This window comes from Eupeodes corollae, chromosome 3 (assembly GCF_945859685.1).
Source record: "Eupeodes corollae chromosome 3, idEupCoro1.1, whole genome shotgun sequence".
Taxonomy (NCBI): domain Eukaryota; kingdom Metazoa; phylum Arthropoda; class Insecta; order Diptera; family Syrphidae; genus Eupeodes; species Eupeodes corollae.
Window position 1 is genome coordinate 80,897,648 of NC_079149.1, and position 144,179 is coordinate 81,041,826.

Here is a 144,179-nt window from a genome sequence, read left to right on the forward strand (position 1 = left end):
GAAAATTAAAATAGGTTTTATGTCTCTGAGCATTATAAAACTGCGCTGTCGACGATTTTAAGGCAATGTCGCAAATGCGATATTGCAGATTCGGACATAACATAAGAGACTTCATTTACAGTCAACTGCATTCTTTGAACATAAGTTTTGACCAAGGCAACAAGTTAATTTTTATTATAATTTTCAAACTCGGAACTTTACTTCACTAACCACTACCGTCAGTTAATCGGACATAAACTACCAAAAACATAATTGTCTACAAAATACTCCTCACCTAAGCTAGAATTCCATCTCGACTTGTATTTTACTTAGTTACTTAAGGTGGCGCTACAGTCCTGTGTGAACTAGTGCCTCACCCAACAAACTTCTCCATCTAGCTCGGTCCCTAACTAGATGTCTTCAGTTTCGCGCTCCAAGTTGGGTGAGGCACCGCGGTCTTCCTCTACTGCGCAGTCCTGTGGGTGTGCTTTCGAAGACTCTGGATGTTCAAATGATAGACATGTGCATTCAAGAGGACACAAGCTTCCACAGGTTTTTCTCAAAACCCACCTCTGTCTATCAACTCCTACTCTCACCTCCCCGTGGTAAACATCGGGTGCACGTTAACTGGAGATTGGGTTGCAACCCCAGTGGAAAGTTGTTGCGGGCACCAAACGAGAGAGGGGGGAGAGGTGTTTCCACGAAGGCACCTCTCCTTATCCAGACGGCAGCAGAGGAATTCCCGAGATGGAATCAACGGTGGCTTCTTCGACTTATTCGGAGCCCAGACCTATAAGGAGCGGTTTTAACCAGCTCTCCATCCTTGGAGTTATACTTAGGATCTGGCCCTCCAGGTTGGGTGCTGTTCCGTCGGGGTGACTTCCTTGCCAAGTAAAAACTTTCATAGTTGCGAAGCACCAACAAGCCTCGGATACGGACGGATTTACTGTTGCCAACCAACGCAAATGAATTAAGGACAACAAACTTTGGATATGCACGTGGAATGTTAGGTCCCTTAACAGACCACGTGCAGCCGAAGAATTAGCAGAGGCCCTAGACCGCTACCACGGTCTTCGAGCTCCTAGAAGAAACATATGAGCAGTGTTCTAGCTACGATATTAAAATAGTCCTGGCGATTTTAATGTCAAGCTAGGAAGGGCAGACATCTTTGATGGAATAATCGGGACGAACAGCCTACAACGGAGTCAGGCTCATAGATTTTGCTGCGGGCGAAACGTCATGGTACACCTCAACATCAACAAAGGAACTTGGACTTCTCTAGATCAATCTACCGTCAACCAGATTGACCATATTGCGATCGACGCCAGACACGCTTCCAGCATTATGGATGTACGAACTTTCCGAGGAGCTAACATCGCCTCGGACCACAACCTCGTTGTAGCCAAGGTAGCACTTCAGATTTCCAGACCCAAGGAAAAACAGGGGGGTGGTGGGAGAAGGTACCACGTCGAACGGTTACAATCGCAAGAGATCGCCAAATCCTTTTCCGACCGAGTTACAAGTAACCTCTCTCGAAGTTCTCTGCCACCAACACAATGTATCGAAAACCAGTGGCAACATTGCCTAGATGCAATCAGAGAAGCCGCGCTGCATAAAAGGACGAGAGCTGCTCATGAGCTCTATGAGCAGAAGAGGCGAAAGGAACGCTGACTTCTCAGAAGGAAGAAGAACAAAGAGGTTTAAAAGCAGGAATAAAGCTCGAAAGTTTTATAAACAGGAGAAACGAAATTCACAGGTACATAAACCTAGAACCCAAGGCTGCGAAGACGAAAGTGAAAACAGCATAGAGGAACCGCAGTCAATACTGATAATATGGAAGGACCACTTCTGCAGAATGTATAACGGCGACGACAAACTGAATTCCGCTGTCAGGTAAGATGATCCATTTAACATAGACGACGAAAACCAAATATCCCGTCCTCCCGACTTAGACGAAGTAAAGATTGCCATATTTATGTTGAAGTCTAATAAAGCCGCTGGAGCGGATGGCTTGAATTCCGAGCTCTTTAAATCAGCTGGAGATAAGTTGGTTAGGAGCATGCACCAACTTATCTGTAAGATATGGTCGGAAAAAAGCATGCCCGATGAATGGAACCTCAGTAATGTTTGCCCGATCCTGAAAAAAAGGAGACCCTCTAAACTGCTAAACTAAACTATAGAGGAATCAGTCTACTTCCCATCGTCAACAACCGGATAGGTCCTTATCAGTGTGGTTTTAGACTAGGAAAGTCCACAGTTGATCAAATATTCACATTACGGCAGATCCTGGAAAAACAAAAGAACACCAAATCGACACCCACCATCTTTTCATTGATTTCAATTCCGCATATGACAGCATCTACAGGGACGTGCTGTAAAGAGCCATGTCTAGTTTTGGCATCCCTGCCAAATTCGTCCGTTTGGGCAGGATGAATATGGAGAATTCACGCTGCTCCATAAAGGTTGGAAACAACTTAACAGAACCTTTCCATGTCTTAAATGGTTTTAGACAAGGTCATGTCATGTGATTTTTTTAACATCGTGCTTGAAAGAATAGTGCACAGCTCACACGTCAACACTAGAGGCTCAATCTTTCAAAAGCCTGTCCAATTACTAGCATATGCTGATGACATTGACATAATCGGAAGAACTCAGCTTGATGTCAATGGGGTTTTTGTAAGTATTGATGCAGAGGGGGGTTTAACAGTTAATGAGGGCAAAACAAAGTACATGCTGTCTTCAAGAAAGGACATACAACACCGACGTCTTGGTCAAAACGTCACTATCGACAGACGTAACTTTGAGGTAGTCAAGGACTTCGTCTACCTAGGCTCCGCTGTAAACGCAGAAAACAACACCAGCGCTGAGATCAACGTGGCGCCCCACGTTGGGCGCAAATTTGTTACACTTTTTTACTCTTATTATTATTATTAAATAAACGAAACCGACGACGGCTGCGTAGCGACGACGACGACCCACACAACGATTCCAGCAACTCGCACTCAACCGAGTACGAATGCGACACAAAGAAGAGAGCAAAAGAAAGTGCAACAATACAGCTCGTTGACGAAGCTGTACCCGCGACTGCTCAGCTGGGCTGGGTTCTTTTGGAAGAATTTATTTGTATTAATTATAACAATGTTGATTGATTTCTAAATTCAATCAAATTGCTATAACTTGGAAATATGTTATTGCAAGTACCTACAGTGGGGTACGTTGCAATAAAAGTGGGCGCCAGGAATTTTTTTTAAAACCGAAAAAGAAAATTCCAAAACTCTTTGTGGTTAGCGAAGCGAATAAAAAAACAAACGTTTGACTTTAAAAATTTATTTCTTTGGGAAACCGTGGGATTGAAGATCCCTGGACTAAAACCCAAAATGTTTTCCAAATAAAACTTTAAGAAATTACAATAAAATTGAAATTTAAATTAAACAAAACAAATTCAAACGGCAAAGAAAAATGGGATTTTAACACCGGACGTGTACCGTATAAAATAACAAAGAACAAAACAAAAAAAGCTACTTATCTTTTTCTTTTCCTATTTCCTTCCTCTTGAAATCCTCACACCTCGATCCTCTATCCTAGAATCTCCAATTTTCTTTTTAATTTCTTCGTTTTCCTGATCTTTTCCTTCTCCTCGATTTTTCCTTTTCCTTTACAAATTCCTCGAACTTTTCCTTATCTTCTTACTGCTCGCTTGTAAGGCTCTTTCTCGAGTGCCTTCCAAGCTAATTTCAAACTACTTTTTCCTCCCTCGACCATTCCAGTCACACACACATTCATACAACACTAGCATCCGTTTTCGTGATTGTCGGTCACGGTATCGCGGCTTCCTGGAAGCTTTACGCTCATCAGGAAAGCCACCGTTGTTGACTCTCAACGAAACTTTACTTCCACACACACAATCACGGTTTCAACAAGTTGTTGGATGAGTTTCCAAAACTTGCCGAAACATAATGGCGAGTTCAGACCCCTTCCCAACTATTCTTATTTCTCGAGAAAGTGTAAAGAAAAACAAAAATCGAGAAGAAGTCTAAACTAGGCATTTCCCAATTACAATTAATATTACACGCGAGATTCGAGGTGTGAGTTTTGTACCAAAAATGAAATTAAGCGACTTTAAAAACGCGGCGTTAAAAACCCATTTTTTACATAAACGGTTCTATATTAATTTCAGTTAATCTACGTTAAAATAAGAATGGTTAAACAAATAAAAATATGTTGTTATTGTTGTGGTTGTCGTTTAAGTAGGGTCCGCCTGACCGCATACTTCTTCGGCTCATCCGCCGGCATTTTCGACCTTGTCGAAAGAACTCGTTCTCGAACTCGATCATCTGTTTTAGTTGCTTTTGCAAAATAAAGGCTAGGTACACCTGTGGTTGATGAGACCATGGTTGCCCTCAACTTTGCCGATATTTTGCAGCCACAACGGGAAAAAGAAAACAGCCAAACCTGGTTTTTGTTGCGGTAAAATTTACCGTAACAGCAGAATAACTCTTGCTAACCGTTGTTTCTTTGGACTAAGAAAGTAATTGAGTGGTAAAGTCCACTCTCGAGGGACCAAAGTGTTGCTACAAAGACCCTTATCGTTCCCGTCCTGCTATACTGTGCAGGCATGGACTATGAGAAAAGCGGATGAAAGCACCTTGGATCGCTTCGAGAGAAAAGTTCCTAATAATTGATCACCATAATACCGAATCATTAGTTTTGTTGATAATTATCAACTATTATATAATATCGTAATGGTATTTCATAACCATAATAGCCCTATTATCTGATTGGCTGTTACTTTAAAATAAGTGGTATTGACTTCAAGAGAGATCCTGACTAACTTTTCAGTGAACTTTACAATTGGAATTTTAACGAGTCAAAAACCAAGGCCAATTAACCAAGGCTCGTCTATGTCGTGTGTGGGGACTAAACGAGCCAAGTAGTTTTGTGGTCCTGTCCGCTAACATAATTTTAACGGTTCCCTCCCTCTTTTAATTTTTTTTGGACAATTTTCAGTTGAGTGATTTGTCATTTAAATTTATTTGTTTTATTTGTTCTACTACTTAAAATGTCAGTAACTACGATAAGCGCTCGTAAATGTAAGCTATAACATAAACTTTATATTGCCGTTAACAATTTGGTGAAGCAAGAAGGATCCTTGAAATTGCAGTCACTGGCTTAATGTCGTAGGTAGCGTTCTTGTGTAATGTTCGTGTCCTCTATTTTATATAGGACTTTCCATTTTTGACCATATTTTTGTGCCTACAGATTTCTTAATTTTTAGTATTCATTAAAAACAAATAGTTTGCATTTTTTTTATAAAATCCTTTAAATTCAGACACACAAATAAAACATGATGTATCGTTAGCTAATATTTTGTTTTAAATCTTTTATGGATATCAGTTGCCTGCAACTCAATATAACTGTCCAGCAACGACACCTGTTGGAAACAGCGTGAACTAAAGGCCAAGTTTGGAACAACGCTGCCATTGTGAATTTTGAAAGAGCAGAACCAAACTATATTGGAAAGAAACGGAAAACGCTATCGTCAAATAACTAACAGATTTGATTTGATGTAAACAAAAACAAAAATTGTCAATGATATGAACGTCGAACTTGAAGGGTTATTTATTTGAAAAGTTATTAATTAAAATTACATGAAACAGCATTGATATAAATAATATGTGCATATAAATAATAATGATCGCAATTTTAGAGCATTTATTTATATTTTAAATTAATTTTTACACAACACACACAAAAATGGTACATTTTGACAGATTTTTGTTCAGTGTTGCCATATTGAAGTATTTTTTAGGTTTTCATTGAATTTTGTCTCGGTTTTATTTTCAAATTATTCATTAATTCAAATAAAATTTCAGTGAATTAAACAATCGTAGGGTAAGGTCCTGTAATGTATTTTTTTTTATTGAGACCCCTACATAACGGTTGTTACGTCCTGTGCTATCCATTCTAAAGCAAATTTGACATTTATTTAAGCTCGAGCCATTTAAATGGCTCTTGCGTAATTGCGCGAAATTTAACGAAAACGTCTATTATGTTTAGTGACATACATATAAGGCTGCGTATTGGTTCGTTCCCTAAAGCTGGCTTAAGCTCGGTTAAGTCTATTATAGTTGGGCCTTAAGCGTTCGAAAACGGTTATTTTGTTTCTACACTAAGAGAGGTAACGGATTGGAAATCGAATGTATTTTTTAAAGGTTACAAAAGGAAAATTGCCTTAAGTTGTGTGAAATAGATGAAATGTAAGTAAGGAAATAATAATTTTATTCAAAATTTAAGCAAATAGATTTCATAACAGGGAATCATTAGCGAAAAATGTGCATACCAAACAAAAGCAATTTTGAAACATTTCAAAAATATTTGATTTATCAAGTATTGTTCTACGTTCAACTTGTTCTTCTCTATTTTCTTCATACATCCACAGCGCAACCGAATCCATTTTATTAACTTTTCATTGAATTTTATATTTTCTCTTTAAACATTAATTTCAATTTCCTCAACTTGTTCGTGCTTTGTTTTGATTTTGTATTTATTTTTGCTTTGACACAACATCTCATCAGGAATACTTCGAGACTCGGGAAATCTATTCTATAAATAGAAAAAGTAGAAGCTGATTGTTTTGTTTGATTCGAACCTTTTACACAGTACGAATTCATAAACGAAAGAAATATCAGATTCGAATTGGGTTGGCTTTCGAAACGCACTACAGAGTAGGACCCTAGGTGTGAATTACCTTTCAATTAACGCATCTTTAATGGAAAGTTGATTGGAAAGTTAGTCAAGAAAAATCTGCCTAACTATCAAGTCAAGCCTACTTCTTTTAAAATGACATTTGATTATGTTTTTTTATTCAACTGAAAGCTGAACTTTATTACTCTACGGTTTAATTATTTTCTGCACAACTCCATTTAATGTTTTCTGTAAACGAGTAAGTTGTCAATTTGGAAAAGAAATAAGTAATATTTCTTTACAATGCAAAATACAAATCGTGATGGACTTGTAGCTTGAGTGAGAAGTGTTTTGTAGACAATAATATTTTTGGTAGTTCTTTTACAATGAACAGAAGTAAAGTTCTAAATTTGAAATGCATGACACTTAGAAACTAACTAGTTGCCTTGGTCAAAATGTATGTTCAAAGAATAAAGTTGACTGCAAATTAAGTCTCTTATGTTGCCTGATCCTAATTCTCTATCCCTTCCTGATTCTCTATCCCTTCCACTTCGTTATCAATTACGTATTTTACTATTTGCATTAGGAATGTTTGAAAGTACCCTCAGGATGTAGTCGAAATGTACATTCTGGGTTCAAATAAAGCGAGTTTGTCCAAAAGCGGGACATAATTGGACTAAACAAAAGAGAGGATCGACGGATTTGTTCCACTTCTTTGATTGATTTATATTCCCATGGTTGTTGACAGGTAAAGCATATAAGGGATTGCATCACTGCATCTTATACTTCATAATATATATAGCACTTATTACAAATACAAAATGTGTGAAAAATAATGGAAACAACATTCACAGCTTTTATTATGTATTTAAAGAACACAAACATTCTTATCAACTCTGCATACTAAGGACAAAATACCACTTACAATTGTAAAACTTTAACAAAAAATTCAAATTATAACAAATTTCAGAAATATTTCCCACGGTTTAAATATTTGTCCATAATATTTAAAGGTACCACGATACGTTATCTTGCTTGAAGTCCCATTTAATTGACATGTTCGTTAAAAGCATAATTTCGATGTGCTTTAACTAAAATTCTTGACTGATTTGTTCCATCATTTATGTTCATATAAATGGATTTATCTCTGTTGTTATAAACAGACGCTCAAGGATCTCTAAATTCGATTCCAAATGCACAGGCTGGAAAGTCCTGGACTTAAAAGGAAAAGTTTTTTGCATTCCAGCGTCTTTTATTTCAATGCCACATTTGCAAGCCAATGTATCATTGTTTTAGCGAATATTTTTGTTGATTTCTGCGAATAGCCTGACTTAGATTTGGATTGCCGAACTATAGCCCAACACTGCCAGAATCGTCAAAACGTTCTTGTTTTTGGTTAAAAGTCAACATCCATTTTGAATAGATCCTTCTCATAGTCAAAAGAGCTCATGAAATATTAAGTCCACAAGTTCTTTTGATGTCCTTAAGATTACAGGTAACACACGCCACTTCATTTTTCGAAAATTCTAATCGATTCTGTGAATAGTTTTTATGCTTTACTGTACCATCTCATATGAATGTCCACTAGGTTCTGCATCATCAATGTTTCTACGACCACGCTTGAAGTCAGTACACCCACATTTCTTATTGGTTTCAGATGAAGCAGTCTTCATAACCCTTTTCAGGCAATCGCTTCAAAATATCTAACAAACTAATGAATGTCATATAATCACCCCTATTACCGATGTCGCAAACGACAGCAAAAAATCCGACAGGAAACAATCTGCATTCCATAAGTCGTTTTCAAATTTTGTCACTCGTTTTGTTGTCGTGTGTAAACGTCGTGTGTTGAATGCTTTCATTCAGCATTCTGTAAGACGAAAGGAAACGACGACAATGAAAAAAACGAAGGTATTTCTTATTTGAAAATATGCTCACAACGAAGAGAACGAAGAGTTCGCAAAACTGTAAGCAAAAACACTCTATATACTAGAGTGTTTTTGACTGTAAGTTTCCTCGTTAAATATTTTATTAGTACTTTATTTTCGATAAATAAAAACAAAATATTTGTTCACATTTGCAGTTGAGCAACGAGCAGTTTGCTGGGGGATTTTTGAAGGGAATCAACAAAACTGACAAAAAGGGAATGGAATTCCATAGCTGAGCAGCTGAACAGCAAGGGTTCTCAAGCAAGAGATGGTTGGCAAAAGGTTTGAATCGCTTATTTCATTAACGTACAAAATATTTAAATGTTTGGGAAGATTTTAAGTTCAATGTAAAGAAGAAATAATAAACTATTCAAAAGAAATAGAAGCAACTGGAGGAGGTATTTCCGGCTCAACTTTCCATTACCGCAGCACGAATTTCGACTCGCGTTTTTTTTTATTCGATAGATATGTGCAAATAAATAATAACTATAGCAATTTTAGAGCGAGGAAACATTTATTTGTATTTTTAATTAATTTTTAAAGTTCACTTTTTTACATACAAAACACACACAAATGGTTGATTTTGACAAAGTACTTTGCATATACCCAAACTCGCACCCACCCCAAATCCTATAGTGACCCCAAGCAGGGGGGTTGCATACCTTACATACCTAGCTGTTAGTACGCCGTGCTATCAATTAAAAAAAACTTGTTTTAGGCTCAAAAAATGCAATACAAAAAAAGTAGGGTTAAGTCCGAAAAAGAAAATATTTTTTTTATAACTTAAAGTTGTTTCCTCCCCCTAATATTTAAAACATGTTCTATTGAGACCCCTACCTAACTGTACAAAAAAAATGAGAAGGAAATTCGTGCTGCGGTAATGGAAAGTCGCCCCGTATTTCCTATTTCACTTGAATTCCATACAAGTGCATCATGACTCGCTCCTGGATGTCTTGCATCAATGTATCGAATGCACATTTTATGATCGCAAACCTTGATATTGAAATGAAAAAATAATTACCAACAAATATAAGCAAAATACTTACTAATATCGCATTGAGGCTATAGAAACCTTTTCCGTTTTTTGGACGTGAAAATTCGTATGTGTGTGCAATCTACACATCCAATAACGCCAGAAAATCCTGACTTATTAAAGAAGCAAAGCTTAACTTCTGATTTTTCTGCATCTGTCATTTAAAATCGAATCCATTTGGGGAAAATATGAACTTCCATGACGTTTATGATTTCTTTAAAAAATTTGCTAACTGGTGGTTGAGCTATTGCCAATTTGAAATCGTTGCCAGTAACTTCCCTCCTCTATAATTCGTAAGGTGATTGCGAGCCTCAATATTATTGGAATCGATGATGAACGTTGCGCAATCGGTACCCTGTTATTTATTTCATTCAACAAATATCTAAATGCTTCTTTGGACAATCTAAAGTACTGCTTAAATCTGTTAAAGGGTATAAAAGCTTCACTACAATGGGCAGGTTCAGACAACATAAGGGGCTTCATTTGCAGTCAACTTCATTCTTTGAACATACATTTTGATCAAGGCAACTAGTTAGATTTTCAACTGTCATAATCTTCAAACTTGGAACTTTACTTCAATAACCTCTACAAAAATAACTTGTACAAAAAATATCAAAAACATTGTCTACAAAAAAACGCCTCAGGCAAGCTACAAATCCATCACGATTTGTATTTTGTATTGTAGAGAAATATTACTTATATTTTTTCCAATTTGACAAGGAACCCTTTTACACAAATGATTAAATGAAATTGTGCAGAAAATAAATAATTCATGGAGTAATAAAGTTCAGCTTTCAGTAGAATTTAAAAACATCATCAATTATCATTGTAACATAAGTCCACTTGACTTGATAGTTAGGCAGATTTTTTTTGACTAACTTTCCAGTCAACTTTCCATTAAAGTTGAAAGGCAATTTTTTGGCAGCTGGCCAATCAGATTCTAGAAACTTGCCTTGCTTTATTGCCTTGCTTTCTTGCCTTGTTGTCTGAACCTGCCCAATTTAATTTCAAAAAGTGAACTCACTTTGAATCAGGCAAATCAAATGGATTTGAGGTTTGTCTTATCTGCTTTCTTTTTATAATTAATTGTGCCTTTTCAAACTTCGCACTCCATTTTCTTCATCATCATTACTATCGCTACTCGTGTTGTAATACATTTCTACACTTATCATTTTAATTACTTATTTATTTACCAATAATTAAATAAGACCGCATTTGTTAAACATTGAACAATGATTTTTATTTAGACTTTAATTTCATTTTGCAGATGTTTGTTGCTTTTGCATCGTTTAAAAATCTGCTACAAACTCGTCGCGTCGAAGAACTTATGGAATGCCACTTAAAAAACGACACGTCAGAGAAAACGAGAGTCGTCGAAAAAACAAGACGGTAATAGGCTTGAGTGTTAACAGGTATTTTTTAAGGTTTGAAGTAACTGAAAAGGATTTAAATGCAATAGAACAAGTCATGTTAATATTGATCCCTGGACTTTCCAGTCAACATTGTAGCTGCACATTATTCTTCTTGGAGATGGGGTTTATAAACGAAAAGCATTATTCCCGAAGAACAGATATCTTTAAGGCATATTCTGCTTAACGTTTTCGCACTTAAGAGGATATGAACACCGTTATAAAGATTAAACACAGAACGAACAATTAGGAAGGGAGGATGGGATTAGAAAGGATATACCGATGCACATTGGTTTGAATGTCTGCACATTGTAATGAGTGAGAAACATTGAGTCTGGTAAACCATTGCACATTCGTGTAGTGCGACTAAAAACAAAATCTCTGTAATTTACAGTACATGCGAAAGTGGGCTCAAGGGTAAACTGATGAACATTCCTTGAAGAACGGGTATTACGGTTGAATTGTTTAAGGGGAGGAATGCATTTGGTTATTTCACTAGATCTTTGCTTATGAAAATAGCGATAAAATAATGACAGATGTGGAACCTTACGACGACGTACGGTGCTCAAGAGATACAAAAGTTTCACTCCTCAGGCAAGCCCAACGTTTATGGAGCTCTCTTTTGAATTTTGTCCAAGAGACTCAAGTGGTTTATTGGAACACCTGCCTAGATATTGGAATTATACTCGAGTTTTGGACGAATATAGACTTTATTAATTGTAGACAAATCAGATGGGGTAAAAGACTTCTTGCATCGACGCAGAAGACCTTAACACTTAGCAGCATTTTTGGCGATATCGAATACACTACTCAAGTGGCTTGTAATGCACATACCTAGAACTGAAAACTGTTCAGTCTCCTCGATGCAAGTACCACTGATAAATACTTGCATTGGGGGAGCGACAGGATAGAATAAAATTCTACACGGGTTTTGATTCCCATTTTCTGTCAAGATCAGAATTTAATGAGCTTATCATTCGCTGCAGTTCGTAGTCCACATTCGAAGAGCAAGTATAAGAACCTAAAAACGAATATGAAAAGCTGAGGGTACTGTCAACAGCGAAACAATAAACTGGGTAAGAAGTTTCAGACAAAAGATCGTTTATAAAAATAAGGAAGAGTGTCGGAGACACTGCTCTGGGGAATACCAGCGTTTAATTTGTGAAGTCTTTGAGTTTTTTTAATTCGCTTAATTTTTCTTCTGAAGTATTTGTAAATTAAAGTTCATTCACAATTCTTTTTGAAGGATTTAGATCAGGCAGTTTCACTTTATATGAATATTTTACAGTGCTGTTACTTTGGCCTGAATATAAAAAAAGTGGCTGGGATGCGACCCACACTGATTACTTCCCATCCCTTCTGTCGATTTGTCTTGCTTAAAAGTTTGTAGGTTTTCGTGTTGGTTTAAAAAAGTTGTCAGTTAAATTATTCTTAAAAATTTGGTATGTGTATCACCAACCAACTTTGTTAAGACCAACGTGCTGTTATTTACAAGACTTATATACGTCCAAAGCTTGAGTATAACTCCCATATCTGGGCTGGTGCTCCTGCAGCTTACTAAAGCCTCTTGGATAGTATTGAACGTAGAGCATTTAGATTGATTGGTGATATTACCATCATAAGATCATTTACGTCACTTGAACATCGTCGAAATGTTCCTTGTCTCACCCTGTTTTACCGTTATTTTAATGGTTTATGCTCTAGAGAAATAGCCAGTTGCATTGCTCCCCTTAAACAGTTCAACCGTAATACTCGCGCTTCTAGGAATGCTCATCAATATACCCTCGAGCCCATCTTCGGTAGTACTGTCAAGTATAGAGATTCGTTCTTTAGCCGCACTATGCGAATGTGGAATGCCTTGCCACTCTCTGTCTTTCCCAGCTATTGCAATATTCAGGAATTCAAAACCAATGTGCACCGACATCTCCTTTCAACCCCTCTCTCCCTTTCCTAGTGCTCACACTGTGTCTACATAATAAGGGTAATATATCCCCTTGAGTGTGCGCTTATTATAAAAAAAAAAATACCAACAATATTTTTTATATGAAGAATTAGTTTAGCTTGAAAATCTAGTTTTGTTGAATAGATTTTTATTCGAAAACAAATTTTTACCAATGAATAGACGAATGAAATTAATTTGAGAGATGTCAAGAACCGAACATCAATTTTTACAAAATTGCGTACTATTTTTTTGTAGATTTTAACGGACTGTTGGATCTTTATAAAAAAAAAACTACTGAATATCGAAAACAATATTTTTAATTTTTGAAAACCTATTTGAGTCAGAAGTAAAATTTTACCAAGTTTTAGTATTGTTTTTCTATTAGGTTTTTATTTTTTGTAAAAAAAACTGTCAATTGAATTTTTCTCAAAATTTTACTGACTATTGACAACAATATTTTTTTGAAAGATAAAATTAGCTTAAAGCCAATATCTTAAAGTTTTGATAAGATATTTGAGTCGAAAATCAACTTTTACCAACTTTTATTAATTTTTTTGTCCAGGTATTTTATTGTAAAAAAAAACTGTTAAGTAAAAATTAGTTCGAATCCATAATCTCAAATTTTTGAAAAGATATTTGAATCAAAAATCAATTTTTATTAACTTTTGTTAAATTTTCTTCTAAGTTTTTATTTTTTATAAAAAATACTGTCAATTCGATTTTCTCAAAATTTTACCCGATATTAAAAACGTTTTTTTCGTTGCACAAAACTGTTTTGGATATAAAATCATTTTGTATTCGTAAAATTTTCGAGGTGGCAAATTGTTTTTTTAGTATTTTTGATTTATAAAAAAACGTTGATTGGATTTTTTTCCAAAAATATACTGATTTGGATATCACGTTACAATATATTATATAAAATTTAAGTCAAGTCTCTAGCGTCATTGGTTCGTAAGATATTAAGGGCCAACCAGAATTTTCACCTTTTTATAAACTGCTATGGTAAAAAAACCACCTCCTCAATTCTCTTGAGAACCCTTTCTGCATCTTTCTGCTTTATTATCTGAATAACAAAATTTATTTCAAGTCGATATCTCTTCTGGTTCTTGAGCTATGGAAGACGAAAAAACGTCGCTAACGTGTACGCACGTCTAGGGACCTTGAAACGTCGAGAAATGTCAAAATTTTCAATTTGACAAATCGGGCCCATTACAAAAATTTCCTATGGGAAGTTATAAACACTAAAATGTTGAATAATAAATAATTAAAATAATTATTAAATTGTAGGTCCTGTTTTTGTTGGAATAAATGTGAGAAAGGGGAAAAGGAAAATGGCAAAACATTATCTTTTCTTTCATTTTGTGAAACTGTTCGATTTTTGTATCCACACGAGTATTTGCGAGTTCCTTCAAATCAATGTTTTGTTACTAAATTATTAAAAAGAAGCAGAATGTATAGTTTAAAAAATAGAGTTTATATAATAATTAAAATATATAACTAACTTAACGTTTTTTTTTGTATAAACAAATATTATGAACTAATGCAGAGTTTTTTATTTATCTTCTTCATTTTTAATACAAACGTCATTGGCAGGTGATGTATCTGGAACTATGAGCTCGCTTTCACCGACATCCAATTCCGGTTCAATTTTCGGTGGGAGTTCTGTGTCAGAATTTCGATTGAGATTTACTGTTGTAACTGACATTGCGGACTGAGCAGTTACCTTTGCAGTTCTTCTAGAACTTCTTCGGGAAGATAAAGGCTTGACATGTATTGTTCTTTTTCTATATCCGATTATCTTTTTTTGACTATCGTAAATAGGTATGAATTGCTGGCCTCTTGTTTTAATTGCTTTGTCCCTTGGCCCAGAGGACAAATATGATTGCAAAAACTTCAAAGTGCAATTAGCATCTTCCAAAGACAATGAATAATCACCCAGAACATCATTCATTCGAGTTAATCTCTCAGACCCGGAGGCAAATTTTAAGTAATTTGCATTCTGTTCAAGAAGCGAATTTATTCGCGCACAAACAGAACTAAACTCGGGACGTTCGTTTTTTACAACGGACTCTTGTACTCCACTCTCAGATTCGGTATCTTGCTTAATAACCGGAGGTACAAATGTTTTGTTAATTTCCAAATCTTTTCTGGTTATAATTTTAGTTTTCATCACAATAAATGCCGGAAGCTCAAAAATTTTAAACTTCGGATTATTTTGGTCGGGTCCGAATGAGTTTGTTGAACTTGTGAAGCCATTTGAATCTGTGATATTTATTTCAGGGCTGACATTTAATTTAATTTTATTCAGAAAAGAATCATTTGATAAAAGATTTGTCGGTGGCCTGAATTGTAGAACACCAGTGTCATCATTATTTTCTTTCTTTGGTTCCACAATTTCAACATCGCAAGGGGCTTTTGTACTTTTTTGTGGGGCTGGATTTTGAAACGATATACAATTTTCTGCAAGTGCTACTGGATTTGACTCTGACGTGCAATCTGTAGAAGGATAATATACACAAATAATCAATTGAGTTTAAAGGTATGTGAGTAATAACAATTATGCATTTTAAATTTAGTTTTAACGAAATGACTGACAAAACAACAGACTTTTATTTAATATGATTTTCAATATTTAAAGTAAAAAAGGGAAGAGCAAAAAAGAAAGCTCAAGGTTTTATTTCGTTTGAATACAAATTTCCGCCTTTACATCTTTTTTTACTCTTTTCGTTAAAACGACAACTGTAACAATGGTAAATGTCTTACCTTTTCTTAAACAAAGTTCCTTTTCTTTTACAATTTCAGTGACCTCGCTTTGTTTAGATTGGCTTTTGTCCTTTGGTTTAAGTAATCTAGTATTTTTATTTGTGGGTGAACTTTCTTCTTTGTTATTTTCAATATTCGTGTTCTCTGCAGAGGTTGGTAATGGCGACACTTTCGGTTGATTGGAAACATTGCAAGGCGACTTTTGAACACTGTTCTGTTCTTTTCTATTAGAAGTTACTTCAATATTTTGATATACTTTTGGATCATCCTTTGTCAGGTTTTCCGTTCTCAAAGAAGGTATTCTATCGTTGTCCAAGCCACTTGATACGTTTTGTACACTTTGTTTTTCACAAGTTATGTGATCGGATAGGCACGATGTTTTTGAACTGATATTTTCTGTAGAATCGGGCACCAAAGGAGGGGGCTTTATATTACTTTGATCTAATGTGTTTACGTGGGTGGCTTTTTTCTTCCTTCCTCTCTTTCCTTTGGTTTTTATCGCTGTGTTATCAGCTGAATCTGTAGAAAGCCGTTGTGAAGTTTTTAGTGTAGAATCAGGAATAGTAGTTCCCGTGATCAAAACATCTGATTTGGTAGAAACTTTTTTTGATTCATCCAATAATTTAGGTGGTTCCAGATTTAAGCAGGTTTTAGCGGATTTCAACAGTTTTGCAACAATATTTTTACTCAGTCTAATGTCAAAACCACGCTGCTCAAATAAATGTTCCTGTTGTGGTTTTTCGTTATTTACCTATTATTGAAATATAAAAACTGAATAAGCAAACAAAATAAATACACATAATAATTTTAGCTGCAAAGATAAATAAATGCCTACAATATTGGGACTTGATAACTTATGCAAAATTTCTACCGAAGTTCGGAGTTGGTGTTTGCAACTTTAAAAGCATTAACGCTAAACAAGTTAAGTGCCGAAATTTGAGTCTATATATTCGTTTAGTGCTACAAGCAACAAGCCCTGCAGCACACCATCAATGAGTAAGTTTGTCAACAGAGTTAAGGCAGAAACTATACCTTTTAAACTGCTGTTAAACATGACTATGTTCTGCCATTTCTAACATATGAATTAGAGACCTGGATGCTCGAAGTAGATAAACAAATCTACCTCGAAGAAGATACAAATTAGGTAGCGTAGCAAAACCATTCCTATGAGCGAGTCACTTAAGTGATTGAGGGGACCTTCAGTTTTAATGCCAAAACCGAGCGGCTGATTTAAAAAAAAGCAGTTTTGCTAACAAGAATTATTTTTAAAGGATTTGTAAAGTCCTGTCAAAAGTAGTATCCAAGACCATTCCACCCAAAGAACTATGAAGCTGATATCGTGACAAAAAATAAGCTCGGTGGGCCTAGACAATTTGTCTTGCATGAAAATCAATAAGCCCGGAAACTGTGTGTAGTGTATTTTATGGTGGCAGACCATACTCACAATGGAGAGATGGCGTAGAACAGGGCGCTCAAAGGGCGCAAGGTAATGCTCCGAAAAATCTCCAACTAACGGGTATGTCCAAAAAAATCATAATTTACGTAAAAAAGTAATCCATTTAACCGCACCAATTGATTTTAATGATTTTATTTTGTTTGTTCAATTTCGTCTTGCCGTATACTTATTTTAGTGTGAAGAAAAATGATGCAATAGAGACAGCGGCGGCGTTAGAGATTTCTTTAGGTTTTGAGTTTGATAGTTTGTCTAGTACCTACTAGTGCCGCGTTGATCAATTTTACAGAAAAAAGATCAGTTAAAAGGATGTACCACGAATCATATTTGAATTTTGGATTTGCTGAGACAAGTGGCAACAAATCTTAATTCGCAATTTGCCGCCAATTGTTGTCGAACAGTGCAATGTTTGCAGCAAAAATCAAACGTCACTTTGCAGGGATTCATCTAGATTGCAAAAGCAAACTGACTGATTTCTTCAAAGGAAAGTATGCTAAACTTACTTAATCTCAAATCATTATTACTTATCACTCAAAAGCAGTGAACGAAAATTTGTTGATGCCATCCTACTTGTTAAGTTTCCAAATAGCGCAAACTGGTGAAGCACATACCATTACTGAAAACTTAATAAAGCCATGTGTCAAGGACATTGTTGAAGGTTTTTTGGGTTAAAACGACAAATAATTTGTTGACACCGTTCCTTTGTCAAATAACACAATATCAAGACGAATCGGAGACTTAGCGGAGAATGTGAAAGATACTTTATTTTTACGAATGTCACAAAATTTGAGCTGCAAATGGATGAATCAACGAATGTTGCAGGGTTGGCGATTTTAATAGTATTTGTTCGCTACCAATATCTACAATCCTTTCAAGGAGATCTGCTCTTCTGCAAGCCGCCGTTGCCAACTACTACAACAGGTGCTGACATTTTTAATTTGATTGAGAATTTTGTTTATTGCAATTGACATACCATGGGTTAACTGCGTGGATGTATGCACGGACGGTGCCAAAGTTTGGACTGGAATAACGTCCAATGCCATCGCAAGAATAAAGCAAATTGTTAAAGGAAGCACCAAACCATTGCGTTCTACACCGTCATGCCTGCGCAATGAATAAAATGCCGGTTTCCCTTAAAGACGTGTTGGACGAAAGCGTGAAAATAATTAATTTTATTAAATCACGGCCAAAGAATACAAGGCTTTTTCATTGAAGACAACTTACACATGTTGTGGAAAGAGCGTTGGTTATGGAAATTGGTGTATCTGTCAGATATATACATATATTTAAAAAATAAATGATTTTAGGGTATCACTTCAGGTACTGCGTGATACATGTAACTGCGAAAAATTTCTCACGCAAAAAGTGATCCGCGACTAAAAAAGATTAAGAACCGCTGCTCTAGACTATTTTCTTCGGGGTTTCGTTAAGTCATTAACGTATGCAAACAAGCGGTATCGGCCAAAATATGTGTGCATTTGAATCAATTTTATTATATTTACAGCATTGAAAAAACGCTGTGTTTAAAAGATGTAGTTTGGTGTTTTATTACAATTTCAACTTTTTGTTACTTTAACACGTACCTTTTTGGAGACATCGGTTGTCTAGTATTAGTGTTTGCAGTAAGTGTTATGAAATTATAAAAATCCTTTAATTGAACTGATTAAAACACAAGTTTGTTAAACCAAGAACACGGAACGTAATTAATAAATAACTTACAATTCACCGTAAGCAATTTAAAAAACAACCAGTTGTACTCCAAATGGCTCTTAGAAATTTAAATCTATCATAACAACAAAAATTCGATGGGACAGCAAAGAAAGAACTGATAGTGAAATATTTTCGAGTTTTAAAAACATTCAAAAATGTTCTTGAAAAATAAAAACCTCAAAGACTAGGGCTCAAAAATTATAAGCAGACTTATCGGACGTTGACCTAAAAGAATGGAACGAACAATATCCATTGCAAATTTCAGATGAAAAACGTTCACCAATTTCCGCCTGAACTATCACAAGGCGTTTGGTCGTTACTTGACCTTATGAGCATATTTGAAGCACGAAGCTAATGATTAACAAGGGACGATAGCAGAACCAGAGGCTTCATTATAAATGACTTCTGTTTTTATGCCACGAATTGAAATAATATATGGAAGGATTTATGCGACTCACCTCAAAAATTAAAGTCAGACTTATCGAACGTTGACCTAAAACAAATGAACGAACAATATCCATTGCATTTTCGTTTGGTCGTTACTTGACCTTTTGAACATATTTTAAGCACGAAGCCAATGATTTAAAAAGACGATAGCAGAACCAGAGGCTTCTTTACAAATGACTTCTGTTTTTATGCAGCGAATTGAAATGATATATAGAAGGATTTATGCGACTCAGCTCAAGCTGGTAATATGAGACTTGTTAAAGGAGACCAGGACTCGGGTTATCGAGTTGATGAAGAATGCCCAATGTTTTAAATTTAATATTATTTTTTATTTTGACATAACGGAAGTGATTAACGATTTTCCTACAATCTATCAGCAAGCCCATTTTTTTGGAATTTTGAGTTTTTTTTTAAACTTATTATTAATTTTTTTTTATAAAAATGGCTTTCAAGGAATATTTTATGCCTTTTGGGAATTAACAAGTTTTTATTATTATTAATATCATACTTACCATTTCTGTATTTTGTGGAATTTTGGGACCACTTGAATTCAACAGAAACTTATTTATGTTTTCTAAGCATTTTTCCGTCACGCGATCTCTATTAGATTGTTTACCATATTTCCGTTCATGATGTTTGGTTGGACTTTTGCTTCCAGTTCTTTCTGCTGATATAGAACTGTCTTTGGTACTTAGATTACAATCTAAGAGATTCTTTGCTTCTTGTACCAAATTCTTTTTCTCAGGCACATTTGTTTTTAAACAGTTCTTTTCTTTATGATTATTTTCCGTTGAAAAAAATGTTTCAATTGCGTTATTAGAATTTAGAATTTCGGTAACTTTTTTGGGTGTTATTTGTACATTGTTGTCTAGAGAATTTTCCTTTGTAACAAGTGCACTATCTAAATCCTTGGACTGCGTTTCCAGAGCTATGTCTTTAGTTGTACTAGTTTCTGCGTCAAGTTTATTTCCATTTGAGCAATATTTCAAACTAGTATCAAGCCAATGAAAAGTTTCATTTACTATTTGGTGTGTAACGTTAGTTTTACTACCAAAATTTTCAAGGCATTTTTCTCTTAGGTTTCGCTCGTTTATATTTTCAACATTCGTGTTTCCATTTTTGTCATTTGATATTTTTTGACTTACAACTTTTTCTAAAGAAGTATCTTTTTTACTATATGAACTATCTAAAATATTTTCCGAGGTTTTTAAAAGTTTATCTTTGTTATTGGAACTTGAGACCGGCTCATTATGTTCACAAGTTTCTTTCTCAGTGCTACCTTTTGATGAAAGGTCATTTGTTGGATGTGGATTTTCTTGTAAAACAACAGCAATATTTTTCTCTGGATTGCTTACGCATTTTGCCGGTTCAATCAATCTTTTATTTACTTTGTCCTCAAATTGATTTTTAGTGACGTTACTTTCAGAATTCGGCAGAGCTAATGGCGGTTTTAGAGGTATTTCTTTTACTTTGAGATTGCTAGGTGGCTTAATTGACTTTAGACTAAAATGTCCAAATGATATACCGGTGCTCTTGATAGGCGTTGTTTGGCTTTGATGATGATGAATGGGTGTTTCTGAATCGATTCTCTTCATATTTTTCGGACTTGAAAATATAACTTTATCTTTTCCTTTCAGTAATTCCGTGTCAGGATTTTTTGGCGACTTTATATTTGTCGATTTTTCAATAGGACTCTTCTGTTGATTGTTGTTTTTAAAAGTACATGAATTATTGACTTGGCTCATATTTGTTTCTCCTGTATTAAGAATGGTTTTAACTTGCGGAACAGCATCAATTATTTTAGTTGTTAAAGAACTTTGAGTTTCATCTTCGTGATTAGTTGAACTAGTCATTTTTTTAAGTGAGAATTTAGATCTATCTGGAAATAGAAACTTCTTGCCGTTTTTTTTAACAACTAGCTTCCCACTTGAGCTAATTTTTTTCTTTTCAAATGACAATTGACTTTTCTTTTTCTCAACATTTGTGGGATTGCCTTTTAGCTGCTTCTGATTTATTGAAGATTTACTGGTGAAGTTATCAGCCGATTTATGTTTACCTAAAAAGATTGTTTGGTTTGGTTAACAATTCAAGGATTTTGATATATTTTTAAAAACAAATTATAATACTACTAACATTGTTACTGGTCGTTTTATTATAATTGATCTACGGATTTTTATAAGATTGTATGAGCTCCAATTTCTTGAATTGACATTCAAATAAACTGGTAAGTTCTAAATGGAACTGTTCTTTCCCAATGCTGATTTCCAAACCACTCTAAGTATAGTGGAAAGAAAAACGGATATATTAAATATTAATACACGATTTCAATTACTGATAAATGATATTAAATAAATACATTAGGTGGCGCAACAGTCGATTGAGAACTAGGGCCTAGTGACTTACAACTCTCAACCATTCCTGTGTACAAATAATGTTGTCAGGAATGGAGGAGACCTACAGTTTTAAGCCGAATTGAGAAAGTAGTTTTCATGACAAGAATTACTATTGGAGTATTTGTCAATTTCCCGCAGTCAGTACCTACGAACAAAACTTGAAAAGGGTCCAAGGGTTTGAACTCAAGACATGGCATGACAGTCCTACGAATTTACCATCACGCCACGGGTACTACTGATAAATTAATTTTAGTTTTGAAAATTCGATAAATGCTAGATATCGATAATGCGCGATTTTTATTTGTTATTCTTTATGAAATTGTGAATAATTCTTTATAAAAATTACCTGATTTTTGTACTTCCTTGGATGAATTGAAACTACTGCCATATTTAAATTTCTTATACTCCGCTTTTGATACAGTGTCATTCATATTTTTTCTCTTACATTTCTGTTTTTTAGTGTCTTCAGATGACAAAAGTGTCTCCAAACCAAAAATATCCTCATTGTAGTCATCTGAAACTACACTTTTGTTTGCATTATTTTGACTTCTAAATAAACTTTTACAATAACATACAATTCAATGAATCCGAACAAATATCAGATATTTCCGCCGTATCCAAGTTAAATTCCATTGAGAAATCATCAACTGCATGTTTTTCAACAGCGTAGTCAAGAAATGAATCATCTTCTATAACTGAAAATAATGGGTTTAAAAAATATCACAATCAAAAATTATTTCTATTAATTTACCTTTATTAGAAACATTGCCATCGAGCTTCGAGATACAATCCAAATTTGATATAGTTTGAAATTTAGCATCAGTTGGGACAAAGGGAGGACTTATTGAAGACAATTTAAATGTTTTCTTAAAAAAGAAGACATACAAAAATAGAAAATATTATTACGTTTAAATGGATTTAAAAAAAACAAAGCAGCGTCGCTTTTAAGAATAGTTTATGCATTGTAACCAAAATGTGTGTTTTTCATTTAATAAGCTAAGTACCAATCTGTTATATGAATTTCCACTACCGGTACATTTGTCACCTTCCAACCTCATTGTTCATCCCCAAGGTTGTAAGTTTTTTCTTGAAATTCGATATGAATTTTTAGTTTTTATTTTATATCAAATCATCAGAAATAAAGCTTTGATATTCTATTTTTCGAGTTAATATTTTGTAGATCGAAGGTTTTTATCACTAATACATCTATATAATATATCACTATATTTTGGATATGAAGATGACTTCGACATTATGGCAAAGACCAAACGAGCAGCAACGGGTATCGAGTCTGAAGCGAACAAAATGGTGATTAACGAGGACAAATAGAAGTATTTACTGTCATCGAATTGAGTCGATTACCATCGTAGACTCAGTCAAAATGTGACCATTGATAGGTATAGTATGAATTTATCTATCTGCAAATGACATCAGCGCTGAAATCAAACGTAGAATTACTCTTGCTAATCACTGCTTCTTTGGCTTAAATAGGCAATTGAGAAATAAAGCCCTATTCCGAAGTACCAAGGATACAGTGTACAAAACCTAATCAACCAAGTCTTACTGTATGATTCAGAAGCATGGACTCTTTCAAAGGTGGATGAAGGATTTTTCGGTATCTGCGAGAGGAGGGTTCTGCAGGCACTGTATAAAACCTTAATGGTCCAAGTCTTACTGTATGGTGCAGAAGATTGGACTCTTTCCAAGGTGGATGAAGGATCTTTTGGTATCCGTGAGAGGAGGATTCTGCGTACGATATACGGACCGGTTTGTGTCGACAGGCAAAATAATATCTCAAGGAAGATACAATCACGAATATACGAGCTGTACAGGGACTTACCACTGGTAAAAAAAACTACGTGCTCAACGATTAAGATGGCTAGGGCATATAGAGCGAATGGACATAGAAGCTCCACCCCGTAAGGTATTAAACGCTAAGCAGAGGCAGACCTCATCTCCGGTAGAGTGATCAATTTGAGGCCGACACACACCGCCTGGAGGCACCAAGCTAGAGATTGAGTAGGCTGGCGGGATCTATCACTTGAGGCCCAGGATCACGATACGCACGCAAACTTGTAAACGTTCAGTGTGAACGATTCTCAAAAACTTTTTTCCAAAGTCTAGATTTTGGATTTGGTGTAAAAAGGCTATTACTTTCTTCGATTTCTGCAAACAAATGTCAAAAATAAGATTGCTATTTATTAGATACAGCTAAAAAAAGCAGAAGGACAAGGCTAAAAAGCAAAGAAATATTTAGAAAAACCAAAACACGATACAAATCTAATATTAAGAAAATGTGTTTTATGTAGGTTTTGAATTCATTTCAAAATGAACTCTCTTCTCCTATAAGGTCAACTCCAATTAAAACTAGCTACCTTACCCTTGGCGAAATCGGGAAATCTACTATAATTCCAAATTTCCTTAGCTTCGTGCGTACATGTTTGCTTTTAGATTCTCTGTAAATAAGTTTTATTCACGTAAATTAATATTATTATTAATATATTATTACTGATATTTTTTTAAAATTTCATTTTAAGACTCTGATAATCACATTTTTGGTAGAAATAAATGTTCCGTATTTGAATGCTTTGACATTCGGAAACGAAAATTTCACTTTCAGAATTGATATTATGTAAGTAGTAGGTTTCATTCCGTTTTAGAAATAGAGAGTACAAAATATTTGTACTTTCGGATGGCTCAAGATTATACTAAAGATGAAAATAAACATGTTGTATCATATCGAAATGGAATAAGATGGAGATGAGTTCAATATTTAATGTATTTTTAGTATTTTTTTAGGGCAAAAATTCGGCCACGTTCGCTGTGTCTAAGAGGACAACTCGTTGTGTCGAGGAGAACAACTTTTCCGGAAACGAGAATTGTGTACTCAAAACTAGTCCGCCATGGGTTGTGTTAAAAGAATGATTCTCATTTTTATAGCATCATGATTCCAAAATGTAATTAATCACGTTTGTAGGACAAGCCGTTTTAGAGAGACACCTCAAAATATTTTCAGTATTACGCAGTTTTCCAACAAGGAGAACGTAAGTGTCGGGTTAAATGGTCTATCGGCTTCAATTCTTGAGTCATCTTAATTTTGTGAAGGTGTAAACTAAGGTCATTAGAGGTCAGGAACAGTTTTTAAATGGATATTTGACTTTGTTTTCTTTTGATTAGAATTGAAAATTTGTTCAGTTGTGAAGTTATTTTTTGCTAAAAATGTTTTTTTTTCTATTTTGATACAGCTGATACTTTTATATTCAAGTCTAATTGAATCAATATTAATAACAAGTTTATGAACTTTGTGTTCAAATACTTTTTTAAACAAAACCAGAAGAACTTAACACTGCAAAATATATATTCACTTTGTAAATTCTTTTTATTATTCGAATGAAAACAATTATGATTTGTTCACATAAGAACGACTTAGGAGCTGAGATATGGCACTTCTAAACAATTGCGTAAATCTGTGGGTACTGTAAATTTAAATGTATAGGAACTTGGTTTCTTAGACAAACGCTGATATAATTAAATTACCCTTTTCTGAAATTAAAAAGTTAATCGCAAAAATTTGCAACAAATTCATTTGTTTTTCTGTTTTAATAAAGAAATTAATTGTTATCCTTAAACATTTAATTAATTCGGACCCAGTTTATATGAAAAGCTATATATCGATTGTAGGGAAAAATCGTAGAAAAATATTATTACCGAATGACTTCGATGAGGACTTGTTTTGTCGCTTTTAAGTTTACGGAAGTGTCATTCAGGTTCTTTTTAAGAAGATTAACAGAAAACTGACATCAACTACAAACCAAGAATCTGCTCTCTACTAAAAATTTAATTGCCGAAGAAAGAAATTTAGAAATAATTACATTTTTACATTTTACATTATACATTACTCAGCACATAAATGTACAAAGTAGAAAACACAGTACCTTGAGCGACTAAGACTATATAAAGTGATAACAACACAAGACATTAATACAAGACAGAAGGACAGAAGTGAAAGAACAGACAGAAATCATTTATTTCTGCAGATTCTATTAAAAGCGATAATTTTTTATCCAAAGGGGAAAGAAATTGTGTGATAAGGACATATGAGATTCTGTTCGCCTTTTGAATTACACAAATCAAATCGTTTGTAACTACATGCGAAATTGTTCGTTTTTTCTTTACTTTCATTAATATTGATATGATTGATAATTTGTTTTTAAAAAAATTAGCATTAAGGGGTCATCCCATGTGATGGGTTCAAAAAATCGTTTTTTTTTCATAAATTGCTAGAATACGGTAGTAAAGGGATTTTTCAAAATTAGAAGTCGTTTTAAAGATATAGCAGTTAGAATAAGCTGCTGTTCAGAGCGCTGAGTTGGGAATCGACATTGTGTACGGTCGGCTTTATACCATATGAATATATGTATGTACGTTCATACAGTTTCAATAGGCTTAAACGGGAATTTCTATAGTTGTTAAATATTTTACCGTTATTAAATATTTTAAGTTATTTTAGTCTTGGTTCAACGTCGAAGAGTGCAACAACTCAAAATTACGCTTTTTCATAATGAGTGGACGTAAAGGAAGTACGAGTGGAAATGTTCATCCTAGTCGTAGTAAAAAAAAGAAATTTTTGTGGAAATCGTTTTACCACCCAAAATGAAACGGAATTTACTTCAGCTTCGGCAAAAAAAACTCAAAAATGGCATGAACATGGAGGTTCCATCGCTTCGAATTTCGCGTATTTATTTTGTAATTTGTTTCTGTGTTTGCCGCGATTTCTGAAAAGGTTATATGCAAAACTTTTAAAAGCGATGTATCTATATCCCAATCAAGTTTTCGAGGGTTAGGTTTCAAAATCAAATTATCGTGTGAGTATGAAAAACAGACAATTATAAACACGAGCCCGTTGATTGAGAATGCGTTTGAAATTAATCGCGATTTGCATTTGTGATGCGATTATGAGGAGTTGGTCACGAAGGAATAAATCTTTTCTGCAGCTTCATGTTCGGGTATTGGAAATTCAACTCATACTGCACTACTACAAAACATTCAAATTGCCACATCTTCACTGTTTGAAACTTTATTATCATTCGCTGTCACGCAAGAAAAAACTTTGAATGAAGAAGCAGGAAACCCAAAGGATGAATTGACTGTGTCTGGTGATGGTATCTGGAAGAAAAGAGGTTTTTCATCTCTATTTGGAGCTTCTACATTGATTGGAAAGTACACCGGGAAAGTCTTAGATGTTATGATCATGAGTAGTTTTTGTGGTGCATGTAATAAGTGGAAAAGTAAAAAACCAGCGGATTCTTTAGAGTACGAAATGTGGTATGAAACGCATGTAGATGAATGCACCATAAACCATACCGGAAGTTCTGGTAAAATGGAAATAAGTGCTATCACGCAAATGTTTTTGAAATCCATGTAAAAATATGGGGTAAAGTATATTACAAACATTACATGCTAAACCGTATGGAGATAATGTAGTAATAAAAAAAGAATGTGTGGGTCACGTAGAAAAGAGGATGGGAACACGACTTCGGGCTGTTAAAAAAGATAAAACAAATAAAGGAATCGGTGGGAAAGGACCAGGTAAGCTTACTGATAAAGTTATTCAGGAAATTACGAAATTCTACGGATAAGCTATTCGACGTCATCCAGACTCGCTTGAAAATTCGAAAGTAATGTCGGTTATGGGATGCCCTATAGGCCACGAAACCCATACTTATGTTGGGAGACGTGATGAAAAGCGAATCTCACGTTCTGAGCGACGCGTAAGTGATGCGGTTAAACAAGCCAGAATTGATTCAAGAGCTGAACAATCTGCTTTAAAAGAGTTTCAAGAAGAAGAGGAAGGAATACTCTATGGAACAGGCATCGCCGATTGAAAGGTAAGTTGATATTTTCATAGTTAAGAGGACTTGAAACTTTAAACGAGTTTTTCTCAAAACTTTGTTTTTCAAACTTTCCTCCATCGTATCTTAAAAACGGCTTGACCGAATCACTTGAAATTTGATGGGTTGGATTAAGCACTTGTAAACCCATGAACTATCGACAAGCAAAAATTCCAAATATTTCGATTTTTTTATAGCAAAAAACAAACGCAAAATTCGCGTAAAATGTTTGGTATATTCATTTGATTATAGTTCATTCCATTCATTTAGGCTCACAGAATAAAACGCCGTTTACTTTTTTTTGTTTTAAATAAGCCAATCAGCAGGATCGTAGAGGAAGTGTGAGCCCATTTTTTCGAGGTGGAGTTGTTCACACCGGTGTAACTCGTGTTCTTTAAAATATTTCTAATCCAAATTTTATATTTATACTGTCTAACTATGATAATAAATGATAATAAACTTAATAAAGTTGTATCTATTTACTGGTCGTAAAAAAAAATCCTAAAAATTCCTTAAAATACAGGACGTCACAAAATAATACAAATTAATAATACAAATTAATACAAATTTTAAATCGCGTTTTTGTGTTAATTTCTTTCATTGTTCTTTGCTCCGATCCGAAGCTTCCTTAAGAGACAATTCGCTGATATGCAGAGGTGACATTCTGTATCGTACACGCGAATAATCGTTTTCGTGTCTGCGAAAGATTTTTTTCATGTAACTTAAATTCATGTAACTTAAATTATAGATTTATTTAACGATTCGGTTGAACAAAATAGCCTTCAAATATGTGTTAGCGAATATACCCATAAAAACAGGGACGAGAGTCACTTATATTTTGATGCTTTGCTCTACTTTATACATATTCAGTGGAAGTAATTAAATAAAGTATTAGGCGAGTTCTTAACATCGCTGGAAACCAAAATTTTCCAGGAATGGATCAAATGGTCATCGAAACAAAAGAAAAATTATTTTGTTTTATAACAATAAATAATACGTTATATTTAACATACATATAAAAGTCACAATGGTATTGTATGACAAAAAAGAACTAAGGTTTGCCTTTTAAGCCTAATTCATAACCTTAAGGCTCGTTGTTTTGTATAGCAACTTAAAGTTCGTGGTCTCTAATAAACAGTTTTCTTTTTTTGATGAGTATGGCTGTCTGAATCTTGCTTGAAACACTTAAGAGAAAATAAAATAAAATACATTATTTTGTAAAATTGAAAACACACAAATTTTTTTTCAAAACAAATAATTCTAATACAATCTGTCACAATAATAGTGATGAGTCTTTTTAATTTATCAAATTTTTCTTCTATCGGAAATGAATGTTTCTTTAATATTTATGCTATTTTACTAGACAATCACCGAAATTTAAGTTAAAATTCTTATTAAATAACCGAAGTGCCTTTTTTCTTAGTTTTTCCTCATTTTTTATCTTAAATCACCTACTCGCTTACTTATTTATTATTGGTTTGCTTAAGTTTCACTCATCGATTAAAACTTCTCTCATCTCTCAAGATATTTGACATCCAGAAAGTATGCAACCAAATTTTGTTGGGTTTGAAGCAAAAACGAACAAAGACACAAAAACGAAATACAGAATGGCAAATATCGTTTTCAAACAATTTCTTTCGTTTTTGAAAACCGAACGTTCGTTTTCGTTTCGTTTATTACAGAAACTGGTCCCAGGTATTCTTATGAAATGTATGTAAGTTGAAGGGAAAGTAACACAAACTGTTCTATAAAGGCGACTCTGTATGTTTTTTTCTTTTTCTCGTAAACAAATACTTACAGTCTGCTGAAGAGTTGGTTTAACAGTAGCAACACTCTTATATTTATCTAGCCTCTGTAAAGTAGAGTTTTGTGTTATACGATCAAGAAATGATGCATTTTGTCTTTCATATCTATATTGTGGATGTTGTGTAATTGAAGTGGCTGAGGATGGTCCTAAGGATAAAAGATATTTCATATCATTTTTTTTGTTTAGTTAAAATTGCGAATTATGCATTGCATACATACCTTTGTTAAAATTGTCAACTTGTGCAGGTGCTCTTAGTACTTCAGAGTTAATCTAAACAAATGGATATACAAAAATTGCTATAATTTTGGGTCATGATTGATTTTTTTTAAAAAGAAATATGAAAAAATACAAACTAATTTTTGGGACATTTATAAACTGTACCCTATCCCATTTTATGATTTTATTATACAACGATTATTATCCGATTTTTTTTCTAAAATAAGTAACAAATTCATTTATTTATTTTCTTATATATACAGACTTATAATTCTATGAATTGATAAGCTATGGCTTAGCCGTCAGCCTGGTTAGATAATGTTTAAAAATAAATTACACGTTTTGTTAAATCACATTTTTCAATCTTAAATAGGTTTACAAATAAAACATATTCCTTCATTAGTAACAATCTATACTTAAATATGGCTTTTAAAAAGTTGCTTTAGGTCTTCCAATTACATTCGTTCAAAATTTGGAGTGTTTCTCAACACTAGCCTCTGTTGATAAAATATTGGACATACACTTATAAAATGATAACAAGCCTCCTTTTATTTTAAATTGCATAACGTACAAAATTGATTAAAGCTGCCGTTATAGGGTCTAGCATTTAAACTTATAAGTTCATATCTTGCTCTTAAAATAAAAGAAATGTCCATGTAGCTAAGAGCATCAAGGAAGTAGTTTCGTTGGTTTAGGTTATAGTTGAGCTGAGAATAAAGTACTCTACTATCTGATTCGCGATCTTTATTAATAAAGAATTATCGATCATTTTTTTGACAGTCTATTCTCTTGGTAGGTACAAGTTTTAATAATGTAATCAGCCTTTGCCTTGAGTGTGCTCGTGAGAAGTTTCGGTATTCCGGTGTATTTTGCAGTAAGTTGAAGAGTTTTCTCAAAAAATTCCTTTGAAATTTTTCTATCACTTCGTACTCATCTGCACCCCAGACCTGAGAAGCGTAGCATAGAGTTGATTTCACAACGGCATCAAATATTTTATATTTGGCTGAAAGGATTACACTGTCGTTTGAAAAAACATTTTTCCATGATAAATCCAACAAGCTTTGAGAGGTGCTGGCTTTTAACATAAGGTGTTTGTCGAAATTTAGGGTTGAACTTAGCTTTACACCTAAATATTTATTTTCTTTGGATATTTCTAAAAGATTCTCATTAAAGTACCATCTATTTCCGCTAAGGTTTCGTGAGAATCGCGAGAAGATCATTATTTTTGACTTATCTGTACCACCTATCACAGTAATTTGCTAAGCTATTTATCATCAACTGTAGGTTTTCTGGTGATTCCGACCGCAGGACAAAGTCATTAGCGTACAGTAGCACATGTATAACAGAATCAGATATTCGTATTCCTCCAGGTAAAGCTTCTTCTATGTCAACAGGGCACATAGTGGACAACCTTATCTTATTCCGGTTCATGTTTGGAACCATTCTGAAAATATCTTCCCATGCCAGACTGCTGCATTAGTTCCAGTATACATCGCTTTAATTACTTTCAAAAACCTCGAAGATAGACCCAATTGTCAGAGCTTATAGAAGAGCGTGCTTCTGTTTACAAGGTCAAAAGTCGCTTTGAAGTTCACAAAGAAAGAATAAACTTTTTTGTTAATTGCTTGAATAGCTTTTATGATTGATGAAAGAGTGAAGATCTGGTCTATTGTTGAAAAGTTTTTTCCTAAATCCGACAGAATGTTTTTCTTTTCGACCCATTTTTCAAATCTCTCTACTAGTATATCGCAGAATATTTTTGTTAACACATTCAAAAACGATATACCTCGGTAATTTTAATCGATGTCTAAAGGACTCTTTTTGTGTATTGGACAAGTTACCGTCTTCTTAAAAGACGAGTTGATGTCAGCATTTGAAAAGATTTTGTTGAAGAGTTCCCATATTTTATTAATGCATGTGTGAGGAGAATTTATATAGAACTCATACGGAATCCCATCTTCACCTGGTGCCTTTCCATTTTTCGCTTTTTCCAGTAAGCTTTTATTTCTTCTATTGTTATGTCACCATCTAACGTTTCATCAAGAACATAAGGCCTGCATAGCAGTGATATTGGCGTGGGTTATTGCCTAGAAGTCCTTTAAAGTATGCAGCCAGACCTTCTGGAGATAACCCAATTTTATGAGTAATTCCATTAATTTCTCTAGCTATCTTCCAGAATTCTTTCGAGTTTTTGGTTTGACCTAGTGAAGGTGCTTGCTTATTTTCATATTCGACTTTCTTTTGTGACATATATCTTTGTAAAGAGCATTCGCTTCATGGTAACATTTTGTCAAACCACAATTTCGCGAAGTTCGTGCAATTTTTAAAAGAGAAAAGGATTATTGGCGCGCTTTCCAACATTCCTTATCGAACCATTCTTGTTTAAACTTTGGACAAGTGCTGTTTAAAATTTTATTCGATGTCGAGCATCTTATATAACATATTATTTGTTTTGATAGTTTTCCTAATGTATAACAGCAATTTGGGGTCGAAATACTGTATGGATCATAATACTGTATATGTATATCAAAATCCTGTGTTACAAAATTTACTTCACTTTTTGTCTTTAAATTCTTTGCAAGAGTAGAGTTAATTAAAAATTGTTAACTCATTCTCAAAAATATTTTGACTGCCTTCGGGACATTGCAGTATTTTTCGCCGTAATTCTTGGTCATAAAAAAATTTGGTCCTTCGAATATAGGCATTGCAGGCTTCCCTGGCTTGCTTAAACTTTTTCCGATTTTCCTCAGATGGGTTGGCTTTAAAACAGCGGAAGCTCACCTCTTTCTCATTGATAACCTCTTTGCAGCTTGAATTGAACAATGATTTAACCTTGGGTTTAATGCCTTTAACCCTATTCGGGATAAACGTTTCCATTCCCAGATGAATCATATCTGCACTGGAGTCTACGTCGCTACCAAGGAAGCATAGAAACCAGTTAAAGATCCTGAAGAAATTATTGAGACCGTCCCAGTTGGCTTTCTCGTACTGCCAAACGGTTCTCTTTGGAGCTCTTTCTTTAACTGGATTTGTTTGACACGAGAAATTGGCAGATATGACACTGTGGTCCGATTTGCCTAGAGGCGTCAATACACTGATTGTGTACTTATCAGGATCAGAAGTGAGAAAGTGTATTTTCTGCTCGGCAGTTAAAGTCTGATATACGAGTTGGCTCATTGAAAAGCTGAGTAAGATGGTTAAACTCAGCAAAAATCTCAGCACACATTGCTTCGGGTATTGTCTGAACCGAATGGTGAAGCCACGAAGAATTGTGAACATTGAAATCGCCCGTAATAACGATTTCAGTGTGAGGATAAAGGGAAACAATTCTTTGTATGGAGTCAAGAAGAGCATCAAATTCCTGAGAAGTTGAAACTCTGTCCAGGTTTGGGCTCCGATAAAAAAAACAATAGTGAATGATGTGCTTATTCACGGTAAGTTTTAACCAAATGAAATTAAAATGGGAGTAGGTTCAATGGCCGTATTGTGGTAAAAGTTGATATGCAACGTCATTTCTAATATATATGGAGAGACACTACTTGGGTTTCACTCAATGCCAAAAGAGTTGGTCTGTTAGAATTAATGTGGATATATATAGACAGAAAATTAACTAAACACTTACTTAAAATCTATTTTATAAACTATTATCAATCGAATTGATTTTTTATATTTTTTGTTCCAGTAGGTTTGTTAATATTTGTAGCAAAATATATATATATATATATATATGGGGTGGCACAACAGTCCGTTGTGAACCAGGGCCTAGTGACTTACAACTCTCAACCATTCCAGTGTGCGAGTACTGTTGTCAGGAATGGAAGGGACCTACAGTTTAATGCCGAATCCGAACGGCTAGTTTGAGAAAGCACTTTTTCATGACAAGAATTACTCTTGAAGGATTTGTCAATTCCTCGCAAGAGGAGGCAGTACCCGCGAAATTTATTTTTTTTTAAATTAAGGTGGCACAGGCAGGGATTGAACCCAAGACCCCTTGCATGACAGTCCAAAGGACTAATTATCATGCCACGGGTACTACATTTTTACATTTGTAGCAAAATATAAAAAAAAAAAACAATTAAATGTACGAGGAAACAATTTTTTAAGAAATTTAAAAAAAATATATGAACTCAACCCCTGTTAGTAATTAACTGTGAAAGAGATCATTATTCGAACTAAGTTTTGGTCTACATAGTAGACGGCTTACTACCGCACTACATCCACCTTTTACTATGATTGTACTAATTCTATTCAAAGTTCTATAAACTTTTTCAAACAATTGCAATTGCTAACTCTGCCCAGGTCAAAATTTGGTAGATCAACTGCTTGCTTACATACATTTCTATGGAAAATATTATGTTTAATATCTTACAATTTTAATCAAGTTGTTTTTTGTTGTTTTAGGGTTTGTCAAAGGCGAACAATGTGACATGTTATCGTTGCATGCTAGACCATCCGCTGGTATGTCAGTTTCTGAAAAAGAGTTGTTAGAAATTTCGCATTAATAATTAATGAGCGGGATGTAAAAACATAAAATAATATAATAATAGGTATTATACGAGAAAAAAATAACATTTTACAAATATTAGCAAATAATTAGAGAAGATATTTTGACGAATGAAAATGCTTCTACTTTAAAATGTTAGTTGTAAAGTAGTATATATTTATCGGCTTTCTATTACTGATTGTGAAAATGAAATTGTTAAATATGAGGAAGTAGGTAATTAGACACCCAAGTATTATGATAAATAAATATACATTTTTTGTCGGTATAAATTAAAAATTGTACAAGGGTTGCTACTTATATTTTAAGCCTAGATAACAGTAAGTGTTGCCAGGCGCCATCTAACATTTTTAACGGAAAGTTTAACATTTTTGACTATAACCTTCTACAGAACATGTTTCATTTAAGTGCGATTTGTGTTGTTGACAGTTACTTGAAATTTTTCTAATCCAATACATTGTTTCGCTGACGATAGTACTCTCAGCTTTTTATATTCATTTTCAGAATCACATCCTTCTTCTTCGGATGTGGAACTGCAACGACAAAATATAATAAGCGTATTAAATTCCGACCTAAACAGCATTCTTGAATGGGGATTAAAAAACCGCGTGGAATTTAATGCTTCGAAAACGCAATGCTGTCTTGTATCGTTAAAGCGAGATTCACCCCCTTGCCATTATCGATGGATGGCGCTTGCATCGAGGAGACTGAACATCTCGATATTCTCGGTATATGTATCACCAACTACCTTTTGTGGAATGATCACAAGATGTCGCCAAAAATGCAGCAAGATGTATGGGTTTCTCTGCAAGAAGTTTTTCTCCCCCTCTGATCTGGCTGTTATCTACAAAACTTATATACGTCCAAAGCTTGAGTATAACTCCCATATCTGGTGCACCTGCAACCTACTTAAGCCTCTTGGACAGCATTGAACGGAGAGTATTTAAATTAATCGGTGATAACACCATCATAAGATCATTTACGTCGCTTGAACATTGTCGTAAACTTTCTTCTCTCACGCTTTTTTACCGTTATTTTAACGGTTTATGCTCAAGAGAAATAGCCAGTTGCATTCCTCCCCTTAAACAGTTCAACCGTAATACTCGCGTAACTCCTCGAGCCCAACTTCGGTCGTACTGTCAAGTATAGAGATTAGTTCTTTAGCCGTACTACGCGAATGTGGAATTCCTTACCACACTGTTTTTCCCAGCCATTGCAATATTCAGGAATTCAAAACCAATATGCACCGACAACTCCTTTCAACCTCTCTCTTATCTTCCTATTGCTCACACTGTGTCTTTGCATAATAAGGGTAGTAATATCCCTTAATTGTGCGCTTATTATAAAAAAAAATGAACGTTTGGCCGTGAAAAAGATTTGTTCGCATTGGATCCCGCATAATCTGACACACGTTCAAAAGAAGGCTCGTGTCGATTGGTGCAAGAAAATGGTGAAAAAATACGGTCAAGGTGCATCAAAGGCTGTGTATAATATCTACACAAATGACGAATCGTGGATCTATGAGTATGAGTCCGAAACAAAACAGCAATCGACTGCAAGGGTCTTCCAAGATGAGTCAAATCCACCAAAGTTGTTCGCAGAAGAAGCACATCGAAGCAAATGGTTACCTGTTTCTTCGACATCACCAGTCACGTAGCGACAGTAGCGTTAGAGCAACGCAAGCCGGAATGGTATACGACAGTTTGTTTGCCAGAAGTCATCGGAGAAATTCGAAAAAAAAGCAGAAGAATAGGCAAATCATTTTTCATCATGACAATGCAAGCTCTCACACATCGGCTCAAACAAAGGAATTTGACCAGCCAAAACATCGAATTAATGGGTCATCCGCCGTACAGTCCTGATTTGGCACCCAATGACTTCTTTTTATTCCCGTACTTTAAAAAAATGCGCGGACACCGTTTTTCGAACTCTGAAGAAGCTGTTGATGAAACTATGTTTTGAAAGGTACTTCAATCGGAGTTGAAAAAGTGCTACGAAAATTGGTTCAAACGCTTGCAAAAGCATATTGCTCTTCATGAAGAATATTTTGAAAACCAATAAACCCAATTTTAATCGTAATTCTTTTTGTTTTCATTACTATGCCAGTAGCATAAGTAGCAACCCTCGTATGCAAAATATAACCACACTTCAACATAGCCTGTACACGGGGCTCATAATGATGTACAGATTGTAGAATTTTCGAAATCGGACTCAATCTCGAATGTAAGACTAACACTAGGGCACTTTACTCCTACATACCAACACCTGAAGCTTATATTTAACCTTTGTATATAAAAGATTTTCATATACAACGACTTAACACATTCTTAGGATTGGTTGTATGCAGATACTTTACCTTAATCACCAGATTATCCAACAGAAATTTATCAACTATCGAGATCATAGGAAACTTTGACCAAAAAACATGAGAAACATTAAAACTTTATAAACTTTTACAACACCAACATTTCCAGTTTATATCTCAACCCGTTTAAGACCCTAATATTTGTTTTGTTATAATAACTAATAATAATAACCCAGTACGCGTTTTCCACACTCAACATCTACAAAGGAACTTGGAGTTCTCCAGATCAATCTACCGGGCAAGAGAAGCGTGTGGTCGAAGATGTTAAATGTTTAAAGACACGAATGAAGTTCGAAAGTTTTATGTACAGGTGAAACGAAATTTACAGGTACATAAACCTAGAACCGAAGGCTGCAAAGACGAAAGTGGAAACGCAGTCAATGCTGAGGATATGGAAGGACCACTTCTGCATACTGTATAACCGCGACGACGAACCGAACTCCGCTATCAGGCAGGATGATCCATTCAACATAGACGACGAAAGCCAACAATCCCGTCCTCCCGACTTAGACGAAGTAAAGATTGCCATATCTAAGCTGAAGTCTAACAAAGCCGCTGCAGCAGATGGCTGGCATGCCGAGCTCTTGAAAGCAGCTGGAGATAAGTTGGTTAGGAGCATGCACCAAAATTATCTGTAACATATGGTCGGTGAAAAACATGCCCGATGAATGGAACCTCAGTAATGTTTGCCCGATCCTGAAAAAAGGAAGCCCTCTAAACTTCACCAACTATAGAGCAATCAGTCTACTTACGCCTACAAAATCTTCTCTGCCGTAATATGTGAACGTCTAAAGCCAATCGTCAACAACCTGATAGGTCCTTATCAGTGTGGTTTTAGACCAGGAAAGTCCACAGTTGATCAAATATTAACATTACGGCAGATCTTGGAAAAAACTCAAGAACACCAAATCGACACCCACCATCTTTTCATCGATTTCAAGGACGCATATGACAGCATCTACAGGGACGAGCTATATAGAGCCATGTCTAGTTTTGCTATCCCTGCCAAACTCGTCCGTTTGTGCAGGATAACGATGGAGAATTCACGCTGCTCCATAAAGGTTGGATTCGACTTAGAAGAACATTTCGATGTCACAAAAGGTTTTAGACAAGGTGATGCGCTGTCATGTGATTTTTTTAGTTTCGTGTTTGAAAGAATAGTGCAGAACTCACACGTCAACACTAGTGGCACCATCTTTCAAAAGTCTGTCCAATTACTAGCATATGCTGATGACATTGACATAATCAGAAGAACTCAGCGTGATGTCAATTGGGCTTTTGTGAGTATTGAGGCAGAGGCATCAAAAATGGGTTTAACGGTCATTGAGGGCAAACAAAGTACATGCTGTCGTAATGAAAGGACATACAACAACGACGTCTTTGTCAAAACGTCACCATCGGCAGACGTAACTTTGAGGTAGTCAAGGACTTCGTCTACATAGGCTCCGCTGTAAACGCAGAAAACAACACCAGCGCTGAGATCAAACGCAGAATATCTCTTGCTAACCGCTGTTTCTTTGGGCTAAGAAAGCAATTGAGTGGTAAAGTCTTCTCTCGAGGGACCAAAGTGTCGCTATATAAGACCCTTATCATCCCGTCCTGCTATACGGTGCAGAAGCATGGACTATGACAAAAGCGGATGAAAGCACCTTGGGTCGGTTCTAGAGAAAAGTTCTTCGTGTGATCTACGGTCCCGTAGGCATCGAAGGGGAGTGGAGGAGTAGGGTAAAAGTCCAACGACTAAGATGGCTGGGTCACGTAGAGGGCATGGAAACCAACGCTTCGGCCAGAAAAGTCTTCGAATCCACACCCACAGGACAACGTAGTAGAGAAAGACCACTGATCAGGTGGCGCGCACAAGTCGAAAGTAACCTCACCCAACTTGGAGCGCGAAACTGGAGACATCTAGCTAGGGACCGCTAGATGGAGAAGTTTGTTGGGTGAGGCCCTAGTTCACACAGGACTGTAGCGCCACCTTAAGTAAGTAAGTATTATAACTAATAAACTTATAAGATTTGCATAAGGAATTCCACATTTTTGCTGTGCTGTTAAAAAATAATCCCTATAATCAACTTGTTTGCGTGTAAAAATATCAGTAAAAGAAAGAAAACCCTGAAATACTGCAGCAGTGTTCGATTGATGATAAGGTTTTGGATATAGTTCTATCGCTTTTCTCTTTTTTATATTCCACTCAAAAAACTTACAGTTTTGTAAGGCATCTACCAAGGCTTACAAATTATATTCAAGTTTTAGTCTAATGAAGGATTTGTAAATTATAGCTATTTCAGAAGTGGTGTTATGAGTTAACGACGATTGAGTTTTTGAAGCATTGACGGTTTTTTTTCTTTGGTCCGCACCCAACAAAGGTAAATATTCAATTGTTGATATCACCTTGAAAGACGATTGCCAATTTATGTATATTTCTAAATTGAAAGAAACAGCCTCCAGTGATTTAATATCATCCATCGTCGCGGAGGGTGTTTAACAAATAAAGTAACTATCAAAATCCACCATATATAAGGATCGGTTTACAGGTTTGTAGACCACATTTATTACGAATATTTTTGTATTGCAAGAAAACAGCTTTATTGACTCACTCTCTTGAATAAAAAAAAAACAACTATTTTGCTGAAATGAAATGAATGTTCACCAATAATATAGGTATGGTCAATATTTTATATTGAAAAGGACAAGTTCGTTTTTGTGTGGATTAACACTAATACTTGTTTAAAGCATTTTATAGAAGTTTGTTCAATCCGTTAACATGTTGTACTCAAAAACCTTACATTCCTAGAGTTATTGATAGTTCTGTAACAATTTAGATCAAGAGAAGAAGGAGAAGGGACACTACTGGTGGATTCTTTTCGACGTAAAGTCATCCAGTTTTGAGTTTATAATCTTACTTATCAACCTCGAGAGATGAAAGCTTAAATGTAGATTTTTAAAATTATTAGGTTCTTTTGCAATTTTTAATTTTTTTTTTCGCTAAATTATTTACTTATACATTATAAAGTTATTCTTCTCAATGAAAAATTCCAACACTTACCAAAATTGTTGCATGGTTCATTTAATAAATCTCCTTCAATTGTATTTACAGGAAATTCTTCTGAGTAGTTAAGTGTTTCTAAAAAAAAATTATCAAATGATCAATTAATAAAAATATAATGTTCATAAACATGTAAATATTTAAAAAAAGGATTTCATGAAAATGGAAATAACTATTTAAATGGAACTACAGAACATTATGGAATATATAAAGCATAAGTATACAACACACTATATTAAATATAGACTATAGATTTGCTCGATTCAGTAAATTTAACTTTTAAACGCATACTATTCAATTTTCAACAACATTTTATTGTATTTTTACATATTTTTTGTTATGAATTTATGATAGCATAGACACAGATCACCTCACAACACAAACTGCCATGTTTTGAAAAGAAAGTATTCAAAGGACCATAGATCGCTTTCTAAAATTTTAACATATTTATTTAACAAACTAATACAACAGACATACACAACAGATTCCTAAACAATGGAGAGAAATAAAAAAAATGTATAAGTTGTTTTGAAAAACAGTTCACAAAAACATCAAGCAAGAAGATTTCTCAACAACGGAGCATCTACAATCGATGAATCAATTAATAGAAAAGTGCAACAAATTACGGCAACCAATACACTTTTTATTTATAGACTTCATTAAAGCATTTAACTCTGTTGAACAAAATACAACAAGGACATTTTTGAAAAGCCAAAATATGAATCCAAGTCATTAAAACGATCAAAAACGCATACAAAAATAATGCAGCGCAAATAAAAGCAGAGAATACATGACTTAAATTTAGAATAAAAGAGGAGATTATAATGAATTAACAAAACAAAAACAAAAGTTATGAAAAACAACATCAAAGAAGATTTATTTCCTTAAGGAAAAAGATATTGAAGTGGAAGACTACATATACTTAAAACAAATACAATCTTTTAAGGGTCAAGAAACGAAAGAAATCAACAGACGCCTCACAAACACCTGGAAACAATTATGGGACTCCCCTATTCTACTAATGCTCACATTCAGTTAGTGACTTAAGTCCTTCCAAAATTTCATATATTCGTCAATCAAAGAGAACCAGGAAAACATTTTTACAGCAAAAGTATTCAAATACATTTCAATTATTATCCGAAAACAACATTTTTTAATATTCTTTAAGATTATAAAAAAAAAAATTTAAGAGTGGACAAAAGTGTTCATACATAACAAAAGATTTCTTAACATTAAATAAAAAACATAATTTTTGAATTCAATTCCTTCTACATTAGTACTTTGTTGGTCCACCGTTAGCATTAATCACTGCCTGTAGACGTCTTGGCATAGATTCAACAAGATTTAGGGTCACATCGTGGGTAATTCCGACAAGCACCTTTGTAAAGGATCTTTTAACGTTTGTTTGTTGGTAATATCGACATGAGCAATTTTTCGTTTTAAAATATCCCAAACGTGCTCAATAGGATTTAGGTCCAGCGATTGTGGAGGGGTTTTTAATTGCCTTGGTGCATGATATAGCAGCCAATCTCTAACAATGATCACGGTATGCTTGGGATCGTTGTCCTGTTGGAAAATCCAACTCTGGCCAAGACTCAACATATCCACTGATGGCTGCAAATTATGTTCTTATAGTTGTTTATAATAGTATCGATCCATAAACCATCAATAAACACTAGTCCGCCAACTCCAGATGCTACTATTGCGACCCAAGCCATTACGTTGCGACCACCATTTTTCACTGTTGGCTCAATATTCTTTGGCTCAAGATTTGCATTTTTTTTACGCCAAACCTTTCCTAGTCATATCCAAACAGGTTAAATTTGCTTTCGTCCGTAAATAAAACTCTTTTCCAAAAATCAATACCTTTATTTACATGTGTTTTTGCAATCTTTTCAGATATCAAAGGCAGAATTTTCGATTCTTTCCGCCAATTTTGGCCCTGAAATTCTTGGATTTTTCGCTACTTCCTTTACAATGAGACTGACATCTCGTCTGGAGAGCTTTTTTGGGCGTCCTGATCTTGGCTTATTTTCCACAGAGCCATTGGTTTTGAATTTGTTGACAATATATTGGACCGTATCAAAGGATGTGTTGAAAAGTTTACTGATTGCGCGGTAAGATTTTCCTTTTTTATACTCTTGAATAATAAGCTTTTTTATATCGACATTAACTTCTTTACGCGTGCAAAACTTTTTCCCTACTTCTCTTTGATTGACGAATATATGAAATTTTGGGTATATATGAAGTGTTGCCGCCAAATCGTAAATGTACATTTGAACCATATATTATATAACACAGTTTAGTCTTGATTTTATTACCAACCGCGACGGTCGTCACATTTAGTATAATAAAGCTCTTAATACAAATAATTATTGTTACTCTCTTCATTTCTTTCTAACTTACAGTCCACTTGTACTTCGCTCGAATATGAAGACTTAAGTCCCTAAACTGTATAACCCTAAACTTAACTACAAAATCACTTGACCTGCTAAGAATCAGTCAGACTAAAAGTTAAGGTAAGGACAAGAAGCCTGGGAATGAGGTTGTGCTTATCAAGGAAGACAGCCAGGTAGGGAGGGTTAGGTTAATATCTCGCGCATCACTACCATCGGGATACTAGACTGGCTTTATTTTTTTTTGTGATGAGTCCAGGGTCGAAGAACCTTCGCAACCGCTGAGCTACGGGTTCAATTATGCTAATCACGACCCCACACAGGCAACGCGGCTCGTTACAAAGAAATCCACAAGAAAACCCAAATAATTGACGGAATAGATAGAACGAAAACTTCAATGAAGTTAGGCAGAACATATTTCAAGACTTCAGACGAGATGGAGGCTGGAAAGTAAAACTACAACAGAACGACCGAAGAAGAGGTGGATTGACTACCTTTACCAAATAAACTAAAATTGGTACAATGATGCAAAATATCGAGATGGATGGGCCGCCTTGAGGTAGGCTTATGTCAATAACTAATAAAAAACACATTCCTTTTCCAAAACAAAACTAAAAAAATTCAATAACTTTTTAAGCTAAAACTATTTTCAATCTTAAAGTTAAGGCAATGAAAGCTTAGATAATAATAAATAAGCCGTTTGATTGATTATAAACATTATAATGATAACTTGAAGTATATTAGTACTTTTTTTACTCACTGACCTTGCAGTGCTTAGTGAGTAAAAAGAAGGAAGCTGCGATATCCTGGAGCTACTTTTTTTTAGAATCTTAACAAGATTTAAAATTAAATTAGCGGCACACATATAACTTATCCACTCTTATAATTCGTTATTAAGAAACGTTTTTCAAGTAACTTCTTATTTAATATATTAGGCTATTAATAAATATACACAATTAATTCTCTCCAACAGTTCTGTTTTGGACGTTAATGAGTTAACGTCCCCATGAAAACCAAAAAAAAACTGGTTTGCCGGCTTCTTACAAGTTGACGTTCCATGTTTTGTAAAAAGAAAATCATCATTAAACAGCCCTCAATAAAGTCACTGTCCATAAAAGGGTATTTTAAATTCATTTCAAACGACTGCATGGGACCTGTAGTGCTATGTAACTTTCAAAACCATTACGTACAAGAGAAGATAATTGAAGATGCTTAATGGAAAATGCTGACATTCGCACAACATAAAAGATACAACTTATGCAGGCTCATACATGGGTAGAAGATTCACTTCGGTCAAGAAAAAATTCGAGTATAGCGTATAAGTTCTATAATGCCGCAATCTTCATTACTTTCCATATCTTGAATTAAAAACAAAATAACTCAACAAAAAATCAATACTTCGAGTACTTACTAGGTAATATGAAATCTTCATATTCTTCTAAATATTCAATGTCTTCCATTCTGTAAAGAACTTATTTGCTAGAGTTGTTTGTTTCCACAAATAATATTTATTTTTTTTTTCCCGAGTAATAATACGAAATTGCGATATATTTTCACATTTACAAATTATGTACACTGTAATTTGTTTAACAAATTAAATGAAATAACTTTTTTACAAACATTTAATACTTAAAAGCAATAATTTATCAAAACACTTTTTCAGTAAATAAAGCAAAAGCCTGAAGCTATCAAATCAAGCTATGAATTTCAGTTTGACATGCTTGAGCTATTAAAAAGGTAGCCAATATTTCCATTTGAAAATTCCAGTGGTATCTTTACCCCCGTTTACATGAAACTTGAATTGACTTCGAACTTCTATGAGTTAGATTTATAAATAGGCTGTGTTTACATTAGTCTTTTTGGAGACTTTTCTTGTTGGTTTTTTATTTTGTGTCAATTTTTTTGTATTCCATACTTTGGAGAACAGAAAAGAGAACAGCAATCGATTTGCTCTGTTCAGGAGTTCTGAAGCTCACAGATAAGCCCTCGTAAGAAACCTCACACAAAATTCACCACAGAAAGGTGAATTCAATATGTTAGTTTAGGTTGGCTGACTTATTTTTCTGAATAACTATTTTTAAAACAAATGATTTGAATTGAAAGTGCAAAAACATAATATATAGGAATGAATGTTTGAGATGTGTACGTCCAATAATTATTTTTTATTTAAATTTGGATAATTTATATTAATTTATTTTATTTTTTCATTTTTTAATAGTTTTTTCCATAAAGTTTTAAATTACCAGATCTGTCAGATCTTAATTTCTGTTGAAAAAAAATGTATATGAAATAATTAACTAACAGTAAATCGTTAGAACTTGGTAGATTTTCTACCAACCCTCATAACAAAAAACTTTATTTATAGCGCAATGATAAATAAATTGTCTATACCAATAAAAATAAAATACTATTATAGTTGTCAAATCAACCGTTGTGTAATGCATTTCCTGTTCTTAAGTATCTGTCAAACTCATATGTACTTTGAACTTAAATCATATTAAAAGCAAACGTCAATTCTTCTTAAAGTGTGGCTTCAGGATTCACCAATTACATACTACGATTCTTCTTGAGGTGGCACATGGTGATATTCTCTTTCATACTTAATGGCAAATTCCAATATTTATAATGTATTGAAGTTTAAAAAAAAATATATATCACTATGTGTGTCCTTATTTTAAAACTAGCAATAGTCTTCGGGCCAATTCTATCATTGATTTTCGTCTTTGAAACCAAACATTGTTAATTCATTTATTGCGATCATTAAAAATTTCTGTCATTTAACAAAATTTCCTGATTAAAATCCACCGACAAATCTGTACTAACAAAAATCTGTCATTGACACGGTATGAAATTGGAACACAAATTAGTGGAACGATTCGATTCACTTTTGAACAAAGAACTATCAGCTGTTTAAGGCTAGGCGCGCACATGCAACTTTTTCGAAACCAAATAGTTTGATCGTTAGTTGCCCAAACATCGCGCACATAAGCAACTCCAAAAGCAATCAACGAAATAAACCAATACACAGGAAACATTTATTCACTTTTTCTATCTCATATACACGAAACGAAATTGTTTCAAATCTGCCCTATTCTTTTGATTATGAAAGAAAAGAGTAGATATATTGTTGGAATTCAAAATTATATATTTTTTTAATATCATAAGTCAATACAAATTTCTGGAAATGGATTTTTACAAATTGGCACAAAGCAAAATACAACCAACGAAATTGTGGCTACTAGACGGCTGCGATTTTCCTTTTTTGGTTTCTTTTCGGTTGCCAAAACGTTTTTTAACACTGCCATTTTTGATGGATGTTAACTTTTTTCAATGAAAATAAAACATCTTTTAATTTTACTTTACTTATTTATTTTTAGTGATACAAATATAGTAGACAGTAACGAACTTTATGCTTATACCCTCTCATACCTCAAATAAATGACATTCTTATTTAACGAATCATAAAATAAACTTATTGCTTCATTTATTATTATTTATTTATTCCTTTTAACTTAATAAGTAATCAGATTAAGATCTCGTGGTAAACGTAAATAATTTAGGCCTACTTAATCACTTATTTTATCAATTTAACCGCTAGCACTGCCAAAGCCCATTAGAATGGTCGATAATACCGCGACCATTTGGTCCCATCGCTCCCACACTATGCGCCGCATCCAAATACCAATAAGCTTTGTATTTCTTCATTAATGTAATTACCTCAGGCAATCGGACAATCAAACCCTCCATACTTAAAACACCTTGGACAATAATCAACATTTTTTTCCATGGTTTGCCTGTTTTTGGCTCACCATTAATTGTACATTGTCGCAGAACACTGTCCAGATCTTTCATGTTTTTGTTTTCTGAATACTTTTGTTGTGGCTCCTGGCAATCGAATGCCAAGTATAATCGATGCATGATTCTTTTCCCAAGTAGTTGTACTTCAGGTTCAGACATCGTGTTTCAGTTCCAGTGAACTCGAATGTCCAACCGTAGTCCTTGATTATGAGATCCTTGAGAGTTACCTCCGCCCAGGGACACTGCAAATCGGTGGATTCCAGCAATGTCGAGCTCTCCAATAGATATAGCGTGATTAGAAGCTCTCGAAGGCATCGTAAAGCGTAACATAATCCTGAAAACAAATCTAATTTCAGTTCGTGGATTTCAAATCGATCCAAATCGTCATCTTACCTCTCGATTATTTTCTTACGCGACTTTTGGGTCACACATCAATTGATTGATGTAGCCCAATATCGTGAGCAGGTAAAATCCAAGATATGTTCGAATGAAGATTTGCTCCGATTAGGATCATCATAGAATCCTCCTCTTCCTGATACTGCTGCTCAAGTGGCTGCTTTTCCGTTGCAATATTGTTTATGTTACTTTTTATTGTATAAATTTCCATTTGCAATTTGGTTAATATCATTCGGATTCGATGGCGACAGCGTTGTTTTACTCTTAACATTCCCATTTGTGAGAGGCAAAATTCCATTTGAAATAATTGTACCGTTTGATGAGGGATTACGCTTTATTCCATTTTTTAAACGATGACGCACTTTGATATGATTGAAGTACATAATAATCTGAAAATAAAAAAATTAAAAATATGTTTTGTTTTGAGTTACAAATAATAATAAATAATAACCACCTCCTTTCAGTACATAAATACATTTGACGATTAAAAAGTAGCAAATTGAATTATGAAAACAAACTTACGAGAAGGATATATTATTCTGCGCGTCTGGAAGTATCCTACTAACCTCGTCACACTTTAAAGAATCATTTGACTGAAATGCACTAATACAATCATACGAAAGAAACTATTTAGTTGCATGTGCGCGCAGTTACGTGTATCATAGTAGGATACAGATATTTTTTATGAGTTTAAGCAACTAATAAATTTTCGCAATCAATGTATGAAAGAGAAAACTAGTGAAATTGAGATGTAAGGTGGTACCCTTCCCTCAGAATTTTTTGTGAAAGGAAAAAAATGACTACATTTTTTTCTCTCTTGCACTTAAAGAAAATTATTCAACGATTTAGTTGAATGTGCGCGCAGTTACCTATAATTCCTTGTGACACAAACTAAGGAATTGGTTTGAGGTGATCGTTTGGTTTGTGTCAAAACACAAACTAAAAAGTTGCTCGAATGGGCGATCGAATAGTTTCTGAATGTGCGCGGACTCTCGTATAAGTCTATAGTGCTCAGTTTAGAAACCAAACAGTTTCGAAACTAAAAGTTGCATGTGCGCGCCTAGCCTAACAGTGGAATTAAACTTTTTTTCCCAAAAAACATCCATTATGCGATTTCCGATGAATTAGTATATAATATGCATTTCAAATGAAATTGAAACACAGTTAAACATTCTCTCAAAAAAATTCTGAATTGTTTTAAATGATAGCTATAACTGACCCCTTACTTCTTGTAGAGAATGAAAAGTAGCTTCAGTCATAATGGCTGAATCACTAACACGCTTCAGCTTCGTCTTCGTCTGCGTTACGGTGGGCCTGCTTCTAGGTTGCTTTGAATGCCATTTCTATTATTCCATCTCTCCAAAGAGCAAATATTTTGTTTGTTGACATTTTTTTTACTGCTGATGAGCTGTCAGACAAAGCAAATGTTCAGATAATTGAACTAGAGCTTCCGTCACATTACGTTACATTACGTTCTTTTCCTTACGATTGTCAAACGAAACTTGAGGTCGAAGCTCCTTTGTGATAGCATGCGTTGAATTCCTATGGCTGAACTTGTAAACGTCAGGTGAAGCCGAAGCTGAAGCGTGTTTGTGATTCAGCCATAAGAGACGTTGTAGTACAAGCTGTCATTGAAATCGCTAAGGGATGTTACAAGGACCGACCGTCCTTGCAACATCCCTTGATAGAATGATAGAATTCTAAAATAGAAAATAGAAAAAGTATAGAAAAATTGAAAAGTTCTAACTATAATTTGAAACGAAAAATGCTAAAAATCATTGGTCTGTTAAACTACCAATATCAAAAAAAAATAATTTCATAATCTAAAATCGCAAAATATGTAAAGAAAAAGTCCTGAAGTTCCTCTTAATTTGATTAAGAATATTTATAAGAATTGATGAGATAAATAACAAGACATTTCCTAAATGAAATCCTAATTTATTTTAAATAAAACAATTTTTTTTTTTTTTTTGGGTGGCGCAACAGTCCGTTGAAAACTAGGGCCTAGTGACTTACAACTCTCAACCATTCCTGTGTGCGTGTAATGTTGTCAGGAATTGAGGGGGCCTACAGTTTATATGCCGAATCCGAACGGCTAATTTGAGAAAGCACTTTTTCATGACAAGAGTTACTCTTGGAGAATATGTCAATTCCAAGAGGCAGTACCCGTGAAAAGACTTTAGATGGCATAGGCAGGGATCGAACCCAAGACCTCTGGCATGACAGCCCAACGCACTAACCATCATGCCACGGGTACAATGAAATACATTGTTTTATTAAATTTTAAAAATATGTCGTTTTGGCAATACTGGTTCAAACAGCACGTTTCGTGTTTTATTTCACTGTCAAACATTTTCAGTTTGGTCTATAATTTAACCATGAATCGTCTTATAAACGAACAACGCTTGCAAATTATTGAATTGTATTATCAAAACGCGTGTTCTGCTGCAAAAGTTAATCGAGCGCTTCTTCCATTTCCATCGACGAAGCTCATTTTTGTCTCAATGGATACTTAATAAGCTACCAAGCATCCAGCAAAAGTAACAGTTTGGTGTGGTTCATAGGCTGGTGGCATCATTGAACTGTACTTCTTCAAAGATGATGCTAATCGTAACGTAACTTTGAATGGTGAGCGCTACCATGAGATGATGTCCACCTTTTTTTTGCCCAAAATGCAAGAGCTTCACTTGCATGACATGTGGTTTCAACAAGACGGTATCAAATGGCACAAAGCATGATCAACAATGTACTTGTTGAGAGGCGAGTGCTGTGAACATTTTTTTTCACGTTCGGGACTGGTCGCTTGGCCGCCTAGATTGTGCAATTTAACGCCTTTTTGTCCGATTTCATACCCAAACACTAAACGCACTTTTATCTAAAAAGCTTTGTAAATTTGATCAGGCTTTTAAATTTTCTCAGTTTCACCAAGCTTAAAATGGTAAATTTCAGGGATATTTTATATTAAAATAGAGTTCTCTTCACAACCCTGTCCAAATAATTCCCATTTGTTCTTTCTATTAAGCGAATTGTGTGAGAAAAATGAGAAATTATTATGTGTTGAAATAAATGACATTAATGCTATATGGTGGGTTACTTTTCGCAAGATGCGGCAAACAGTTGATTTTGAGATATTGAACATATTTCCGACGCAGATTTGGAAATGTTGAATTTGTTTACCTATTCATTCTCCAAATATTGAGAATACAAATGTTAAGCACTATTCACATGAGCACGACCAACGACCAACGAATGAACGAATATTCGTCGATTTTGACATTTCTTTCACATGAGAGTTTTTAATTCGTCGCGAATGAAGTTTGACAAGGACCCACAGGCAAACACCATTCACCACCAAACAAACCAAAACAAGAATGATTTTTTTAGGTTAAGTACACGCGATTATTTTATTTGTTGCGATTGTGGATAATGTGGAATGCGAATAAAGTTTGACAGTTCGTATCAACTTCAATTTTTTTCGCGACGAATTAATTTGTTTTCTTAAATTTATTAATATATGGTATTGAAAAGAAAAAGTATGCATCATAAATCAAATAGAAACTATACTTCCATCGTTTTGTTAAGAATTTGTGAGGAAATATGTCTTCAAACGTTTATAAACTCATATTTTGTAATTCATTCGTCGTTCGTTGGTCGCGTTCATGTGAATACTACTTTACAAAACATCGTCTGTCTTTTTCATTTTTTAGTTACACTTTTAAAATTTAATGAGCCAAAAATTTGCATTTAGTTTTAAAAGGTGTTTAAAAGCTTGTTTACTTTAAAAATGCTTGGTGAAACCAAAATATTCCATTTTACAGTTTAAAATCCTGTTAAATGTATAAAAGTTGTTTATGAAAGGGGGCATTAGACTATTTTTAGTGGAGCTATGTTAAAGCTCATATCTTAACAGATAATTCCGGTCCAAGTGACTTATTGGAAAACAACATTGAAGCATTTATTCGTGAGATACCGGCTAAAATGTTGGAAAGAGTATGTCAAAATTGGACTAAATTGATTTACCATTTGAAGTTCAGTCAAGGTCAACATTTGCATGAAATAATCTTCAAACATTATATTATATCCACCGTACTATCGATTTAATACAAATTTTATGAATTTTTTTAAAAATTGATATATTATTGTAATATTTTCTTGAAAAACTTTCCTATAGCTTTTAAAACATCACCTTTTATTATTAACTTTGACAGTTCAACACTTTCAACTTACCTCCCGAGTTGAGTTTTTGATTGTTATTAATCATAACTATTTGACAAATCATGAGGATGTAAAAATTTTAATATTTAGAAATAAAAAAGTAAACGATTGACAACGGTTGACAGACAAAAATAAAACTCACCTTAGTGCTGCTTAGCTGCTGCTGCCGCTACACCATTTTGTTCAGCCAGTTAGAAAAGACTTTGCTCGTAAACATTCTGAATATGTGAGACAGATATATGTTGCTTTCTGCTAAAAGTCGTTATACATCACTGGAATGCCCTTAGTTTTATACTAGAATTGAATTCCAATAGCTTGTTTCCATTGAAGCGCCGTTTTACAAAATTCCAATTGTCATCAACCAACCAGCGCTTCAAAAAAAAAAAAAACTACGTATCTATTCCATCTCATCCCATGGTATAATATCTCGGATCGTCCATGCATGTTCTATGACTTCATTTCGAAAGATTATTGATTTAAATAAAAATTATAAGGTTAAATAAATGTGTTTTCTATCTCTTAAACTATTGACTAATAAAGTATTAACAATAAACAATATCCTACTAAAACGTACCAGTTTCAAAAACCGAAAATAAAGTGTAATGTTGTGAAAAAAGTCGTGTCAATCAATCGTCCAAGTGGTGTGAAAACAGCGTAACTCTTTGAAACAAATTGTGTAGTAAACTGAGTATTGCTGCAGATCAATTGCTGAAAATTATTCAAATAAGGTACAAATTAAAAATGTGAAGTTAATAGTGCAGCATTCAATTAAGATTTGTTTAATTAAATGGGTGCAAAAATCAAACATTACAATATCATTATTTTCAATTAACCCAGAAAGTCTTTTCTTATTTAACGTTGAAGGAACAAAATGGCGGAATACGTTTGTGTTTCATCTGATGTTATTTTTTCTTTTGGGAAATGTTTTTTTCAATAAGAAATACCTTAATTTTTTTGATTTTTCTTTCCAATATGTTTTTTGTATAATATAATTTTCTAAAATATTTCTTGATGTTGTTCATTTGCAACGAATTTGGTCTGGGAGTGCCCTAAAAAAACAAACCAGATCCCGACCGTGTTTAGATATGTGAACAAAATTTAATATCGATTGTTTAAAATCAATTATTACACTTTTTTTCTTGCTAAAATGTAATATATTAACCTGTTAAAGTTTTTAGTGTAAAACCTTAATACACAAATCTGTACATTATTTTAATTTGTTTGTGTTTTCTTTTTATTATTGAGCTACAGACAAGACTTATTAAAAATAAAAAATCAACAATTGTACTGCGCAGTTAAATTGCTTAAATTTCTGATATTGCAAAGAAAAATTATCTAAACGTCGTCGTCGGGTGCAATTTTTGCATTTATTAATTAATGCCACAAGTTAACTATTTTCTTAAGGTTGTAATTTGCCTGCTTAAGTTTATATTTATTGCATAATGCATGATAAAAAATTCAACAATAATCTTATTTATTTATGTACCTCATCCCATATAAATAATTGCTAGCCCTTTTATGAAAAAGTAAGGGAAATCAGGTCAGTGAAATGTCCAAAATTTACTTCTTAGCGAATACGTATTACCGTCGGCATTCCTTAGTTTTGAAATACAAAAAAGAAACATATTCTGTTTAATACCAAATATAACCATCCTATTGCTTGTTGTTCGATTTTTAATTGTAATTGCTTTATTGTAGTCCTCCGTCACACAATCAGTCCTAATAAGTTGTTCATAGAAGATCTTTGAATTTATTATTTGAGATATTACATATGCAGGTATTAACAAAAATAACCCCATTTTTATACCTTTGAGATGACAAAAAGTTTTGGGACAAAAGCTACTTAATTTGATGTTGCAACACTTGCATTTTGCATTAAAATTATCAAGAAATCATTAGTATTTCTCTAGTTGTTTGGGAGCTTCTTTCGATCTGGAATCTTCAACTGACTTTGCAAGTTTTTCAACTCAAAATAAAGAAATCAATTCAACGATATTGTCTTTCAAATTTTATCCGTAAAGTCCGTCTGTAACCTGTACTTACAAAAAATGTACGATTTCATTTATAAATGGGCTACAAAAACCTCAATTTTGCTTTATTTATCAATTTTTAAGACAGACAGTCAATAACAAGCACTTAAATGAAAAAAAAAATAACTATTTAATATTATTGAATTCAATTTGAAGTGATTGCATGTATCATCCGCTGCTCATTGCACTTACCAACTAAGGTCTCAATTATCAATACTCAAAGGTAATTGTACATTTAAAAATACGAATTTTCTTCATGTAGGAGAGCATGTTAATATAATATACTCCAAGAGTTGTCAAAGTATAGTTTGAGGTAAAAAGTAAAAAGATTTTATGAAACGATCAACGTTGTCTTTTGATTTAAAAGACTGGAGATCAAAATAATAATTAAAAACAACTGCAGAAAAAAAATAATTTGTCCTAATCAATAAAAATTGTAATAGTTTTTTTTTTTATATTGACTTGGGTCAATATGCCTAGAATATACCAGGAGCTCTTAATTAACAAAAAATTCATCCAATAACATTTAAAATAAGACACTTTTTTTTTTAATTAATTTTTATTAATTCAATCTTAAACCTATCTTGAAGCTAGACAAAAATTCATAAAACTAGCATAATTAACCATAACTTAAAACTAAATTACTGGTCCCATACGGACACTCTAAGTTAAACAATAATACTTAATGCTGATGCCTTTCGGACCTAAGAACTATTTTACTTCAATTTAAATTTTATTCATTTTTGTATTTATTAGAAAATTCGAAAAAAAAAACAAATATCAAGATACTTTTTTATTTTTGCTTAAAAATACTTAAAATGAGGTACGTAATATAAAATTTAAAGCTAACTTAAACTACCTATCCTACTTATAAACTACTAAAAACTAGAACAACCACAGCAGCAAATGTAACTATCTAATATTTTTGTTTTTCATATTTTGTTGTAATTTTTTTTGAATTTTTTTATTATTTTTTTTAAATGTTTTTTTTTTTTTATTTATTTTTTGTTTTGTATTTCTTTTTGTGCCACTATACCTATTCTACTTAAAACTAAACCCTAAACTATAAAACAAGTATGTAAGCCGGCCAAGGCTTAAAACCCCATCCCGACTATCCACTATCAAGTGCCGATTGAAGACACCAAAACTGGTTCTACTGCTTCACCCTATCAGTTCGGTCCCGTTCGGACATAGCCCTACTGAACCGAAGGAGCTCTGCTCCGCCTTGTGCCATGACGTCACGATTGTACAGGAGTCGACTTTTCACGGTTCGTCGTCTGACGTGGTAGATTAACGGAACTGCCAATCTATCCTGTATCAGACCGCATCTGTCTAAAAAGAGGAATGCCTCTGCTGGAATGAAGTCGCTCAAGCGTGCACTCTCAAAATACTCGTCGTTCGGATAGAACGCCCTGAAAATTAAATTGTTGGTCGAAGACATAGCTCTTGCAATGTGACCTCGAACGAGTTTTATCACGAAATTGCCAATTCTGTTGATTCGTGCCTCATTCAAATAGTAACGCACATAAGAAGACTCGGCTGTTCGATATAAGCCGGTACAGCGTCGTAAACACTGCCGCTCGAACACCCGAAACTTCTCCATCTGGGAAGGGGCAACGTTGAACCACACAGGACAACCATAAACGATCATCGGCCGTATGAGGGCCATGTAGCAAATTACCTTCACTATGGGGTCAAGCCGACTGCAAAAAAAAAGCTGTTTCGTCAGAGCGAAAGCTCCTCTGGCCCTGGTCAGATACCGAGGTACTTCACTACACTTTTGCTGGCTAAAGGCTGCCCGTGAAGATCAACGATGACCATCTTGTGCCAATTCTTGCACGTATCCCTCGTGGGCCTAGCCAACGGAGTCCGGAACAGAATTGTCTCCGACTTCTGGACATTTATTTTCAGTTTCCAGTTGTCACACTATCGCTGAATCTTGTCGAAATCACGCTAATAATAAACTCAACCTTTCGGGCCGTTCTGTACGCAATAAGATCGTCAGCGTACGCAATTGCTTTTGTAAGACTACCTATCAGATCGCTGGTGTAAATGCTGAAGAGAATCGGCGAATTCACAGCTCCCTGTTGAAGACCATTTATATAGCATAGCGATATACATAGGTGTACATAAAATAAGACACTGGTTATTACTGCATGATTGTTAGTCAAAATTACTTCAGTCTTTTTTCCAAATAAAAAAACGTCATACAAATGTAGTACAATTAAGCTTCGTTTATTTTATTGTTTTTGTTGCTAATTTTAATAAAGCAAAACAAATATATTCAAACACACATTTACACCAAAGAAATTAGGCACCCAAAAAAGACCTGACATGTGTAAGTGGTTTTTGTAGAAAGCGACTTGTACATTATCTAATTTTGTGGATTGTTAATAAGCAAAAGTGTGGTACAGCAAAAGGCGGCAAAAATCTCCAGATTTGGGAGAGAGATTCCTCCATTGTGGTCGAATTTTTTTTATTGTTATTTAGCATATATTCGGTAGAACCTAAAGTTTTGTACACCAACATATACAATCAATCAAACTCATATTCGTACAGCAGCTTACAACTTAATTTTTTTCGGATTTGTCAAGAACCACTCATGATCATAATTTAATTTATTTCTTATATTAAAGATCTGAATACGATCTATTGTCTACCACTATAAAAACGCCATATTTCAACAAACAAAGAACATTTAATAGCACAAATTAAAAAGCGCAGTAAAAAAGATAAATATAAGCAAATTTTAATATTTTGTAGCATAACCCTTGTTCCTAATAACATGCTTGAGTCGGTTAGGCATGGACTGGACAAGTTTTTTCGTTGTTTCGTTAGATATTTTGTCCCATTCTTGCAGAATCTGCTCTTTAAACTCTCTTGCATTCCTTATGGTCAGTTTTCTTAGTTCCTGGTCTAAATGGTCCCATAAATTTTCGATAGGGTTAATATCCGTTGATTGGGTTGGAGTTTCCATGACATTAGGACAATTATAAAGCAGCCACAACTTTGTATTATGTGCCTTATGTTTGGGATCATTGTCCTGGTAAAAAGTGAACTGGTTTTGCAGACCCAATTTACGTGCACTTTCACCCAAATATTGTTTTAAAATCTCTCTATATTTCTTGTGGTCCATAATTTCTTCAATTACATGTAATTTTCCTACCTCTGCCGCAGAAAAACAATCCCAAACCACCCCATGCTTGAATGTTGCGAAAGTATTTTCCGGAAGTAGCTCAGTATTGGGTTTCGTCCAAACCATTTGTCGTCCATCTGAGCCCGATATATGAACTTTGACTCATACATTGATTGGTGCTCTTTTGCTAAATTTTGCCGTTTCAACCTGTTCACAGAAATTATGAAAGGTTTTTTTCTGGCAACTCTACCGTTAAAACCGTGATCGCGACATGTGGAATTGACTCAAAGGGTGAGGGCACACCCGGATTGGCATCGGTAGCGATTAAATCTGGAGGTGGACCCACATCTGTGATACACGGACATAGTTCTGGGCCGGCCAAAAAGAAGTCCAAGAAGTCACAGGCCAATCGAGACCAACGCAACGCCGAAAGGATTCTAGCCGCAGTCGGTGTCATACCGGCGGCGGAAAGAACCCCAGAGCAAACGCGTAAACTCGAGTGGGCTAGTGGCTTTCTTAGCAAAAAAGCTAAACCGACCTGCGGCGACTCAACGTCAAAGCGAGATAGGTCTTTCGAGGGTGACAAGCCCGAACCAAAAAGGCAGAAGGTGCTTTCCAACAGCACATCAGCCGTCAACAAAGATCTCTCCTTCAGCGACGCGCTCAAAGGTAAGATCATTGCCGCGGTCATTGACAGGAGTCATGTGGATGGTAACATCTCTCATGATCATTGGGCAGAGGTCAAGGCTCACCTCGGTTTCAGATTTTTATCTGTTATCGAGGAAAATCCGGGGCCTCTCCCAGACACAGCCGATGCAGGATGGTACCAAAATCGCATCAAACTCATCGCCTGTGGTGATCAGAGATCTTTCGATCTATACAGGGCTGCTGTCAATGGCTTGCCAGAAGTCTGGCCGGGTGCCAAGCTCGAGGTTGTTGCAAGGGAGAATATTCCTTGCCGGCCAAGAGCACGTATAATGGTCCCGGCTCTTCACAACTGTCCAGACATGATCATGAAACTGATCAAAACAAGTAATCCGGACCTGCCTACTCACGACTGGAAAGTACCAAAGGTTGAGAAGGAGACAGTGGGTCACTATAGATCGGCTCTCGTGCTGATCAATAGGGAATCACTGGCTCCACTGGCCGCGACCAAAGGTGTGATTAGGTATGGTTTCGATGAAATCATGATGCGTATTTATAAAAAAGATGAAGATACGCTAAACACGCCCCCCACAGAAGCCTCTTCAGCGGAGGGAATCGATTCATTGGCAACGAAAATGGAGGTCGATGCAACACCAAAAGTGGAACCATCGACATCCACTGCCCCAAATAAGCCATCCGACGTGGAGGCTAAAACTAAAGTCGACAGTAACTCCGACATGGAGACTGAAGACGCCACCTTAGGCATCACCCAGAGTGAGGAAGACCTGCTTAGGTCCTCCTCAGACGAGGAAAACGCCGACAAAACAGTGGTGGAGGTTGATCTGACTAATAGTAGCAATGCTGCGATTAGTACAGATTAATCTCCATCACGCCATCATGGCCACAAACAACCTGATACTCCGACTGCATAAGAACAAGGAAGACATCGTCTTAATACAGGAGCCGTGGGTCTCAAACTCCATCATCAGAGGTCTCAGGACTCCTGGCTATAAAATATTATATGCATCGGAGAAAGGTGAACCAAGGTCATGCATGTTAGTAAAAAATGACTTAAACATATTTTTACTCCCCAATTACAGCGACAAGGACACCACCACCGCTGTCCTAACAACAGATAAAGCCACCTACTGGCTCATATCCTCCTACCTTGGCCACGACAGCCCAATTCCAGGAAACACCTTGAGGAAGGCAATTGCGGACGCGCAATCGAAAAAAGTTGGTCTCCTAATTGGTTCAGACGCTAACGCCCATCACACGGTATGGGGTAGCTCTGATATAAATGAGAGAGGTGAGTACTTATTTGATTATTTACTAAGCACTAACCTACTCATAAGTAATATTGGTAATGAACCCACATTTGTAACCAAGAATAGGAAAGAGGTACTTGATATTACACTTACCTCTGACTCGATCCACAATATGATTTCAAACTGGCATGTCTCAAAAGAGAATTCCTTCTCTGACCACAAATACATTCAGTTTGAGCTCAAAGATGTAGCAAATACATCTACGGGATTTCGAAATCACCGGAATACCAACTGGGAGCGTTATAGGGAGGTACTAGCACAACTGCTTAATCATAACCTTCTTAAAAGCTCCTCCAGTAAAGATGAACTAGACCTTTCTGTAAATCATCTCACCGAAGCCTTAAATGAATCAATGAGATCTTCATGCCCTGTAACCATTTTAAAGGGTAAAAAGAAACCTCATTGGTGGCATAAAGAATTAGAACCATTCAGAAAGAGCTGTCGTAAACTCTTCAATAGATCTAAGTACACTAGATCTCCTTCTGACTGGGACTTATACAAACAAGCTCTAAAGCAATATAAAAAAGAATTAAGAAAGAGTAAGAGGTCTTCTTGGAGAAATTTTTGTGGTAAAATAGAAAATACTTCAGAAGCCTCAAGACTCAGGAAAATTCTCTCAAAAAGTCCAACAATACCTAGTGCTTTAAAGACAGAAACAGGCACATGGACTATCACAGATGAAGAATCTCTTAACCTGTTATTAGACACCCACTTTCCAGGTAGTTCTAACATACTCAACGACTTAACATCAGAGTCTCAAGCTTCTACAAGCGATTTAGTTGATCTAATAACGCGGGAAAAACTGCAATGGGCCATAGACAGCTTTGATCCATATAAATCTCCAGGACCAGATGGAATCATTCCGGCCGAACTACAAAAATGCTCAGACATGATTATTCCACCATTGGAAATCATTCTGACAAGCTGTGTAAGGTTGAGATATATTCCCAAAGCCTGGAGAATGGCAAAAGTAGTCTTCATTCCCAAGGCAGGGAAACCCTCACACGTTAACCCTAAAGATCTACGACCAATCAGCCTATCATCCTTCCTTCTTAAAACCTTGGAAAGATTGATTGAAATTTATATCAGACATAATTTAAAACCATGTCTCATTTCCACAGCTCAACATGCTTACTCTAAGGGAAAATCAGTAGAATCAGCACTTCACTCACTGGTACGTACTATTGAACATTCCCTCGAATACAAAGAATATAACCTGGTAGCGTTCCTAGATATTGAAGGAGCTTTCAACAACGTCAGTTACCAGGCGATCACAACAGCAATGGATAAGCTGAAATTAGAGAAGTCACTCATAGATCTTATAAGTCTCATGCTCAAAAGCAGGACAATAATTTCTAACATGAGAAGTTTTACTACCACCAGATCGGTGAATCGGGGCACTCCCCAAGGTGGAGTCCTTTCGCCTCTTTTATGGAACATGGTAGTAAACGACTTACTTACAACATTGGAAACAGAAGGTTTCAAGGTGATTGCCTACGCTGATGACGTTGCGATATCCGTATCTGGGAAGCACCCCCAAGTTCTCTCGGAACTCCTACAAAATGCCCTAAACAGGCTAACTAAATGGGCTAATCAATGTGGATTGGACGTCAACCCACACAAAACAGAATTAATACTCTTCTCGAGAAGATATAAAATTCCTCAGATTAGCCCACCAAAGATTAAAGGAATACCATTAAGCTTTTCCGACCAAGCTAAATATTTGGGCCTCATTTTAGACAAAAAACTAAATTGGAAGGCAAATATTGATGAAAGAGTCAAAAAGGCTACTGTAGCGCTTTTTACTTGTAAAAAGGCCATAGGATCAAAATGGGGCTTCTCCCCAAAAATAACCCACTGGCTATACACTTCGGTAATCAGGCCGATACTCATTTATGGAGCCGTCGTATGGTGGACCGCACTGGATAAGATGGTAAATCTAAATAAACTCATTAAAGTCCAGCGGTCAGCAGGTATGTGCATCACAGGAGCACTTCGCACAACACCAACTGCAGCACTGGAAGTGCTTTTAAACCTAACACCACTTGACATCTTCTCTAAAAAGGTGGCTGCCAACTCATGTGTAAGGCTTAGAGCCACCTCTCAATGGACCAGTAACAATACTGGACATACAACCATTCTAGATAATTTCAGATCTATCCCAGATCGCTTAGACTATACCACCCCAAAAATGGTATTTGGTAAAAGATTCCATGTGTCCATCCCTTCAAGATCCTCCTGGGAAGAAGAGGGACCCCTGGAAGACGATGCGGTACACTTCTACACTGACGGTTCAAAGACCGATCACGGAGTTGGAAGTGGTATCTTTTCAGAACAACTGAATCTCAGTCTATCCTATAGACTTCCCAATCAATGTAGTGTGTTCCAGGCAGAAGTAATGGCGATAAAAGAAGCACTATCCTGGCTCAAAGAAAACGTTATATCTTGTAAGGATATACGTATCTTCTCGGACAGCCAAGCCGCTCTTAAATCTCTCGCGTCTGTCTCCACAAACTCTCGAACAGTCCACGATTGTCAATCATCTCTGAAGGAGATGACGGAACAGTTTAACATTCACCTCATTTGGGTGCCGGGCCACAGAGACATTCCGGGAAATTGCAAAGCCGATGAGCTCGCCAAAAACGGAACACTTCTGCCTTATGTTAGACAAAAACATAACATAGGAACACCACTTGCTACATGCAAATATCTTCTCAAGCAATATGCTTTAGAAACAACAAATACTAGATGGTCACGAAGTACCACCTGCCTGGCAACCAAGCAAATATGGCCAAGTATTGACTTAAAACGGTCAAAAGGCTTGATATCACTAAGCAGACAAAGTATAAGCTCTACAATTGGAGTAATAACGGGACACTGCCTCATAGGTAGACATGCTCTGAGGCTAGGGGTCTACACAAATGACTTCTGTAGAAGCTGCATGGACGAGGAGGAAGAGGAAACAGTCCAACACCTTCTATGTACATGTCCAGCACTCTCCATTAGAAGGAATTACTTTCTTGGTAATCCCTTCTTCGATAATACCAGTGAACTGGCAAATATTGACACAAAACGTCTCTCTAACTTTATTAAAAGCACAAAATGGTTTGTTTAAATTCATTACTCCCATGAGTAACCTCATTAGTGGTATCACAATGGACCCTTGAGGTCTACGTGTGTCAATGATATCTAGACAGCCACTCTAACCTAACCTAATAAGCAAAAGTGTGGTACAGCAAAAGGCGGCAAAAATCTCCAGATTTGGGAGAGAGATTCCTCCATTGTGGTCGAATTTTTTTTATTGTTATTTAGCATATATTCGGTAGAACCTAAAGTTTTGTACACCAACATATACAATCAATCAAACTCATATTCGTACAGCAGCTTACAACTTAATTTTTTTCGGATTTGTCAAGAACCACTCATGATCATAATTTAATTTATTTCTTATATTAAAGATCTGAATACGATCTATTGTCTACCACTATAAAAACGCCATATTTCAACAAACAAAGAACATTTAATAGCACAAATTAAAAAGCGCAGTAAAAAAGATAAATATAAGCAAATTTTAATATTTTGTAGCATAACCCTTGTTCCTAATAACATGCTTGAGTCGGTTAGGCATGGACTGGACAAGTTTTTTCGTTGTTTCGTTAGATATTTTGTCCCATTCTTGCAGAATCTGCTCTTTAAACTCTCTTGCATTCCTTATGGTCAGTTTTCTTAGTTCCTGGTCTAAATGGTCCCATAAATTTTCGATAGGGTTAATATCCGTTGATTGGGTTGGAGTTTCCATGACATTAGGACAATTATAAAGCAGCCACAACTTTGTATTATGTGCCTTATGTTTGGGATCATTGTCCTGGTAAAAAGTGAACTGGTTTTGCAGACCCAATTTACGTGCACTTTCACCCAAATATTGTTTTAAAATCTCTCTATATTTCTTGTGGTCCATAATTTCTTCAATTACATGTAATTTTCCTACCTCTGCCGCAGAAAAACAATCCCAAACCACCCCATGCTTGAATGTTGCGAAAGTATTTTCCGGAAGTAGCTCAGTATTGGGTTTCGTCCAAACCATTTGTCGTCCATCTGAGCCCGATATATGAACTTTGACTCATACATTGATTGGTGCTCTTTTGCTAAATTTTGCCGTTTCAACCTGTTCACAGAAATTATGAAAGGTTTTTTTCTGGCAACTCTACCGTTAAAACCGTGATCGCGAATTGAGTTTCTCAACATCTCAGTAGAAAACTGCTTGTTGAGTTCCTGTCGCAAATTTTCAGCAAGTTTTGGTGCACTGATCCGGGGTTTCTTGGCATATTTTCCATTCGCACTGTTTTCTCCCCATTGTTTTAAATTTTTACTTCTTTTTTCATAAATTTAAGACACACAATCGAACTACGAAAACAATAAAATGATGAAAATATTTTTGACATTTTTTTAACGCTTACTTAAAGTAGATTTTGCGAATAAAGAAAACACTTAACGAATAAGAATTTGATGTGAGTTCTTAGTAAAATACTTTTAGATGACCAATAACGTTGGTAATGCATTACATACTTAATTTTTTATGAATTGCAAAAATGAAGTTAATGCTCAAGAAAAATTGGCAATTCAAATTTATTGAATGAAAATGCAATTTTGGATTAAAATTAAGTTTGTATTTAATAGAATAGAGTGTACGAATATGAATTTGACTGACTGTACATATTATTTTGACAGTAAATCATATCACCGGGTAAACTCTAATAGGAAAGCACGCCATTCGGCTAGGCGTATTCTCAAATGACTTTTGCAGGAGCATTATAGATGAGGAAAAGGAATAAACAGTTCTTAACCTCCTCTGACATTTCCTGCTCTAGCTCAAAAACGCAAGGCTTAGGTAGGTAGGTAGGTAGAAATGGCGATCTCAAGGCAACCTAGCCTGAGATCCAATTAGCGCTGTAGTGCACCGTTTTGATACCAAAAACTCGTTTGACCTTTGATTGAAAGGGATAGATTGATAGAGAAGCTTCATAGCGATTATGTTAGAGCCATTTTGTCGCATTGAGAAAAAAGATTAGGTCTCTAATCTTTGTCTCAGATAGCTCATCGAGTTCTCGAAACAATGCTTTTCCAAAGCATTTCATTCTGGTGTTTGCCAAAGCAGGACATTTGCAGAGGAAGTGGATTATGGTTTCACTTTCTCTTTGGTCTCTACAGCTACGCAAAAAGTGTTGTAAGAGATACCCAACTTCTCTGCATGAACTCCTATAGGCCAATGTCCGGTACAAACCGCAACAATCCTGGCTATGTCTTGCCTTGGCCAACGCAAGGCTTACCTAGGAGATTTTTTATATGACGATCTAAACGACCTCAATTATATTAACATAATCAGTCTTTCACCTTTCGTAAGGGACTCATACTGGTTTCATTGGGCTTAGAAGAATGCCTCAAGATTCATGTGGTATCACAGGGCCATTAAACTGGCCTAAGTATTTCCTAGTCCATCACGGGAAACCACTTTATTATATTGACAATTTTCATTTGAACTTTTTTAATCGAGTTAAATTGAAATGCAAGAGCGTAAAGACTAAGAAATTTGACTATTAAAAATGCTAAACCCATAGACACCCCAGCACAACCTTATACATAGAAACAATACTAACAAAACTGAAATATTTACATATTCATGTACCAAAATATCATACATTTTTAACGGATCCACACTTCACCAAATTGCAACATTTGATTTTGCAATTCAGAAATAGTTTGTAGCGTTTTTCTTTTTTCCATAATAGTTTAAAAGTTTTGGCTTTTTAAGTTCTTCAGAACATATTCTATTTATTTCATTCATGAAGTTTTCAAGATTTGTATTCTAAGATCAGGTAGAGAAGGTGAACGTGATCAATTTTTAGTTAAGTTCAGAAGAAAAGCATTTGGTTGCTTTGTGAGAATCGAATTGATTTGTATGTATTTATTGTTTATGTTTCAACCCAATTGTTTTCATATCTTTTAAAACTGTTAGCAAAACAAATTGCTGGTTATACTTTCACTTTAAAAAACTTATTTGAAGACAAAATTAACAATTGAATTTTCAACTTACCTCTGAAACTTGTCATACAATGTGAAGTCATTTTTGTTGGTGTATTCAAACGTTTTATCAGACCAATATTTTTGCTATGTTGGCCTAATTTGACCTAATCTTAGCGCCAGGCGCTCAAAACAATTAATCTCTCTCAGTAGATTGCATATTAGCTACGTTATTGGTGTCCTGACTGGGCATTGCTTGATAGGAAGGCATGCTATTCGACTTGGAGCCCCTGCAAATGATTTTAGTAGGAGTTGCATGGACGAGGAGGAGGAGGAGACAATCTCTCATCTTCTGTGCACATGTCCTGCCTTATCACAAAGACGTAGAATCCACCTTGGAGACTACTACTTCAACGATACCAGCAATCTAAAAAATTCTGACATTATTTGTCTCCTACGCTTCATTCGGAGCTCCAATTGGTTCGACGAGTTTAGCTGATCAACTGATCCATGTGGTATCACAACCGAACATACTTTGGTCTAAGTGTGTTGGACTTCCAACCCAACAGCCACTTTAACCTAATATAGCATTGAAAAAAAATAGTTTTTGTCTTTCATTTCGAATCTTCATACAAAAAACTGCCAATAAATATTTGTTCAAGCTTTTGTCTGTTTTGAATACTTATGTTGTCTTTCACGTTTGGATACGAGCAACCATCGAGTGACTTAAGACCCTTTTAGAATTCTTGTACCCAAGCTTAATAAGCCTTAATGAATTTGATATACCACTATAAACAAAACTTACAGGTCAGATAAATTAAAAGTATAAGTTAAGAAATTAAGTGGGGTATCAACTCGTGGAGAACTAGGACCCAATGACTAACGACTCTCAACCATTCCTGTGTGTAAGAGTATTGTCAGGGATAGAGAGGACCTACAGTTTATATGCCGAATCCAAATGGCTTATTTGAGGAAACCCTTTTATAACAACTATTACTCTTGGAGGATTTGTCAAACAGGTAGGGATTGTACCCAATACCTCTGGTATGACAGTCTTACGCACGAATCATCACGCCACGCGACGCGTGCTACAAATTAAAATTATATATTCTCGTTATTATTTTATAGAGTGTGAATTTGTTTGAAAGAACGATAATTGTGTTTAAGAAGAAAAACCCTTAAAAATTACAAAAGAAAAACAGGAAATGTTTAAATAGTTTGTACTTGAATTTGGGAACTACTGTTTACTAAAACTTATTTATCTACAAAACATTTATTTTCTGTGAATAATTATGCATCTGTTCAGTTCTTAGTACTTTTTAGAAATAGCTTTTTAATATAAAATACAAAAAAATCGAAAAGCCGAGGCTCCCTGAAAATTGATTGAAAACTTTCAATATTGTAATCCCACCGAAATCCTCATATAATATTAAACTTAATAGTTATAAGAAAAGTGAATTGATTTTGGTTTTTTTCTATTTCCCCAATTGTTTTTTTTATTTTATTTTTATAACCTAGCATAGGTTTAACACCGCTTCACCAAATTAAAGCAGCTACACCACTAAACTTTGATCTGTTGTTTATTATAAGAAAAATGTTTTCAGGATAAAGTTAAAATCATGCGGGAATCAGCACAGGAAATTGGCCAAGATGTCTGGCATCAATGGATATTGGATGCCATTGCTAAGATTCGTTCGCAGAAACAGCGGCCAAGTGTCCAAAGAATATGTCAAGCAATTGGCAGCCATCACAAGTTTCACGAAGACATTGTCGCTGATAAACTTGAAGAAGCTGTTAATTCTGGAGCTGTGATAAAAGTCTACAACAAAGGCTTGCATTCTTATAAAGCACCTATGGCAAAACGAAAAATCAAAATAGAAAAAAATACTAATTTATGCAAGGTCGTAGCAAAGGCTGTTCATGACTTGGGAGAATGTGAAGGATCAACTTTTAGAAGTATTGAAAACTATGTACAAAAGTTTAATAATATTGAGTTAGGAACTGATACGGATTTAAAAGTTGTTATCAAAAACTCATTAAAAAAGGCATTAGATGCAGGTTTCCTAATTCAAGATGGTAAGCTTTACAAAAAAGGACGATCATTGACTACACCCCGCAAAACAGCCACTACTGAAAGCGTAATAGAAAGAATAAACCAAGTGAGTTGTAGCAAAAATTAAAAAAACTTAATGTTGCTTTCATAAAATTTGTATTCATATCTCATTTGCAGGGTGACTCAATGTGTTCTCAATGTTGCGGTACCTCAGATCGAAATGGCAGCGGTATTCCTGAGCCACTCAGCTCATGTGATAAATGTGGAATGTCTCTGCACACAACATGTGCTAATATTGCCGGCAAATGTAAATCACAATCGCAGGTTCTTCTTTATATTTTGTCTACAAAAGGCAACAAATGGCATTGCTACAAATGTAAAACGTGTGATTCTTGTAACGATCGGCACAAGGGCCCTTGTCTGCTAGATTGTTACCTGTGCCAGAAAAGTTTTCATCTAACTTGCCTAAATCCTGTGTCAGATAAGAAACCCAAGTGTCCATGGAGGTAATTGCAACTAAATTTTAAGACTTTTTCTTTAATTTTGCGTTTTGTTTTTAACATTACCATCTTGTATAGGTGTAATCATTGCTCGGAGCATCAAATGAACACCAAAAAAAGACCTTATAAAAACAATGCAATGGATTCTACTCCTCGAAGAAGTAACACAAAAACCGTTGATAACAAAATTGCTAAGAAATGGTTAGAATAAAAAAAAAAATAAAACAAACAAAAAGCTTCAAAAATAAATCGAAATTTCTTTTCTGTCATATTCTCTTCTCAGGGCTTCGAAAACAACTTTGATGAATATAAAAATGGACGATAGTGATTACGCTGTAGAAACACCACAAACAAAAGACAACTATTTGTCAGATTGTGGCAGTGAAGATAATAAAAGACAAGTTTTACAATCTAATGCTAAAAGAAAACATGTGCAAACGCTTTTTGGAGATATGAAAACTAAGCCATCAACCTCAACAACGTTTCAATTCCAAGACATGAAGAAAAATGACAAAATGTCTAAGGAAAAGCAAAAGTTCTTCAGGCATTCAGCTTTTAATAGCGATAGAATCGTAAAAGCTGGAATGAACTTACAAAATTCGCTCAAAGCGAACAAAAGCACTTCGAAAAGCCCAATGCAACATATGTTAGATATTAAGATGGATCCAACTCATGGTGAGCGTCCGCGAAAACTTTCTGAAACATCGTCTTCATGTTCATCGAGTGATAACGAAGATGATGACGATGATGGCGATAGCAGTTCTTCTGACTCCTGCTCATCCAGCAGCTCTACTGATTCAAGTGGGAGTAGTTGTGAAAGTTCTTCGTCCGGCGACGACGATGATGACAATGACGATGATACAGAAAAGAGTGACAAATCAGAAATGACGTCGTCTCGGAGCAGTAAGAAAAGTTCATCGAATACAAATGAAAAAATGGATGAACTTAAATGTAATATGTTTCAAAGCGATGATTCTAATGTCAAAGACGAAAATGTATGGGGATTTGCAGCCGTTGCTAAAAAAGAGGTTGATATATTTGCTAAAGCAAAAGGCTCGCCATCAACATCAACATCAACATCGAAGGAAGTAAAAAAGAAGAATACTCAGCTTAAAGGATTGTTTGATGGCTTGTCGCACATATTTACAACTTCTAACTATTCACGTACCAATTTAAAAGGTAAAGATATTGGAAGTAACGTTGCACCAATGGAAGTATTTTGCCCAGAAAGTGCAAAAAGTCCAAAAGATACTAGAAAATCATTCAGGAATTTTGAAAAGGATACCAATTTTTGTCCAAATGTTCAAGACAAAGCTAATGCTAATGTATTCAAACAAAATGCAACTTCTAATCTGAACTCGACGTTAACAACAACAACTGTCAAAAATGATTCAGTTGTTACTCCCAAGAATTTATTTTTGGAAGGCACGACTTCATCTTTGAATATAAACGAATTAAGTCAGAATGGCTGCAACATCTCTAAAACGGCTGTAGTTAAAAAACGGATAACTCCGCTTATATCAATGCCATTAGAGAAGAAAAATGTCTTCGCGACACAAGCAATCAATGATGAAGTTCCTTATCTTACACAAAAAACCGTACTCAATGCTGCAGTATGCCACAACGAAGATGATTCAGAATTTGGAAATGGCTTTTTCGATGTTAAAAATCAACTTGACTTTGCGCAGTTAAGGGAGAAGAGCCATCATTTTAATATATTTGAAAATGATGATTCAATTGATTTAAGTAATCCATATTGTTTTCCACAATTGGGTAAGAAAAAAAGTTACCATAATTTATTTTGTATTTTTTTTTATCAAAATATAAGACTGCTTTTGCCTGGCCTACACAAAATTGGGTTTTTCTTAACTAAAAATTCGTTATTTTTTTTTGTATTAGTTTAATTTTTAAATTTCTGTTTATATTTTAAATTAAATTTTCAATTAAATTTACTGAGCGGATGCAAAATTTATTCATAATGTCTTAGGTTTCCTTAAATATTTTTAACATTCTTAACGCAATACGACTTGGTGTAGTCTCAAATGACTTCTGCAGGAGCTGTATGTACGAGGAAGAAGAGGAAACAATCTCTCACCTTCTCTGCACTTGCCCTGCTCTTTCACTAAGACGTAGACTTCATCTAAGAGACTACCTTTTTGATAATCCCAGTGAACTAGCTAATAAGGATATCAAATATCTTGTTCGCTTTATAAAAAGCTCAAAATGGCTCGACTAGTAAGAAGTAATTCTATAGATTCATGTGGTATCACAATGGGCCTTTTCTTTAAGCCTAAGTGTGTGGGTTCTGTATCCGCAACCACTTTAACCTAACCTAGGGGTACTTTTAATAATATATTAATATTTCATTTTTAAATTGTTATCTACTGGAATTTGAACTTGAAAAATAAGAATTCCTGCAAATCAAATAATTAAGTTAAAAAAAAGACTGGAAGCACATATGTATGCCTTAATGTCGAATTTGATTGAAGTTTCAAATAACAAATAAGTCAAAAATTCACTCACTCACTTTATTATCAGGAACATATTAGAATAATCTGCTTCAAACTTATTTTCTAGAGTTGTCCCAAACAAACTAAAACAAAAATAGTATGTGTTTCCAGACTTTACTATTCATGGATGGTAATGTTAAAAACCAGAAACATGTGCAAAAAGGAAAACGTTGGGAAATCATGCTTGAATGTTAATGCAAAGCTAACATAGGTTTTATGCTGGCACAAAACACGCACTTTCCTCTCTTCGATCCAAACAAGTTTCCATCGATTGGATATTTTATAGCAAATGATGTTTTATTAGGCCCACTAATGTTAAACATTCAGTATCAGAAATTAGTTCCATTCTTAAGCTTAATTCTAAAATTGTTAAGTCCGACCGTAAAATAATTGTAATTGGTATTTCCAATGACATTATTATCAGCCTTTGTTAAAACGAGGTTTGTAAGTGTCACATGTAAAAATTATAAATTTATTGTTATAAAAGTTTTTTCTCCTAGAATGTGTGTAGTTTTTAGAGAGTTTCGGAGATAAAGAAGTAAATATTCTTCTCTTGCATTGATGTATTCAGGTTTTTTTTTCAAATTGCTCTGGGAAAAAGATATTCACCATTATTTTAATTCCTTTTCAAACTTTTTTCTTATGTTAAAAATAAATATTTTATTCCTTTTGAATTAAAATTTGAGCTTTTATTGTGCTTTAGAAACAAAGAAACAATCTTATTAAATAGGCCCAGATGTTCCAAAAACTTAACATACAAAACCTTAATACAGATACCAATTTTTCTTTTAAGACCAAAGCGAAAATTTTAGTTGATTTAGTTCTCCTTAGTTTAAAATATTTATTTAATATAATTTTAAATCATTTTTATTATTTTGGATGTAAATATCAAAATTTATTTTAATATTAATAATTTATGCATTTCAGAAAACCAAATGCCTCCTGGTATATCAGAAAAAGATGTTAAAATGTATCGGCTTATTAGAGAAAAGTCAGCAAAGGCAGTAGCTGAAATTGTCAATCAAGGCGGACGAATTAATTTAGCTATACCCGATTTAAACCCAACATTACTTAGTCCACCTTCTCTTGCTTTGGCCGCACAAGAACGCTGTCCAGCTGCAATTGAATTTGGCAAATGGGAAATACAAACATGGTACTCTAGTCGATTTCCCCAAGAATATGCAAGGTAACAAAAACAACAAATTGCTTTCAATTTTTATTTTATTTATAATTTTCCTTGCAGACTTCCGAAACTATTTCTTTGCGAGTTTTGCTTGAAATACACTAAAAGTAAGGCAGTTTTAGCACGTCATCAAGACAAATGCTATTGGAGGCATCCGCCTGGTACAGAAATCTATCGTAATGATGACATTTCCGTCTTTGAGGTTGATGGAAATATCAACAAAATTTACTGTCAGAACCTTTGTTTACTGGCGAAATTGTTTCTCGATCATAAGACATTGTATTATGACGTTGAACCTTTTCTGTTTTACATACTTACAAAGAACGACAAAAAAGGATGTCATTTGATTGGATACTTTTCCAAAGAAAAACATTGCATGCAAAAGTATAACGTTTCGTGCATTATGACTATGCCGCAGTATCAACGACAAGGCTTTGGAAGATTTCTCATCGACTTTAGTTACCTATTAAGCCGTGAAGAAGGCCAGCTTGGTACACCTGAAAAACCACTATCCGATTTAGGTCGACTATCGTATCATGCGTATTGGAAGTCTGTGGTCTTAGAATATCTTTACGAACACCGCAATAGAGACAAAATAAGTTTTAGACATATTGCAAACAAAACTGGATTATTTCTACCAGATATTGCATTAACGTTTCAGCTTCTCAATTTTGTAAAGCTAGGACGTAAAAAAGGCGACATTCGCTATAAGATATACATTAAAATAAATTGGACGAAAGTCATGCAGCATCATGAAAAAGTTCTGAAAACAACAACAAGAATCCCCATTGAACCGGAATGTCTACGTTGGACACCATTACTTTCAAATGTTCCAACTTCATTGACTATGACAAAGTTTAGTTGCTCAGATTCCGAAAATGAAAATGATATTTGCAGTATGTCGGACATGACATCAACAAAATTTCCCCAAGATGCAAAACAGGAACTGTCTGAAATGGGTATGACTACACGAAACATAACAGGAAATCTTAGTAAGGGAAAAAAGGTCGCAAATAAGAAATTGGATGCAAAGAATAATTTAGAACTAAAGAATGTGACCGAAATTAAGCCAAACGTTAATAAGCGGAAAAAACTTGTATCGAAAAACGACACACCCGCAAAGACAGCGACGGAAGATACAACATGTACACCGCAAACTGGTTCTGATTTAAAAGAAATAATCGAAATAACATCGTCAGGGAGGAGACGAGCACGGCCTTTAAAGTTTTTTGAAACAACATTTGGTAGCAGTGCAAGGGATCAGTCTCGGAGTGAAACTGAAAAAAGAAATTATTTCAAAAATTCTATTCTCGATGGAAATTTAAAAGAAGGACCTAACTTAAAACGTAAAAGAAGTAAAACTCCTATTGAAAATGGTGACACACCTACTTCTGCGGTTGTTGAAAACAAAAAAAGTCGTTTAAGCCTAAGAACCAGGATTGAAACCGACAAAAAACAGAAATATGTTTCAACGTTATTACGTAGACGTCACGAAAGGCTTGCTTCGACTAGGAAAAAAAGGTGGAGGGGCATAATAAATCAGACTGAAGAAACTAGATCAAGCAGGTCAATGCGTTTAGCCAATCGAAAACCACCGTCATTTCTTTCAAAGACCTTGGAAAACAATGAAGTAGAAGAAATTGATCTAGATATCAGTGAAAATACTACAAGCTCAATTAAACGTGAAGCTGAAGTCAGTCAAGAAGCCACTGGCCCTGTAGAGAATAGGAAAAGGCGTTTTAACAAAAAGAAGATTGCGAATTCTTCAGTTAATTTAGATGGTGCGTGTTCAAGTGATGATCATATTCACGCAGCTGTTTTCCAAAGCCCAGGCAAGTCATCGAATGAAGCAGAGAAATGTGATAAAGTTAAGTCTACAAGTAAGATATCAACAGAAACAAATACAAAGGTGGCCACCAAAAATGAAAAAGAACGAACTATAAAGGATTCTGATGAGAAATTGTTGCAAGAAGAAAAGAAAATTATTATAAATGTTGCGCCTAAATTGCGAGGAAAGCGAAATGGAACTCAACAGCGTGGAGATTTGTCGATTTTATCTGATAGCTGCACAACTGATGATAGCAAAAGTGAAGATTTTAAAGCCATAGAAGAAGATAAATCTAAACTAGAAAAACCAATTGTTAAATCGATTGTTAATGTATCCTTAAACGAAAATATTTCCGCAACAAAACAGAAATCGGATACAAAAGCAAGTGATGATAAGGTCTTAGATGCTGTAGCAAAAAAGACAAAGAAAAGCTTGCAATGCGAAACTTTTCGTAACGATGCATCACTTGAATTAGTTGCTTCTCAAGTAGCACAAGAGAAAAAATCAGCTGCCCCAAATGATCAGTCATTAGAAGAAAATAAAAACACTCCCCATATAAAGGAGGACATTAACGTTGATCGTTTGCAAACGGTACTTGCCAGTGCTGGACACGAAAGTGCTGCTAAAGATGCAGAGCATGAAAGTATATCTGAAAATCTAGCCGATGGAAAAGAACCCTTAATAAGTGAAATACCAACGTCTAAACCAGCACAGACAAACGAGCTAGAAAAACTCGAAAGACCGCAAATTATCGTTGACAATAAAATAGACACAAATTACAACCAGCCAAAAACTGTTGATATTCCTTCCAGTATTTCCCTAGGCTCCAAAGCCAGCGAATCTCTAAACACAGATTCTAAGCAAACTGAAAAACCATTGATGATTGATTTGTCTGGTAACGACGCTGCTAATACAGTTTGTAATCGAACGGAAATGAAAAAAGAAGCCGAACAAAGTTCAAACAGAACCGCACCAATTCAATTAGGTACATCAACGGTGATATCTAGAATTTCAGAAAATGATGGTAATGAAGTTAAACAGAATCAAATTTTATGTCAGAGCAAACCAAACCGTAAACAACAAATACAAGCTAATGAAAGTACAGCACCTGCTGAACAGCTACAAAAAACTCCTGCAGTCTCGGAAGAATCGCTTCAAAAAGAAAGCTGTGCTCAACAGAACCAACCGTTGCAACAAACCTCACAACAGCCACAGCTGATCCAGCAACAAAAGCAGCAGCAGCATCAACAACAGCCACAACAACAGCCACAACAACAACAGCCACAACAACAACAACCACAACAGCCACAACAATTGCAGCAGCTACAACAAAATACACCACTACAACAGCATACATCGCAACAACAACATACTAAACAGCTTGCACAACATCAACATGCTCAACAACATCACGTACCACAACAGCATACACAGCAACAACTACAACAGCAACAACTGCATCAACAAAAACAACATCAACAGCAACAACAACAGCAAAAGCAGCAACAACAGCAGCAGCAACAACAACAACAACAGCAACAGCAGCAACAACAACAACAGCAGCAACAACAGCAGCAACAGCAGCAGCAGCAACAACAGCAACAGCAGCAACAACAACAACAGCAGCAGCAGCAACAACATCAAAAGCAACATCAGCAACAACAATTACAACAACAAAATCAGGCAACGCATCAATCTATACAACAACAGAATGTGTTTCAATCTATTAACACATCTAAAAATACTACTTCACAACATGTAGAAGCTGTGCCAGTTCAACAACGGCAACCGGAAATCTCTATTCCTCAAATCGACCTCACCTCTTCAAAACTATCGACTGAAAACAAGAAGATAGTCGATCGAGAAGAAAGTCGACGAACGACAAATTTTCAGTTGCAATGCATTAACAAAGCCAACTTAAAACAAAAACAAGCACAAAATGATAATACAGCAGGCAACACAGATTGTCCAGATGTTGAGAAGAAAGCTGGCACTGAGCGTATTAAGTCGGAACCTAAAAAACAAAGCGATCAAATTAAAATAGAAAAAGTACAACAGACTCCATCGTCATCTCCCAATAGTTCCTCGGCTTCTTGGAACACTCTTCTTTCGACCCAAAATAGTAAAACTGGTAACAATTTTACCACTAATAAGAATCAATCTACAATTTTGGCTAGAACTGCAACTTCGGTAAAACAGGAAACAAACACTTATGGTGGAATGCATATACCTTTTACGTCTGCAACATCGTCATTGACTCTGTCCTCAATGGCATGTTCACCATCGCAACATGAAAAGTTTTCATCAACTACAAAGAGCATTGAACAAAAACAAACGCATGCAACTGTTGACCTTAATAAAATAGCTCCCCAATTCGCAATGAATCAAATGCCCAACTACCATGCGTCTCCGCATCCACAGTATTGGCAGTGGGACTATTATCCGGGCTACAATTTATCGCACCTGGACGCAAGTGCCGTTCAAAAAACCCAAAATAAGTACAAGGATTTGGCCACTTCGATGGCATATGGACATACTTTTTCACAAAATCTCTACCAAAACACCTTAGCTATGCAACAACAACAGCAAACACATCAAATACAACAAGCAATAGCAGTGCAAAAAGAAAAACAAAGAGTAGATAGAAAGAACAGCAGTTCCAATACAGAAAAACAACTCTCCAATAGTTCAACCAATACTAGTAGTTCCAAGAAGGAAGATAAGCAACTTGCAAAGGAAACCACGAATAGCAGTTGTAGTTTGAACAAACAACCGCAAAGCAACTACGATAACAGTCAAATATACAATCAGCAACAGCCAAAAATAGCAAACGGCAGTGTGAGCAACACCAAAAATAATATTAAATCGATCGAAAACTCCCACAAGCATTCGACGAACATATCCCAACATAGTAGTGTGTCTGTTCAGCAACAGAATCAATCGACGAGCACAATCAACCAGAACACATTGAATCTTATGAATCAACAGCAGCAACAACAGCATCTATCACAAAAAACTAGCCACGATCAAGATTTGGCCCCGAATTCTGCCACTGCTCTGGACAACATGAAACAAAGCTCATCCTCGACGGAAATCTCTTCAATGGTTGTGTACACCCCGGATTCTACGAATAACTCTGTTCATGGCTTACAGCATCACTATGACCAGTGTGAAATTGATGTAGCACAGTTGGGTCTTGAATCTCCCACCAGCATAGCTAGCGATATAACTTCGCAAAATTCTGTTGAAAATGTCCGACCGCCTAGTGTACAGATACAACATCAACAATTTTCCGATTGTTCGATGCAACAAACGCAAACAAATTCATCATCTCTTCATATGACTATTCATCAGACGAATCAGCAAAATAATATGAATATTGCAACAGCTAGCCCGCCGCAGAACATTGGTCTAATGGGTATTTCGGGAAACATATCAAACCAACAGCAGACACAACAAAATCAAAATAGAAAGATATCGCAACAGGTGTGTGTAATTTATTTTAAATTATTTCTTAATTTTTTTCCCGAAAGAGAAGCTTCTTTTATATTATTAAGGTAGGGACTTTTATCGACTAAGTTAAGCTTAAATCTAAGTTTGAGATAGAAGTTGAATGGTCGTACAAATTCATAACTTTCGCCTTTAACTTTTAAAAGAAAGGTCAACAAAATATCTTCAAGATAATACCACTTTAGGTCAAATACCTATAACCAACGTATTCTCGAATACATAGCTTATACTTATAAGATGGTTTTTGATGGCTGAGATCTTGTGAAAAATCGGCAATGGCAGACAATTTGTTTTATAAAAATGTTTTGTTTAATTTATAACCTTTATTTGTGTATTTAATATGTGACGAGGAAAACAAAATTGGAGGAGTTCTTATGTGGTTCAGCCATCGGTTTTTAGTTCATGTAAATCTAGTATGATTTTTTATTATTCCTCAGTAGAGCTAGACTTGATAAAATGTAAATGCTGAGTTTCAAATAAAAACTATGGTTAGGTTAGGTTATAGTGGCTGTCCAAGATGGAAACGGACACACTTAGGCCAGTTTAATGGCCCATTGTGATACCACATGGATCTTGAGGCTTCCTCCTAAGCTCAATGGAACCAGTTTGAGTCCCTTACGAAACGTGAGAGGCTGATTATGCTCATATAATTTAGACAGTTTAGATTGTTAAAGAAGAATTCTCCTTGGTAATTCTTGAGTTTTCGAGCTAGAGCAGGGCATGTACAGAGAAGAAGAAGAACCTTTTCCTCCTCTTTCTCGCCCATACAGCTTCTGCAAAAGTCATTTGAGAATACCCCTAGTCGCGTGGCGTGCCTTCCTATTAGACAGTGTCCGGTTATGACACCTATGTATTCTCGAGCTTATATGCGATCTGCTTGGAGATAGCAAGCACCTTGACCGTTTTAAATCCAGTGTTGGCCAGATGTTTTTTATGAATTGACTCATGGTGATGTTGTTCCACCTGGTGCCTGCTCTCCTCACAGCGTCTTACACTTGCAAGATTGGTATGCCAGTGTGTGCCAAACGTGGTAGGATGGGCTGCACTGTACCGTTCCTGGCGAGTTCATCTGCCTTACAGTTACCTGGAATGTATCTATGGCCCGGCACCCAGCTAAGGTGAATATTAAACTGGTGTGCCAGCTCCATTAGAGATGTTCGGCTGTTATGGACTGTTATAGAGTTTGTAGAGACAGAGTCCAGTCCAGATTTGATAGCAGCAACGGATATCAGATGTTGATATCACGTTTTCTTTAAGCCAGGACAAGACTTCTTTTATCGGCAAAAGTTCCGCCTCGAACACGCTACTTAGGTTTTTAAACCATCTGTATTAAAATTGATTGATCCATCTTCCAGGAATGTCCTATCTTCCCAGAAAAATCTGGGAGGTATAGAAATCTTTAAATTTCTGTCGAATTGCAGTTGGGGGATGGTGTAGTCTGTGTGCTTTGGAATTGATTCTAAATACCTAAGATTTACGGAGTGGCCAATGTTGTTGTTAGTCCACTGCGATAAAGCTTTGAGGCGAATAGCAGAGCTTGCAGTTATTTGTTTGCTAAAAATGTCAAGAGGTGTTAGGTAGAATAAGGGGTCGTGCTAAGCAATCCGCTTATACATAGGCTAGCTGAACATTGGACTTTATTTAATTTATCCCGGCTTATTCCTTTCTCTAAAGCAGTCCACCATATTGCCACACCGTACATTAAAATCGGTCTGATTACCGATGTGTATAGCCAATGCGTGATTCTGGGTTGTAAACCCCATTTATTACCAATTTCTTTTTTTGCAAGAAAAGAGAACTACAGTAGCTTTTTTGACTCTTTCCTGTACGTTGCGTTTCCAATTTATTTTTTTATCTAAGACAAGACCCAGGTATTTAGCCTCGTCTGAGAATTTTAATTGGATTCCTTTAACATAGGGAGGGTTGACAAATAAAAACCATAATTTCAATTAAATTTAAACATTATCTTTCCTTATAACAAAATAATCTCTTTATAGGTAAGAAGTGCAAATACTGGTGCCCAACGGTCTTCAACCCCAAAGATAAGTCGTTCCAATAACAATACAAACACCCATCAGAGGCAAAGTAGTAGAAGCACTCCACCAAGAATAAGCACTGCAACCAGTAATAACAACACAGTGCAGCAACAGCTTGCAAGTCCAAATCAATCTATGCAGCAAATAAGCCAGCAACAGCAAAACCATCAAAATATTCAGCACATGCAACAATACGGCCATTTGGCTGGTTCCATTGTGCCCCATGTACATCATCACCAAGGAATGCATCAGTCTTCTGAATATTTAGCAATTCCTCAAATGGGTCAAAACTATTCAGGTAATTCACCTAATACTTACAACAGCGTTTCAATGCCGACAGTTATTCAACACCGAATGACTGGAAGCCATACATTAGCTAGTCCACATCAACGCCTTGGACCATCCCCGTCATCTTGCGCTGTATCTTCATCATCTGTGAACAATTTTTATGCAGGGGCTAATCCCGCTTCACAAACACCAGTTCCAATGGCAACACCCACAGCTATGTCGTCGGCACCAGCTATGCAAATAAACACAGCGACGACAACACCTGGAACAGTTCAAAGTATATCGTCCGTGGGTCCGACAACTCAAGGTCAAGGGAATGCAACCGGTGCTGCAACATCAGGAGGTGCAGCGTTATTAGTTGGTAATTTATCTAGTCTTTCAAAATTACAACAACTAACAAATGATTTGGAAGTTCAAACAAGCAATACATCTCCAGCGGGGCAGGTCAACTTAACGCCACCACCAAACAACCACCATCCCCATAGTACAATGACTCCACCACCATCCCATCTCGTGAATCAAAATAGGAATCTGACAACACCACCAACCGCTTTGCAAACCCAAATACCAGCTTTGCAGTACCACAAATATTACCCAGGCAATATGAATGGGGCTCCCACAATTGCATCTCTCTCAGAAAATCGTCCAATTCGTACTGCTTCTTCAGCACCTGTGCAACATATGTCAACTAGTGGACGTTCATCTACTGTAGCACTTAATCCAAATCTAATGTCACCTTATGGCGCCTTGAATGGGTACAGGATGACAACACAGCAAACAGCAGGCTACATAACAAATACTGCTGCAGCTACAAGCTTTATTAACAGTCCTGGAACCCAAATTCCTGTTCAAATGGGTGTAATGAACATGCAATCGCAATACCAAGATGCAAGTGCTATTCAAAGAGCCGCTCAACAGGGTTCTATGTATCCTACTTATAGTCCATATATACCGCTAAACGGAACAATGAGGAGATAGGATAGAAAAATTGTTAAAGATCGAGATAAATAATAATTTTTAAAAAATCTTTCGACAGAATCAACACAACTCTGAGAAGTTATGTTGTTTTTGTTTTTTTTTTTTTTATTATTATTTATTTAATTTATTTTCAGGACTAAGTGTTAAAAATAAAACTAAGCTATATTAGAAAATGCCTCTAAAAGAGCTTCAAAATATTTGACATACAATTGTTCGTTAATTATCGTTAAATTTTTTAATTGACTTAAAGAGATAAAGTAGCTACAGAAAACATATTCGTCTTTTTTGTTTCAGCTTTTAAATTCAATTAAAAAGAAAACTAATAGTTAATTGTTTAAATAGTTATTTCTTCTGTTGTTATTGGCGAGAAAGAGTATATTATTTTTAAAATTGTTTTTGCTTTTAAAATAAAGGTTTATCTCGATCTGACTTGGTGACGTAGTTTGTTACGTTCATAAAATTACAATAAAAAAACTCATTACATGATTGCATTGAAATAAGTTTTTTAGTAATGTAAATGAAACTTGCTAATAAATATTTTTTTTTACTAATTTATCATTAAATAAACGTTATACACAAATATGTAAGCTGTAAATAATTTCAATGTATAATAAAATAAACTTTTTTGCCTTTCATTGTACATAAAACGTTAACGCAAAATATTTAATTATGTCTGTAATATATACACGTTGCAGATTAATAATAAAGTATAATAAAAAAAAAACTATTTTAAAATTATTAATAAAGCCGATTTTCTTGAATAATCTGAGAGAAATAAAATTAATCTACCATAAACCGGGGTTACTTTGCTTCAATTTTCTTATAATTTTAAGAAAACCCCTTAGAAATATTGATTGAATCATTTTTTTCATTTTCTTCTATATTTTAAATAAATGGTTTTTGAACTACTTTAAATCGACAATCAATCTAAAGATACAATTAGACTAAATCAGTGCTAGGGGATCATTTCTGTGAAACAGAATTTGTATCATTTATAGAAGCATCTATTTCTTATTATTTATTTAATATCAAATGTGTATAGAATTGGAAAAACTTCATCAAGTTTAAAGTGAATAAGAACAATAATAAAAAAGAAAGTTACCCATGAGAAAAAGTTGAAGCGAGAAAGTGATTAAAAAAGAAACTGTACCGTCAAAAGCTAAGAGCGCGTTTGATAGCAAATATTTTCGAAACACGTTGGAAACAATACCGTCAACTTCCCTGTCCTATCTCGCTTAAAACAGGTAATATTAAAAAAATACCCAAATATCATACACAGGTACGAAAACACTGGGTGGTGATTGAATTTGTGATTAATATATTGGAATCTGTTGAAATTTAAAGTTTTGTTTGCGATTTGTATTTTAGTTTTGGAGATTTCGTTTTTTAAAACCTGCATTCCTTTTCAACAGCTTTTTACATGTCGTACAATATAAGTTACGATGCAATCATGACGTTGAAACAAACGCTTTTTAACAGTTTAGAGGCAAAGTAACCATGCTTTCTAAATGTTCCCTTGGAAAGTTTTGTCTTACGAATATTGGGAAATTAAGTGATGTTCAAAAATGTTCCTCAAAATTAATTGGTCTTGGTCTGTATAATAAAAAATTAATTTCAATTTACTGGTGGATGTTCAAATGGTAGACATGTGCGTTCAAGAGGACACAAGCGTCCACAGGTTTTTCTCAAAACCCACCTCTGGCTTTCAACTCCTACTCTCACCTCCCGCGGTGAACATCGGGTGCCTTGTACCTCAACTGGAGATTGGGTTCCAACCATAGTGGAAAGTTGTTAGGGGCAGTAAGAGCAGCAAGGGGAATCAACGGTGGCGTCTACAGTTCCAGTAAGGTTGAACTACTTAGTGAACACCTTATAGGGCTTCTTCGACATATTCGGAGCCCAGGCTTGTAAGGAGCGGTTTATCCGGCTCCCCTTCCTTGGAGTTATACTAAGGATCTGGCCCTCCAGGTTGGGGGTTGTGCCGTCGTCGGGGTGACCTCCTGGCCACGTAAACAATACCTTTAGTTTCGAAGCACCAACAAGCCTCGGATACGGACTGATTCACTGTTGACAACCCACGCAAACGAAATAAGGGCAACGAACTTTGGATATGTACGTGGAATGTTAGGTCCCTTAACAGACCACGTGCAGCCGCTGCAAGGCAGATATTACAGCCATCCAAGAAGTGCGATGGGATGGACCGGGCAAACGCAAACTAAAAGACTTCGATATCTACTACGGCGACTGCTACCGAGAACAAAGACAGCCTCTATTTGGGTGTGCAGCGTCTATTAACATTGCGTATAAGATCCTCTCTGCCGTATTATTGATTGGTCCTTATCAGTGTGGCTTCAGACCAGGAAAGTCCACTATCGACCAAACATTCACACTACGGCAGATCTTGGAAAAAACCCAGGAGCTTCAAATCGATACCCACCATCTCTTTATCGATTTTAAAGCCGCGTATGACAGCATCTATAGGGAAGAGCCTTAAAAAGCAATGTCTAGTCTTGGCATCCCTGTCAAACTTATCCGTTTGTGCAGAATGACGATGGAGAATGCACGCTGCTCTATCAAGGTCGGAAAAGATCTTACCGATGCATTTGATGTCAAAAAAGGTTTTAGACTGTCATGCGACTTTTTCAACATCGTTCTGGAAAGAATTGTGCAAAACTCAACCGTTTCGAGCATAATCCTCCAAAGGTCCATCCAATTACTTGGATACGCAGATGATATTGACATAATTATAAGATCAAAGCGTGATGTCAGTGGAACGTTTTTGAGCATTGCGACGGAAGCGAAGAAGATGGGCTTAGTTGTCAATGAGGGCAAGACCAAGTATATGCTGTGATCAAAAAGGGACACTGAACAACGACGTCTTGGACAAAACGTCACCATGGACAGCTATAACTTTGAGGTAGTTAAGGACTTTGTCTACCTAGGCACCGCTATTAATACTGACAACGACACCAGCGCTGAAATCAAACGAAAAATAACTCTTGCAAATCGCTGCTTCTTTGGACTTAGAGTATCTTAAATCACCATCTATAAGACACTCATCATCCCGGTTCTCATTTATGGCGCTGAGTCCTGGACCCTGTCAAAGAAAGATGAGAATGTCTTAGGATGCTTCGAGAGAAAAATTCTTCGGGTGATTTTTGGTCCCGTACGCATAGATGGAGAATGGAGGAGAAGATATAACAACGAACTGTATGGGCTGTACAGCGACACTGACCTAGTTAGCAGAATAAAAGTCCAGCGGCTTAGATGGCTGGGTCATGTAGAGCGAATGGACATCAACGCTCCAGCACGGAAGGTCTTCGAATCCAATCCCGCGGGACTTTCCATCAGAAGGGGGGGGGGGGTGATCATACCTCACGCACTTAACATTAAGATGCGTTTTTGAGCACAGCTTAAAAATATTCTTTAAATTATTCTAAGAGTAAAAATACAATAGTTTAGATTGTTTTTGGTGCATTTCACGCAGAAATTTTAGAAATTGTGTTGAAACGTATGTAGATTCTTTCCAAAAATAATATATTCTTATCTTGTCGGCATTTCTATAAATGCGAAGAAAGCTACAAAAATTGAAATGTTAAACCTGCACCTAGTTGCCAGTTCGCAAATATAAAACTGCCACCACGAATTAAATGGGAAAAAGAAGAAGAATAGTTTAATTATTATCAACCGTATGCTAATAGAATCTACAGAAGAACCATCAAACCAGCTAATAGATTATATTAGATGCTTGACATCGAATAAAATTTTAAACAGCACTTGTCCAAAGTTTAAACATGGTTCGATAAGGAATGTTGGAAAGCGCGCCCAAAATCCTCTTCTCTTTTAAAAATTGCATTTTCTCGAAATTGTGGTTTGACAAAATGTTACCATGAAGTGAATGCTCTTTACAAAGATATATGTCACAAAAAGAACATCGAATATGCAAAAAAACAAGCACTTTCACTAGGTCAAACCAAAAACTTGAAAGAACTCTGGAAGATAGCTAGAGAAATTAACGGAATTACTCATAAAATTGGGTTATCTATTGAAGGTACATACTGCATACTTTAAAGGACTTCTAGGAAACAACCCAAGAAAATATTACTTCTATGTGGAACCTTACGTTCTTGATGGAACGTTAGATGGTGGCTAACAAAAGAAGAAATAAAAGCTTACTGGAAAAAGCGAAAAATGGAAAGGCACCAGGTGAAGATGAGATTCCGTATGAGTTCTATATAAATTCTCCTCACACATGCATTAATAAAATATGGGAACTCTTCAACAAAATCTTTTCAAATGCTGACATCAACTCCTCTTTCAAGGAGACGGTAACTTGTCCAATACACAAAAATGGTCCTTTATACAACGCTAAAAATTACCGAGGTATATCGTTTTTGAATGTGTTAAGACAAATATTCTGCGGTGTACTAGTAGGGCGACTTGAAAAATGGGTCGAAAGGAAAAACAGTCTGTCGGATCTCCAAGCCGGATTTACAAAAACTTTTGAACAATAGACCAGATCTTCACTCTTTTATAAATAATAAAAGCTTTTCAAGCAAGGAACAAAAAATGCATTCTTTCTTTGTAGACTTCAAAGCAACTTTTGACCTTGTAAACAACAGCGCGCTCTTCTATAAGCTCTCACAATTGGGTCTATCTTCGAGGTTTTTGAAAGTAATTAAAGCGATGTATACTGGAACTAATGCAGCAGTGTGGAATGGGAAGATATTTTCAGAATGGTTCGAAACATGTAGCGGAGTAGGACAAGGTTGTCCACTCAGTGCCTTGTTGTTTTCGCTGTTCATCAATGACATGGAGGAAGCCTTACCTGGAGGAATACGAATATCTGATTCTGTTATAAATGTGCTACTGTACGCTGATGACGTTGTCCTGTTGTCAGAATCACCAGAAAACCTACAGTTGATGATAAATCGTTTAGCAAATTACTGTGATAGGTGGGGATTATCTATTAATACAAACAAGTAAAAAATAATGATCTTCTCACGGTTCTCACGAAATAGATGGTACTTTAATGGGAATCTTTTAGAAATATCCAAAGAAATTAAATATTTAGGTGTAAAGCTAAGTTCAACCCTAAAATTCGACAAAACACCTAATGGGAAAAGCCAGCACCTCTCAAAGCTTGTTGAATTTATCATGGAAAAATGATAAATTAATGATGCCGTTGTGAAATCAACTCTATGCTACGCTTCTCAGGTCTGGGGTGCACATGAGTACGAGTGATAGAAAAATTTCAAAGGATTTTTTTGAGAAAACTCTTTAACTTACAGCAAAATACACCGATTTATGCAATGTATCTTGAAACAGGAATACCGAAACTTCTCACGAGCACATTCAAGGCACAGACTGATTACATCATTAAAACTTGTACCTAACAGGAGAATAGACTGCGAAAAAAATGCTTTTGTACGATATACTGATTGGTGGATAAAAAAATGTCAAGATATCGGTAATACTTGTGGAGAGATACTGTATATAGATTTCAACAATTCAAACAACTTAAAGGAGCAACTTTACTGGATTATACAAAAGAATGAAGACATAGTTCGACAATCCTATATCAATAAAGATCGCGAATCAGATAGTAGAGTACTATACTCTCAGCTCAACTATAACATAAGCTAACTAAACTACTTCCATGATGGACTTAGCTAGAAGGACATTTCTTTAATTTTGTATGCAAGATGTGAACGTATTAGTTTAAATGCTAGACCCTATAACGACAGCTTCAATCAATTTTATACGTTATGCAATTTAAAATCAAAGTTGGATTGTTCAATATTTTATGAACAGAGGCTAGTGTTTTTTGGTAAAAATACATTAACCATGTAAGAAACACTCCAAATTTTGAACGAATGTGATTGGAAGACCTTAAGCACCTTTTTAAAAGACATATTCAGCCTTATCACAGGCCCCGTCGTAATAGATTCGTAGTACGAACCCCGAATAATTGTATCATTGGTCCCGTCGTACTAAAAAAATTTGCTACGAAATTCGGAGTTCGTGAAAATTGGTATCACTAGCCCCGAATGAATGGGAAGTTTGGCAGTTTCTTCTACGAACAATTATTTTGATCGGAGTTTAAAACGAACAAAAAATTAAGCTTGCGAAGATAAATTAAATAAAAATAAAATATATGAAAAGAACCATGTAAGTTTTACTATTGTTTTAATGTGAAAGTGTTTACCTATGTTTTTTTTTTTTTTTTTTGAAGGGCAAATAAAGTTATCACAAATAAAATTCAATTCGAAAGGCTTTATGAAAAGTCTTCAAGAAAAACTTGAAATTGCCCAAGGATTTTCAAAAATCCCTAAGGAGGAAGTGAATTCGTTTTGGGAGGCAGTAAAAATAGAGTTAAATAGTTAAGGGCACCTCTAGCTGGAAAAAAGTAAATTGAATAAATTAGTCCAAACTTTTTTATAATTTAATTTAATTCGTAAGTGTGGTTAGATTGAAAGGCATAAATCAAGAGGAAAATGGTTGAGAACAAAAAAGAATGCAAAGCTACAGGTGGTGGAGCAAATAGAATTATTTTTTTTAGCAGCCTCGAAGAAGGTGTCATAAGAATGAATGAACTTTGACCAGCGGAATAAAAGATCCACAATCTTTTGGATTCGAAAATTCCTCCGAGCCTTTAGAATCAAATGAACCTTGTGAAGAGAACTAACTTGCCGATGTTTCAATGTCATCAGACGTAGTTGATGTGAGAAATGTTCCACGGCGTCTTCCAACCACTTCGCGTCAATCATATGATTCATCCAGTCTTCGTGTATTTTCTTCATTTATTGCAACGACAATACTATCAATTTTTAAAGACAAAAACAAATAAAAACAAGAACAAATCGAAAGATGAAAAACGAACTTTTACTTAATTTTCTTATTTTGACGCATATCAGCTGATTTTAAAACTCCGAAATTAGTATTTCTGTGTGCCAATGCTTTCTTGAATTCGTTCGGGGCTTATGATGTAAATGTATTCGTATTCGTAGCGTAACACAATTTTCGGGGACTTGCTACGAGGGACTCTGTGATAGTGGTGATTTAATTAAAGGTTCTTACTAATGAAGGAATATGTTTGATTTTTATACCTACTTAAGATTAAAAAATGTGAATTAACAAAACATGTAATTTATTTATAAAATTTGCTAACCAGGCTGACGGCTAAGCCATACATAGCTTATCAGTTCATAAAATTATAAATCTGTATATATAAGAACATAAATAAATTAATTTGTTACCCACGTACTTACCTTACTTACTTATAAATGTAAAACCCAGAAAATGAGAAAGTTCCAGAAAAATGTGATCTTTTAGACTTCATTTTCGGAGTCTATTATTACTATCGTTATAAATCTGCTTACTCGTTAAATGGAGTTGATACAAATACTGTACCTTTTGAAAATAATTTGAACTTAAAGGAGTAACAAAACTCAAAAATTGTAGAGAGAAAAATGTTTGGTTCTTGAATTTAATAAAATAGGTGCATTAAAGTACATACTTTCTCTAAAAATTGAATAAAACAAATTAAGGCAAATAAATAAGTTGGGAAGAAACTTTAGTGTCCCACTCACAAACTACACGTTGAAGAATCTCTTATCACTTCAGCTCTCGAGAGATTCAACGCTTTTATATTAAAATTAATAGATATGAAAGGTTTATTTTGTTTTTCAGTTAGCTATAAGTTTAACGAAAGTGTCAATTCTGCTGTGTTTGGGACATTTATATTCTTGAATTTCGCGGGATTTTGGGTTTCGGGATTATGTCCGTCTCCCGCAATGCACATTTACAAAATCCAAAGAGAAACCACTAAAATTAATTATTTATACAAATCATGTCGGTAAGCAAAATTGTCTATTGAATGGTGTGAAATATGTCAACTGGTTTAATTTGTAGGCAAAGTATTCCACATTCTTAATGACTTCGTTAAAACTCGTGTTGGATAGACTATCCTGGATATGTGGATTTTTAGATACCTTATTGAACGAGTTGGATACCTAAATTGAGATATCATTGCAAAATGCTGACAAAAATTTAGATTTCGAGATGATTTTAATAATTGTGATTTTTATCAAAAAACATACATATTCAAATTCAATTCTAGTCGTATGTTGAATCCGCGGTTGTGTCGGGTATCACCATAAACCAGAAATTAACAAAAAGGTATCCGGATACCCTACGGTTCTGAGATTGTATATCACCAATGTTGTAAAGAAAGGATTCTGCCATGTTTTATTGTTTGCAACTTCTTTAATGACGATAGAATCTTATTAACTTCCCATAGGATGTTATGGGAATGAATGGGTCCGATTTGTCAAATTGAAAATTTTGACATTTCTCGGCGTTTGAAGGTCCCTACACTCAATATAGAAGATTTTTAGAAAGATGTCTATGCCTGCGTGTGTACTTACCTTCGTACGTTTGTACGTCTGTACGTCCGTACATTCGACTTCAAATAAATTTTAATATACAGTTAATAAGGCAGAAAGGTGCAGAAATAGCTCTCAAGGAAATTGCGTGGGTGTTTTTTTACCATAGCGGTTTAAAAAAAGATGCAAATTTTGGTTAATCCTAAATATCTAATGAACCAAAAACTCTATAGCCTTACATTAAATTTTATATTATATATTGTAAAGTGATACCAAACATACATATTTTTTTGAAAAAAAATCCAATCAAGGGGTTTTTTATAAATCAAAAAAAAAAAATTAAAAACATTCTCAACTCGATTATTGTATGTTTTGAGAAAAATCGAATAGACGGTTTTTTTTTTTATAAAAATAAAAACCTAAAAAACATTACTCAAAGTTGGTAAAAACTGAATTTCGACTCAAATATCTTTTCAAAAATTTGAGTTTATGGCTTTCAACTAATTTTAACTTATAAGAAATATTGTTTTCAACATTCGGACAAATTTTGAGAAAAATGGAATTGACAATTAAAAAAAAACCTAAACAAAAAATTAATAAAAATTGAGAAAAATCGAATTGACAGTTTTTTTTTACAAAAAATAAAAACCTAACAAAATACAATACTAAAACTTATTAAAAAATTACTTTCGACTCAAATAGCCTTTCAAAAATTAAAAATATTGTCTTCAAACTTTTTTATTTCACAGAAAATATTGTTTTTGATATTCATTAGTTTTTTTTTATAAAAATCCAACAGTTCATTTTTTTGTCATAAAAAAAATAAAATCTACAAAAAACGGTACGCGAATTTGGTAAGAATTGATGTTCGGTTCTTGATATCTCTCAAATTAATTGCATTCATCCAATTTGTAAAAATTAAGAAATGCTACTTAAATTGGTAAAAATTTGTTTTCGACTAAAAATCTATTTAACAAAATAAGATTTTCAAACTAAACTATTTTTAATTTAAAAAATATTGTTGGCAATTTTAATATTTTTAAGAATAATTCAACTAACAGCTTTTTTAACCCAACCCTACAAACTTTTAAGCAAGACAAATCGACAGACGGGATGGGACGTTATCATGTGTGGGTAGCATGCCGGCCTCCTTTTTTCTTAACAAATGGTATCTATCCAAGTATGTGTATCTCAAATGACCTCTTGTAGAGGTCATACGCGATGTCGCCAACAAAGCCTTTAAAAGTTTGCTTTTCCTACCACGAAGCAAAAAGTTTTTTTCCACCAATTTATCCGGCTGTTATCTATAAAACTTACATATATGTATGTTCAAAACTTGAGTATAATTCCCATCTCTGGACTGGTGCTTCTGCAATTTACTTAAGTCTGATGATATCACCATTGAATCATTAACGTCGTTTGAGTACCGTCTTAAAGTTTCTTGTCTCGAATTTTTCAAAGTTATTTAAACGCTATATGATGCTCTAGGAAAATAGTATGTTGCATTTCTCCCCTCAAGGAATTCAAACGTATGTACGTATGTACGTAGTACGTACTTCGATCGTACTGTCAAGTAAAGAGATTTGTTCATTATCCATTCTATATGTCTTTTCCAGTCATTGCAATATTCAGGAATTCAAAACCAATGTGTACTGTACCGATACCGACAAGTTCTGACAAACATTTTTTTCATAGCAAAAACATAAATATACCTTACTGCAATTCACAGCGTAAAATACCATAAGATAAGAGTTATATATGATATTTTCTATTCATTGTTGTATCATTTATTTGGTCATATTATTAGTTTAAATAAAAAAATAGTTTTACTCAAAATGACCGACCTCAGCTTTAATGGCAGCTCTTAAACGTTGTTTGTGTTGTTATTTTCGACACTGCTTTCGTTAGCTCTATCCTGAGAGTTTGAAAATTTTTAAGACATGCTCTCCAATTCTGACCACAAAAAATAAACTTAGGGATTAAAATGGTAGTGTCCGTGGTGGCACTCTTGTGTTGTCTCGGCTTTGTTTGCCTCACCAGAATCTTGTAGAAATTTATCTATCTCAATTGAAAAGGGTATTTGTTAAACAATTTATCGATTCCTACCCCGTTTTCACATTTGTTCCCAAAACTTGCGTTATGTAACACTTTGGAGTGAGGATCTCTATCAAGCCATTAGAGAAGGGTGATTAAGTTTAACCCTGAGAATGATAGTTTTAGTTTGATATGAAGATGTCGCATAAATTGTAGCGTGTCACAGTAAAAGCTCTTTGACTCCTTCCACGATAACTTTTTGGAATGGATTTAGTGAATTTGTCAAATTCTGTGCAGACTACTACTTTTTGTGCTGGTCATCTTCTCGTGAATGGTTCGTTGGAGAAGAACCCGATTCCCGAAAAATATTGCGATTCCCAGTTGTTTTTGAAAAGAGAAAATTTCGACAAAACTCATTCCTTTCTTATGTTAGGCAATTATTGCGATTCTATATTATCCATGGTAATATTAACGAAACTGAAACCTAATTTAAATTTATTCTTTGCTTACTAATATAATTATTTAGAAAAATAAGATAACAGTTTTATATCAAATGAATGTTTTGGGCAACAAGGTCTTGAAGTTTTGTACCTGACAGATTTTTTGGCTAGATTACGTGTGTTTGAAACATAATATGATTTTATGGAGGTTAATTAAACAGTGATATAAATTTATTTGTTTATCTCTAAAAAACAAACATTCATACGATTTTCTTAAGTTCAAGAAATCAAAAAATTATATTTTGTAGATACGTTGTTCAAGAAAAACATGTGGATATATTTTAAATATTGTTGTTTTTATCGTATTTTTTGGGTAAGCTAGGTTTAAAGATCCAAATAAATTAACTATGAAATTGCACGATATTAATCGACGCAACGCAACAATAAAAGCTTTTTTGGCTTTTTGTCCAGACGCATGCGAGTATTTGAAGCTGCAACAAGTGTCATCATACTGGAATAGTCGAATATTTTAGATAGTGTTAGTTAATTAAATCAAAATCAAAACAGTACAGGAACATTAAGAAAAATTACAGAGTTTTTTATGTTTTGATGTTTTTTGAGCATTAGAAGGAAAAATTTTACAAAAATGAGTTTAAGTAAATTAAAAGAAAATTTAAAATATAAAGAATTTAATGTTATTTTATTAAGAATTAATTACAATTTACGAAATCAATTGAAGTACTAATAGAAAATGTAAGTTATTAATACAAAATGTAAGTTCAATGCGCAGAAGGATGTTCTTAGGTCGAGCTGTAGATGAGAAGTGAGTAATGTCCCATTCCAGTTATGAACACTTCCTTATTCAATTGGGGAACGGATGGAATTGGAATTGGCTTGAAGCGGGGATGTTATAGACTCGGCCATCCTATCATTTTCGTCGTCCTCGTCGAAATCTGCGTCAAGTTGTATCCATTTCTTCATACGGTCGGCTGACCATATGGCTTGGTACATTGCCTAGCGTAGTGTCCGGGTTGATTACAATTGTAACAGCATACTTCGTTTCTTTTCGTATTAGGGGTGTAAGTTGAATTAAAACTTCTGTTTATTGCCGGCTTAGAATACATTGGTGTCATAACGTGGCTTGAAATTGGTTTTGACCGGGAACTTTTCCTTATGTTTTCACACAACTTGATTTTGTCAACAAGATCTGGAATATCTTTGAAGCTACTTGCTGCAAGATTTGCACTCATCTCGCGATCGTTTAATCCAGTTAAAATATATTGGGTTATAGATTTTTCTGTGAGGTTTATTCTTTTACCTAGCATATTTACTTCGAAACAATAACTTTCGATATTTTCATCTGGACGTCGAACTCTTTTAATAAGTTCTTGATGAATCTCTAGCTCATTATATCGATTTGGGAAATTAAGTTTTAATCCACTTGCCAATTGTTCCCAAGATATTGTCGACTCTTGCAATGTATCCCACCAGAACTTTGCAGGTCCGATCAATTTGGAAGCAGCAGCCATAAGGAGAGGTTTTTCTTCCCATTCGTATACTTTCCTTAAATTTTCAACGCGAGTAACCCATGCTTCGGCTGACATCGATGTTATGTCGCTGGGTGAAAACGAAGGAATTGTATCTGCAATTTCTCGAATGCTGCACTGGATTTTATGTACACGCTGCTCGGATGCAGGTACGCTTGATTTTGAAAACAACATTAATTTTTCTCGCAGTAATCTATCCTGAGCCAAAAATTGTCGCTCTTTTGCAATGATGTCTTTTTCACGACGAATCATGTCCCATTCTCTGGCACGAAGCGCATCATCATCTATGAAACTGTTGGAAGAGCATTCTGTTGATGCAGTTTCCTGCGAAATATTTGTTGATTTAGGTTGCGCGTTATCATACTCGAGTATACGTTGAAGCAATTGTCGCTTTGTACCATTATGAGGTAAGTTTCGTTTTATTAATTCGTCTTTTAGTTCTTTGATCGATTTTTTATTCATTGTGAGCATATTTTGATTTAAAAATTATGTTCTTCTTTTCAAATACCTGTAAACAGAAGAAAACTGGGTACGTACATAAATAGAACAATTTTTTTTTATTATACCTACAACGCAATATATTCAGAGAAATCTACGCATTCAACGTAAGCTAAACTTCATTGGACGCATGCTCAAACAACCTGGAACATTCTGTTGCTTCTTCGCATGTTCCAAATCTATTCCATTGCAAAGCAAACATTTTTTTTTTTTAATTTCATTTTTTTTTTAAATACGTTTCTAGAACAAAAGTCAACCATTTTCCGTTCTCTTCATTTCCAAAGAAGTTTCAGGAACAAAATGTCCACTCAGACATTTTGTTTCAGTGCAAACAACTTTTTTTTTTTTTTGTTCTCTTTTTTTTTTAATTAAATATTTCGCTCTTCCTGTATCGCTCAATGGAAAGAGAGGTTTTATAAACTAAAACATCCCAGCTCAAAGGAGTCCAAAGAGGCAACAACAACAACGTGAACGACGTTATAAGCGACATAGCAACAAGTCAAATTTTGAGCCCAAAATACGACCAACAAAATGAGCGACCGAATAATACAACACGTCTGAACATGCATCCAATAAACGAAAATTATTCGCAGTATGTCGGAAAGCGACTGAGAATGAATCATATTTTGTAGACCAAAATATAATTGCATCTTCCTTTTTGTAACTAATTTAAACTTCTTACCAACCGTAAGTCTTCAATTTACGAAACACAGGTTCTGATTATCCCACTTCTGATTTTATAAAGAATTTAATGTTATTTTATTAAGAATTAATTACAATTTACGAAATCAATTGAAATACTAATAGAAAATGTAAGTTATTAATACAAAATGTAAGTTCAATGCGCAGAAGGATGTTCTTAGGTCGAGCTGTAGATGAGAAGTGAGTAATGTCCCATTCCAGTTATGAACACTTCCTTATTCAATTGGGGAACGGATGGAATTGGAATTGGCTTGAAGCGGGGATGTTATAAAAAACTATTTACTTCAATAATCTTAATAAAAATTGAATGTAAGTGTCTTTTCTGAAAGGCTAAGACTTGTTGTAATTTTTCTTTTTAGCCTAGTTATCTATGTTAAAAGTGATTGAAAAAGCTACTTCAAAACTTTTAATATTTTTGTATTTCGATTAAGCACTGCAAGCACTTATTATTTGATGTCTGTACAAATTTTAAACTCTGAAAATTAGATATGTTATGTCTTATAGTTCATAAGAAAACTGTTTAATTTTTTTTTTAAAAAACCAAGAAAATTGATTGGAGCATAATAAAAGAACAATTTTCTGGCTTTTAGAAAAACTTTTGTTTTTTTATTTTCATTTATTTTTTTATTTCATGTTGCTTTAGATTTAAATATAACAATAAAACAAGAAACCGTTATCAACTGTCAACCCCGAAGTTATCGGATTCTTTCCGATAATGTGGGTGGTTGACTAGAGAATATCAAGCTAATTTAAATTTAAATTTGAAAAAAAAATCCAAAAAGGGTCAAAATGTGATCCTATTACCTTGGCTCCATATTCTCCTGAAAATTCATAATATTCAGCATCATGAAAAACGCGTGGGAATGGCTTTCAAGAAAAGTCTACGAAGGAGGACGGCAATGCCAAAAAACCGAAGAGATTATTGGAGTTTAAACGGTCCTGAGTCCAAATTTCGCTCAATTATCTGGGAGCACTATACTAATCCATACACTACAGTAAGTCAGAAATAAGGTGACAACAAACATTACTAAAAATTATTTTAATCCTTTCAAATAAACCAGTATTTACCATTACAATAAGATTTGTTTACAATTTACAGAGATTGGTATATATGCTACCTTACTACTGCCAAGTATATATTTTGTAACCAATTTTATAAAACTTAAATTCGAGATTTGAAGGAAAAGCTACTGTTAAAAACCTTCATTAAACAAAATAAAAAAAAAAACAGCATAAAAGGCGTAGATGTGTTGAAAGAAGGGGTGGTTTCAACACGAAGGGATACAATACTCAGTTCAAAACAGCTTTTACAAAAGAAATATAATTTATGTCTTTATTATGAATAAATAAACAGTATTATTATTAATAGAATAATAAATACATAAATGAATAAATAAATAGACAAATAAATGTATGAATAAATACAAAATTGAATAAATAAATAAAAAAATAAATAAATAATTAAATAAATAAATGAATAAATAAATAAATAAATAAATAAATATATAAATGAATAAATAAATAGATAAATAAAAAATGAAAATATTAAATAGATCAGCATAAAATAAACAGATACAAAAAGTTAATGAATATATAAACATATAATAATATTTAACAAAAAAAAAAACTTTGACATAAATAATTTAATAGACAAATAAGTTACATACAAAATAACGTTGATATACAAAAGAGATACTAAACAATTGGAAAAATAAATAAATAGATAAATAATAAATAATTGTATGCTAATTAATAACAATAAAACATTTGTCAGTCTTCAATAAATAAATTAAATAAATTTGCCTATAATAAACATTTTATCATTCTTAACAAAAATAACGTTTTATAACAAAGTTTAAGAGGCTAGATTTGAGATAAGGGAATTTTCGGAAGATAAACAGGAATTTATATATTTTTCACTTAATTTTGAAATTCTCATGGAGACCATTTCTATGTTGGCTAAGGGGTGCAATTCGATTGTTGAAAAGCACCATGGAACATTTAGCATCATTTTCAGAAATTTGTTCTGACAAATTTGAAGTCTTCGTATGTGACTTTTTGCACAATTTCCCCAAGCAGGTGATCCATAGAACATAATCGCTTGAAAAATTGTTTTATAGATCAGTTGTTTGTTGTCACTACTCAACTTTGATTTTCTGTTTATAAATGGGTACAGTATTTTGATTGTTAGGTTCATTTTTTAATAACTTCTTGTGTGTACTAAACGTTAATCTCTTATCCAAATGAACACCTAAATATTTAGCGCTTGACTTCCAATCTGTTTCATAACCGTTAAGAATAAGATTGTTACTTGGTAAGAAACAGTGTTTTCTTTTTCGAGAGAAAAAGACCGCCTGAGTCTTAGCAGCATTTATCTTTATTTTCCAGTCACTAAAGTAATCTTGTATTGTAAACAGTGCAGATTGCAAGTTAGTTTCAATAGTGGAACCAATTGAATCTGAAGAATAAATACATGTGTCGTCAGCAAAGATGGCTTGTTTCACAATTTTGAAGTCTTGGAAAGTCAGACGTAAACACGTTGTAGAGAATTGGACCAAGTGCAGATCCTTGGGGGACCCCGGCGACACAAATAAAGCTTTGGGAAAGACAATTGTTAACGGACATAATACACTTTCTTGAAGACAAAAAAGATTTTAAAATTTTAATAAGGTACATAGGAAAATTGAAAATTAATAGCTTATGTAATAGTCCGTCATGCCAAACGGAATCAAAAGTTTTTCAACGTCCAGCAACACCAAACCCGTACTTTTTCCTACAATAAAGTTACTTTTAATGTGTTTTGTGATGCGATGAACCTGTTGTACAGTACTGTGAAATGCACGGAATCCAAATTGCTCTAAAGGCAAAACATTATTTGAATTAATGTGTTTAATAAGCTTCTATTTAATGATTTTTTCAAAACATTTACCAAGAGAACTCAGCAAACTAGTCGGTCTGTAGGTAACAGACAAGTTAGCTATCTTACCAGGTTTTAAGATTGGAATAACCTTTGTTATTTTCCATTCATTTGGGAAATATCCCAATTTAAGGCAAGAATTAAAAAGTGTTTGTACAGATTTAACTCCCAGCTTTGGCATATTTTTCAAATACAATTTTTTTATTTTGTCAAATCCAACTGACTTTCTAGTTTTCAAAGAATTAAGAACATCTTTGATGTCTTCAATAGAGATGAAGTAATTTTCACCATCATTAGTTAATTATTCTTATTGGTTGAATCATGATGGTTAGTGCGTTGGACTGTCATGCAAGTGGTCTTGGGTTCAATCCCTGCCTGTGCCACCATAATTTAAAAAAATAATTTTCGCGGGTACTGCCTCTTGCGAGGAATTGACAAACCCTTCAAGAGTAATTCTTGTCATGAAAAAGTGCTTTCTCAAACTAGCCGTTCGGAATCGGCCTTAAATTGTAGGTCCCTTCTATTCCTGACAACAGTACTCGCACACAGGAATGGTTGAGAGTTGTAAGTCACTAGGCCCTGGTTCACAACGGACTGTTGCGCCACCCCATTTGATTTGATTTGGTTGAGAAACAACAGATTCAATGGTATCATTTGTAAAGGCATTGCTAGCTAACAATTGTGCATCATAAAAGGTCGTTGCTAATGCATCTGCTTTTTCAGATCCCGACATCATTAAACTACTTCCTACCTTTAAGACAGGAATATGAGAATTTCGTTTTTTTATAACTCTAACTATATTCCAGAATGGTTTGCTTGCTTTATCCAACCCTAGCAGCTTCTGATTCCAAGCTCTATTTCTGAAAACTATTAAGAATATTCATTTCAGTGAAATAGAAGCTGTTTCTAGTTCTTATCCATCTTGCTCGGTATCGGTTTCGCACCTTAATCAATTCGACCAAATTTGGTGGAAGGACATTTGTGCTTTTAATTTTCATTGCTTTTTTAGGTACAGCCCGATCAACACTTTCGATTATTGCAAATGTAAAGGAAGCAATGGTTTGATCAGTTTTAAATTGATCTATGTCCGGTGTGAAATTATCTGCGAGATTTCTCAATTTCGTTTTTAATTCTCTTTTATAAATACACCATTTAGCATTTTTAAAATCAAAAGCTTCATTTCGTTGACTAAGAGGGGATATAAAAGTGTCAATGACCACAGGCAAGTGGTCAGAGCTCAATTCGTTTAGCACAAAAGGTTCGCTGAATAAACCCGGTACATTAGTTAGAAAAATGTCTATAGTTGATGGACTTGCCCTATTGTTTGTAGGGTAATAAGTTGGATGAGGTGGTTTCAATTTAATAATTTTCACACACTCAGAGGTATTACTACCCTAAATGTGTTCAAAGTTTAAAAAAAGCGTTAGGAAAGAATGAAGGAGGATATATTAGTGCACATTGTTCAAATGTCAAAATGTGAGGGAAAAACAGAGATTGATAAAGTTTTTCACATTCTTGATGTGCGGCTAAGAAAAGAAACTCAAATTGAGCTCAAGGTTAATCTAATGCATTTCTCGAAGTACGAATACTATACAGCTGAATTGTTTGAGGGGGTAAATTTTAATATATCCGTAAAACAATGAAAGACATAAAACATTGTGTTATTGTTATACTGTCGACTCCCTCTAAGTCGAACTTTCACGGATTATCAAAACTACTAAAACTAGAGTTTTAGAAAAATTTGAGTTGCAAAAAGGTTATTTTTTTAAATGCATTATTTAACTAAATAAACAAAAAAGAGGCTGGGATGCGACCCACACTGATAACTTAACATCCCGTCTGTCGATTTGTCTTGCTTAATAGTTTGTAGGTTTTCGTATTGGGGTAAAAAAGTTGTCAGTTGAATTATTCTTTAAAATTTTAAAATTACCAATAATATTTTTCATATAAGGAAATAGTTTAGCTTGAAAATCTAGTCTTGTTAAATAATAAACAAAATAAATAAAACAAATTTTTACCAATTTAAGTATCATTTCTTAATTTTTTACAATTTGGATGGATAAAATTAATTTGAGAGATATCAAGAACCGAACATCAATTTTTGACAAATTCGCGTACTGTTTTCTGTAGATTTTATTTTTTTTTATGAAAAAATGGACGGTTGGATTTTTATAAAAAAAAACTACTGATTATCGAAAACAATATTTTCTGAGAAATAAAAAAGTTTGAAGACAATATTTTCAATTTTTGAGAAGCTATTTGTGTCGAAAGTAAATTTTAAAAAAAGTTTTAGTATATTTTTGTTAGGTTTTCATTTTTTTTTTTGAACTGTCAATTTTCAAAATGTTATTGAATGTTGACAGCAATGTTTTTTAAATTATAAAAGTAGCTTAAAGGTAATATCTTAAAGTTTTCAAAATATATTTGAGCCGAAAATCAATTTTCACCAACTTTATTAATTTTTTTTTAGGTTTATATTTTTTGTAAAAAAAAATGTCCAATCCGATTTTTCAAAATAATATTTCTTATAAGTGAACATTAGTTGGAAGCCATAATCTCAAATTTTTGAAAAATATTTGAGTCAAAAATCAATTTTTGCCAACTTTTATTAGTTTTTTGTTAACGTTTCTGTTTTTTGTAAGAAACTGTCAATTCGATTTCTCTCAAAGTTTTTCAAAATGTTAACAACAATATTTTTTATAAGATAAAATAAGTTTGAAGCCATAATCTTAAATACAAAAAATTTATTTAAGTCGAAATTCAGTTTTTACCAACTTTGAGTGATGTTTTTTTTAAGTTTTTATTTTTTACAAAAAAAAACTTTCAATTAAATTTTTCTCCAAATTTTATTGAATGTTGACAACAATATTTTTTAAAAGATAAAAGTAGTTTAAAGCCAATATCTCAAAGTTTTGGAAAGATATTTGAGCCGAAAATTAATTTTTATCAACTTTTATTAATTTTTTCGTTTAGGTTTTTTTTTTTTTGTAAAAAACTGTCCTTTTGATTTTTCTCAAAATTTGTCCGAATGTTTAAAACAATATTTCTTATAAGTTAAAATTAGCTAGAAGCCAAAATCCCAAAGTTTTGAAAAGATATTTTTACCATCTTTGAGTAATGTTTTTTATAAAAAATACTGTCCATTCGATGTTTCTCAAAATTTTACCAGAGATAAAATCGTTTTGTATTCATAAAATTTTCGACATGACAAATTTTTTTTTCAGTTTTTTTGATTTATAAAAAAAATCGTTAATTGGATTTTTTTTTTTCATAAAATATATGTATTTGTTTGGTATCACATTACAATATATTATATAAAATTTAATTGAAGTATCTAATGTTTTTGATTTGTAAGATATTAAGGGTTAATTTTCACCTTTTTTTAAACAGCTATGGTAAAAAATCACATACGCAATTTTCTTGAGAGCCCGTTCTGCATCTTTCTGCCGATGTAAAAGTCGATATCTCTTCTGGTTCTTGAGCTATGGACGACGAAAAAAACTTCGCAAACGTACGGACATACGAACGTATGTACACACGCACGCACAGACGTCTTTCTAAAAATCTTTTATTTTGACTCTAGGGGCCTTGAAACGTCGAGAAATGTCAAAATTTTCAATGTGACAAATCGGACCCATTACAATAACTTCCTATGGGAAATTAATAAAATAAATAAAGCTAAGTTTGCTTTTTTTTCGCTTATTAAATTATATTTATGTAATTTTGAGTCCTTTTAATTGCAGATTGCAGTTTACCAATACCGATTGCATTTTTAATTTTACTTTCTGCTACTTCTCCTTTTATCTAAAATTAACTTGTCATCAGGTATTTAAGTAGCTAAGATGCCACTATCGACTTCAACATAGTCTTTCCAATGTACGCATTATATATATTATTCAACATTATAATGAGCTTTTGTTCGTCTTTCTCAGATTGTTTCGACTTCTTGGTGTATTCGTTGTTTTATCTTAACAAGTTAAGCGAAATATCATCTTCGTCATCCGACGTCTCATACCTTATTCTAGCTTTTTGAAACAATTTTGTATTGTTATTGGTGTAACGTCCTGTACCTGTCCCATGCGTTTGAGATTTCCCGCTCTTTTTTTGGTTTCTCAAACCTTTAAAAAAAATTAAAATTTCAGCAACATCCAAAAATGTATTGACAACCGTTCACAGATAGATGGTGTGGGGAGCAACTTTTTCGAGTTATAAAATCTATATTTCTGAATAAGTTCACTTTCATATCAAAATATCTATATGAAGAGCGGCCGCTGCCCGCTACGCTGTTCCATAACGGAAGAAATTTTATTTGACTCTCTGTATCTAAAATATATTCTCGGAGCTAGGCGCATGACATACGGATCCGTCAAATAGATTGCTCTTAAATAAGTTATTACCGAGGTAATCCTTGTGTTGTGCTGTTGTATTCACATCAAAAATATCAAAAATATCAAAAATGACAGCATCTCACTAAGACAGAACTTAGAAGTAAGAACAATTGAAAACTAATAAATTCACTTTATATTAATAATCTTTGTTCGAAATTGCATTTTTCTTATAAAATATTTATTTGTGCACGTATAGAGCATCACAAAATATGGACGAAGTGGCTTCTAAGGCAGGGGCTCGCCAGAGTAAAGCCCTACGCAAGCATAGATCCAGGTTAGTTATTGCTCTATTACCTTATAATATTGTTTTCTATTTTTTGTTCAATATTTCAAGTACTTATCAATAATCCAGACATCTTTGAGGGTTTTAATCGTTAATATTAATGTATCGTGTAAAATAGTGATGTCACCATGTGATTTAAAAAAAAAGAAAGATGTGAGGTATTTCAATAATGTACACATAGTATGTGCTGCTGGAGGAGTGTCTATAATTAACTCCATCTTGCATTTGGAAAACACTGTTCTTTGGGGATTAACAATGAATAACAAACCCATTTTCGGGTATATGTAAAATTGAAAAAATAAATTCATCATCTAAAACATTTTGTGGGCTCATGTACATCTGCTATCATGAAAATATTGGGTCATTGTTATGTTGTTTACATTGATGTATTAAAGTTTGGTATGAACTTCTTTATTTCTATAACATCTAAGTAAGTTTAGTTTAAAAGAGATAAAATACTTTCATAATACGTAGGAAATAAAAACAATAATATCATTTGTTTTTGATAAACTGCTAGATATCTACATATGTTTTTGTAGTCTCAGGCTATTGTAATGGCAGACTTTTTTAAAGGAGATATAAAAAGATTCAATGTTTTCATCGAAGTTAGTATACTATTTATGAGCAAAACTGTTTTCCAACTTATTTAGTACCCTGCGCTCTTATTGGGTTCTCCCCACTTATTTGTTTTATGAGTCTATGGTGAAGTCACTCGGTTTATTTTTCGGAAAGATTTAAGCAATTATCTACTTAAATGCACTTTCGTTTATTTATATGAGCAAAAAGTATGGACTTTATAGTTATAAAAAATGAACTTAAATCTTACCTGGTTCTAATATAACAGCAAAATTGAATTTTGAAAATTATGCTCGAAATACATGAATTTCTATGATTTTTCTCGCACAACTTTTCGATTTCGAGTTGAACATTTGTTTTAACAAGTATAACCTTAAGGGCCACATTCAATGATTAAGTGCTATACAAAATAAATATTAATAATTTATTAAAACATTGAATAATTAAATAACTTTTACTTTTTCAGATCTTCATCAACATATACAGATTTGGAAAAATGCAAGAGGAAGAATTCTTCTGGAAAACTTGTTTCTTTTCCAAGTGCCATTAAGCTCAGCATGCTTAACAGTGGTCTTCTTTCATTCGGTAAGAAATAATATTATTTTATCACATTTGATTCTTCTGTTTTTTTTTCATAAAAAAAAGTTTAAGAGTTTTTTCATTTCTTAAAAGTGTACTTCATATTATAACTTAGGTTCTTATTGGGGTCCCTAAAGAAGCAAAACAAAGCAATGAAGTTACGTCATATTATAACGAAAATTTGTATACTTCTTGCAATCTTTGGATACATAATTCTGGCAAGCCTTAAGTGATGTAGTTGGTTGGCAACCACCTAAAGGGACCAAAAGTAGAATTGAACTTACGTCATTTTGTAACGATTCATTTGTTTTCTTTTAATAATTTTGTTATGGCCAAAGTGATAGGTGTAGCAAGGATAAATCCAATGGGAAAAGATCGAAACATTAAATTTAAATTAAATTTAAATAAATAAATAAACTGGATGGCGCAACAGTCCGTTTAAGAACTAGGGCCTAGTTACTGACAACTCTCAACCATTTCTGTGTGCGCGTACTGTTGTCATGGATGGAAGGGATAGTTTTTAAGCCGAACCCGAACGGCAAATTTGAGAAAGCACTTTTCATGACAAGAATTACTCTTGGAGAATTTGTTAATTCCTCGCAAGAGGCAGTGCCCGTGGAAAAAACTTTAGGTGGCATAGGCAGGGATCGAACCCGAGACCTCTCGCATGACAGTCCATCGCACTAACCATCATGCCACGGGTACTACCATTCAATTTATAACGAGTAATTTGAGCCTCTTTAAAAGCGGTGTTTCGTCAAAGTTTAGTTCTACATTGCCTAACTAGTCTATATATTTCATGTGGCATTATTTTGGCTTTAGTAAGAACATAGATTCAATAAGAATTAGTGAGAGTGACTCAACTTATGTGGGAGAAAGAGATGTTAAAGTTTTTTAATATTAAAAATTATTAAGTACAATGGCGCAAGATGTAAAACAATCTATTGTTAGGGTTTAACAATTTACGAGCATCCAAACATGTCTAAAAAGTGACAGTTGGTAAAAATAAACAAAGCAAATACGCTTAAACGCACCTATTAATTGGAATTCCCAACTGTTGACTGGACCATTCCATCCACTGCTCTTATAACCCTGAGGCTCCACAAGAGTAAAATCCAATCCGTCTTCTCTTCTGCAATCTCATCCGCAATCCATTGTTTTTTTTTGACATGAGCAACCTCAAATGTCACATTTGACATTATAAACGGTTAATCTGTTGTTTACTTTTTTGTTGATTTACCTTTCGTGTCGGTAGTTACTGTTTTTTTCCAAATTATATTTCAAACGAATTATATGAACAAAAATGCATTTGAGTAAAGAAAAATAAGCCCTTAATAAAAAAGTTAATGCTGGTTAAGAATCTGGATGAACTACAACAACTAACTATTCAAACAAACTATTCAAGAGGATAAAAGAAAACACAGGTTTTGGGCGAATCCATTTCCTCGAAGTAAGGAAACTTCATTATTTGGAGGCGCACCTACTCAAGAGCTTACTATGGGAGGACTGTGCAGACTATAAGAATTTTCGTAGGACGTCGGTCTACAGCTTTGAAGCTGTTCTGTGTCTAGTAAAGATAACTTTGAATTAATAAATTTAGGCACTCGACGACTATATAAATTTTAATTTTAAAAAGACTGTGGAAAATGAACGCTCACCACTACATACAACACAATCGTCAAATTTGATGAAAGGATTTCGATCCGCTCGAACAATCCAAACTTCGATGACCGGATCACGGACTGGATGTTGGATTGTTGGTCTCTATTGGATTTTCTGATGACAGGCCGATAGTCCTGTCATCCATCCATGGTTGACATTTCTTGTCTGTTTTTTGTTCAGTGTTGCCATATTTGCTTGTTTTTGGGGGATTTCTTTAATTTTAGTGCTCAAATGCAAATATAACTTTGCATATACCCAAACTTGCACCCACCCCAAATCGTATTGTGATCCCAAGCAGGGTGTTGCAGGAGAGCAAAATTCCCCCTCACATATGTACCTAGCTGATAGTACGCCGCGCCGGCCGTGCTAACAATTAAAAAACCTTGTTTTAGTCTCAAAAAATGCAATACAAAAAAAGTAGGGTTAAGTCCGAAAAAGAAAATATTTTTTTTTCTATGATTTAAAGTTGTTTAATCGCCTTAATATTTAAAACATGTTCTATTGAGACTAATACCTAACTGTGAAAAAAACCAGAAGGAAATTCGTGCTGCGGTAATGGAAAGTCGCCCCAAAAATGTTCTTAATAATTTAAAGTTTTACCCAATGCCTTTTAACAAGAAAAAGGAAATATAATACGATCTTTTTATGAAGAACTGTGATTCCACTCAAAAACTCATTCATCTTAAAATTTATTATTTACATATGTATGTATTTTTGTAAAGCTTACGAGTTTTAGACATCAGCTTAACAGTTTTAAATTCATATCAAATGTTTTCTTTTTTTCCAGATAAAATTCGATTGGAAGTCCGAGGTGTGTACATAATTGTAAATGATATATTTTATTATTTCGAAATTATTGTAACTCATCATAGAAAATTTGAAATTTTGTTTCAGTTATAATATTTCTTAAAAACTATCCCTATTCCTTTAGAGAATTATCAATAACATTATTTTAGATTCCCCAAAAAAAAAAAACTTTTAACCGTCAATAACTTTATTTGGTCTTTTTTCCTTGTTCTCGAATAATTAAAACAAAATTTTAACTCTTTTTATTCTAACTATATTTTGCTAATTAAAAATTACCTTAAAATAAAAATGTTGTACGTTTTGCTAATATCTTAGCTATAATTAAGAAGTACAATTATTTTCATTTTTGTGTTAGTTCGAAAATTAATTTTCAATTAAAATTCGGTAAGATACAATGCTAGTGTTAAAAATTAACTTTGCATACGTAACACATACTGTAGAAGTTAGGAACTGTTACAAGAAGTTGGGTTAAGAAATGAAAGCCAATTTTTCATTTGAATTCAAAATTCAAAAACGCATAAAGGGCATAGCAATTATTGTGAACAATGGGCGCATTCATAAAGCTAGTGACTAAGTAGTCAAAATTCAACTAGCTTTGTGAATGCTTAATGTCTACAAAGCTAGTCAATCCCGAACTGTCATATAAATGTCATATAAATGTCAAATGCAAATATATAAAATAAATCTAAGAACACACGATTGGAAGATCTTCCAAAATTAGTACATTTTTCACAAATTATTTTAACCAATTTTCTATAAACTATGTAAACACCCATAAAATGTATCATACAAAAGTGACAGACAAAAAATTGTCAGTCAATACTTGGACAGAAAATTGTCCGACTTTCTTGCAATCGTTTGAACTCATCTAAACACAACCACTAATTGGATATTGGATCATGTTCTATCCAAACAATATCATCCGATTTTGAATTGGCAGAAACAAAAGTTTACAGGATTTTGAAAGGATATTTTATTTATTTATTGAAGTAACTTACAAACTAAATGTATAAATTACTTATTTAAGGCATCAAGGTAACCATACCATGCAATGTCGTTTTTAATTTACTAAGGCTTAAGGAAAAAATTATTTACATTTTTAAATTATTTACATTTTTACATTATTTAGCATTGAAAAGATAACAGTTATAGCAACTAAACAAATTAAATTTTATCAAACTTCTGGTCGGCGGATATGGCAGCCTTAATTCGACGTATAGTTTTAACATGGATCTAAGATTTTTGCTAGAGTCTCAACTACGTCGTCTGTTTCAGTATCTGTTTGTTGAGAAACAGGACACTTTACAAAAATATGCCGCATTGTAAGAGGCGTTTCATAATTTGAGCATTCCTCTGGAGCTTCACGAGTGTAGAAGTGTTTGCTTGTAAACTGTGTTTTTCCTATTCTAACTCTTAATACTTTTATACATTCTTCTCTTCTCAAGGACTGGTTATATTGGACACGTGTGTTGCAGTTGATGTTTTTGAAGAAAGGTTTGAGCGCTTCGCCACTTTTGTGAAAGCTCTAGCTTTTGAAAATGTGTGAAAGTTGTTTTCAAAAGCTGGTGTAGTTTAGGATACTCAAATATCTGAGCGTAGCGAATATACTGGAAGTAGAGCCTGGTGAAGTGTGGAGAATTGGGCATTGTGTTGGAACTTTACAACAGCACCAATGTATTTTCTTTTTGCGAACCGTTGTCACGTCGTCGGTGTAAAAGATTCTGTCCGCTCCTATATTTAAAATAAGTTCTTCATGTAGCATTTTGTACATAGTGTCAGACGTGTTAGCTTTTTTGTGGTTAGCCAGACTGATGTTTATTTGCAGAGAGTTTCGTTTTCATAGTGGAGCGTTTTGAAGCACTGTTAACACATCATGTTCTAGAGCGATTCGGGGGAATACAGATAAAGTGACCACGTTAGTTAAAGCAGATACTGAGTTACTTTTTCTATTTGTGTTTGAGGAGTAGCTTTTTCGACAATTTTGAACAATGGGCGTGTTGGACTAACTATGGCTCTGCTTAAAAGATTGTTTGCCCTTTTTTCAGCGAAATATTTAAAGGATACATAACCTCTTTCAACTCTAAGTGCTTCAACGTTTGACGATCTAAGGACACCTGTTGCCATTGTAAAGCATTCGTTTATAGCTGCGTAGATTTTCGAGATGTTTTTTTTTGTACTCCACATAAAGAGGGTTAAGCTGTGTTGTAATGTCCCTTCCACCAAAACCTTAGCAATTCGAAGAGCTGTTTCCATATGCGGTCCTTTTTTCTTTGAACAGATCATTTTTAATGCGTTGTTCCTTCATTTTCAGCCGCTTATCACCTTGTTGACATGTTATCCCATTTCAAGTTCTTTGTAAACATAATTTAATAAAATCGAGATTGTAAGTGGGTTGTGAAAGCTCAGTTATCAAGGAGTCTATGTATGCGTTGTACAACACTACAGAAAGTGGTGAACCTTGAGGTGTGCCATTGTCCAATTTCCTTAGAATAGAATCGTATCCATCCACGTTTACTTTAAAGGTTCTATTAAGTATTTTATTAGGTACACCCCATTTGTAAAGGTGCTCGATTACCGGAACCATTGTTACTCTGTCAAAAGCTTTTTAAAAGTCCGATGACATAACAATACTGTGCTTAGATTTCGACAAATTGTCTGCAATTTAATGTTCCAATAGATGCAAAAGCGTTGATACTCCTCTATTTGGCCTGTAAGTGTGTTGTTCGGTGCTAACCTTTTCCTCTAGTAATCAACTAATTCATCTCGCTAAGATTTTTTCGAAAATCTTGGAGAAAATCACCAAAATCATGTTTGTTTCTAGAGCTTTTAGGAATCGGCTTGAGTTTTGCTCTTTTCCAGTCATGTGGTAAAGTCCCAGTTGATAAAATGTCATTTCTCTTGAAAGGTATTATCTGCGCTGTATAATACCCATTTTTCTGCAAATTTGTTGGCAATTTAACATTGATCTACTTCGAGTTCTTCATTGACTTTCATGTAGGGGAATTTTCTGTCTAAGCCTGGAATGCGTATAACTTTGATCCGACCCCATAAAGTTCTTATATCAAGTGTAGGATTCATAGTATTAATGAAATTGTCCCATGAAGGTCTTTTACGTGTAATTGAACATTAAAATTACGAACATGGAAAGAAATAGGAAGTCAAAAATAAATGTTGAAAAGGATAGGACGCATGAACAAATTTTACAAGACAGTCGTTATTGCCTGCATTATCATTGTTTCACTTTTCTTTATATTATATATTTTTTAATGTTTTTGCACGACCTTCAGCTTTTACTTCTAAATTAAATTTCTATGTTCTCTGTCATTTGTCGAAAAAATTCAAAGACTGTACTAATTACATTAACATTTCAATACTGAGCAGCTGATTGTGAAACGTCAAAATCTGTGTAACACTTTTTTTACACAAGTCGGAGAAGAAATATAAACTCAACTTGAATTAGAGTCAGAATGATTCGACTACATACGAGTAGTTACTAGCTTAGTGAATGTCGTAATGTAATGCTAAACAAAAATATATCCAAAACTTTACCTTTCAAGTCTTTTTAAGGCTACAAAATATTACTAAAAGATACATAAATAAAATCGTTTTTATCCTTAATAGAAATCCCAAATTCCTATCCAATACATTTCCCTACCCAACCCGTAGGCTAAAAGCAAAACAATTTTATCTATTTATGTACGAACAAGACGCCATTATCTATAAACTCGTATAATGTATTAAGTGCAAATTAAGTTCTCTTTTATAGACGTAGACAAAATTAATATTAAAAATTTGTATTTGTTTTCGTAGATGAAACAAATTCACTTTCACGAGCAATGCCATCAACCCCTGTTAGTCTCAGAAAGTTTTTGAAATTATGTGAGCAGAGAAGGAAGTTTCCTGTGTTATACAAATTGGAGTTTATGGTAAGTCGTTAAATTTAATACCAAATTATTATCAATCAATAATATTTCTTTCCTTGATGATGTTCATTGTGTTCAAAAACTGACATAAAATATTTTTGTTTGTTTGGTTTATGTTTTTTTTATGCTAATTTGTATAATTTAATATTAGTAAAGTGTATGATATTATTGAGAGGCCTTAAGTTATAGAAACACATACAATACATTAAAGTTGACGTAAGTATAGAACACAAATGGAGGTAGTCGCCGTAGCCTCTAGTCACAGAAATATAAACACATAGGGACATATTCATAGATGTTTTCTAAACTCTTGCTAAGTTGTTACTAAGCAAATTCAGAGTTTATAATATATTATAAATAAATTTAAACCTAAGTTAAGAGTTAAACCTGTGGTTTAACTACAATTATAGAAAATGCTGTGTTTAAGTAGTTATTATCACAGTCAAATGTCATATTCAATTTTTCTACAAAGTTCTTTGTCTGACTGTGATAAGTTTTCCTGCCGTTCGCGTTTTATATTTTCCTTGGTGTTCATCTAAAATATTATTAAACATACATAGTTTATTTGTTTTACTTACTTATTTTGACATTCGGTTCGAGGAATGACAGCACAAAATAACGAATTTGAAAATATAACGGTATATTTTTTGCTTTGACCTGTCATTTGAAGTATAAGTGTAGTAGAATAAAACCTTAAACTGGTGTTTTACTAAACACATCAGGAAAATTTACCCAAATGAATAAGAGCTGTGTTAATTTAATTAACAAACCTTAAACTATAGATCAAGAAATCAAGACTTAAGTAATCTTCTATGAATACGCGCCATAGTAATGAAAACGTACCAACTAAAAAAATCTAATTTTGGCTTAAGCAATAAAGAGTGGTTAAATCTTAAGGGCCGATGTTGATTTTAAATAAAATACAAATTATTTATAAAATTAGTTTCATTTATTTGTTTTATGATAATATTGGTATGGTTCAATGTCCAAATGGCCGCCGCAAACTCGGCGTCACATCCCTACGATGGATGGTCCGAATTCTCGTTGACGTCGAATTCGCGAAATAGCTCATCGTTTAGCTCTTGAATTGTCGCTGGCTTATCGACTTTTACAACAACTTTTCAACTTTTCTTTTAAATAAACCCAAAAAAGGAAGTCCCTTAAATGACATCAGCACCATGTTAGATAATACTTATTTGACGCTAAAAAGATGTTCCATTAGCTATGTTACAAGTGGAACCGTCACGTTGAAACTTCATATCGTCCACATCAATATCTTCCAATTCAGGCCATAAAAAGTTCGTTATCATCTCACGATAGTGACGAACTTCATTTTGGAAAAAATACGGCCGCCAGTCTATAAACCGCACCAAGCATTCATTCTTTGTGGGTGAATTGGTTTTTCTTGAATTATCATTCGCCCAAAATGTGACAGTTCTGCTAATTGACGAATAAACTCAAGTGGAAATGTGCCACATTGATGAAGATGATTGTCTTCGAAAATTGATCATCCAATGTTGCCATTTCTTGTCATTATTCTGACCAATGACGCTTGAAATAATCAAGAGGCTTTAGTTCTTGGATCAATTGCACCATGTAAGTGTGTAAATACAAGTCTTTATGCATAATGTTTATCAACGAAGAACTTAAGAGGTGTAATTGTTGGGCACGACCGACGATGAGTTGAGCTAGACGGTATACGAATTATACCCGCATTTCGACGGTTAAATTGACCGAACAAATCACGAAGTGTTGGATATGTAGTCAATTTAAACGCCCATTTTCATAATACGACTAAATTACTTAAACCCATTGCTCAATTTTGTATCTTTCTTTGGTTTAAATTAAGAAATGTCAAATGAAAAAACTTGACGTTAAGGTGTGGTACAGAATCAACATCGGACCATAAAATAAAATAACCTTTATATTAAAATATTTTTGCTTAAATTTGAATACGGAATTTAAATTGTTCAGGTACATAGTCCGGTCAATTTAGACACTCGAAGTTACCTAAATTCACAAAAAGCTGAAAATTGGTAAGATTGTTTGAAATATCATTAAAAACAAAATTTGCAAGTTCCCCATCTTTCCCTTGTAAGGAAAAAATTGTATTCAAGGTCAAATGTAAAAAAATGAGTTTTTCACGATTTTCAACAAAACGTAAGTTTTATCATACAAATATTTCAAACAATAATTGTAGATCATAAATAATCTACAAAAAATGTATTAATACTTTTTTTCTACGAGCCACCGTTTTTGAGATATAACGATTCAAAAAGTTGTAAAAGTTGTAATCATCATAATATGCACACGTTTTCTCGCCACCTATGAGGTAGTGTTCTCATGCTCAAAAGCAGGACAATAATTTCTAACATGAGAAGTTTTACTACCACCAGATCGGTGAATCGAGGCACTCCCCAAGGTGGGGTTCTTTCGCCTCTTTTATGGAACATGGTAGCAAACGACCTACTTACATCATTGGAAGCAGAGGGTTTCAAGGTGAATGCAATATCCGTATCTGGGAAGCACCCCCAAATTCTCTCGAACTCCTACAAAATGCCTTAAATAGGCTAACAAAATGGGCTAAGCAATGTGGATTGGACGTCAATCCACATAAAACAGAATTAATACTCTTTTCGAGAAGATATAAAATTCCTCAGATTAGCCCACCCAAGATTAGAGGAATACCACTAAGCTTTTCCGACCAAGCTAAATATTTAGGCCTCATTTTAGACAAAAAACTAAATTGCAAGGCAAATATTGATGAAAGAGTAAAAAAGGCTACTGTAGCGCTCTTTACTTGTAAAAAGGCCATAGGATCAAAATGGGGCTTCTCCCCAAAAATAACCCACTGGCTATACACTTCGTAATCAGACCGATACTTATTTATGGAGCTGTCGTATTGTGGACCGCACTGGATAAGATGGTAAATCTAAATAAGCTCATCAAAGTCCAGCGGTCAGCAGGTACATATGTGCATCACAGGAGCACTTCGCTCAATACCAACTGCAGCACTGGAAGTGCTTTTAAACCTAACACCTCTTGACATGTTCTCCAAAATGGTGGCAGCCAACTCATGTGTAAGGCTTGGAGCCACCTCTCAATGGGCCAGTAACAATACTGGACATACTACTATTCTAGACAGTTTCAGATCTATCCCAGATCGCTTAGGCTATACCACCCCAAAAAATTGTATTCCATTCCTGGGAAGAAGAGAGACCCTTGGAAGACGATGCGGTACACTTCTATACAGACGGTTCAAAGACCGATCACGGAGTTGGAAGTGGTATCTATTCAGAACAACTGAATCTCAGTCTATCATACAGACTTCCCAATCAATGTAGTGTATTCCAGGCAGTAATGGCGATTACAGAAGTACTATCCTGGCTCAAAGAAAAAGTTATATCTTGCAAGGATATACGAATCTTCTCAGACAGCCAAGCCGCTCTTAAATCTCTAGCGTCTGTCTCCACAAACTCTCAAACAGTCCACGATTGTCAAATATCTCTGAATGATATGACGAAAGAGTTTAACATTCACCTCATTTGGGTGCTGGGCCACAGAGACATTCCGGGAAATTGCAAAGCCGATGAGCTCGCCAAAAACGGAACACTTCTGCCTAATGTTAGACAAAAACATAACATAGGAACACCAGTTGCTACATGCAAATATCTTCTCAAGCAATATGCTCTAAAAACAACAAATGCTAGATGGTCACAGAGTACCACCTGCCTAGCAACCAAGCAAATATGGCCAAGTATAGACTTAAAACGGTCTAGTATAGACTTAAAAGTCAAAGTATAAGCTCTACAATTAGAGTAATAACAGGACACTGTCTCATAGGAAGACATGCTCTGAGGCTAGGGGTCTACACGAATGACTTCTGTAGAAGCTGCATTGAAGAGGAGGAAGAGGAAACAGTCCAACACCTTCTATATACATGTCCAGCACTCTCCATCAGAAGGAATAACTTTCTCGGTTATCCCTTCTTCGATAACACCAGTGAACTGGCAACGATTGGCACAAAACGTCTCTCTAACTTTATTAAAAGTACAAAATGGTTTGTTTAATTTCATTACTCTCCCATGAGTAACCTCATTAGTGGTATCACAATGGACCCTTGAGGTCTACGTGCGTCAATGACATCAGGGCAGCCACTCAAACCTAACCTAACCCTATGAGGTACTTAACACATTTTTTTGTGGTTTTCCCAGTAGGCCTATTCCACGGGTCAGTTTTGGTCTTGTTTAATTTGAAACTATTGTAAAATAATGGATATTAGCAGAAATTGAAAGGATAAAAGCAATTTAAGTTAAAAAATAGTGAAATTTAATCGTCTGAGTCGTAACTTTCAAAATCTTCTTCTTGTTCTTGTTCTTCTTCAATATTAGAGCACAACCGGCCATGACAATGTGTACATGCCGGAGAACAGAACAGTCCGACTTTTTTGCAACCACATTTAGCACTGCATCCTTTTTTGCAGTTGCAAAAAATTGGGCTTTTCCGGCGCAGGTGGAAGTAAATAAATTGTTGAGCCAGTCTTTAGGGTCTAGCTGATAACCAAGCCACACTTGAACTTAGTAATATACCCTAAAAAGATCCTGATGAGCAGCCACTGAGGTTGGAGGAAGACAAGCTAACTTTTGGTGTTTTTAATGAAACATCTATATCTATACTTATGTAAGCAAGTAGTTTTTTTAGGAGCTCCTTATATAGCAAGAAGAAAGCGAATGTCGTTACAACTATTTTTAAAAACTTCAGCACATTCAATTAAATTTTGTTTCTCAAATAGTTTGAAAACTGTTATTGTACTCATTCTTTAATATGCGAATGTCGTATCACAGCCAGTTATTGCGGGTAAAAATAGTACACTATTTTGACACTTTGCAAAAGTAGATAAACTTTTTGATGAATACATTTCCGATTGATGTTGAGCTTCTCCTGGTTTTATGAAGAAAATAGTTTTTTTCAGTTGGAGTTCTAGCAGTCAGTAATACGAGTAAGTCTATATTTTCACCAACAACAATAGTTGTAGGTATTTGTCAAATTGAATTTCTCAATTGCTCAATTATCAATACATCAGCATCATTATAAGCTTGTCTTACCAATATATTTTCCGTAGTAAATCTTTCTTTCAACATTGAAATATGCCGAGACTTGTTATGAGTATTAGAAAGAAATTTTTGTTGGCTGGTTGGAACTGTCATATTTTCATCAAATAAAATATCAATTGATAAAGATGTTGCTAAAGTTCAACGACGCAGCTTGGTAGTTCTCGTGCAATCATTATAGCCATCAAATACGACAGTAACTCGGGAACCAAAATGTCGACGTACATACTGTACGTATTTATCTAATACAACGTTGATTGTTTCTTCAATATCCCATACAAGGCGATGTAGTAAGTATCCTCCGTTAATGATGTGTGTCGCATTTGTGTTGTTAATATCAAAGTACTTTTTCGAAACAGAATAAACTTTTTTCCTTACAAGCGAAAGATGGGGAACTTTCAAATTTTGTTTTTAATGATATTTCAAACAATCTTACCGATTTTTAGCTTGATGGGAATTTAGATAACTTTACTCTTATATCTTGGTCTAATTTGACCGGACTATTAATATTTCTTAAGAAACATTTATAATATACTAACCTTTGTACAGTACATAGATGAAAGATTTAAGGATTACTTATTTTAGGTAAACAGTTTGTTATATGTAAGAAAAATTCAAAAAGTGTGAAGAGGCTGACAGCTATTCCAATACATAATTGAACTTGGCTAAAAAAGAATAATATACAAATTGTTTTGATCATTATACATCGTTGTTTATAGGCTTTTCACACCAAGTCCAAAACCCGGTTTTCACGAAATTATTGGCTTTCGCCGAAAACCTACATCGAAAACTGAAGTTTTACCATACATTTTTGGTAAACCACAAGTTTTATATAAAACCTGTTGAAAACTAGTAGGAATCCAAAGTAGATCTAAACAAAAAAACCTTTCGAAACATTCAGCGCTCAAATTATTGTAAAGAAAACAGCTGATGGCGGGTGTCAAAACAGAAAAAATTGCTGTAAAATTTGCCAACGCCGAGAATAAAACCCCCGGTGACTATTTGCGGCACTGGCGGTTCTTTTATGATCCTCCAGAGTTTCAAACGCTCTTTGTTAGGTGAATAACCAGAATACACTATGACTACTGGCGTGACGACCCCAAGGGCGAGGAATACTTGCTCATAGTTCGTAATGACGTTTCCAAGGGATGCGTCTTTGAACTCGTCGCCACAAATATGTTCGACGCTTTCGCTTACTACCTGGAGAAAGACGTTCCGGTAACTCCGTTCAATTTCAAGGGTTTGGGAGATAAAGGCGATAAGTTCATTTGTGGAAGAGAATAAGTAAAAACATAATAAGTACAAAATTTGGGCCAAAACATTCCACAATGTGGGAATCGTTCTTCCAGTGAATAAAACTACAACAGACTGCTATCGCAACTTGATGAACAGCCTCCCAACATCAAAAAGATCCTCAGTGCATTGGACAAACCAGGTGAGGAAGAAGCCAAAGAGATAGTCATGAAGAAATTGCAGCCCATCATAACAGCTTCAGTGATCGCTTTGGATAAGTTTGATTTTGGTACGTATCTGGAACTAGGAATTAATCTTTTCTGTTCCGGCCATAAGGACCTACACAAAATCGTACAGAGTCTTCTCAACCCCGCTTATAAGTTGCTCGCGATTCTGAAGGCCAACAGAAGCAATAGTCATAAGCTCAGTATTTTGGATTAAATTTGTTGTGAAAGAGGAAGAAAATATTTTAAATAAATTGAATTTTTATTGTAACAGTTTTGTTTGTTGTTGATTCTATGATATGTACAATGTACATATATTTTCTTGTTCTTGTTGCTTCATGTCGTGAGCCCATTCCACCCGTGCCCAGAACTTCAGTTGAAATTCTTTTTCTAGACGAGCTAGTGTTACGTTAAAATCAATTTAAATTAGTTAGAATCCATTTTATTTTCACAAAGAATTTGAGAAGAACAAAACTTTTTACTCACAAATTTTTTCATCAATTCCAAATATGACAGCCGGTGTTAAACAAATTTAAATGTCAAATGAAAACTTTTAAAAGTTTGGTGTGAACGATCTTCGAGTTTTCGAAAACATTTTGCCGAAAACCCGGTTTTGGGTTTGGCGTTAAAAGGCTATTATACCACATAACGTTGACGATAGGACCTGTGATTTTATCCAACATAACTTTTTAATACACGAACGTTGAAAGAATCTATTTTCACTTTAGTGAATTTTTTTTTCCTCATCGTGAAAAATAAAATTAAGATCGTTTCCTTATACAAATTTATACTCGAGTTTATTTAACTCCTTATTCATTTTTAATTTCAGACTGCAATCAAAGTGGAAGGAAACACATGCAGACATGCAACCAAGAAGCACAACCAAATTAAAAATCAAAATCCCAAGTGTATTCCATATGATTACAACCGTGTCGTTTTGAAAAAAGAGGAAGGGTCCCCAGAATCGGATTATGTCAACGCTTCGTATGTCGATGTAAGATTTTGAATCAGTTTTGTGTTAAAATATTAAGTAGTAAAATTATGTGTTTTAAGGAAATTTTTGTTTTGATATATTTTTGACGAGACTTTGATTTTAGGACTTTAAAAGAAGTTTAGAATTTTCACTATTTCAAAATGTTAAGTATATGATTAAGAGGGTATTTGAATTAGAAACAAAAATTCCTATCTTCCCCGCACTGAAATTGTGTATCGGACAGAGTAAAAAATTATACTTTTGAAAGTTCTCATGACATAACAGACGAACTGAATTTTTAAACCTGAGCTTGTTTTTTTATTTAGAAAATTCATAAAAAGGTTATTAATAATTAAAGCATTTAAAATGGAACAGTTAAAACTGAAATTTTGAAGAGTCATATGAGAAGACGTGAATTCTCACCTACAATAAGTGTGCTTAAAATACAATCATGCCCGATTTTGATAGGGATACTTGCTTTTATTTAATGGTAAAATGGAAGAAACATGTAATTTTGTGACTTATAATAGTCGATCTAGATGGACTAAGTCAAAAGTTCCATCCCGATCATGCACTACATAAGGTTAGAAAAGATTTGTTCCTTATTCCTTGAAAATATACCAATTCAAAAACTAAATAACGTTTAAACCAAGAATAATAGTTTCTTACTAAGCAACTTTTAGGACTGAGTTTTATTAATATATTTGTACAAAATGGAAGAGATGTGAATAAAAAAATAAAAATAAACATAAATAGTGGAAACGACAGGTTTATTTAAAAGCTTATAGTAACAATGTATATAATAAAGTGTAGTTTTTTATTTTTGTAGAAATGGAAAATATTATAATACATATATTATTCTACTTTCAGAGCCTTTTGAAGCCAAACGCCTATATTGTAACTCAAGGTCCAACTGAAGAAACAGTGAACGAGTTTTGGAAAATGGTGTGGCAGGAAAATGTCATAGTTATAATTATGCTTACCAAAACTTTCGATTTCACAAAGGTAACTAAATATCTTAATGAAATATATATGTAGAAGACAAACTATTTAAATATTGGTAATATTGGAGCAACATTTTAATCTAGTTAGTTCCATAACTATTAGCAAAGTATTATTGGTATAGTAACTTCATCAATTAAATGGAACACCATTTACTTAACACGTGTATTCAACACTTACATGAACTAAATGTTTACATATTTGGGTTAAATATTTAGGAATGGTGTACAAATTAAATCAGTTTTTAGGCTTTGTAAGGAATTTTGGTTTGCTTTTTGCAGTAAAACTTGTAAGTTTTCTAATGGACATGATAATTTTAAACTTAAAAAAGACTGATTACTTCCCATCCCTTCTGTCGATTTGTCTTGCTTAAAAGTTTGTAGGTTTTCGTGTTGGGTTAAAAAAGTTTAATTTCAGTTGAATTATTCTTAAAAATTTTTAAATTACCAACAATATTTTTTATATAAAGAAATAGTTTGGTTTGAAAATCTAGTTTTGTTAAATGGATTTTTAGTCGAAAACAAATTTTTACCAATTTAAGTAGCATTTCTAAAATTTTTACAAATTGGATGAATGAAATTAATTTGAGAGATATTAACAACCGAACATTAATTTTTACCAAATTTGAAGATTTTTGAGTCGAAAATCAATTTTTAACAACTTTTATTAATTTTTTTGCTTAGGTGTTTATTGTTTGTAAAAGAAAAACTGTCAATTTGATTTTTCTCAAAATTTTACCGAACGTTGAAAACAATATTTCTTATGAGTTAAAATTAGTTGAAAGCCATAATCTCAAGTTTTTAAAAAGATATTTGTTTCAAAATGCAATTTTTACCAACTTTTGTTAAATTTGTTTAGGTTTTTAGTTTTTTGTAAAAAAAACTGTAAATTCGATTTTTCTCAAAATTTTACCAAATGTTAAAAACTTTAGTTTTCGTTGCACAAAATTGTTTTGGAGATGAAATCAATTTTTATTCGTAAAATTTTCGAGGTGACAAGTTTTTTTCAGTTTTTTATTTATAAAAAACCGTTAATTGGATTTGTTTTCAAAAATATATTGGTTTGGCATCACGTTACAATACATAATATACAATTTATTTTAAGTCTCTAGTGTCCTTGGTTCGTGAGATATTTAGGGTTAACCAAAATGTTCACCTTTTTTTAAACTGCTATAGTGAAAAAACCACCCACACAATTTTCTTGAGAGCCCATTCTGAATTTTTCTGCATTATTATCTGTATAACAAAATTTATTTGAAGTCGGTATCTCTTCTAGTTCTTGAGCTATGGACGACGAGAAAAACTTCGCAAACGTTTTATTAATTTAGTTTTTCGAGAAATGTCAACATTTTCAATTCGACAAATCGGACTCATTACAATAACTTCCTATGGGAAGTTAAAAAAGAAAAATTAAGATACGTTTGGACCTTTCCCGTTAAAATCCTCCTACGCTATCCTATAGTATATGATAAGTACCTAGTACTGATAAAAAAAACTTTTAACCCTATAACTCCTTACATGACTACTCGTAAAATTTTCAAACTGAATCAACTTTATTGCCTTGATTCCAGTATGTACACAGACACACTAGTGTACAGAGTTATTAGCGAACTGTTTACTAAACAATACACATGTTCGTTTCAAATTGTCTGCTGCAAACTGGGTAAGATATCAATCCTACATATCCAGCAACAAGTAGAACGGAAGCTTGTCGATTGAAGATGTTCAATCTATTGAAGATGTGGACCGCGCTATTGAAAAGTTTGAGCAAACTATCAATAACGCTGCTCAAATATCTATACCAAAAACCAGAAATCCTAGTTCCATTTCAAACCTTCAACGTTTGCCCGGTAACATATTGTCTTTGATCCGTTTATGAAATACTGAAAGGAGAAAGTGGATTTGTTACAAATTAGACTCTTTTAAAACTAATGTTAACATCCTAAACCGTAAAATTCAAAATGAAATTTTGGCGTTTCGTTGTTAAAAGTGGAACAACTTACTATCGAGTTTTGATAGGGTTCAAAACCTTTTTGGAATGCAACAAAAATATCTAAGAAGAAAGGTTCAGCTATTCCTCCTCTTAGGGAACAAAATAACGTTTATATTACGCAGGAAGAAAAGGCAAATATCTTCGCTCAAACTTTCAACCGCAATCATTCAGTGTCCGCTCATTTAAGTGATAACGTAACCGAAAATATTGTTCACGAAAAACTCCTAGGGTTCGAAGATTCTGTAGTTTTTTAATCCAGTGCACTTGTTCCTAACAACAGTTTAGTAAAAGGCTTGCTTAAAGACCTAAAAATGAAGAAATCTACTGGAGATGATGGAATTAGCAACCAATTATTAAAAGCACCGCCTAAAAAAGACTTAACTTTTTTAACTTTTATCTTCAATGTTTGTATCAAACACTGTTATTTTCCTGAAAAATGGAAAAAGTAGCAAAGGTTATACCTATTGCCAAGCTGTAAAACCTAAAGATAGTCTATCAAGTTATAGGCTTATAAGTCTTTTAAGCAATATTAGTAAACTTTTGGAAAAGGTGTTAATGGACCGACTCCTGCAACATGTTGATGAAAGAAGCATGTATCCAATTGAACAATTCGGATTTAGAGCAGGTCAGTCCATCTCCCACCAAGTTCTTATAATTAAAAAATATGTCCAAAACAATCTTGTTTTAAAAAATTCGATGGTCTAGTTTTGCTAGACATAGAAAAAGCCTTTGACACTGTTTGGCACGATGGACTCATCTCTAAGCTAATTTTGTTGAATTTTCCACTATATCTTATCCAAATTATTAGGAATTTTTTGAAAAACCGAAAGTTTTTTGTTAGTACTGGACTTACGAAATCTTCTTTATTTGATATTTCATTTGGCGTTCCTAATGATCTGTTTTGGGTTCCATTCTCTTTAACATTTTCTTATCCGATCTTCCTAGGCTTGAAAACACTGAAATTGCCATGTTCGCGGACGACACTGCCCTTTTTGCATCAAGTGTTTTTGCTCAAGACGCATTCAACTACTTACAGTGTTCCCTTGATAAACTTCTTAGTTACTTCTTAGTTAAATAATTGGAAAATTAAAGTTAATGCCGAAAAATGCCAGGCCATTTGGTTCACACGACGTAAAAAATAAAGTTTTCTTCCACAAACCACACTCAATACTAATGCAACTAATATCGTAAGGTCCGAAAATTCTTAATATCTTGGCATTATACTTGCTAAAAAGCACACTTTTCAAGGTCACATATCCAACTCAATCCATAAAACGAATTTATTAATTGAAATTCTGTATCAGTTTATCAATAGGAAGTCTTGTCTAAGCATACGTAATAAAATATTAATTTATAAAAGTCCAGTCCAGTCCTCACTTATGGAGCAGCGTGGTTCGATTGTGCTGAGACTCACATTAAAAGATATGTCAAGATAAAGTCCTTAAACTAAAGGCCCAACTATAATAGGCATCGGTACATATTTGATAAAACTATAGCATACATATAACTTCGAGTACCAATAATATGTCTAGTATTTGTCCTAACGTTAGGACCCTGTGCAGAAGGTATCTGCAAATATTTGTTTCAATGTTATAAACTTTTAACCTATATTTAGCAGAAAAAATGAGTTTTTTTAACTTTAAAGTGATTTAGAAATATTGGTCTGTTTTTTTTTTTGCACTTAGACATGTGGGAGGGTATCCAAAAAACATCTGTAGAATAAATTGTTTGATATGATTTGGGTAAATTTCCCTCTTCGGATATGGCTATAAGTTGACCAAGATTTGTCAAGGCTACAAAGTATATGATTTTCAACCTTGTTCGTAACGGGTACAGGTTCTTTGGATGATACCTTCTTTGGAGACCGGGCGTAATGATGAGTCTCCTGCAGTAGCAGAATAATAAAGATACTGTTTGATATTAAAGTGCGAAAGAAACATTGAAAACACAAGATTTTCTTCAAAATTTCGGTAAAAAAAGGAAACAAGTGTATTTTGCCCAGCGACTCAACATATCAGTCTACTACTGCTTTAAATTTACGATTGAAAATAAATTTTACCTTTCATTTCAATTTGTTATGTTTTTAAAATCATTTCAGGTAATGTGTGTTCAATATTGGCCACCTAATATGGAAACACATGAAACTTATGGAGACATAAATATAAACATTTTGAAGGAAGAACAACTGGCTAATTTTCACATTCGGACATTTCGACTTTATAGAAAAAATGAGGTGAAATAACTATATGCAATTCCTTCAAAGCTTCAAAAAACTTGAAAACCTAATCATTGTAATTTTGTTAAGGCTGGTGAAGTCACCGAAGAGCGGCTTATCTATCAGTTTCATTATACAGAATGGTATTCACATTCTTGTCCATTTTCAAATGCCGTTTTGGAATTCAGGCGTCGAGTTCGTTCTGTTGTTGGCAATATAATAAAAGCAAGCGATATACGAGGACCAATGTTAGTTCATTGCAGGTTCGTACTTTACCTCTTTGCTTTGGATCAAAAAATAAAACGGTCAATCAATTCGTATAAAATTTTAGTGATGGTGGTGGACGTTCTGGAGTTTATTTATCAATTGATTCGAACCTCGAATTGGCAGAAGAAGAAGAGTCATTCCATGTGTATGGCTACTTAAAGAAAATGCGACAATCCAGGAAGGGCTTGATCGAAAACTTGGTACTTAATAATTTTTAATACCTGCATAAACATATACCCGTAAACTCGAATACAGTATACAAACATATTACCTATAGGGTACACACATTTAATCGCGTTGTGTATTATTTAACATGATGTCCTTTTTCTGTTTTTATCTTTTCCTTACAGGATCAATACAAGTTTGTTTACGATACTCTTGAAGAGCATCTTACTTCGGGAAACACTTGGTTTCCTGTAAGCGAGTTATCAGAACGTTTAAAAGCCAAATCTAAAAAAGATCCCATCACACGAGTCAATGAATACCAAAAGGAGTATTTACAGATTTGTAAGCAAACTCCCAGGTAATTTATTAAACTCACAACACGTAATTTTTTACTAAACATTGGCAGACTTATAAATCTCAGTCAATTTTTTTATAAGAAAAATTGTATTTAATTTAGCGTTTGTTTTTTCTCAGGTTCTCAATTGGTGATTGTGCTGGTGGACATCGAGCGGATAACAGGGAAAAAAATAGAGATGTCTTGTGTGTCCCACGTAAATATATTTAAAATTATATTTTTTCACAAACTTTATTTCGACTTATTTTAAATTAAGTTATTTAAGTTCATACATATGCATTTTAAAAGATTGCCAACACTTTAAAAGTTGGTTTAGACAAAATAACAAAGGGTTTTCCAATAAGGACTGGAAAACTTTTTTTTTTAAATAAAACTATTTGAGATACTTCAAAAACTTTACTATCGGCTTGACGTACACTCAAACCATTTATGAATGGAACTCGACTTCGTTCATATTGCCACAGCGGCGTTGCCGTCGATTCGTTGGACGCAATTTGTAATGACTCGGCTACACATTTGGACAGAAACGGTAGCTATTTCACGTTTAATTTTGGCTGAGAGGCCTTCCAACGTCATTGCATAAGCCAATGGCGTTAACGTTTCATAAAAAAAATTGTCTTAATCGCACGAACGCTCATTAAACTTACTTTTCAATAAATCGACTGTAAGGTTTGATGTTAAGATTAGGTTAGGTTGGAGTGGCTGTCCAGATGTCATTGATGCACGTAGACCTCAAGGGTCCATTGTGATACCACTAATTAGGTACTCATAATGAATTTAAACAAATCATTTTGTACTTTTAATAAAGTTAGAGAGACGTTTTGTGTCAATCGTTGCCAGTTCACTGGTGTTATCGAAGAAGGGATTACCGAGAAAGTAATTCCTTCTAATGGAGAGTGCTGGACATGTACATAGAAAGCGTTGGACTGTTTCCTCTTCCTCCTCGTCCATGCAGCTTCTACAGAAGTCATTTGTGTAGACCCCTAGCCTCGGAGCATGTCTTCCTATGAGGCAGTGTCCCGTTATTACTCCAATTGTAGAGCTTATACTTTGTCTGCTCAGTGATATCAAGCGTCTCTCTTCTTCCCAGTAGAATCTTGAAGGGATGGACACATGGAAGCTTTTACCGAATACCATTTTTGGGGTGGTATAGTCTAAGCGATCTAGGTTTGATGTTTAAAATGTGTTACAATCCTTTAAAAACCTCATTTTATCCAAGTCCCCATTTCTTTAAAAAAAAGGGTAATAATGGTGCGTTAACGCTGGCCATTCACAGTAACTTGACAATCGTTATCGTCGATAAAAAAAAGGCCCAATAATGTCGCCTCTGGCATGTAAACCGCACCAAACAGTCTAGCTTCATGGAGGAAATGAAGACTTTCACCCAACAATAATGTAAAATGGTTATTGTCCATTAACACAAATGAGCCTTGCCACTGAAAATGAATTTGCGATGAAATTAATCATCTTTATTGGCGCATTTTTTCCAGTGCTTAATCGGAGAACATACGTCGTCGCTTCAAAGGATCCATCGGCTTCAATTTTTGAGTCGGCTTTATCCTGTATATGTGTAAACAAAGGTCCCTACGCAAAATAAGCTAAAATTTGGTCTGATCGTTCCCCATTTCTTGAGAACGCCGCCATGGAATTGACTGATTTAAATAGTTTGATACTGACACCTAAACGGCAGCGATATTTTCGACACTTGGACCAAACCATTGTCTAACTGACAAGGCAACATCACACAACAAATATGCAGATTCATATTTTTTTTACTAAAATTGTTGTCTATAAGGGCGAAAATAACGACCGAAATTGAAGTTAACGCTCTTAACGTTGTGGTCGGTAGAAGTGTTTAATAATATGCTGCGTTTCTCGTTTGTGAACTTTACAATTGTGGTTGTAGACAATTATCAAATACTTTAAAATAAGTGCGTTTTTTTGGTATTCCATATATAGTACAGTGAGAAATTGCCAACAAAACTATCCGCAGTAGCCAGATTTTTGTATTTTTAAAATTGGTACAGCTGAAAGAAGATCTGTTAAAATAATAATAAAACAAAAACACAAACAAATTAATAAACTGGACAATTTTCAAGAAGAAATGGTAAGAAAACGCCTGAATATTGAGATTCTATAAGAAAAGTTCATTTAACAATTGCTTCAAGGAGGGGGTTTTTTCGTAGACTGCTGCATTAACATGTGGTGTTGAAGCGAGCTTGAAGCCAGCCTCAATTCTTTATATACCTGAACCGAGTTGAAATGAGCTTGATTCGCTCGATTCCGGCCGGAGATCGGAATTTCATTCCATGTTTCTTTTGTATTTTTTTTTGTGCCACCATGCCTTTTCTACTTAAAACTAAACCCTAAAACTATAAAACAAGTATGTAAGCCGGCCAAGGCTTACAAACCCATCCCGACTACCCACTATCAACTGCGATTGAAGCCACCAAAACTGGTTCTCCTCCTTCAACCTATCAGTTCGGTCCCGTTCGGACACAGCCCTACTGAACCGAAGGAGCTCTGCTCCGCCTTGTGCCATGACGTCCCGATTGTACAGGAGTCACCTATCCACGGTTCGTCGTCTGACGTGGTAGATTAGCGGAACTGCCAATCTATCTTATATCAGACTGCATCTAAAAAGAGTAATGGCTCTGGTGGAATGAAGCCGCTCAAGCGTGCACTTTCAAAATACTCGTCGTTCGGATAGAACGCCCCGAAAATTAAATAGTTGGTGGAAGACATAGCTCTTGCAATGTGACCTCGAACGAGTTTTATCACGAAATTGTCAATTCTGTTGATTCGTGCCCCGTTGTATAGGACCTCGTTGGAATAGTAATGCACGAAAGAAGATTCGGCAGTTCGATATGAACCGGTACAGCGTTGTTAACACTGCCGCTCGAAACACAAACTTCTCCATCTGGGAAGGGGAAACGTTGAACCACACAGGACAACCATAAACGATCATTGGCCGTATGATGGCCATGTAGCAAATTACCTTCACTCTGGGGTCAAGCTCACTGCTGTAAAACATCCATTTCGTCAGAGCAAAGGCTCCTTTGGCCCTGGTCAGAGCAGAATTTATATGTCTGTCGAAATATAAATACTGATCTAACCAGATACCGAGGTACTTCACTACAATTTTGCTCGCTAATGGTTGCCTTTGAAGATCAACGATGATCATCTTGCGCAAATTCTTGCACGTGTCTCTCGTGGCCCTAGCCAACGGAGCCCGGAACAGAATTGTCTCCGACTTCTGGACATTTATTTTAGTTTCCAGTCGTCGCAATATCGCTGGATCTTGTCGGCATACGCAATTGCCTTTGTAAGACTACCTATCAGATCACTGGTGTAAATGCTGAAGAGAATCGGCGAATTCACCGCTCCCTGTTGAGGACCATTTTTATTTAAGAATGTTGTGGTAGAAGTTACATTGCCACTTTTGACAAAAAACTTTCTACCGTTAAGCATATCATAAAGTATATACAACTATGGCTTGCTTATGCCAAGCCTGCTCAGTTTTAAGTAAAGACCCTCTAACCATAGGGTTTCAAAGGCCTTTTCCAGATCAACCAGAACAGCACCTGTGCATTGTTGTTTTGATTTATTCCATTTGTTATCAGAAACGAGTTTAGACGTAGTATGAATTGTGTCATGACCCGCCTTGAAAACGAACTGTTTATCCCAAGTTATTTTGTTGTCCGCAGCCCACTTAGTCAGAGCCCTATTGATGATTTTTTTCGAAAACTTTGCTGATGCTGGGAAGAAGACTTATCGGCCGACGATTTTACGGGTTGGGAACCGAAGCTTTATCAGTAGCTAGGCCGTTTTTTTAATTGAAACATAACTGGGTACCCTGATATTGTGGTGAGGTGTCGGGTACTTAACTTTTATTTTTAAATTGTTTAAAGTTATTTGTAAATTAGAAAAGTATTTTTTGTAACCGAAAATGTGTTTACTGTTAAAAAGAAGAAGTTTTTACTTACAAATCTTTTTCTTTGGAATTCTAGCTGATAACTTTCGACCGTATTTGACATCATTTCAAGGGAATGCTTTTACAGATTACATTAACTCTGTATTTGTTGACGTGAGTAAATTTATGTTTATTATTAATACACGTGTTTTTAGACATAAGATAAATCATTTCTACTTACCCCAGTAACATTTATATAAGTTCCAATTCTATTTAAATTTCCGTTAAATTCTAATATTTTAAATTTTTATATCGGATATAATTAGTTTTTTGTGACGTCATAACAAATTGTTTATACATCATATATAAATAAATATTACGTTTCTATTTACTTAAGGGATATACAAAACCAAGAGAGTATATTGTCACAGAATGGCCTATGAAACATACCCTTGGCGAGTTTTGGTCACTAGTATACGATCATGAATGTTCAACAGTAGTTGTTCTTTGTCAACCCCCACAAAATTCACAGCAGTATCCATCTTTTTGGCCATTTCAGTCAAAAATGGAGAAATATGGACCAGTTTTTTCAGTTCATTACACATCATCGAGAAAATATCTTAACATTAAACAATGGGAATATAAAATAAACAAAAAAGTAAATTATTTATAATTTCAAAATACATTTAGAGTATATAAAAAAACCCTTCTGTAGATTGTCTCTTTAACTGAAATGATGGCTGGAGTTAAGGCCCCTACACGGACAGTACAGTTTTTCCAATTAACATGTTGGCCGATGGGGCATAAGGTATTTTTTACTCATTAATATGCTATATTTTTTTTTTAAATAATAATTTTGATTCAAGGTGCCAAGCTCAACAAATTCTTTGGTTTATTTGATGAATATGGTTGAAAGCTGGAGAAGGAAAACTGATTATGGACCAGTTTGCGTAGTAACACCGTAAGAACTATTTTAAAAGATAAAATTAAGAATTTTTGTGTCTTATTTTATGGTAGGACAAAGGTCACTAAAATTACTATTATATGCATTCTTTACAATGACTTGTACACGTATTATCAACAGAAAGCTTCAATTGCAAAATCTCAACAGTTTCAAAGATCGACGTACACTGACCGCTGTTATACAAGCCAGCAATATCACTGCTTCCCTTCTATGAGGGAAAGAATTTTTGTTCAGCAAAGGAGGTCATTATAGCTATCATTGAAATTAATTCGGAAAATTAAAAAATTGAATGGATATTTTACTGTGTTTTCCTTTGACTAGAAAAGAAAATTATATTCTGATCGATGGGAAATCACACATTAAATTTTAAGAAAAAAAAATTATTGTGTCTATTTTTCGGATGGATATTCATTTTCCTAAACAGCTGAGCACGTTGCGTACCAATTTTACACAGTTCCAAATCTTATTTCTGTCAGTAAATATTTTCAATGGATTTCAATCTGGAATCAATGACACAAATTTTGCATGATCGCTATAAACGACCTGCCAAAAAAAGTTCCAACAATTGGCTTAAATGATGAAAACCAATGAGAGCTATAATTGGGCCCTAAATGGAATGTTAATGTTAAGTTTTTATTCGCTAAAATTCTTAAAATGGCAAAACTGGATGGTATATATTTTTGGAAAAAAAAATTAAATATAATGTTCCTCTCTTTCAGGGATGGAAGAAGCAGAGCAGGAGTTTATTGTGCAGCTAACGCCTGCATAGAGCAAGTTATTCAACATGGAGAAGTTGATGTTTTTCAAGCAGTAAAAACCGTTCGCAGGCATAGGCCGCAATTAATTGAAAACATGGTAAGTTGCTAGAAGCATTAGTTTGAATGATATATGTACGTAATTTAATATGAAGTTTTCCAACTGGACAAGAGAAGGAAGTTATTCAAGATACAATGATTTACAAAGTTATCTTTAATGAAGTCCTTAAGTAATATTAGAACAATGAAATTAAGGAGTTTCTTATATTATATATTTATATATGTATTTTATACGAAAAAGTAATCAAAGTCATTAAAGAATCCAATAAGTGTGTTGCGGAGGAATCAAATGTAAATTTCATCTTAGCAGTCAGCGTTGAAAAAGCTTAACTCAGTTTTAGCTTAACTTATGGCTTTAGTTCACAATTCACCAACTGAATTAAGAAAAATTTAGATAAAGTCAACTGACAAATCATAAACTGACTTATGAACTAAAAAGAATTAAATCGCAAGCCAACAAATGCCGTATATGCATATTTTATTTTATAGGTATCTTGGGTTGACTAATTTTATTTTAAAGTGTAGAATGGTAAGTTTTTTTGTATGAGCTATTTCTTAGAAAGGCGAAGGTGCATATATTTGTTCACAACTTCACCACATTAATAATAATTTATCGAACTGTGTTTATTACATATACATTTAGTTTAACAGTGCATCTTTAGCTAAAAAAATCTTTAGAAAATGGTAAATGAGGAAGTTTAAAGCACCCAGTTGCAATTACTTATAATTAAAAACAATTTAATTCATAAGTCACTAACTTGCTTATGACTTACGCCCTATTCTGCTATTCACGTGGGTCGTATATTCGATTCACTCATTCTATTCTCTTTCACACGACCTTTGCATTCTGCTAACCATCGGGTGAATTACACTATCCCAAACCAATTTGGCATTCAATAAACAGCTGTTCATGTAAAAATCTTGGGAATGTTGGATAAATTGTTTTGATTCATACAAAAATTAAGTTTAATCAATCCACCTAAACATAATAGTTTGTGTAATTTTTGTGAATGGGCAGCATTTTTTATTCGAATTGTAGGCAAAGGAATAAGAGAATCCTTAAACAGAGAGTTTTATTTATAAAACAAATATTCTAAATTTAGCAATAAATTAGTTTTCACTTACATTTTAATTACAAAAATTAACAAATGAAAAATCCACTGCATTATATATGCGGATCTGAATTGTATAGAATGAATGCTTTCACGTGAATAAAAGAATACCGCGCAGTATTACCGACACACATAGATTCACTTCGAATGAATAGCAGAATAATTATCAGTGAAAATTGAAGTAAAATTCCACAAGATGAATAGCAGAATAGACCTGTTAATGATTTTTCAATTCACAAACTCGCCACCATGCGTGGAGTGATCGGTAGTGTATAGGACTGTCGTGCCAGAAGTTTAATCCCTGCCTGTGACATCTTAAGTGTTTTTCACGGGTACTGCCTCTTACAAGGAGTTGACAATTCCTCCAAGAGTATTTCTTGTCATGAAAGGTGCTTTGTCAAATTAGCTGTTCGGTTTCTCCCTCCATCCCTGATAACATTACCGCACACAGGAGTTGTAACTCACTGGGACCTAGTTCTCTAGACCTAATTTATTTTGTTTTAAGAATAAATTATTATGGGACTTCTAACATACTCTGCATTTATGAAGATATTTGCATTTTTAGCCTACTATCTCTATCTAACCAATGCTATTTTAATAATTTGCATCCCCCTCTCGTGCAGATTTAAATGTACAGAACGCAAATAATCGATGCTAGCAACAATGACAACAGTGATAATAACAATTCAATTGAAACCGATGTTGTTGTTGTATACGCTTGATGTTAATGTCGATAGAGTAAAATTTGTTGCTATTAATGATCGATACGAAAGTGACAAACTTGTTGCTGTTGATGATGATGTTGGCTGAAGCTGTTGTAATTAATAATGTTACAGCGAACAATAATGTTGCGTGTACTAGTAAGTGTAGGAAACGACAACATTTAATAGGCAGCGATGTTCTCGCCGTCTCCTTTCTTCCTTCTGTACCTAAACTACTCTTTATACATGTTTCTCGGCTTAAAAATACTGTCAATGAAAACGACATTACGAAATTTGTAGCACAAGAGTTAAATCTGCCAGCAGAGAATCTTGTTTGAGCTAAATTGGTGAACAAAAATGCAGATATTTCTAAACTGCGTTTTATTAATTTTAAACTTGGTGTATCTTTGAGATCTTTTGATGCTGTTTTTCATTTATCTTTATGGCAAACTTGTGTACAAGTTAAGCAGTTTTTGAACCATTCAAAAAACGGACTAGGCCAAAAACAAAATCCAACGACAACATAATAAAAAATCTTCCGATTTTTAGCTTCGACAAGTGTTTTACCATCTTTAATCATAATGCGAGCGGTATGAGAACCAAATCTCATGAATTCTTTATTGCTACCCAGGACTGTCCATACGACATTATAGCTTTAAGTGAAACTTGGTTAAATAATAACTTTTTGAATGGTGAATATTTCCCTTCCGAATACAATGTCTTTCGCAAAGATAGTCAAACTGGTCAAACTAAAGGAGAAGGAGTTTTATAGGCTGTTCAATCAAATTTTACAAGTAGAGAAATTAGGCTACCTTATATTTTTTTCGAAATTGATCAGATTTGTTTTTGTGTAGATCCATTTATTCAGTCTTTTAAATATATTCATTTATATATTTTCATATCATATATCCCACCTTCATCTCAAAATCTTTTGTATGAGTCTCACATTAAAAATATTGTAGATATTGCTAAAGATAAAGATGAAAATTGTTATTTTGTATAGTTTTTGGTGATTTAGTTTATCAGCCTCAAATATGTATCAAATCAACAATATTTCTAATTCTATTGGTGGTATTTTGGATTTAATTGTTATTGATAATTGCCTTGAAACTCAATGTAATGAACCATCTTGTAAAATTTTAGAAAATAGCATTTATCACAATGCAGTTGAAATAGTTTTTAATTTTTCCATTTTGAATGAATCTAAATCGAAAAATAATCCACAATCGTATGATTTTAAAAAAGCTGATTATGATTCCATAAAAACTTATTTAAACACTAAAGATTGGCAACATATCTTAAGCAGTAAAGATACTGAACAAACTTTTACTCTGTTTCGGAATATTTTAGATTCAGCAGTTTCTTCTTACGTTCCTAAAAAAATGTTATTTAAAAGTTCAAATAAACCTTTTTGGTTCAACAAAAGTATATGTATCAAGACTGAAAAATGTAATGAATAAACTTAATAACAAAAATCTTCAATTCTTTTAAATGAACAGTTCAAACAAATTAGAAGGGAGTATGAGTTTTTGAAAAAAAAGTATACAAGCAATCCATCTAGTCTCTTAAATTGAATATTAAGAAAAACCCTAAGAGTTTTTGCCCATTTATTAACACGAAAAGAAACTCAACTGGGATTCAATCTAGCATGACTTATAATAATATGTTGACCGATGATATTAATATAGTTTGCAATAACTTAGCGTCGTTTTTTCAATCTTATTTTATTAATCTCAAATTAGACTATGCTAACACAATATATTCAGATCCTATGCCTGATCTTGGTAATTTGCAGTTATCTGCAGACGATGTCTTACGAGTACTTTTATCTCTTGAAAAAAAGTTTGTCGATTTCACCAAACAATATTCCTGAAATAAAATCCGATCAATAAAAATCCAAGTTCAATACTTATATTCAAGATTTATTATTAAGAGAGGTAACTTACTCAAATGGAGGTTAAATCGCAAGTGTTTTAAATAGAAAATTGAAAATTACTTTACAATTAGACTGAACAATATTCTTAATAAGAAAGAGAAAAGTATATAGTTATTAAGTAATAGATTAATGTAAGTTTTCGTTAAGTTACACTGTAAGAAATAATAATTCAATTGGTAGAAATTCAACAATTCCACTTATACTTTCAAATACTTGTGCTTATATACTTGCTACAACGCTTTATATAATATTTAACATTTCTTTAAGTAATGATGAGTTCTTAGATGAATAAAAATACTCTAAAATAACTCCCCTTCATAAATCAGGTACAAAAAGTTCGATTGAAAATTACAAACCAATTGTAAACTGCAGTTAATTCCTAAAATTTTCGAAGTTGTAGTAAAAAACAAATTGTAAAATATTATTACAGTTAGATTCACAATAACATTTCAGGTAGATCCACAACCACAAATTTGTCAATATTTTTAAATTTTTGTCTATCACAGATGGAAATGCGTTTTCAAGTTGACACTATTTATACTGATTTTTCAAAGGCTTTCGATCGCGTTCAACATAGTGTTCTCTTAAAAAAACTGGATTTCACTCTCAGCTCCTAATGTGGATAAAGAGCTTTTTAGTAGATAGAAAACAGGTGGTAAAAATTGCTATTACTTTATCTAAGGAAATTACACATTTTTCGGGTGTTCCTCAAGGTAGTCACCTTGGACCACTTCTTTTTATCATTTTTACTAACGACTTACCATTACATCTTACTGTTTCTAAATGTATTCTATTTGCTGACGATTTGAAAATGTTCAGTTCTATAAATTCACTTAACGATGCAAAAAAAGTTCAAATTGATTTAAATATAAATTATTATATGGTGTAATATCAATGGGCTTTATTTTAACAATAAAAAATGTAGTGTTGTGACATTTTCTAAAAAAAAACATTCCATTAAATTATAATTATAAACTTGAAAACTACATATTACAAAGACTTAATGGCCATAAGGATCTAGGCGTAATCTTCGTTTCCAAAAAGAATTTCTCAAATCACATAGACCATGCGATCTCAAAAGCAAACTCTATGCTAGGGTTTGTTTTTCGACATTCAAAAGATTTCGAAGACCCCTATACATACATTAAAAGCTCTTTATTCTAGTCTCGTCCGACCACATTTAGAATATTGTACTGTTATATGGAGCCCCTATACCGCGTCTAGCATTCGTCGTATAGAAAATGTTTAAAAAAGGTTCACAAAATTTGCCTTACGAAAAATGTTTGGTTATTCAAATGTTCCATCTTATGAGACAAGGTGTTTTTTAATTGATCTAAAACCTCTTGCCGTGGCATGATGGTTAGTGCGTTGGACTGTCATGCAAGGGGTCTTGGGTTCAATCCCTGCCTGTGCCACCTTAATTTAAAAAAAAAAAAAAAAATAATTTTCACGGGTACTGCCTCTTGCGAGGAATTGACAATTCCTTCAAGAGTAATTCTTGTCATGAAAAAGTGCTTTCTCAAATTAGCCGTTCGGATTCGGCCTTAAATTGTAGGTCCCTTCCATTCCTGACAACAGTACTCGCACACAGGAATGGTTGAGAGTTGTAAGTCACTAGGCCCTGGTTCACAACGGACTGTTGCGCCACCCCATTTGATTTTGAAAACCTCTTGCGCAGAGAAGAAAATTAAACTCAAGCTTTTTGTTTTTCATGTCTTGAATTTTTATTTATGCGCCTTCTAGAAACTTGCGCCCTCGTGATTGCGATTTTTTAAATGTTCCTTACCACAATACTATCTATGCTAAGTATAATCCTATCACAAGAGCTTGTATGGATTTTAATGAATATGATTTTGCAATTGACTTTAATATTAATCGAAATGTTTTGAAACATAAATTATTAAATTTGTAAGTAAATTATGTATTTTATTTGTATGTTATGTATAATTATTAGTCTAAATAGAGTGTGTAACTTTTAAGACGAATAAATAAGTTATGGCGAGTTAACATGTTTCATTATGAAGTAAAGAGGAAGGGGATAGATGTACGCCAAATACCGAATGTGTGAACGAGTGAATCGATTAAAATGAACATGTTTTCTTTTCTTTACAATTTTACAATAAAATGTTATTGTTAGGGCGGAAAAGTATTAATCCACATATTATATTTGAAGCATATGTATCTCATAAGTTTTAAATACTGTATTTTGAAGTTAAATTTCTTTCATTCTTATAGACGGAATATAAATATTGCTATGATCTGGTTCTTCACTACGTACTTCATTTTCTTAATAGGCAATAAACTTTTTTGGGTAAGTTCAAATTTTGAAATGTAATAACATTTATTTCATTTTCAGTGCATATTTATAATGTGAATAATTTTGTTTTTGTATTTTAAGGACCTGTTTAAGGACTATTTATGCCAACATCTACATGTATACACTTTAGATAAAAACTTATATTGTATTTTATTGTTATAAAATAGAAACATTGGTCAGAACGTCCAAAATAAATCTGTTTATAGTCATATTTATTGAACAATTCTGTTATATGTGTGTTGTCCGTATGAGCTTATTGTATTTCGAAATAGACGAAAGCCTTACAACAATAGTATCTATGTGTTATTTTTTGAAAATTATATTGAATTTTTAATTTTTATTGTTATGTATCATTAAAATAAATGTTAAAAAACAAATGTTTTATTTATTGATCTTTGGAAAATTAATATTTCATTAAAAAAAACTTTGTTTTGAAATAACAAAATTGGTTTCAAGCACGAAGATAAAATTGAAAATAAAAATTACCATGTATTGGAAAAACAACTGATAGGTGGTCTAGAGGGCCAAACATTTAGGGGAAGGGGACTGGCGAAAGTGATAGAATCGGCTAAGGTGATAATTGACTATCATAGAACTGTCAAAATTCATTGTTTCCATAGTGAAATTTTTAATTGATTCCTATAAAATATCTAAATAAAAGTATCACTGGCTGTGTTTGAATAACATTCTTACTTTTCTTGTTTTTTTTTTAATGTCGTAAGCTTTGTCGATCACAATTACGTGTTTTTTAATGAAAAAAAAACTGACTAAGATGTTCCACTAGTGTGTGTAAGCGTCTGGTAGCTCAATTCGGAATAAACATATTTGTTTGAAAATGACTATCACATTTTTTTTTTGTGACAGCTTTTTAGTTATCAATTTACAAAGATCATATTCAATTATTTTGATTGTAATTTATCCACAATCTGCTTAGCCGATTCCACCCCTGGATTTAATTTTAATTTAATTTATTTGAATTCAGCTTAAATTAATTTCCGAAGGCCAACAATTTCTTACAAATAAAATTTGGTCAGAACAAAAAGTTATAACAGCAAGGACAAAACTTTTTTCATCGAACTTGAAAAAACACTAGAGTCCATTATTCAATAATCAAACTCGACATTTTGATTTTATCACGTAATTTTCGATGATTTGTTTATTATTTTTGAACATTATATACATTTTTACATTAATACTTAAGATATTTTTTTTGTCAGCTTAAATATTTACATTAATGTTTCCCGTTCTTTGACTGGACTAATCCCGTCTTTTTTTAATTTTTTGGCGTATTTACGGCTTCTTTGGTGTTGCAGGTGCAATTTAACGTAGTCAATTGGGAACTCCACATCATCACCATCAACTGCAGTCCCACGCACAAGTATCGAATTGACACAATTTAAAAATGTTAAAATTAAAAATGGTACCAAATGTGATATAAGACAGCTTTTTAATGGACTATCTAAAAATGGAAATAAATAAAAAAGTGACAATACATTAGAAATTTGTTATATTAATTAATGAAAATTATTCATTTAAAATTAAATGTACACAGTAAAATAAATTTGTTGTTGGTTTAATAATAATTACACATATAGGAAGATAGGACAGATTTGAAGAACTAATTGTAATGAAACAATTTTTATTCGCTGAGATATCTTAGAACTATACAAAGCTACCAAACTCGTCACCTTCCAAAGATAAGTACAAATGTTAAGAAAATATGCACATAATTGTCATAATTATACAAAAAACAACATCCAAAATATAATGCCTAATGAATGTAAGTCGACCTTACTCTCCACTAAGTTGATTGATTCCTAAACTGGACATAGTCCGGGCATGCTCAGAACACCCTCTGAACAAATTGTGATCTATGCGCTCTGAATTATTTTTGCAACACATAAAGCGCGCTGTGCTCTGAACTAATAAAGAAAATGGTCAGATTTAGACTACATAAGGGACATGAAATTAAGGCAAGGTCTTGGTCAAAATGTACGTTCAAATAATGCAGTTGACTGCAAATGAATCCCTTATGTTGACTAAACAATTTCTAGGAGAAACGTCACGGATACTTGAATTACTTTTTGAATCAGCTGTTCGCTCCGATTGAAGCCAAACCAAGATGAAGATCTTTATTAGATTGTTTTGGGTCCGCAAATCGAAGAGTTATATAGATTTGTTGAAGATAGTGCCTTACGTATAAATGCCTGGCGTCTGTACTACCGGTGAATCATTCCGTAATTTTCAAAAACTTATCGTCTAAATGATTATCGCCAGGGCCGGATTTAGAGGTCCAGAGGCCTCGGGGCAATAAAGAAGCGGAAGCCCCCCTGCCCCAAATAGATTATTTTAGTATTGAACAAACACACATAAATATAAACGAAAAAAAGAATTATCTGAAGTTAAATGTTAGGGTTAACGAACGGACCCTTTCGAGCTTTTTTCGCCGAAAAGTGGTTGATGATTTCATTGAAATCCACTTCTCGGAGTAAATCGCTTTTAATGCCCAGGAGAGAAAGCTTCGATAGACGGTTTTGTCCCATCATGGTCCGAAGCATATTTTTTATAATTTTCATTTTTGAAAATGACCGCTCTCCAGTGAAATTTTTACTATCAAAAACAAATACATTCTCAGTGCAATTTCGACGTTTGGGAATGTAGCTCTGAAATTTTAGAGAATTTGGTAGGAAAATAGTTCCGGCGATTGATCTGTTCCATAGTCCTTTTCTTTTTTATATGAGTCAATCAAAGACACAATTTGAACCAACTCATTACCAAGACTAGGTTCTAGATCATCCGTATACACTTTCATCAAGGCCTCTGCTGCAGCGTGCACATTTTCAGCATCCAACTTCTCGATGTGATTCAGGAATCCAAATCTCAAACGTACAGCTTCATAAGCATGCAATCTTTCAGTAAGAGAAACATATAGCTGGGCAATCGCTGGGATGAGGGTGGATACTTTGCATTTTTCCTTGGGTGACGGATTTGCGTCTTGTGCTTTCCCGTAATCGAGCGAATTCAACCTCACATTTCTCGTTCTGGTCCGGTCGTGTGACTGTACACATTCATCAGTATGTACAATTTTTTTGGCTACTCCCTCGTTTTTATCAAAATCGCATTGACGATTCAAGAATCATTTTTGGGTCTTACAACATCTTGTTTATAGCTTTGAATCGCACCAAGATATCGTTGTTTACTAGTGAATTTTATTGGAATTTGAAACACAAATTTTCCGAGGTCTCTATTGTGGGGGCCCCGTTTGTGGAGGCCCCACGGCTTCCACCCATGTTGCCCTCCCCTCATTTCGGTCCTGATAATCATTAATAACATCTTCAATAATTGTCTTCACGTAACTTTGTCACTATCGTATTGTCAATCGTTTTTAGTATAAGATCGTTCAGTGTATTTCAGATACTCTTATGCTATAAGTGACATGTCAAAATGAACTCAACGAAAGATAATGCTTGACAACCGTCTGGCAAATTTATTATTTCCAGTGTCATTATAAAGGCCTCTTTTGATATAAAAAACTTTGCAAATAAAACTATATTTGTAAAAATTATTTAACAACAAGTAAGAAAGATTGCTTCTGTACATATTTTTGTCTTCTATATACAAAATTCTTGTATAGGCGTTGGAAGAGATTGAAGCGGTCTGATTCATCTCTTAATTTGTTTCGTAACCGTAATAATTGTTTTTTTTTTGTGTTTTCACTTTCTCTTTTTAACAAAACTAAATAAAGTCGAAACATTTGGAAATTAATTGCAGACGATACCTATTTAGCTATCGTTAAACGCTATAGTTTTGGCCATATCACTCTGAAGACTATCGGCGAACGCTATCGTCTGACAGTAATCATTTTACGGAATGACCTCCATGCTTTAGAATAATATTGAAGAATTCACATAACAACGTACATCCTTGCCAAAACTCTGTCCATGTTTGCAAAAGTTTAGAAGAATTATGTATTTCTTGATTGCTCTCGTCACAAGAAGATAAGTCTTTCCCGGATCTCAAAAGATCGGTATAGATGTTGTCTCAAAAAGCCTTAAAGTCAATCTTAAGCTTTATTTGTTTTAGTGATTTAGACCATTTGGTTTATGGTCAATCAGCAGGACCGAAAGCCAAACTGACATAATGATGTCACCATAATGTGACTACTTGTTATAGGTGAGAGTTTCTAGCTTGTTTAGTTTCTGTAAACTCTGGCAACTTCCGGTGTGCTAGTGGTCCAAACAAAGGAATCTGACCCTCTTTTAAGAATACAAACAAAATCCTTGCATAGAAAATTAGTTTAAAAATAATAATGAAAACTTTGTTTTTGATTCTCTTCTCTATCTTTTATATCTTCTATTTCTGTTTTCTATCTATTTCTAATCGAAAACCCGTCTTTTAAGAGATAATTTGACTTTACAGATGTTTTCGTAGAACCTGTACTACTAAAGTAAATAAGTAAGTTAATGTACATACATATTAAAAAAAACTAAATCTAGTAAATTTATCCTGATTATTATATAATATTCGTGAAATATAAAGTAATACCTGGATATAGATATATGTCCAGAAGCATCCAAATTCCACGCCATACATTAACTGATCCCATAAAACTCATCAAATAATATGTATCAGCTAAAAAAAGCTTTAATCTTCCAATTGAATTGCCACATATCCAACGAAAAATCGGTTGTAAAACAAATGTTATAAGAGTAACTCCATATCCTATAATCTAAAAATACAAATAAATTATAAATTACCTTGTTACAAAAGAAGACAACATTATATATTTTAAAAAAGTATACAAAAATTAATTTAAACAGTCGTCGAAATCTTAAATTTTGAAAGAAAAAAAAATGAAAAAAACCGTTGAAATGTAATACTTAAGTTCTTGTAGCTACCTACGAAAGTTTTGAAGTACCAAAACATGTTCTACATAGTCATTACTACAACCCTGCAGGTTCCTGCAAAACCAAATTTTCATGTAGCACAGTGCAATTATTGCCACCTAAATTAATCGTAAGATATTCCGAAACTGGTGGACCAGCATATATTTTAATTTTTAGGAAAATATTAGCTTTCGAAAATACAAATACACGTTTTTCGAACTTTGAAAACCAAGATTCACAATTGAAACGATTGATCGTTAAATCTTTTTTCACTAAGTTGACACTCATGGTCATGGCTTAAGAAATGTTGGTAATCCTATAATATTAATTGTAATCACTTCGATATTAATAACCATTATTATTATTTATTATTCCCTGTTTTTTTCAATTTAATTTTGTATAAAGTTCATTAAAGAATACGGTCATGGCTGTTCTGCCGTCTGCCGGAGTTTACATTACAAAATAAACTAATAAAAAATAAGAAAAAAGGAGGAAATATAATTAAAATTACTAAATTTAATCAGAAATGTACAAACAAGATTTTTAATGTAGTTAAGTTAAATATAATTATTACAATTTCGGATGAGAAGCCAGAGTTTTATACCAACCCCGAGCACCATTTAATATTTTGTCAAGACTATTGATAGACAAAAAACTTTCTTGGAAATATAATCGCCGAATTTCTTGCAAAATTGGGCAATTAGCTATAAAATGGTAAACATCTTTTACACAGGTTACAAATTTGCTGCAAATCAACTCTAAGCGGGATGAAATTCAGGTCGAAAATTTCCACCATTGCTTTAAGAACTGTACTTATTAAATCGGCTGAGTTTTTAACATTAAAATAGCTTTAGTGATTTTTAGATTACTAAAAATATTTCTAGAAGAAGACGATGATGCTCAGTTATCGAAAACGCGATATCATGAGATAGAGCCAGCTGGTTCTATTCCCTGAAAAGTGATGCATTTGTTTGCAATAGTCTAACCAATATCAATTTATGAAGACTGGTATCACTTCTTTTCATCACTCTCGTATAATAGTCTGAAATAGCCTTAATTTTTCTTATAAGATTGGTGGTAATCCTGTTTCGACATGAATCACGTAGGTCGGCGTGGAGTTCGGAAAACGAAAAATGTGTGTAAGAAAATGTCTTTCGACCAATTGAAACTCTTCGAACGGAGTAACCACAAATGAAAATGAAACCAAAAATAAAAACCTTGAATTTTGACGAATGGTCAATATCGGGATTTGCAAAAAAACTCGGCCACATTGAATTCAATGCTAACTTAGCTACACTGCTTTTTTAGTTATATGTAAATAGAACTCCTAGATACTTAAATTCACGTACACATTCAATCCGTTCGCTACCAAGTCTCCAGGCTTCTTCAGAGCTGTTCTACATTGTTGGTTTTCAAATATCATTGTTTTTGTTTTTTGAACGTTAATTTTCAAATCTCATGTTTGACAGTACGACTGTAGTTTATTAATTTGAAGTTGCAGTGAAAAAGGATTGTAGGCTAGTAATATCAAATCGTCTGTATAGAGCAAAACTTTTATCGGTAGAATATCAGAAATATCATCAATAAACAGAGGTCTCAAAATGCATCCTTTGGAACGCCTGCCTTTGTTTCGAACCACTCTGACAGTTTAGATCCATCCCATACAGCTGCGTTTGAAGACATCAGAAATTGAAAATAAAGCACCAAACATTTTAGTGACATTCCCATATTTGAGAGCTTATAAAACAAAGCCCGTCTGTTGACTGTGTCGAATGCAGATTTGAAAACAACGAAATAGGGATAAAGTTTTTTGATTTTTTCAATTTGATTTCTAGCTAAGCTAGTCAATGCAAATATGTGATCCATAGTGGTGAACCCAGAGCTGAATCCCGCATGAAATATGCTGAGAAGATTAGTTTTTCAGTCCAGCTAGATAATCTTTCATAAAGAATTCTAGCAAATATCTTTCTAAGCGAGTTGAGAATGGATATTTTCTTGTAGTTCTCAGGATGATTAGGATCTCCTTTCTTAAACATTGTGAAAAAAAGGCTTTGGTAAATTTATTTAAAAATATTTTAAATTCAAAAAAAGTGCGTTTTTATATTTATATTTTTTTTTTGTAAAAGTAAGATAAGAAAAATATATAAGAGAAAATTTAATACAAATCTATCGGTTCGTTTTTTGAGAAAATTGGAATTTTTTATTTTTACCCAAAAAATTTGTATTGGAACACTGTAATTTTTATTCTTAAATCAGTTAATTTCCAAGTTTGAACTCAATAGACCCAATAGTTTGGGCTGAAGGACCAGCCAGTACAAACAGACACACAGACATAAGGAATCAAGGGACCCACTTTTTTCGACTTCTCTACCATGGTAATGTCATGTTTGATTAAAATCGTGAGTTCGAAATTTATTACGAATGCAAACCTTGCCAGATACAAGTTCCTATATGACGCAAGTAAAAATAATTAAATGAGTTAAAGTTAATCTGTGGGTCACTGTCTTGCGCAAAATCATGTAGCCCTAAATATTCATACGTTGGAAATCCAACAGTAATAACGGTGTCTCTTTAAAGCCAGCAGAAACTACTATCAAGAATCTTCCAATCGAAAAATCTCTATAAATCCAATCTGATTCTGTATAAGACTATGGTCTTATTTACTCAATCAATAGCACCTTAACCTCTTATTAGCATTTGAGAGAGTATCACAAAGAATGATTAGCAACATTTGTTATTAAGGACAATTTTGGAATAGGTATTACATTGATTTATTTGAAATATATCGCGAGGCTGATAAAGAGGCACAGTAAAATAAAGCTTGGTAGATCAGGCGGAAAATCCTTACGATACAATTTATGGTAGCAGACAGCAGGAAAGACCATGCCTCCGATGCAAGGATAGTCAAGGACGCCCGGAGCCTTGCGATGCGCAACTAAATGGCATGGACAACAACTGGGAAAAGTGGAGAAGTTAAACGAGGATAGGACCTGATCAAAGTTGTGGCACCGAAGACGGATTCATCGGCGAGGCCTACGTCTGCGTTACATATCTATCTATTATTTCATCCCTCCAAATCAAATATTTTGTTTGTTAACATTTTTTTTACAGCAGTTGAGCTGTCAGACAAAGCTAATGTTCAGATAATTGAACTAGAGCTTCCATTTGGAGTCACATTACGTTACATTACGTTCTTTTCCTTACGATTGTCAAACGAAACGTGAGGTTGAAGCTCCCTTGTGATAGCATGCATTGAATTCTTTTGGCTGAACTCGTAAACGTCAGGTAAAGCCGAAGATTAAGCGTCTTTGTGATTCAGCCATAAGTTATAAGTTAGATAGTAAAAAAGTTTGTCTAAAATACTTCTGGCAGACCCTTGATTACAAAAGTGATCCCCTTTATGATTCTTATAAATAAATACACTTTCGAAGAGAATAATGAAAAAAACTAATGTAAACCAAAAACAAATGTTATATTTAGTGATAATTTTAAAAAGATAAAGGGATATGAACTCAAAAACTACTATTATTATAATGCTCTTGTCTATAAGTACAATGTCTACCCATGCAATGCCAGGAAGAGCTGCTTGTTTGACATAAGAATATGTTGGTTAAAAAAAATAAAATTACTATTAAGAACTTTAAAAATTATTTTACTTTGCATTGTATCAACATCGTACTGAACTAGCGAACAATTATTTTAACCAAAAATTTAAATTTTAAACTTACCAACGACGCAATTGCTGATATTACAGCATTTTTTCTATAAAAAACTATATCTAAGGACTCCCAAACTCCTCTCCATGCTATTACGACTAGTGTTCCTACAAAAATTGCTGAGAAAAATGTATCCAAAATGTAAAGTCCAGGGCGATGAAATTTCTGAAATAATAAATAAAATTTCGTAAAACATGTAACACGTGAAAAAACTGTTTTAATTTTTATAATTATGAATTTGAATTTTCTTTTTAGTAACGTATTTGTTTAAAAATTGTGTTTTAGTTTTTTTTTTTATTTTATTTTATTGTAAAAAGAAATAAACCAGAACAGGCAAGTCAACTTTGCTTAATTTTATTTTGTTATGAAGACAAAACTTTTAACTTGCAAAATAAATCGCTAAATAAATATAAAATCAAGCCTACATACGTAGTTTTATTTGTGTTCAATAAGCTATTCCATTTGAGTCGGACATAACGTCGAAAATAAATGTAAGTCTGAAATTCTGCGGTGATATAAAGCCAAATTTCAATAATTGGCCTTATTTCCCTTTTTTAAAGTTTATTAAAGCCAATTTCCAACAGTTGGCCTTATTGCACTTGAACTAAGTAAAATAAAGCCAAATTGGGCCCAACTTTTTTAAAGTGCAATAACGCCAACTCTTGAAAATTGGTCTTATTTCACTTGGCTTAATTTCACTGCACCACCATCTTAAACAATCCAGATCCAAGCCAATAGTTAAAATTTTGAGATTTTAAGTACTTATTATATCATTCAAAATTGTTAACTTTAGTATTTAACGAATTATAATAAATAAAGGTCATTTTTGAGGGTGATGTCTGAAAAGGAAAAAAATACTATACAAATTTAATATCAAAAGTTATTTTGTTATAAACTTGAAAACATAGCCAATTTAATTTCAAGGTTCAAGTAAAACATAACTAAAATGTTGTTATTTGATGTTTAATTCTACTATAAAAAAGTAAATAAGGTGACGCAACAGTCCATTGAGAACTAGGGCCAAGTGACTTACAACTGTCAACCATTCCTGGGATTCTAGGGATGGAGGGGACCTACTTTTCATGACATGAGTTACTCTTGGAGGATTTTTCACTTCCTCGCAAGAGGCAGTACCCGTACTTTTTTTAAATTATGGTGGCACATACAGGGATATAACCACAAGACCTTTGGCGTGACAGCCCTTCACACGAAGCACCACGCCACGGGTACTACTTAATTCTTTTATGCATGTTCAAATTTAAATATCTTGCGTTTAACCTTTGTGGAAAAAAATAACATTACCCTCTCTTAGTAAGAAATTAATTCAAAGTGTAATTGACTCTCAAATAAGTCTATTGTAGATTCCCGTAGAAAAATGTATCCGAAACACTTCAACGTAATTTCAACATTATTTTTTCACTTTGACACTACGAGAAAAAATCTCTTAACCAAAATACATACCTTTAATTTAAAAAAAATATACTTACATGAGTATTAAAAAATGTTGAAATATCAAAATAATTTTGTCTTTGATCTGTGGCGACAACAAACGGAGCAGCGGTTAGATTACGACTTGTTTTGGTTACGATTAACAGACATATTGCAATTAACGTCAAAATTACAATAACACCTAATGAGGTTCTACTGGTAAAGAGGTCACACAGATTCCAAGCACCTCGCCACATATTAACACATATAATTCCGAATATAGCCGTATATCCACGCGATCCTAAATAATACGTCAATCTCCTTTTGTCAGGATCAAACGATTTCTTAAAACTATTTTGACATAATGTGAAAAAAATATGGCCAAAAACTCCTAATCCAAATGAAATCAAAGCGGAAATGCCAGCATTTTGAGGGAACAAAATAAGTTCCATCAGCTCCCAAGTCCCCCTCCAGTAGGCAATTACACAAGGCCCTACAATCACTGATGATACTGAAATGTCAATAAACTTTAAAAGTAACAAGTACTTGTCATTTGATGTTGTCTCGGATATCGTTTCAGGCACATAAGTTCTTCCATTGGATTTCATTTTAAATTTTGATTTGGGAACTTGAAATTTAAATAAGAAGGTAATTACAACTATTCGCTGCTTATTTTAGTCGCGCACTGATATAAGAGATCACAAATATTTCACTTTTTTTTTAAATTACAAACTTAGGTACATACAAATTTGTTGACACTTTGGTTTGGTTTATTATATTTATTGAGTAACAATGTAAAAATTAAACGAACACAACTAGCATTTTCCTTTGATATGATAAAATAAATTTCATATTCTAAGACTCTTTTAATTTGAAGATAAGGCAGTTAATTTTTCTGCACGTTAAACATTGAGAACATGAATAAATGAACAGCCAATCTCTGGCGGTGCTGGGCTAACAACACTCACTGGTATTTGATACCCTCTGATAATATAATGATAATAAGTAAAATAATCACAAAATTACCTTCGTAGTCTCTCCTTATGGACGCAGCTTTGCAATTAACTATCGGATAAAATAGTTTAATTGCAATTAAAAGTACGATCGAAGTAAACGTATAAAAGGCAAAGAATATTAACTACTACTACAATATACTAATGGTGGGCAGACGAGCTTTTGATAGAATTTCACGACTGATAGCCGCATTCGGGTGATACGCTCTGAACTATAGATATCTCGACTGTTTTAAATTACCTATGTACCTACTTAAATCATAAACATCACAGAACAACAATAATATTACACCAAACCGTGTTCAGAAGGATGATTTGATAATCAAATTTTGTTTTATGTGTAAAGTGTGTGTCTGGTCATGTGCATTTGCTCATTTCATTATGAAATCATTTTTAAAATACTCTTAAAAATACTATAGTTGAAAACTATGCAAACCATCTTTATTAAAAGTACGGCACATTTTTTGGTACAGAACTTGGCTTAGATAACACACCTTGAAAAAATTCGATTTAACAATAGCACCAATAAGTATGATCTTTAAGAAGTATTCACATGAGAGCGACCAACGAACGACAAATGAATTACAAAATGTGAGTTTATATACGTTTGAAGACATATTTCCACACAAACCTTAACAAAACGATAGCAATATAGTTTCTATTTGATTTATGATGCATACTTT

At 34.0% G+C, this 144,179-nt stretch overlaps 5 protein-coding genes and 1 long non-coding RNA gene across 13 annotated transcripts; 2 read left to right on the forward strand and 4 right to left on the reverse strand.

Moving 5' to 3' along the window:
* Positions 1-14,428: 14,428 nt before the first annotated feature.
* On the reverse strand, positions 14,429-43,655 carry LOC129951069 (uncharacterized). 3 transcript variants are annotated; one of them, XM_056063076.1, is made up of 11 exons: positions 43,375-43,655; positions 39,568-39,645; positions 34,025-34,125; positions 29,658-29,709; positions 29,431-29,585; positions 22,493-22,607; positions 22,317-22,430; positions 22,088-22,261; positions 19,861-21,404; positions 15,739-16,489; positions 14,429-15,471 (listed from the first exon to the last, which is right to left on the reverse strand). In XM_056063076.1, exons 1-11 carry the CDS (start codon positions 43,421-43,423, stop codon positions 14,528-14,530), a joined length of 4,077 nt encoding a protein of 1,358 aa, XP_055919051.1. In that variant the 5' UTR covers positions 43,424-43,655; the 3' UTR covers positions 14,429-14,527. The 3 variants fall into 3 exon arrangements, with proteins under 3 accessions (XP_055919051.1, XP_055919050.1, XP_055919052.1); XM_056063075.1 differs by having other exon boundaries at positions 22,317-22,436; XM_056063077.1 differs by lacking the exons at positions 22,493-22,607; positions 29,431-29,585; positions 29,658-29,709; ... (1 more) ...; positions 39,568-39,645; positions 43,375-43,655 and having other exon boundaries at positions 22,088-22,266; positions 22,317-22,423.
* Positions 43,656-45,403: 1,748 nt separating this feature from the next.
* On the reverse strand, positions 45,404-46,744 carry LOC129952165 (uncharacterized). The gene is made up of 3 exons (XR_008782275.1): positions 46,612-46,744; positions 46,155-46,546; positions 45,404-46,095 (listed from the first exon to the last, which is right to left on the reverse strand). It is a non-coding gene; the product is annotated as an uncharacterized LOC129952165 (long non-coding RNA).
* Positions 46,745-50,741: 3,997 nt separating this feature from the next.
* Positions 50,742-79,161, forward strand: LOC129952751 (uncharacterized). 6 transcript variants are annotated; one of them, XM_056065563.1, is made up of 9 exons: positions 51,735-51,776; positions 65,134-65,688; positions 65,760-66,088; positions 66,161-66,283; positions 66,366-67,855; positions 69,520-69,778; positions 69,836-75,089; positions 77,111-77,798; positions 77,850-79,161. In XM_056065563.1, the coding sequence occupies exons 1-9, from the start codon at positions 51,750-51,752 to the stop codon at positions 78,413-78,415; spliced, it is 9,291 nt and encodes a 3,096-aa protein (XP_055921538.1). In that variant the 5' UTR covers positions 51,735-51,749; the 3' UTR covers positions 78,416-79,161. The 6 variants fall into 6 exon arrangements, with proteins under 6 accessions (XP_055921534.1, XP_055921535.1, XP_055921537.1 ...); XM_056065559.1 differs by lacking the exon at positions 51,735-51,776 and adding an exon at positions 50,742-51,100 and having other exon boundaries at positions 65,048-65,688; positions 77,111-79,161; XM_056065560.1 differs by lacking the exon at positions 51,735-51,776 and adding an exon at positions 50,742-51,100 and having other exon boundaries at positions 65,053-65,688; positions 77,111-79,161.
* Positions 79,162-90,067: 10,906 nt separating this feature from the next.
* On the reverse strand, positions 90,068-92,268 carry LOC129951488 (uncharacterized). The gene is made up of 2 exons (XM_056063656.1): positions 92,004-92,268; positions 90,068-91,331 (listed from the first exon to the last, which is right to left on the reverse strand). Exon 2 carries the CDS (start codon positions 91,292-91,294, stop codon positions 90,254-90,256), a length of 1,041 nt encoding a protein of 346 aa, XP_055919631.1. The 5' UTR covers positions 91,295-91,331; positions 92,004-92,268; the 3' UTR covers positions 90,068-90,253.
* A 7,003-nt stretch (positions 92,269-99,271) lies between these two features.
* On the forward strand, positions 99,272-132,830 carry LOC129951157 (receptor-type tyrosine-protein phosphatase kappa). The gene is made up of 19 exons (XM_056063178.1): positions 99,272-99,428; positions 99,525-99,602; positions 100,654-100,772; positions 103,216-103,239; positions 107,046-107,161; positions 114,556-114,720; positions 115,570-115,704; positions 119,792-119,926; positions 119,999-120,171; positions 120,240-120,375; positions 120,526-120,698; positions 120,815-120,891; positions 124,706-124,782; positions 125,006-125,266; positions 125,324-125,416; positions 125,475-125,569; positions 126,292-126,427; positions 132,372-132,447; positions 132,535-132,830. Exons 2-18 carry the CDS (start codon positions 99,538-99,540, stop codon positions 132,435-132,437), a joined length of 2,046 nt encoding a protein of 681 aa, XP_055919153.1. The 5' UTR covers positions 99,272-99,428; positions 99,525-99,537; the 3' UTR covers positions 132,438-132,447; positions 132,535-132,830.
* A 745-nt stretch (positions 132,831-133,575) lies between these two features.
* Positions 133,576-143,456, reverse strand: LOC129951158 (uncharacterized). The gene is made up of 4 exons (XM_056063179.1): positions 142,543-143,456; positions 141,068-141,220; positions 136,999-137,182; positions 133,576-133,912 (listed from the first exon to the last, which is right to left on the reverse strand). Exons 1-4 carry the CDS (start codon positions 143,089-143,091, stop codon positions 133,680-133,682), a joined length of 1,119 nt encoding a protein of 372 aa, XP_055919154.1. The 5' UTR covers positions 143,092-143,456; the 3' UTR covers positions 133,576-133,679.
* Between the last annotated feature and the right edge of the window lie 723 nt (positions 143,457-144,179).

Bases quoted from the DNA above. Each gene is read 5' to 3' on its own strand.
- LOC129951069 (XM_056063075.1), bottom strand. From the start codon at position 43,423: ATGGAAGACATTGAATATTTAGAAGAATATGAAGATTTCATATTACCT. The intron at 22,437-22,492 runs GTAAATTAATAG...CATTATTTTCAG, and splicing joins TGGCAATGTTTCTAATAAAG to TTATAGAAGATGATTCATTT. The intron at 22,262-22,316 runs GTATGTTATTGT...ACAAAAGTGTAG, and splicing joins TTGTTCGGATTCATTGAATT to TTTCAGATGACTACAATGAG.
- LOC129951158 (XM_056063179.1), bottom strand. From the start codon at position 143,091: ATGAAATCCAATGGAAGAACTTATGTGCCTGAAACGATATCCGAGACA. The intron at 141,221-142,542 runs GTAAGTATATTT...TTATTATTTCAG, and splicing joins CAACATTTTTTAATACTCAT to AAATTTCATCGCCCTGGACT. The intron at 137,183-141,067 runs GTAAGTTTAAAA...TTGTATTTTTAG, and splicing joins TATCAGCAATTGCGTCGTTG to ATTATAGGATATGGAGTTAC.
- LOC129952751 (XM_056065558.1), top strand. From the start codon at position 51,750: ATGCCACAAGTTAACTATTTTCTTAAG. The intron at 65,689-65,759 runs GTGAGTTGTAGC...TCTCATTTGCAG, and splicing joins TAATAGAAAGAATAAACCAA to GGTGACTCAATGTGTTCTCA. The intron at 75,090-77,110 runs GTGTGTGTAATT...ATCTCTTTATAG, and splicing joins ATAGAAAGATATCGCAACAG to GTAAGAAGTGCAAATACTGG.
- LOC129951157 (XM_056063178.1), top strand. From the start codon at position 99,538: ATGGACGAAGTGGCTTCTAAGGCAGGGGCTCGCCAGAGTAAAGCCCTA. The intron at 107,162-114,555 runs GTAAGTCGTTAA...TTTTAATTTCAG, and splicing joins TATACAAATTGGAGTTTATG to ACTGCAATCAAAGTGGAAGG. The intron at 125,267-125,323 runs GTAAATTATTTA...ACCCTTCTGTAG, and splicing joins AATATAAAATAAACAAAAAA to ATTGTCTCTTTAACTGAAAT.
- LOC129951488 (XM_056063656.1), bottom strand. From the start codon at position 91,294: ATGCTCACAATGAATAAAAAATCGATCAAAGAACTAAAAGACGAATTA.